General features: G+C 40.4%; 1 protein-coding gene across 1 annotated transcript; it reads left to right on the top strand.

Moving 5' to 3' along the window:
• Window positions 1–23,129: 23,129 nt before the first annotated feature.
• On the top strand, window positions 23,130–117,609 carry LANCL3 (LanC like family member 3). Its single transcript, XM_026012197.2, has 5 exons — window positions 23,130–24,028; window positions 99,198–99,321; window positions 102,581–102,778; window positions 109,537–109,744; window positions 117,001–117,609. Exons 1-5 carry the CDS (start codon window positions 23,456–23,458, stop codon window positions 117,158–117,160), a joined length of 1,263 nt encoding a protein of 420 aa, XP_025867982.1. The 5' UTR covers window positions 23,130–23,455; the 3' UTR covers window positions 117,161–117,609.
• The last annotated feature ends 9,197 nt before the right edge of the window (window positions 117,610–126,806 follow it).

Below are 126,806 nucleotides of genomic sequence, written 5' to 3' on the forward strand. Positions count from 1 at the left end.
TCCCCAGCTCCTCTCCATATCACACGCTGCCATAGGAGCATGTCCTTAATAAATTACTTGCATGCAAATCCTCTTCTTAAGGTTTGCTTCTGAGGATTATGACCTAAGGCAGTTTTTTATGCTGTATTTCTATATATAAATATACACACATACAGGGTTTTACACATTCAGCACTCTTTAGTCTATATTTTATTTTTGCCCTTATTGACTAGTCATTTATATTATTTATACATCTATATTTCCCACTGGGTTAAAGGGTCCTAAAAAAGAGGAAATGTTCTCTTCCCGCCCCACCATCACAACATCTCATAGACTAACCATACAGAATATAAGCTCATGAATGTTGTTTGTATTTTTTCAAACCATATAGGATACATATACATTTTATAGACATGTACATTAATTAAGAATAGTCGAAGAACTTAAAGCCTATGTTATTAAAGGATTATTTTTCCAGCCAGGGAGAATACATATTGAAATGTCTTATAACTTAAAAATAACCAAGTGAATTTTTCTTTAAAGTGAATTCATCATCAAAAGGGTTTTATTTTTAAAAGGGTTTTAAAGTAAGAAATGGTGAAAACAATTATACCACTACAGAATCTGTCTCTTGGACCATTTTGTGATTAATGCCTACTAAAATTACTCAAATATAATCTGACACAGTTTTTTCAAAAAGCCATAATTAGAAATAAAAGAGGAGATAAAAGGTTTCATCAGGTTTCTTTCTTTTGCCATCCAATCCAGTTCTATCCAATTTCTTTTCTGTTTCCCTAACATCCTTAAGCTAGCCCCTTTTGGGCCACTTACATACAAAATTCTCACAGCAGGCAAATGAGCTTGGCAATCTGGTTGGCCTGCAAAATGCCCCTTCTCATCATTTTCCAGTAATGACAGTCCCCAGAATAAGGAAGAGGCCCTTCCTTAGTCTGTTTGCTTTAACTCAGTTACCTGCAATGCTTTAGAATGTTCTTCTCATCAGGCACCCGTACACTGAATTTCAGAAGTCGTCTTATTAGAGATAAAATTGATCTTCACCTTCAACCAATTTCCATGCAAATTAGGCTTGGCTAAACATGTAGCTTGAAAAAAAAACCCAACAAGCAGTTGCAGAAATTCCAAAGACCTAAAGTATTTTTCGTCACTTGTCATACGTGGTAAAGAAAAGTCATTTTTCCATAAGTTTCCTCATGCCTGAGTTGCTGCCTCATGCTGACTCTTTACAAAAGTCCACAACTGTATAAAAGTGATGACTGCTATTTTACCTCTTTAGTAAATCTACTTTGTTTATTGTCGTGGTTAGTCCTTGTTGCCAAAGATCCAGACAGTGTTGTTGGAGAACATATCTCCTCCTAGCATTAGAGCATCTGAATAGAGGTGTGACATTCTAAGCAAATGCCAAAAATGATGGTGCCTCTATGCCAGAGAAAAGTGTTTCTTGGCTTCTTTCAAGAATCACCTAAATCAGAACTGGTTGGGAGGGCTTGTTAAAAATGTAAATTCCAAGGGTCCACTGAATGAACCCACATTTCTGGAAATAGAACCCTTCTCTTTATCAAGCTCTACATGACCATCACCAACTGACCCCGGAGTGAACCCATGACTCAGATAGAGTCCATCAAAGCTCTTCCTTAGAACTTTAAATTCGGTGCCCTGGGCTGGAAGGCCCATAAGAGGCAGGAACTTTATTTTGTTCTCTGATGTAGCTTTAGCACCTCAAATAGTGTTGATTGCATAGTAAGTAGGAACTTATTAAATTGAAGGCATAGAATAAATTTCAGTTTTCCTTTGATGGTGAACATTGTGAACAGTGATGCTACCATATTCCCCTACGTTTGAAAGATGGGGATAGAGACAGAATGAGACTATCCTAGAAATACTCAAATCCATAATTCTAGTTGCCCCAGAGGCCTAGCTATCTACCTGTCCTTCCCTTGGTTTTGTGAGCCAATAAGTTGCCTGAATTTTTTGCCCAAATTTATTTGATTTTGATTTTTATCACTTACAACCAAAAGTATTCTAATAAACACAGCCAGAATTTTAGAGTCTCTTATTTGTAAATTATCTTATTATATTGTACCACACTTTGACCTAAACCAACTTCTGAAATAGATTTTTAAAAACCTGAGCTACGAAGAGGTTACAAAGACTTGCCTAAGTTACATGCTATTGTGTGGCAAAACAAGGACTAAAATTTATATTGATGCTTCCTTTTTGGTGAAAAAGAATACAGAGATAAAACTTGGAAGAGATTGAGAGTTTAGAATTGTTTTTACCTCTCCTGTTTTCCAATTAGCTTAATTAACATTATAGCAAAATTTACTCAGTAATGAAGGAGAGTTTTAGTCACCAGGTACTTTCAGAAATCTCATTCTACTAAAGATAGAATATCTGATAATTTTGGACGCCTGTGTGGCTCAGCAGTTGAGCACCTGCCTTCAGCTCAGGGCATGATCCCGCGGTCTGAGGATCAAGTCCCACATCCGGCTCCCTGCATGAAGCCTGCTTCTCCCTCTGCCTCTGTCCCTCTCTCTCTTTCTGTATCTCTCATGAATAAATAAAATCTTTAAAAAATATCTGATCATTCTTGTCTACTTCTGGTGAAGATTTCAACTGTCAATGGAGAGTGAGAGTAACAAGGGAAGGCTCCTTTTGATTTAATTCTAACCACAAAGACTTGGTGGTGATGATGGTAATGTAAAAGTACTAGGGATCTGAGGAATATTACCTTGTTGTCTTAGAAATTGCCTGACTTAGACCCTGGATATGTCTGGATACATATTTGGGAAGCAAAGATTTCAAAATTTTCACAGAAAAAAAAAAAACAGAAACTCTTCCACAGTTGTACAATAAGTGTGGAGGTGAAAGACTAAAGAGTTTGGGATGTTTTGTTTGGCCAGCATCCTTAACTCTTTGCTTTGGCATCAACACCCTAATTTCTACTGGGGAAATCACTTCTATTCCATTCCCAAAACATGTAGTTTGGTCCCACACATGAGCATATGACCAAAGTATGGCCATTCAGATTTGTTCTGGAATGGGTGTGTGACCCAAATCAAGCCAAAGAGAGTCAAAATCTAAAGAGAAGAACTCTTTCCTATAGTTAACAAATTCTGGGTTGCTGGAGGGGAGGAGGGTTAGAGGGATGAGGTAACTGGGTGATGAGCATTAAGGAGGACATTTGTTGTGATAAGCACTGGGTGTCATATGTAAGTGATGAATCCCTAAATTCTACCCCTGAAACTAATAATACACTATATATTAATTGATTTTAACTAAAAATAATAAATTTTATTTTTAAACAACTTTAAAAAATAAAGAGAAGCACTCTATTAGGGTTGTTAACCTGTAGAACTGAAAACTGTCTCCACTGTCTCCACTGTATACTGGCAGTGATTTTATCAGCACAAAGAAAGAGCCTGCCTAAGAATGAATCCAACCTAGGAGGTAGGGTTGAGGGAGGGACATGAGGACACAGAGAGAGACAGAGAAATTAATTACTTTTTTAGCACCTGATTCTAGCCATGTCAGGATAATTTAGTTATGAGCCTGTAAGTTCCCTTTTGTTGAAACTCAGGTAGAGAGGTTGAATTGGGTCCTGCCTAATACAGAAGCATCTAAAGAAACCAATGTAGCTACACAGAGAATTTGCTGGACAACAAAGATTTTTTTTTGACAATAAAGATTTTTAAAAGACAAAGACTAGATGGAGGGAATTAACCAAATATGAATAAGGAGTATCACGAAGCCCTAAGAATGGCATTAAGAAGAAACAGACTATTTAGGCTCATTATGTAAATGTAAAAAAGAAGACATGAGCCTTTCTTAAAAATTATTTTCTCAGCAAAAAGATACAGGAAATTATGGGAGTAATCGATGAATCATAACAAGTGATAGAAGAAAAGCCGAAATTATTCCACTTCTATGATGTTTCTATTATTTTTCCATTGAGGGAAATTATTTTCAAATTGAAAAGGTTAGAACGACAAAGATCAGGAGAAAATAGAAACTCCGGACACTTACAGAGATTGGAGGTTATGCCAGGCTGAAAACAACAGCTTGATTTGAACAGTAATTTGGTTGAATTGGACAGAAAAGTGATTTATTAACAGAAAATTGGGCAGCTCATAGAAACTATGGGAGGGGTGGAAAGCTGAACACAGAGACTAAGGGCCAGCGACATTGACCTAAATGACCCCACAGAACAGCCTATTGAAGATTCAGCTGCCACCATCACTGTGCAGTGGATACTAAAGTTCATGCTACAACTACCATGGTATTGGACATTATATGCTGCTACTAGAACTCTCAGCTGTCCTGGGAACTCTGTCTTGATACAACTATACTTCCCACCTGAGATGAATCATATAGGTGCAGATTTTTGCATGTGGTTCTCTTTAATTCAAAGACTGGATGCACCGACAAATATACCAGATTAGCAAAATATGGTTATTCACATTCTCAGTGCAAGGAATGCTGGGGAAAATCTGAATACAGCATTTTTAATTCTACAGAAGAAACTAGGTCCCTGTCTCTCACTAAAACTCACGAAGTGTGAATTCCTGAGAGGATGGAATTCAACTAGTGTGCAGCCAAAACAACTGGCAATACCCTCCACAGATCACATTTAGTTTGTTTGCTTCGAAGGGCTTTTAAGAGGATCACTGACAAGTGGAATTCCTAGGAGAACCAGAAGCATTTGGAAAACAATTTTTAAGAATAATAATTGAGCAAATCGGCAAACTTTAGTCTGAAGAATCATCCATTTCCTTCAGTACTGTGAATCCTAAGATGACAGCATCACTTTTTCTAGGAATGCTATCTAGTCCAAATTCCACATGCATCACCCACCCAGCTCTTCCTCATTGATCTGTTGCCAGATTTTTTTCTAGGAGATAAAACTGGGATAATTGGAGCCTGTTCATTACAGACAAGGATATCTTACAGATGTAAATGTCCTCTCATGGCCTAACTCTTGATCCACAGTAAGCTGCATTTGCAGGGAAATCTTGTAAAAAGGCCAGAGGATCACAGCTCCTGGCAGAGACAAATATATTGTAATGTATGGGTATATGGACCATATAACCATATAGACTATATGGAGCCTACAATAGCATCCTTTCTCCCTTTACTCCTTAGTAATAAAACCCTAGTTTTATGTAGAGTGGCAATATATCCAACTGAAAGACTTCCAGTCATCCTTAAATTAGATAGGGCAATATGACTGGGTTCTGGACAATTAGAAAGAGGAAATATTCTGTGAGATTTCAAAGAGGGCACCTTCAGAGGGCTAACTCACTGTAGAAGAACCACCTTTTGCCCTCCCTCAATTCGTGTCCTTGCTTCAAGCCTGAAACTTAGACTTTGTGGCTGGAACTGCTGTAGCCATCTTCAGCTGTGGAGTGTCTCAGAAAATGGAAGCCATGTACTAAATATAGTAGAGTAGAAAGACAAAAGCAGCCCAGGTCCTTGGTGTCACTGTGATGTTATCTTATCAGTTCTGCCTCCATGCCCTGGGCTTTTTCTATTATGGTAAGACATATGTAACATGAAATCTACTCTCTTAACAAACTTTTATGTGTATCGTACGATAATGTTAACTATAAACACAATGTTGTATACCAAATCCCTAGAATACTTCCATCTTGCCTGACTGAAACTATACCAATTGAACATCTCCCCATCTCCCCCCTTCCCCAATTGAGCTCCTGGCAGTCACAATCGACCTTCTGCTTCAATGAGTTTGACTACTTCAGATACCCCACATAAGGGGAATCACATAGTATTTGTACTTCTGTGATTGGCTTATTTCACTTAGCATAATTTCCTCAAGGTTCATCGATACTGTAGCATATGACAGGATTTATTTATTTTTATGGCTGAATAATATTCCATTGTATATACGTATGCTATTTGCTTTATCCATTCATCCATGGAAGCACATTTAAGTTGCTTTTACCTCCTGGCTATTGTGAATAATGCTGCAATGAACGTAGAAGTACAAATATCTCATTGAGATCCTAATTTAATTCTTTTGGATAAATACCCAGAAATGGGATTCCTGGATCATGTGGCAGTTCTATTTTTAATTTTTTGAGAAATGCAATATTGGTTGTCATAGCAGTAGCACCATTTTGCATTCCCACCAGGAGTGTACAAGGGCTCCAATTTCTCCATGTTTGTTATTTTTTGTGTGAATTATGGCCATCCTTAGAGGTGTAAGGTGACATCTCATTGTGGTTTTAATTGACATCTTTTTTTTTTAAACATTTTTTTTAAACTTTTTATTTATTTATGATAGGCACACAGTGAGAGAGAGAGAGGCAGAGACAGGCAGAGGGAGCAAGCACCGGGAGCCCGACGTGGGATTCGATCCCGGATCTCCAGGATCGCGCCCTGGGCCAAAGGCAGGCGCCAAACCGCTGCGCCACCCAGGGATCCCTAATTTACATCTTCTTGATTATTAGTGATGTTGAGCATCTTTTTATATACCCTTTGGCTATTTGTATGCCTTCTTTTAAGAGATGTCTATTTGAGTCCTTAGCTCATTTTAATTTTATTTATTTTTTTAAAAAGATTTTATTTATTCATGAGAGACACACACAGAGAATGAGAGAGACAGACAGACAGAGGGAGAAGCAGGTTCCACACAGGGAGCCCGATGCGGGACTCAATCTCGGGACTGCAGGATCACGCCCCGGGCCGAAGGCAGGCACCAAACCGCTGAGCCACCCAGGGATCCCCCTTAGCTCATTTTAAAATCAATTTTTAAAACAATTGCTTTGTTTTTGCTATTGAGTTGTAGGTGTTCTTTATATATTTTGAATATGAACCCACTATCTGATATATGGTTTGTAAATATTTTCTCCCAATCCATAGGTCACCTTTTCATTCTGTGTTTTTTTGTTTGTTTCCTTTGCTGTGCAGAAACTTTTTAGTTTGATGTAGTTCCCAAAGCTTTTGTTCCTCGTGCTTTTGGTGTCATATTCAAGAAATCATTTCCAAGTCCAGGGACGTCTGGTGGCTCAGTGTTTGAGCATCTGCTTTTGGCTCAGGGCATGATCCCAGAGTCCTGGGATCGAGTCTCACATTGGGCTCCCTGTGAAGAGATTGCTTCTCCCTCTGCCTATGTCTCTGCCTCTGTGTGTCTTTCATGAATAAATATTAAAAAAACAACAACAACAAGAAATCAATGCCAGGTCCAATGTCAGAAAGTTTTTCTCTTAGGTTTGCCTATACTTTCAGAGCTTATATTTAAGTCCTTAATCCATTTCGAGTTGATTTTTGTGTGTTTTGCAAGACAAGGGTCAAATTTCATTCTTTTACATGTGGATATTCAGTTTTCCCAAGACCATTTAGTAGATTATCATTTCCCCATTGTGTATTCTTGGCAGCCTTGACAAAGATCATTTGACTATATATGCATGTGTTTATTTCTGAACTTTCTATTCTGATGTATTGGCCTTTATGTCTGCCTTTATGCCATATCATATTATTTTTATTACTCTAGTGTCGTGATACTTTTTTTTTTGTTTTTGTTTTTTTGTGTGATACATTTTGAAATCAGCATGTGTGAGGTCTCTAGCTTTGTTCTTCTTTCTCCAGACTGTTTTGGCTATTCAAGGCCCTTTGTGGTTCCATACGAATTTCATGATCATTATCTTCTATTTCTGTAAAAAATGCCATTGGCATTTGATAGGGATTTCATTAAATCTGTAGGTCACTTTGGGTACAATGGGCATTTTAATAATAATTGTCTTCTGACCCATGAAATGGGATGTGTTTCCATCTATTTGTGTCTTCTTTAATTTTCTTTCAGCAGTGCACAAATAGCTTTCAGTGCACAAATCTTTTGCCTCCTTTGATAAGTTTCTTCCTACGTAGTTTATTCTTTTGATGTTATTGTAAATAGGGATGTTTTCTTAATTTCCCTTTTGGATTGTTCATTGTTAGTGTATAGAAATCCAACCAATTTTTGTCTGTTTTCATTCCACAACTTTATGGAACTCATTTGTTAGTTCTAAATCATGTTATTTATGAACAGAGATAATCTTACCTTTTTTCTGATTTGGATGCCTTTTATTTCTTTTTCTTGCCTGTTTTGGTTAGGACTTTCAGTACAATGTTGAATAGAAATGGCAAGAATGGGCATTCTTGCCTTATTCTTGATCTTAAAAGATTTCAATTGTTCATTATTTAGTATATAGAATTTGCTTCAGGATTTTTATATATAGCCTTTAATATGTTGAGGATGTAAATTTCTTCTACATCTAGTTTGTTAAGAGTACTTTCTAACATGAAAGGGTGCTGCATTCTGTAAAGTGCTTTTTCTTCATATATTAAGATAATCATGCAATTTTTACACTTTATTCTGTTAACAAGGTGTATCATATTTATTGATTTGGGTATGTTAAACCATCCTTGCATCCCAGTGAAATCCCACTTTGCCATGGTTTATAACCCTTTTAATGTGATGTTGAATTCAGTTTGCTAGTATGTTGTTGAGAATTTTGGTATCTATGTTTATTGGCCTGTATTTTTCTTCTCTGGTAGTGTATTCTTCTGGATTTGTTTTCAGGGTAATGCTGGCCTCATAAACTGAATTTGGAAATATTTTTCTCCTCTTTATGGTTTCTGGAGTTTGAGAAAGATTGACATCATTTGTTCTTTAAATGTCTGGCAAAATTCATCCATAAAGCCATCTGGTCCCAGAATTTTGTTTGTTTGTTTGTTTGCAGGTTTTTGATTACTGATTCATTCTCCTTACTTGTTGTAGATCTACTCAGATTTTGTATTTCTTCATAGTTCCATTTTGGTAGGCTGTATGTTTCTACAAATTTATTTCTTCCAGGTTATCCAATTTCTTGGCATATACTTGTTCTTAGTAGTCTCATAATCCATTCTACTTCCATGGCATCAGTTATAATGTCTTCTCTCTTATTTCTGATTTTGAATCCTTACTTGTTCTTAGTCTAGCTAAAAGTTTGCTAATTTAGTTGTTCTTTAAAAAAATCCAACTCTTTTGTTGCTTTTTCTATTCTGTATTTATTTATATCTGCTTTGTTATCATTTCCTTCCTTCTGACATCTTTGGGCTTAGTTTGTTCTTTTTCTAGTTCCTTGAAGTGTAAAGTTGTAAAGTAAGGGTTTTTATTTGAGGTTGACCTTTTTTAATGTGGGCGATTTTTGCTTTAAGCTTCCCTATTTGTTTTTTTAAAAGATTTTATTTATTTATTTATTTATTTATTTATTCATTCATTCATTCATTCATTCATTCGAGACACACAGAGAGAGGCAGAGACACAGGAAGAGGGAGAAGCAGGCCCCATGCAGGGAGCCTGATGTGGGACTCGATCCCAGGACTATGATCACACCCTGAACCGAAGGCAGACACTCAACTGCTGAGCCACCCAGGAGCCCCTAAGTTTCCCTATTTGTACTGCTTTTGTTGTATCCCATAGTTTTGGTATTTTATACTTTTATTTTCATTTGTCTCATAATACCCTCTAATTTACATTTTGTTTTCTTCTTTGACCTATTGTTTGTTCAAGAATGTGTTAATTTCCACATATTTGTGAATTTTCCAGTTTTCCTTGAGCTAATGATTTCTAGTTTCATTCCGTTGTGCTTGGAAAAGATACTTGGAATCATTTCAATTTTCTTGAATTTGTTAAGACTTGTTTTGTAACCTAACATGTGATCTATCCTGGAGATTGTTCCATCTGTGTTTGAGAAGAATGTTTATTCTGTTGCTGTTGGGTGGAATGTTCTATATGTCTGTTAAGTTCATTATGTCTATAATATTGCCAAGTCCTGTGTTTCTTATTGATACTCTGCCTGGATGTTTTATCCATTATTGAAAATGAAATATTGAAATCTCCTATAATTGTTGTGTTGCTGTCAATTTCTCCCTTCATTTATGTCAATGTTTGCTTCATATATTTATGTCCTTTCTTCTTAGATGCATATATAATTGTTATATCTTCCTGATGAATTGGCCATTTTATCATTGTATATTGTTCTTAATCTTTCATGACAGTATTTTACTTGAAGTCTATGTTATCTGGTAGAAGTATGGCCACCCCTGATCTCTTTTGGTTACCATTTCCATGAAATACCCTTTCCCATCTTTTCATTTTCAGCCTACATGTGTGCTTAAATCTAAAATGTCTGGTAAAAGGCATATAATTGAATCTTAAAAAAAAATCCACTCTGTTTTTTGATTGAAAACTTTAATCCAATTATATTTAAAGTAACTATTGATAGGCAATAACTTATTGCCACTTGAAAAAATTATATTCTGAGACACCTGGGAGGCTCAGTGGTTGAGCATCTGTCTACCTTTGGCTTGGAGCGTGATCCCAGAATCCAGGATTGAGTTCCGCATTGGGCTCCTTGCATGGAGCCTGCTTCTCCCTCTGCCTATGTCTCTGCTCTCTCGCTCTTTCTCATGAATAAATAAACAAAAATCTTTAAAAAATTATATTCTGCCTTGTTATTTTGTCTCTTTTCCCCTCTTGCTCTCTTCATTTATGTTTTATTGACTTCTTTTTGTAGTAGCATGCTTTGACTCATTTCTCATGTTCTTTTACCTCCTAAAGGTATTTTCTTTGTAGTTACCATGGGGCTTACAAAGAACATCTTGTAACAATCTACTATAAGATGATAGCAACTCAACTTCAAACAAAATACAACTTCATACTTTTACTTCTCTCCTGCAACACTTTGTTATTGATGTAAAAAATTACATTTTATATTGCATATCCATTAATATATTTTTATAGTTATTTTTATACTTCACTTTTAACTTCTATACAAGAATTAAAAGTGATTCACATATCACCATTTTAGTATTTAGTATCACCAAGTATTCTATACTTGTTTATATATTCACCTTTAACAGTGAGCTTATATTTTCCTATGCTTTTGTGTTGCTGTTTAGCATCTTTTCATTTTTCATTCAATATTTCTTGTAAGGCCGTTCTAGTGATGAGCTTTATCAGCTTTTGTTTATCTGGGAAATTTAATTTTAAATGATGGTGTTGCAAAAAGGAATATTTTGCTGGGTATGGCATTCTTGTTTGGCAATTTTTTCTTCTAGCACTTTGAATATATCATTGCACTCCCTTTTGGTCTGCAAGGTTTTTGCTGAGTAATCCACTGATCTGCTTATAGGGTTCCCTTGTATGTGATGAGCCACTTTTCTCTTGCTTTCAAAACTCTGCCTTTTGATAATTTCATTATAATGTGTCTCAGTTTGGAAATCTTTAGTTTCATCTTATTTGGGGGTATCTGTTGGGCTTCTTGAATCTAGTTCATTTTCTTTCTCAGATTTGTGAAGTTTTCAGTCATTATATCTTGAAATCAATGCTTTCTGCCCTTTTCTTTCTCTCTCTTCTTGTGAGACCCTAATAAAGCACAGATTGGTCTTTTGATGTCCCCTAATTCCTCTAGGTTTTGTTTGTCTCTGTCCTTTTTCTTTTCACTTATTTAACTGGATAATCTCAAATGAACTTTTCTTCAAGTTTGCAAGTTCTTCCATGTGCTAATTCATGTGCTTCCAAGTGCTAATTCATGTCTGGTGTTGAATCTAAGGAACTTCTCAATTCAGTTATTGCATTCGTCAGATCTAAAATTTCTGTTCACTTTTTTATATTTTCCATCTCTTTGCTGAAATTCTCACCTTGTTCATTCATAATTTTCCTGAGATCCTTGAGCATTTATAACAGTTGTTTTGAATTCTTTGCCATGTAATTCATATACCTTTGTTTTTTTAGGGTCAGTTCCTGGAGATTTATTTGGTTTCTTTGATTGGGTCATTTTTCCTTGTTTCTTTTTGTTCCTTATAACTTTGTGTTGGTATTTGCACATTTGAAAAAAAACAGTCAACTCTCCCAGTTCCTACAAACTGACTTCATACAGGAAAATACATTCACCAATCACTTCATCTAGAGATCCTGTAGGCCTCTCAAACCTTTTTTTGTGAATGTATGTTCTTTGGACTTGTCATGTAGATTCCTAGAGAGATTTGTTGGTTTTTTTTGTTTGTTTGTTTTTTATTTTCAGGAGTTTGTAATCTCTTGCTCCTTCTGCTGTGTGCCTGCTATACTGTAGGTCCTCTGAAGCAGCAACATGCTGCTCTTTGTTCTCTGTAGCCCCTAGGGATCTAGATTATGCCAGTTCCTGTCCATTTTCTGAGACAAGTGAGACAGAAACTGGTCCCTCAAGTTGCTTTCCCAAAAGTCAGAATGTCAGATGCATATTCCACTCCTCTCTCATGAGGGAGAAGCCACCAAATTATATCAGCCTTTGTCTGCTGCGCCACGGGCCTTCTAGAACAGCAGCATGTCACACAGCTCTTTTTTGTTCATAGTGGCATTGAAGCATCTGGCGTATGCTGGGCCCATCCACATTCTGAGACAGGCAAGGTAGAAGCCAGTCCCTCAGGAAGCCCCCTGAAAATCCAGAATGTTGGAGACATGTTCCAGTCTTCTCTTCCCCCACTAAAAGAGAGACTGCTGAGTTATATCACCTCTATTGAATTGTGGTTGTATACAATGGAATATTACTCCAGAGCTTTAGTATGCTGCCCAGCTCTTTTTTATTCTCAGCAACCTCCAGGCACCTAGACTATGCCGGTTCCCATCAGTGCTCCAAGACAGGTGAAACAGATGCCAATTCCTTGGGCAGCTTCCTAAAAGTTAAAACTTTGGGTGTACAGTTTAGTCTTCTTTCTCTTCCTAGGTTAAAGTTAAAAGCTAGGAGTTTGTTTCAGATTGCATGGTACTGTGCCAGGGTGACAGGCTATGACAAGAGAGTATTATTACAAATGTTCCTATGGACTTCATTCAATGTGACTGGTTTCATGCTTGGCCTAGGGCACAAAAACCTCTTAACTGGCTTTCAGATTTTTCGCTGAGGCAATTGGTTCATATATTGTTGTGGAATCTGTTTCTCTGGGAGGAAGGAAGGCCTGGGGCTTCTATTATGGCATCTTATTGACATCACTTTCTATATCTTTGTTTTTTAATAGGTGAAATTATTATGCTTAATGTTTAATATATTTTTCTTTCTAAACAGCTAGATCAAATCCTAATGGATGCAGATAGATGCCTGCTTTAGGTGGCAGGCATATTATATGAAGTCTTAAAACTTTATAAATATAGGATAAGTTTAAGATTCAAATTATTTTCTTCTCCCAAATATTTTATGAAAAGGAAGAAGTTTGTTTTTTAAAGATTTTATTTATTTATTCATGAGATACAGAGAGAGAGAGAGTCAGAGACACAGGCAGAGGGAGAAGCAGGTTCTACGCAGGGAGCCCGATGTGGGACTTGATCCTGGGACTCCAGGATCATGCCCTGGGCCAAAGGCAGGCGCCAAACCATTGAGCCACCCAGGGATCCCCGAAAAGGAAGAAGTTTAAAAGAATAATGAAAATACATAAAAGTGCAGTTCTCAGGAAAGCAAATCCTCCTCTTTCTGTTTTTACCCATAGGAAAACAATGGCTCTCATGCTGTTTTGGTTAATTAGGAAGAATAGGATAGATATCCAGATGTTAATCCCTTAGCCAGCCTCATACTCCACATGGTTTTTTGGTCTAGATACTTAGTCTGCATCACAAACCAGAGTGAGCTTGTACTAATTAAATGACTTCATTTTATTTATATTTAATCATTTGGTAAATGAATTTACTATTACTAAGCTATTAGACAATAGACTTCAGATTTAAAAATAAATATTGAGACTAGATAAATATCTCTGCTTTTTCATGACATTTATCTGGCAGCAGGAACCTATTAGACTGTCATGATGTTCTATTCCATTGACTTATCTCCAGGCTGCCTTTATAGAAGGCCAATCTTTTGGATGTTTTCAGTCATCATTTATATGTACTTACCTACTTATCTCTTCTGAATCCACTAGCACTCTATATCTGAATTCCAGTTTTGTGTATCTCATGCAAAACTCAAAATCCAAATGTATAGTGCTCTTGACAAAAAGAGGCTAAATGTCACCATCTGAATAAAAATCAATTTTACTGAGTAGTAGTGGCCTGTAGATTCAGTCATGTGAAGATTCTAAGTGTGAATTTCAGGTAACTATGTATAAAAACCACTTTACCTGCATGTTAAATACAGAGATAATATTGATAACTTTCTGGAAAATCTTAATTGAAAGAGAAAATATAATTAGAGATTGAATATACTGATTTTTTTCTTTTTAAACTAAGTTTGTGGTGTACAACTTCTGGCCAAAAATAAACCAAATTTCTCTGTCAAGCCTTTCAGAAGCAGTTCAAATAACCAAAGTAACCAATGACATATTGCAGGGTTGTTTTTTGTTTGTTTGTTTAGGAGAAAACTGTGGAAAGCTTCCATTGTACTTAAAAGATTGAAAACCACTGAGTCAAACATCTCACTCATTTAGTGCCTGCTTATTCTCCTTTCCAGATCTGCTCACCTACATGGCTTTATATCACATGTTTTTCCTTTCCTGCCTACTCTTAGCACTGCAGAACCAGACAACCTTGAAAAAGATGAATTTTATTCTGTCTTATGCATCAGCAACAAAATTTGTCAACCTGAATCTTTATTACCAGCAATCATACCAAAGCTGAAAAACATAGCATGATTTCTTTTTCCACCTTAGAAGTTGAATTTGTCACACTAAAAAAAAAAAAAGGAATCTTTAGGCTTGTAAATGTAACATGTTTGGTTTAGGAATCATTGAGAAAGAATAAGCAAAACAAATAAACAACCCCCTTCCAACTCTTTTCTAAGGAGAATCAACTTAGAAAAAGAGGAAGATACAAGAGGTTAGGTGGTAATCAGGCAGAAGGAATACACTTCTTGAAGCAACTACATGCAGAATAATAATGATTTTGGACAAATGCTAACATTTATTCAGAACTAGACATCAAGATAAATCCTTTATAGGCATTATCCTAACCATCGTAGGAGACAGATTCTCTTATTATTACCAATTTATAGATGAAAAACCGAGGGTAAGGGAGGTTAAATAACTTTCTCAAAGTCACACAGTTAGATTTGATGGAGCAGGAATTTGATATCAGGTCTTATTTCAACACTTCCCCTCATTCATTGCTCAAGAGCTGTTCTCAATCAGCTCTTGTTCGCACTCATCCCCTCAAACATGACGTCTACAACTTTTCCAAATATTTTTCTTGCTTCTCTCCCTGCCTACCCAGCTTCTATAAACAAATCACAGCAAATGATTTTTTTAAAGATTTATTTATTTATTTGAGAGGGAGAGGGAAAGAAAGAGCCCACGCAAACAGTGGGAGGGGCAGAGAGAGTCTCAAGCAGACTCTATGCTCAGAGTGGAGCCCATGGGGCTCGACCCCACAACCCTAAGATCACAACCTGAGCAAAAACCAAGAGTCAGACCCTTAACTGACTGTGCCACCCAGGCTTTCCCACAGCAAACTACTTTACCAAAAACCCAAATTAGTCCAGATCTTTTTTTTTTTTTTTTTGTAAGTGACAGATATCTACTTGAGCAAAAGAAGGAATGTACTGGGTCCCATAACTGAACAGTTCTTTAGGTAAACCCAGGTATGGGTGTACCAAAAATGTCATCAGGTCACACTTTTTATTCTATGACTCAGCTCTGCTTTCCTCTGTGTGGCTTTATCCTGTTTTCTCCTTGCATCCACAGGATGGCCACCAGGAGCTGGAAATTTAATCCTATGTTAGCAACCTCAGCTTCCCCAGTGGTTCTAGCCTCCCAGAATTGCTTTTTCATGGGCAGGCCTAGGATATATGCTCACCCTTGGGGACATGGGAATGGTTTAGCTCCCTTCAAATGGCATGTTATGGGAATGAGAGGTGGCTGTTTCTTAAAGGAAATTCAAGGGGCACCTGGGTGGCTCAGTGGTTGAGTGTCTGCCTTCAGCTCAGGGCATGATCCTGGGGCCTGGGATCAAATCCCATATTAGGCTCCCTGAGGAAGCCTGCTTCTCCCTCTGCCTCTCTCTTTGTCTCCCATGAATAAATAAATAAAATCTTTAGGGAAAAAAAAGGAAACTCAAGATATTATTGATAGAAGAAGGGAATGAAGCTGGATTGACCAGCACAACAGACCTTGCTCTGAAGTTTGGGTGCCTTTTCCCATATTCTCACTATATTAACCCATTTCCAAAGCTTACCTCCATCAGCCTCCTTTAATCAGACTTAGTGAATTTTGACTACATCTTTGGGACTACATCTTATATAAAAATTGAAATTATATATACATATACATACACATACCATATATATACACACATATATATAACCCCATAATAAGACTGAAAGTTTCACTCAAAGTTTTAAAATTAAATTATCCATTGTCCTTCTTCTCATACCTATTCTACTACCTGTATCGTTTGACTTGGTGCATAGCACCTCCATTGGCCCAGTTGTCCAGAGCAGAAACCAGACATAATCTTTGATTTTTCTTCCTTACTCCCACATAGTCATCAAACCCTATAAATCCTACCTGCTTAATATCTCCTGATTCCTTCTAAGTCTCTCGATGCTTCCTGCTACTGACCTAGCTCAGATTTCCTCATTTATTTTTTTTAAAGATTTTTATTTATTTATTCACAAAAGACATATATATAGAGATGCAGAGACATAGGCTGAGAGAGAAGCAGGCTCCCTGCAAGGAGCCTGAGGTGGAACTCAATCCCGGATCCCGGGATCATGCCTGGGCCAAAGGCAGGTGCTCAACAGCTGAGCCACCCAGGCATCCCTCCTTATTTCCTGTTTATTCTGCTTACCATCCTGATAAGTCTTCTACTCCTCAAATATATCCTCCAATTTTCTAGAAAAATGATCATTCTAAAGCACAGATATGATCCCATCATTCTTCTTTCCACCATTCAGTGACTCTATTGTATGACTGCAATGGGCCCCAGTTTCCTCATTGTTTTTTTGTTTGTTTTTTAGTTTCCTCATTGTTAAAGGAAAGGATTAAATTGATGATTTCTTGGATCTTTCCAGCTTCATGATTCTGTTAATCCTTGCCAACCTAAAGCAGTTAGCTTTCTTTGGTTACCTGGTAATGGATTTTTCTACCTTTTGGACTATGGGCTGGAACCTCAGTTCTTTCTGGATGTCACTCCTTGTTATAGCTCATGGGAATGTTGGGCCAAGGTGTATTAAGAAATCATTTCATATTGAGGACAGTTGGAAAAGTGTAAGTATGAGCATTTCAAAGTCATAATCAATAACAATTCTTTGAGACATATCTGATCTTAACTACTACCTCTTCTGTGTTCATGTAAGTGTCCAGAAATTCTATCAGAGAAAAACTCTACCTTATGTTTCTCACTTTGGAACTTCTTTCAACAATGAGAACTATCAATGGAGCAATAGATATAGTATTTTATCATAAGGCAAAAAGCAAGAGTATTAATTAATGCATTATTCATTACTAGGTCATTATTTGACATCCATTGAACTATTCCACCACAGGGATTCTCAGTCACTCCTCTTCTTCTAATCCTGAATATTGCAGAAAACCTTAAAAATGACTACATGTAGGAAACTTAAAATTTCCAAGTTGAAGAATTTATTCTAATCAAAGGAACACCCCCATCTTCAGTTGCCAATTTTTAAAAAAGATTTATTTATTCATGAGAGACAGAGAGAGAGAGACAGAGACAGAGAGAGAGGCACAGAGACAGGCAGAGGGAGAAGCAGGCTCCATTCCATGTAGGGTGTCTGACGTGGGACTTGATCCAGGTTCCCAGGACCACACCTGCGGGCTGAAGGTGGGGCTAAACCGCTAAGCCACCCCGGGGGGCCCTTCAGTTGCCAATTTAAGGTGACTTTACATAGATTCATCAGTTTAAAATAGGAGCATATCTGTTTTAGTATTTTGCCCCACACATCAATAATTTATCATAGTGTATTTAAGTCATACACCTATACACACATAGTACCCAAAGGGATAACTGACACATATTTTTCTAACAGTAAGGTAGGGTGTATGTTACTACTTATTCTTGGCCAGTGTGACTGATCACACTGGGCTGTCCCTCCTTCAGACATAGTGATGGTTGACAGTTTACTTCTTTTGCCTAGTTTCTAATCTGCAATTACATTGTGCACTGGCGATCATGTTTGACATATAATGGCTAAATAAAAATGCTTAAAATGGATAAAGTTGGATGTAGAAAGAGGCAAGAAAGAAAATCAAATCTTATGTCAAAAATGTACATTTAAAAAATGTACATTTTTAGGGCTGCTTATACAAAGGAGCACTATCAAGAAATTGATGAAAGTGGACAGCAAACTATAGCCATGAGTCAAGGATTGGTGGAAATTTTTGACATTAAGAAAGGTATCACAGACATCGATAAATATATATTGAGCAAATATTGTGTGCCAGGCGTTAATCTAGGTGCTTGGCATAAAGCAGGGAGCAATGGAGACAGAATCTCCTGTCTTTGTGGGAATTACATTCTAGTTAAAGGAGACAGACAAGAAACAACATGAATCAATAAAAATATATAGTGAGGAGATACCAATGGTTGGCAGGGGTGGGTTGTAATTTAAATAATAAGTTATGGGAGACTACATTGAGAAAGAGGTGAGGGGGCAAGTATATCTTTTGAAGAGTATTCCAGGAAGAGAATACTGAAAGAAAACTTTCCAAGTTAAGACTCTAACTAGCAACGTTTGAAGAGTATCAAGGCAGCCAGTGCAGCCGGAAGTGAAGGAGCAAAGGTAAGAAGAAGAGGGGAGGTCAGGGAAGGAAGAACAGCGAGATGGCAGTAGGCCTTCTGGGCTATCTTATGCGCTCTGAATTTTACTCTGAGGGACAGGTGCAACACTGACATCAATCAGGACATAGGATCTGACTTCTATTATTCAGGCTGCTATTTTGAGGAGGGACTATAGGGGACAAAGGAGCAGAAGCAGGAGAGGTCTCCAAGGTTTAGGTAACTAAGCTAAAAAAAATCAGAGGCATTTCCAAAGAGAATGTGCTATAAGGACTAGACATAGCTCTGACTCAGTTAATGGAACCATTTCTAGGTTGCACCCTTAGGGCACAACTTCGGAAAAATTTCTGAAAGTATTTTTAAGATGGTTTATCCCATAAAATGTACTATCTCTTAAGTGTTGAGGTTTGACAGTTATAAATTTACTGTTTTGTTTTGTTTTTTTCAGATTCACCCTGAGAGAGCAAAGATTTGCAGCAGAGAAACCCTTTGATTTTAATATTTTCTTCCTGGATAGTTTTGCATAATTTTTATGTGATTTCCTTGATGAACCCACTAAAACTATTTTCCATCCATAGTTTTGCATAATCTGCATAATAAGGAAATCCTGAGGAAGAACTAGGAACTGGGCAATTCAGCAAGATCACAGAAACCATGTGTTGGGAGCTGCTTGTCAGCAAATGCTGCTAGAGATTCTGTAAAGATCAGGACAAATCTTGCAGATAAAGGCAAAATAACAGTCTTTGGCAAGATTTTGTATAAGCTGCATATTTCTTTGTGGGGTCGTTGCTACTTCTAAAGAATCCAACTAGAATTATTATTTTGGAACACATTTTTCTGTGTACCTGCATACTTCCTGTATCCCTGTCCACAGTTCCCCCAAAATATTCCTCTCCTCAACTATTTGCTGCCCAGTTGAAGGGGCCATATAGATTATAAGGGACTTTATGGCATTGGATGATGGGAAGCTAGCAAGATATTCTAGATAGCTTTGCTGCACAATAAATTACCCTAAAACTTAGTAGCTTAAAACTATTTCATTTTGCTCATAATATTGTGGATCAGGAATTCTGGAAGGACTTGGGATGGTGGTTCTCATGGAGCTTCCGTCATCTGAGAGCTCAGTTGGACTGTGTATCCAAGGTGGCTCACTCACATGGCTATCAGCTGATCCTGTCAGGTGGGCTGTCAACCCGAGCACCTGTAAGTGACCTCTTTGTGTTGTCTGCACTTTCTCACAACATGGCAGCCTCAGGATAGTCAGATTCTTACAAGGTGCTTCAAGTCTCCAAATAGGAGTGGTCCAGCATATAACAGGGAAGCTGCACCATTTTTTTTCTGAGCTTTGGATGCCATGCAGTATAATTTCGATCACATTCTACTGGTTATAAGTCAGTTATAAGTCCATTCAGAGTCAAGAAGAGGGGACACACACTCTACTGTCTGATGGGAGGAAAGTCAGGGTCACATTGTAAAGGAGCACATGGACAGGAGATGTTGTTAGGGCCATATTTGGGAAATGTAATCTCCTACACAGGGTTAGTTGATAACAACAGATTGTGTGAAGTCACTGTAAAGCATTCAGGTCACCAGCCTGTCGAGAGACAAAGAAAGGAGGCAGAAACTGCAGAACGTTTATATTCTCGCATTCATAAGAGCAAAAGGATCCAAGAAAACAGTGGGGATTTAATCAAGTCAGGGCAAACTTTCAATAAAGGTTTCATTCTGGTTTTATACTCCAGGTTACTCTGCGATGATGGTTTCTCATAGTCATTCATTCATCATTTCACAAACTTAATATTGAGTGCCCACTACATAGGACTATTCCACGCTCTTGGTGCATATCAGCAAATAAATGTAACAAAAAGCCCTACCCTCATGGAGAGTGTATTCTCGTGGAGTCGTGATATTAAAATAAGCAATAGTGCTTGTGAATTAAGTAAAAGGCAATTATAGACAAGGCCTCACATGGTCTAAAGAACTAGCTCCAACCGGAAGGATGTTCTGGGCTGAAGTTTTACCAGGTGATTGTGCAACAGACCAAGTGGTGGGGTCTTTGGGAAAGACATTTATTTATAGGTAAAAGGGCTAATTTGTCCTATGAGTTTAAGAGCGCTTCCGGAAAACTGCTAACCTCTTGCTTTTCCCAAACCATGCTGTTTTACGTCCATCTGGTACCCTTTGTTCTACTTGTTGGCATCACAGCCCCAAACCCGTAGGGCCTCCAATAATGCTCCCCACCCTGTACACACACCCTCTGCCATATACTTTGGAGTTCCATGAAGACACCCTGCATTTTTCATGTGATTTACCGATAGATTAAGGCAGGTAAAAATGGGTCAGTACTAAGGCTAGACCTAAAGAAGTCTTGAGTGTTTTCACTGGAGCTCTTGCCCCTCTGCCTTTGCCACACAGGCATGCTGCGGTTGGCTGGAGGATGGGAGACAAGTGAACTAGAGCCCAGTTGCGCCAATCTCCCCAAGCAACAGCTAGCCCAGCCCTAGACACATGAATGAGCCCAGCCAAGGTCCCAGATGCATGAGCAATAAACTTACAGTCTATAAGGTTTTGTGGTTGCTTGCTATACAGCATTTTGGGGCAACAGAGGGGGTGGCACAACTAGGAAACGGCAGAGCTCTTTCTCTGGGAGACTTGCTTACAAGTCTTTCTGTTGTTGTTGTTGAAGTCAGTGAACACAAGGCCCTGTCATTGCTGCTGGTGCTACCCTGGCACTGGGATTTGCAAAAGGATAATCCCAGTCAAAATGAACAGAGTTGCCTCTAGATTCATGACAAGGGGGAGGTGTGGAGGAATGAAGTGGAATAAGGCTTCATTTCTGCCTGTGAAAGTTTGCATTTTAGGCCTTCTTATCTGAAGGGACAAAAGTCACTCCTAATGTTTATTCCAATCAAGGGAAGAGGAAGAAGCCCCAAGAGGAAGCTAAACATTCCAGTTGCTCCTCTGATACCCTTAACCCATCAAACTCCCTGCCTAAAAGTGGACTTAGCTTTTTTATCATTATAATTAAAAATAAGCCTGTTTTGGCAGCGTTAGAGGAGGATGGAGGCCATAGCACCCACTCTGTGGATGCGTCAGTCCTGGCAGTAATCCTGGCAAACAGAGCTCCTTTTCCAGAATGCATGGAGCAAGGACCGAGGGGCAGGCAATGTAATCTCTGCCTCCAAATCATTGACAATTACCACTTTTGAGGAAAAAAAAAAACCCCACCTCCAAAGAAAACTGTCCTTTCAAGTAAGCGAAGTAGTTGCTCTCCCCACCAAGTGTCAGGAACTTTTCCACCAGTCACTTATTCTTTTGTGTCTGGCACAATCCCTATCAAAATGCAAATACCCCTGGGAGAGGTGACCTCTTTGGCCTTCACTGGTCAACACTTTGGGAATGGAAGCATTATTTTAAAACAGCTGAACAAAAGAAAGGCAACTTGTTTGTGTAATTGTTCATTTTCTGTCTTGCCCAGTGGACTGCAAGCTCCAAGAGGTCTAGGACCGTGTCAGCTTTGTTTACCCATCTATTTCCAGAGTCCAGGACACAGAGGAGACCCTCAGTAATGCCTGCGAAAGGAAAGCAGAAGAGAAGAAACAGAGGGAGGAAGGGAGGAAAGAGGCAGCTAAGAACACGCAGAAAAGGGTAAAAATGCCTAATTAAAATTCTCACGCAGCATTTACCCTTCTATTAACTAGTTAATGACATCAACCTCTTTACTAGGCTCTTACTACGCATGCACGGGAGGGAGAGGTCCCTAGAGTAGGAGAAACACAGAGCCCCCACCCTCTTACCTTAACCTGGTGTGGTTCTTTGCATTTTTACTTCTGTATACTCCAAGAAAAGCAACACGACAACGAAGGCCAAGAAAGTTTCTGTATGAGGCCTTCCACCGATTCGACGCTTGAGACGTGATGTACTCAAAGCCCTCAGCCTTTGGGATTGAAACATTCAGAATGAGAAGGCCAAAGTGACCAAGATGAGAAAACAAGTTTCGGGAGGGCACTCCGTTTTCTCCTAGTTCCCCCGCTCCGCCCCCCCAGTTCAGTGGCTTCTCGACCTTTAGCGTGCCCGTGAATCACCTGGGGATCTTGCTAAATATGCTGATTTTGATTCGATAGGTTTGGGGCGAAGTCTGAGCTGCTGCGTTTTTAACACGCTCCCAGGTGATGCCGATCTGCCGACTCGAGGGCCACACTTGGAGTATACTAGGGACTCGAGGTCTTCCCCTCCACCGCCAGGTGTGTGCGTGTGCGTGCCGGGTCTCAGCTTTCCGGATCGGTCCCGCACGTCCCTGGCCTTCCGCCGAGAAGGGAGGAGCCGGGGGCGGAGCGGGAGGAGTGGCGCGGGCCCCGCGTGGGTCCTGCCGGCGATCACCTCGGCCCCTTGGAGAGGCGGCCGAGCTGCGGCGGCGCAGGAGGGGGCGGGTGCGGCGAGGGCGCGGCCTCTCGGAGGGGGGCGGACGACGCGCATCCCCCGCGCCCGCCTGGGCCACTCGGGAGCTTCGCGGCAGCCCGGTGCCCCACTTGGCAATCCGCTCCGTGCTTCTTCCTCGCGCCCGCCTCCTCTTGTCACCTCCCGTCTCAGCCTCCCTGCTCCATCCCCGCCGCATCGACCGCCCGCCGAGCGCCTCCGAGAGCGAGAGGTGGTGCGCGGGGCTTCAGGGCGCGCTCTCAAGCGGACCCCGGCCCGGCCGTGGGGGGCACGGGCAGCAGCATGGACACCAAGCGCTGCTTCGCCAACCGCTTCGATGACTACCAGGGCAGCCTGCTGGCGGGCCAGTGCGAGGAGGCGGTGGCGCCCTTGGTCACCGCCACCATCGAGCGCATCCTTCAGGAGCTGCCCCCGCTCGGGGGCGGCGCTGAGGCCCGGGGGGCAGCGGCCGCGGCCAGCAGCTGCCAGGGCGGGCTGTACGGCGGCGTGGCCGGGGTGGCCTACATGCTCTACCACGTCTCTCAGAGCCCGCTCTTTGCCGGGGCCCGGGAGCGCTACCTGCGCTCGGCCAAGCGCCTCATAGACGCGTGCGCCCGCGCCGAGGAGTGGGGCGAGCCGGACGCCGACACCCGCGCTGCCTTCCTGCTCGGGGGCGCGGGCGTGTACGCCGTGGCCACGCTCGTGTACCACGCCCTGGGCCGGTCCGACTACGTGCAGCCGCTCGGCAAGTTCCGGGCGCTGTGCGCCGTCTGCGCGCCGGTCTCTTTCCTGGAGTGCGGCTCCGACGAGCTGTTCGTGGGCCGCGCGGGCTACCTGTGCGCTGCGCTCGTGCTCAAGCAGAAACTCGCCCAGGAGGTAAGAGGCAGCCCCGGCCGCGGGGGGGCGCTCGCCGCCTGCCCGGCCCTTCCCCGGACTCCCGCCGCGGGAGCAGCGCCCCGCGGCTCTTCTCTTTGTTACTCTGTCTGGCGCTGTCATCTCCTCAGCCTCCAGAGGTTTCTCTCCCGGTTTCATCCGTCTTCCCTTCTCTCTTTTTCAGCCTCTCGTTTGTTGGGTTTGCGCGTCTTTGCGCTTTGTTCCCATTTAACGCCCAACGTGGCGTCTCCCCGGATGCCTCTGCCCAACAGCTTCCCGGAGGTCCTTTCAAGTGAGGGGGGAAAAAAAACCCGAACTCCTTGAAAATGAAAGAGATTTCCCTTCCTTTGGTCCTCCTGTCAAAAAGCCGAAGCACTCTCGTTTGTTAAGAGTGCTAGCAAAGTATTGGAAGTTTTGGGGGCTGGTAAGGCTGTCATTGTTTCCATCGCTAACGTGGAGGTAAATGGCTTCTGCGACCCCCCCCCCCCTAGGTCTGTAACCCAGAATTACTGCCCAGCTGCGGGTCTGATGTACTGACTCTGGTTGCTTGCTATTTGGTTCATCTCAAGGCTTTTTAAAAATGCATATCTGATGAGAGTGTCCTTCTGTATGCATAAATGTAGACAGAAGTTTACCCCATTGTAATCGAATGTGCATTTTTCATTTTAGAACGTGTAGTTAGAAATGTCGAGACGACAGTGTACTTGACAGAGCAGGTTTTCTTAATGAATAGCTTTCCAGTAGCTCCTTGAAGTGAATTGGATTTCACAACTACATATGGATTGTTGTTTTTCTTTTCTGGATTCACTTTGAATACAACATGTGACTGTTAGAATGTGCCAGTTCCTGTGGGGGGAGGGGGGAATCCTCCAAAGATCTTAGTAACTAGAACTGAAAGAGGCATTTTCATTCATAACCCAGTGGAGCCAAATATTGTTCTAGGGAGGAAGTGACACATTCAACATGACTTTATTTGGGTGAAAGAGACATTTGAAGAAAAATTAAGGGTATACGGTGTTTTAAAAGTGCAGTTAACTTAGATAACTTCTAAGATAACAGGCAGACTTGATTTTGTTTTTATAGCAGGTGAGGTTGATCCAAGTGAGGAAAAAAAAATCACTGAAGACTGTGTACTGTGCTAGCGGCAGCAGAGATCTGTGTGACAAAGTTGTCTTGAAATAGTTCATTCTGCTTGAGTCACTGTTATCTGCTAGCAGTTCCCTAAGGGCCCTTCCAGTTGTAGAAAACCTTTTAGAAGGCCACAGGGTATTTACATATCATTTGCATTATATTTGCATCTGCTCCTCAGACCTTGAAGTCTGGTGGTAGGCAATTTTCAAATAGGTGGGGTTTTGTTTTGTTTTGGTTTTGGTTTTTGCTTTCCCTTTTTGTGCTTTGGAGCCTTTTCTCCAGAATGGAGTGGCAAAGAGCGTGAGACTCATCAGGTCATACAGGTGGAAACAGACCACAAGGACTCATTGCCCTAAATGGTGGCCCAGGGCCAGTCTGCAACGCTGATCCAAAAAGACATTTATTAAGACCTCTCTTTTGCGCTCCTGCCAAACCAAATCTGTCTTTTTCTGCTAAACAATTTGAGGTGCTTTGACCCCTGCTTCTAGAAGACAGAACAAACTCTGAGGGTTAAACACTGCTCCCTGTCCCCGCCCCCCCCCCCCCCCCCCCAAAAAAAAAACTCCAGCTCAACCTGAGCAAATAAGCTAGTCTCAGTGCCAGCCTCAGCTGCAGTAATCTGAGAAATTCAGGCTTGAAAGGTGCAGGGCAGGGGCTAAGCACGCCTGGCTGGAAGCCCTTATGAGGGGGGAAAAATACATCTTCTGCACTATTCCCACTCCCACATCCTAGCCAGCATATGGCTTTGCCCTCAGTAGATGATCCATAAACGTTGATTAAATTGAGTTGCCAAATTCTGTCATTTCTCTATAAATAATCTGTTATTATGTCCCGGATTTCTTGCTTTCCAATGTCATTTATATTCGCTTTCCTCTGGCAGTTCCCTCAGTTATCCTACTCTAGATCCTCCCCACACTACTTGGCACAGCTTTGGCACCTAATAAATAGTCGACTGAATGAATCCCCATTTACTGGGATTAGTACAATATACTCAGCTGGATTCTCTCAAGCCATTACATGTACCACTTAGGAACCAATCTTAAAAGCACTTCATTATGCCATTTCCCCACTCAGCATCCTACAGTGGCTCCCTATTACCTTTTCTCCCGTGGCTTCTCATCTTTCTCGAAGCTAAGGTCCTTAAAATGGCCGACAAGGCCCCACATGATTTGGCCCCCCTGCATACCTTTTCCACTTTTGCTCACTCTGCTTCAACCACACTGGCCTTCTTGCTGTTTCAGGCATTTATTGTCTCGGGGTATTTGTACTCGCTGTTCCCTTTGCTTGGAATACTCTTCCCCTAGCTATTTTTATAGCTAGCTCTCTGACCTTGTATAGGTCACTACCTCATCAGTGAAGCCTTCCCTGTTCACCCTCTTTAAAACTGCAACCTTGTCCCCTAACTTTGTGCCCTTTTCTTGTTTCATTTTACTTGTTTATTGCCGTTCCAATTAGAAGATAAGCTCCATACATGTGGAGAATTGTTTTTTTATTGCTATATTCCCCTCATTAAGATGGTACCTGGGACATATTTAGGGTTCTCAACTTTTCTTTTGGTATTACTACAAATATTTTTTATGCCACTCATTTTTAATTGTGACTCATTTATCAAGATTTTCCTTTACGGTGGTGCTTTTGGTGTCATACTGGTAGGAATATGTCCTATTGGTAGGAATTCTTTCCTACCACTAAGGAAATATGTTGCCTGAATAAGTGAATACTAGTTTCTTAAAAATTTTGCCTCAGATTGAGTGTAACCTTAACCCAGTGCATGATAAACTTGAACCTTCATAGGAATCACCTACAGATCTTGTCAAGAGAATACAGACTGATTCAGCAGGCCTGGTATTGGGCCTGGGATTCTGCATTTCTAACAAGTTCCCCGGGTGATGCTGCTGGTTCAGGGACCCTACTTTGAATAGCAAGGCAGTATAGTGCTGCATAGGTTTTGGCATACCAGTCATGTCTATTAAGATATGCTATAAGACACCATTCTCTGGTGTCTTGGCTTGATATATTTTTTTATAAGGTTGTAGTTGAGAATACTGATTGCTGTATCCTATCATTCTTTCATTATAAGGAGCCACAAGGGAAATTTCTCTCACTACTTAGGAACAGGAATAGTTGTGCTCCTCCTGGAAATTGATTGAATTTTTTAATCTTCAGAATATGTCACATAACTGACATGTTTCTTATTTGATGCTGGCTACTAGGGAGCATATGGCCAGAATTGTCCACATAAGCTTGTGTAAAGTGCCTTTTCACATGTACCTTCATATACAGGTGTTTCATTTGGGGTTTATAATTTTTTCTTCCTTAGTTTACCCTTTTTTGACTTGTCTTCCTTCCATCTGATTTGATTGTATTGATAAAATTCAGAGAGGAGAAAAAAAATGTGTGCATGTGTGTCTATGCATGGTAAAGAGACAGTGGCAGGAATAGTCACTCTAACCAGGTAATATATTTGTGTTCAATTTGGCTCTCCTGGAAATACTCAAGGGAAGTAGCTTTAACGGTTTGTTAAGCAGATACCCTTGAGCAATGGGGCACTAAAGTCCTATGAAATCACACCATAAAAACTTGTATTGGGTCCATTCTGCTTTCCAGATGGGTGAAAATGTAGCAGGGAAAAGGAAGTTAGAAATAGTGGAGGGATAAAGGGGACACCTGGGGACCAGAGTTAAAATAGTAACTTTGCCATTGGGGTGACCTTGGACAAATAATTTTAACATCTCTAAGCCTCAATTTCCTCACTTGTAAAATAGATGAATGATTGCTTCCTTATCCACTTAATTCTGTCGTTTATTCCTTTGTTCAATGACTGTCAGGTTTTTTACCTGTGCCAGGTCCCTTACTAGATACCAGGAGTTCGTAGTGAACAAAAATCAATATAATGATGTTACCACAAGTGCCCTGAAGGAAGTAAACAGGAAATAACTGGGGGCAGGGAAGGAGAGGGGAGGGGTGCTGCTTGGCAGACATCAGCAAGGAAGACTTCTCTGTGGAGGTGATGTCCTGGCTCATCATTGAAGCATGAACGTGAAGTGGCTGCTTTAAGAGCAAGCAGGCATTTCAGGCAGAGGAGACAGCAAGGATGAACCCCCCCCCCCCCCCCCAGGTGGGAATCTGCTTGGAAATTTCAAAGAAATGGAAAGCTGCCAGCATAATGGGAGCAAAGTGAACTAGGGCTAGATGTATGGGAGAGCTCCAGACCAGGTAGATGGCTGTGAGCAGGATCAAACCAGATTCTACAGGGCCAGGTCAGTCTGGAGTTTGCACGTGTTTCAGGCTTAAGTGGCAATGTCTTCATCTTATTTAATTTTTAGAAAGATCACCTGGATTTTCTGTATGAACAGTGGATTGAACAGTATTAAGAATGGTCACAAGGGGGACTGGTTTCTGGGGTCTAAGCCCCTTTTGTCCCAAGGACTCCTTTGTAAATCTGTTGAAGCCTTTGATACCCTTTAGAATAGCATTTTTAGGGGTATATAATCAAACACTTATAATTACAAAGGAAGCCAATTATATCGACATTCAGTTACCAAGACATTTAAAAAAAATTGTGCTGCAGTTGCACTTATGTTTCTTTATTAACACATTAAGTAACAAGATTTTGCAGCAAGCCTAAGGATTATGGTACCTTTGAAAGAGTGATGAGGGTCAATGATATTTTGAGCTGTCTTCAACAACTGCAGTGTGATATGAATATAGCTGTGATTTCTATAGGTGGCAAAGTCACAAGTACTTTGGTGGTTTGTGGTCTGCATTTGTAATGAAAAGAAATGCTAAATTGTTTAAATGAGATTTGAGGAAATACAGATGTGATTTTATTTCCTCAGCCAAAGGGGGCTGGTCTGGTAGCTGCTGTGGTGACTTACTTTAAATAAAGTGCCTAGTATAATGCTTGGCACCCAGTAGCTGCTTAATGAAATTGATGTTCTTTCCATTTGCATCTACCAACAGAAAATCAAAAGTGATTCTGAACATCATACAGCAAATTATACCCAATATAAGGAGTCGATCTTCCTGCCATAATTAGTGTGTATGTGTGTATATATATATAGCTAGATCGTTCATTGGGTCCTTGGCTCATTCCTAAAGCAGGTGGTTGGCAGCTGTGTGGGGATGCTTTTAGCTGCAAATAATAGAATGTCCAATAAAAAGTGATCTGAATAATGGGAACATTTACTACCTTACTTTCTAAGGGGTGTAGAGCTTGGCCATTCCAGATTGGTCCAGCAACTTGAGAAAGTCATCAGAAACCAAGCTCTCCAACTTTTTTCCCTGCTGTTCTCAATGTAGGAGTTGTCCCACTCTTGAGGATTGCAAGATGGCTACTGTCATTCCAAGCATCATGTTCCCATACAACTGAAGTAGAAAAGAAGGGCCTGAGGCTTTTTTCTTGCATCTTTTAAAAAAATCATATAAAACATTTTATTTTGAATAATTTCCCTTCTGCCTCATTGTTCAGCGCTTAGTCACTGGCCACTTCTGGTTTCAGGGGAGGTTGGGAAGGCTAGTGTCCTTCATTTTTAACCTGGATCATTGAATGCAAGTTCTGACAAGAAAGAGAAAAGAAGGAAAAGGCTGTTAAGTGGATACTAAAATGTCTACTTCCTGACACCCCTTGGCAAGGCCTTAGGACCTCCCACTTCCTTGGCCATTGTGAATAATGCCATGAACGTGGGGATGCATACATCTGTTTGAGATCTTGTTTTCATTTCCTTTGGATAAATACCTAGAAGTGGAATTGCTGGGTTGTAGGGTAGTTCTATTTTTAAGCTTTTTGAGGAACCTCTTGACTATCAATTTACATTCCCACCAACAATGCACAAAGATTTCCTTTTCTCCGCATCCTCACCAACACTTGTTATTTCTTGTCTCTCTGATGATAGCCATTCTAACAAGGGTAAGATCTCATAGTGGTTTTGGTTTTCATTTCCCTGGTGGTTAATGATGTTAAATACCTTTTCATGTCCCCATTGGCCATGGGTCTGTCCTTTGAAAAATGTCTGTGCAATTCCTCTGCCCAGCTTTAAATCAAGTTGTTTTGCTGTTGTATGGAGTCATTTATAGATTTTTGGATGTTAACCTCTTATTCAAAATATGGTTTGCAGACATTTTCTTCTATTCCATAGGTTACTTTTTCATTTTGTTCATGGTTTCCTTTGCTGTGCAGAAGCTTTTTAGTTTGATGTAATCCCACTTACTGGCTTTTGCTTTTGTTGCTTGTGCTTTTGGTGTTCTATCCAGAAAATCATTGCTAAGACCAATGTCAAAGAGCATTTTCTTTGTTTTCTTCATGTTTTACAGTTTTGGGTCTTATATTTAAGTCTTTAATCCATTTTGAGTTAATTTTTGTGAGTGGTAGAAGTTGGGAATCCAGTTTCATTTTTTTGCATGTGGGTTCTTCAGTTTTCCCAGCACCATTTATTAAAGAGACCATCTTTACTCCATTGAGTAGTCCTGTCAGGTAGTAATTGACATGTATGTGTGGATTTATTTCTGGGCTCTTGATTCTGTTTCATTGGTTTATAGGTCTGTTTTTATGCCAGTATCCTACTGTTTTGATTATTGTAGCTTTGTAATATGGTTCAAAATCAGTAATTGTGATGCCTCCAACTGTGTTGTTCTTCCTTAGGATTGCTTTGGCTATTCAGGGTCTTTTGTGGTTTCATGTCTTTTAGTATTTTTTCTAGTACTATGTTGACAAAACATGGTGAGTGTAAGCACCCTTGTGTTTTGTTCCTGATCTTGGAGGAAAAGCATTCAACCTATTATCATTGAGTATGATGTTAGCTGTGGGCTTCTCTTATATGGCCTTGATTATGTTAAGGTATATTCTTTCTATAACCAATTTGTTGAGAGTTTTTATCATAATTAGGTGTTGAATTTTGTCAAATGCTTTTTTTGCACATCTTGAGATAATCATAGGATTTTTTGTCTTGTATTAATGTGCTATATCACATTTATTGATTAGCACATATTGTTTTTTTTTTTTAAATTTTTATTTATTTATTATAGTCACAGAGAGAGAGAGGCAGAGACACAGGCAGAGGGAGAAGCAGGCTCCATGCACCGGGAGCCCGACGTGGGATTCGATCCCGGGTCTCCAGGATCGCGCCCTGGGCCAAAGGCAGGCGCCAAACCGCTGCGCCACCCAGGGATCCCGATTAGCACATATTGAACCATTCTTACATCCCAGGGATGAATCCCATTTGGTTAAGTTGTATGATCCTTTAATGTGTTGTTGAATTTGGTTTGCAAATGTTTGCATCTTTGTTTATTAGGGATATCGGCCTGTAGTGTCTTTATCTGGCTTTTGTGTCAGGGTAATGCTAGCCTCATAAAATGAGTGGAAGTGTACCCTCCTTTTCAGTTTTTTGGAAGAATTTGAGAAGGATTGACATTCTTTTTAATTGGTTGGTAGAATTCTTCAAAACCAGTCGGTCCTGGCCTTTCTTTGGGAGGTTTTTGATTACTGATTCCATCTCATTACTACTTATCTGTTCAGATTTTCTATTTCTTCATAATTCAATCCTGGTAGATTGTGTGTTTCTATGAATTCATCCATTTCTTCTAGATTGTCCAATTTATTGGCGTATAATTGTTCACAGTAGTCTCTTTGTATTTGGATGGTGTCATTTACAATGTCTCTTCATTTCTGATTTTATTTGAATCTGTTTTCTTAGTCTAGCTAAAGGTTTGTCTTGTTTATCTTTTCAAAGAACCAACTCATAGTTGATCTTCTCTGTTGTGTTCCTGGTCTGTATTTTGTTTCTGCTTTAATGTTTATTCTTTCTTTCTTTCTGTTAACTTTGGGCTTAGTGTTTTTTTTTCTTTTTGTATTTCTTGGAGGTGTAATGTTACATTTTTTTTTGAGATCCTTTTCCCCCCTAGTTTTTCTTAAAAATCATTACTGTCCTCATACAAGGTAATACTTCTGTTAATTTTGGGCTTAGTGTTTTTTTTTTTTTCTTTTTGTATTTCTTGGAGGTGTAATGTTACATTTTTTTTTTGAGATCCTTTTCCCCCCTAGTTTTTCTTAAAAATCATTACTGTCCTCATACAAGGTAATACCAAACAAGAAGAAGATACAGAAAGATACATAACAAAAGGCCTTTTTTGAACACATCATTGCTAATGATTTATCCTTTTTAGAACTATTCTGTATAAACTACATATATCTTTATCCATCTACAGAAATTATCATATTATGTATATTCTATAGTTTTCTTAATGTACCTTGGACATCTCTGCACATGACTGCATAGAGGTCTCATTCTTCATACTGGTTTGATTTAATGGCTGTGCCACAATTTAGCCATTATTGATATTAAAGTGATTCAAGTTTTTTCTTTTTTTGCTGTCAAAACCAATGCTGTAAAGAATACATACATATATACAACATATATATACAATATTTTCATGTAATATGTATATACATACGGGTCTTTTTATATGTGTATCTTTGCCTTCTGTTGCAAGTGTATGTATATATGTAGGATAAATTTTTTACTTTTTATTTTTTAAAGATTTTATTTATTTATTCATGAGAGACACAGTGGCAGAGACACAGGCAAAGGGAGAAGCAGGCTCCATGCAGGGAGCCCGACGTGGAACTCTTATCCCGGGTCTCCAGGATCACGCCCTGGGCTGAAGGTGGCGCTAAACTGCTGAGCCACCTGGGCTGCCCGGATAAATTTTTTAAAACTCGGTTGTTCATTCAAAGTTCACGGATAGCTTTCATTTGATAGAGATTATCAAAACTGCTTTCCAAAAAGATTTCATCAATTTCCTTTCCCTCCATGGATGCTGTGGAGTGCTGGTGTTTCCATATAATTTTCAGTGCTGGGTTTCATCAGACTTTTTAGTATATGACAAACTGATGGGTAGAACATGAATCCTCTTATTGTTCCCTTCAACACCCACCAAACAATACGTATGCAGGATTTCACTTAGTTTGGATTTGAGTGGTTTCTGTTTGTAAGCAGCCACGTGCTGTGTACTGCATACGTAAACCCCTCAGGTTAGGCTTGAAATGACAGCAGGTTAGAAATCTGGAGTTTTATAAGTTGAGTCCAGTTCTTAATGGCCTGATTATGGACCCACCAGCAAGTGGGGACCATCAGTGGGCTACAGCTTAGATCCTTTGTTACTCTTGAGCCAGAACCCTGTGATTGCCCAAAGGATGTAAGGATGAACAACAGTTGATCACTTACTGTGCACACTGTTGGCAAGCACTTCACAGATTCTGTGTCCTTTAATAGAACCAGCAACCATATGACTTAGGCACCATTACTCTCTCCATTGTACCCAGTGAGGGAATGGAGGCACAGAGAAGTTAAGCCACTTATTCCAGGTCACACAGCTTGGCAGTGGCAGAAATGGCATTCCGCCTCCTAGAGGCTGGTTGTCAAATCTGCGCTTTCAATTGGCACTCCTCACACTTGAATGTGCACACAGATCTCCTGGGGATCTTGATAAAAAGCAAGTTTTGATTTAGCAGGTCTGGGGTAAGGCCCCAGATCCTGCAGCCCTAGCAAGTTCCCAGTTGATGTTGCTGCTGCTGCTGCTGGCTCATGGAGTGAGCAAACTGGAGTGTAAAAAGCTCTAAATCACTATTTGTCTTCCAATTTTATGGGATTGCCTATCAAAAGATTTGACAGATTCCCCCAAAACTTCATGATTTTCATCATTTGTCCTTTGTGCTGAAAATGACTTCTTCCATAAATGCCAAAGAATATTAGTTCTTCAGTTTGTGGTTAATGCTGAAGGAAAGATTCACTGCCCGGCACATCTTGCAGGTGTAAGAACTCTGTTAACATCTGTGAATGAATGCATGAGTTTCTTTTTTTTTTCCTGATAAATATAATTTTGCACTATATATACAAGGGTTTTGTAGGATTTCCTTAAAGGCCCAAATAGACTGAATTCCAGCAGTTTTAAATTAGTTCATAATAGAAGAGACACTTGATTATATTTCCAGATCAGATAGAACACATGATCTTGATGCTCATGGAACCACTCCCATTTTAGAATCACTTTAATTAAATTCACCTGTGTGACATAAAGTAGTGCTGCCCCTACTGTAAATTAATTTAAATGGAAAATGCTTAGACCGTTTCCTTTTTATTTTTATGATCTAATGATTCTACAAACCTCAGTAATGCAGATTTCCTGAGATAGAATTTATTTATACCTTTTCATCTATTAATATACATTCCACTAAATCCTAAGCTTGTTTGCATTGTAATTATTTAGCAAGAGCATGGTTTGTAATTTTCTTATTACTGAATCAGTTGGGGGGGGGGGAATGTGCTTAGTAAAAATTCTTTTAAATGTATTGAAATATTTATTTTGCCAATAAGTTAACCTCCCAGTGGTTTATAAGAGATTGTTTTAATGGAATTTCACTGTATTTATTGACCTCTGAATGTGAAAATTATAGATTGTATTAATTTTTTTATTAACTTGACTGTTTTCATTTTTGCTGGTTAATTTAATGTTTGTCATGTGATGGCCCCTACACAACGCACAGATTTCCTCCATGTGGCAGGGAGGTCCTTTAACATCTCCACATGGTGATGGTCTCTTGGTAAGGGAGCCAATAATCTATGGTGTGGTCAAGTGTTTTTCTTCTTGATTGACTTTTACTGATCTCTGACCTGTATTCATTAATTATGATGCCTTGGATATTTGGTTTGTCCCAAAGAAAAACATGTTGTTTTCATGCATTATTTATATATAAGTACCACTTATCTTTAATTATTTTCTTTATGGATTGAGTTACTAGGGAAACCTACCAAGTTAACAGACTCATTTATTCTTGGGGTGCTAGCCACTTGGACAAATTAAATTTTTAAGAAGTCGTTTGATCCATCTTTTAGCAAGCTGAACAAAGATGGCAGAGAAGTGTTTTGTATAAGATCAGATTTCCATTTCTGAATAGCTTTACCCATTTAACAACCCAGACAAATAAATGACTTTGACACGTTCAAGTGTGAGTGTTGCTACCTGGCCCGTAAAGAAGCTGTTTCTCAGATGAGAGGCAGTCTTACAGACTTCATGGGTGAGAACATCATCTAAATTAGAGGTGGCAAAACAAATATTGGTCATAGCACTGTGTGCAGTTAGCTGTCACTGTGCCCATCTGCTGGCTCCATTGCTTTTCATGGAATGGATTTCCCGTGCTCAGTGGTGTGTTGAAATCTGGTGTCCATGGCAACCAAAACATCACCAATCTCAAAGCACACACTATGGGAACCAGCTGAATCTCCACTTATTACAATGACTTTAGGTGGGAGCCACATTCCTAACAGACTTTAGAGTTATCTAAGGCTGAAGAGATCCAGTGCTCAACCAGAAAGGTATTATCCTGGTGTACTTTCTGTAACATAATCTTACTATCTGAAATGTTCTTTCCTCGTGAGGCAAAGAGAATTGCAACTGGTAAAATAGATTGAACTCTCAATGAAGGCATTAAAATATAGTATTTAAGAGCAGAACTTTCAGAGTCGAATAGCTTTGGAATTGAATCCTGGCTCCACCACCATAGCTGGTTGACCTTAGCCAAGTTTCTTAGCATCTTGGAGGCCGAATTTTCATCTTCTATTGCAGAATGCAATACAAGCAGCACTCACCTTGTATGTGTATTAATGAAAATCCATGGAAAAATGGGCATGTAATGTAGCAGAGGGTCTGTTAGGTACAGAGTAAAGACTCTGAGTCAGCCATTATTAGTATTTTAAGTATTGTGAAGCGAGACTCTGTATTGGCTAAATAATATTGGTATACTTTTTGGACACTCAGCCAGTCTAATATTTCCCGTGGTGGCATTCAGAGCTGCTGTGCCCCTGATCAGAGCTTTGAGATCTTCACACACAGGCCATAAAGGGCTGGAGGGAAACATCCTTTGCTATGCTACTCAGGAAATTAAGCTGAACAGTTCAGAGAGATTGTGTGTCAAAGCAAATTGAGTGGCTGGTCATCACCTCTGAAACACAAACCTATGTGTGCTACCCTCTGCACTTTCCTCCTTTGAAAATTTCAGGCTCTTTGGGGACTTATTCTAGGAATTGGCTTTCCTGTGTCTCTGATTTGTACTCCTCAGAGTAAATCACCTAATGGGCCTTCAGCAACTGGAAATTGCTGTGCAAGTGATGTTGGAATCTTTCTTGGCCTGTTCTCCCGGAAACCGAGTGGCAGATTCAGGGAACTCTCTCTTACTCTTAAGTTTTTTTCTTTCCTTCTAAAGATCATTTGCTTGCATGGCACTAATTCAGAATTTGAGATGAATTTCAATAGTTGTATCTCTGGTGAAGTGACAACATCAAATGAGTTTTCCTCACCAAATATTCTGGATCATGTATATTTGGTAGCTTGTTTCAGAAAAGAATTAATACAATTACGGATTCTTTCAAGTGTTTCTTAAGCTTCTGGGCCCAGAAATTGTTTTTCTTGCATTAATGCACTTTTCTATTTGTGTTTCAAGACTATATGGTATAGGCTCACTGTCAATTCTACAAACTTAAATCCTCATTTTACTCTTCAGCACCTAACTCCTGTTTATATTCATTTATAACTTGATCTTAATATTTACATTGCCCTAATAATAAAAGTATAATTATGACTTCTTCCTATCCCTAATCATTGAATGGCTATGTATATTCATTAGCTCTGCTTACAGTCTTCAGTACCACACTGGCTCTAGGTCTTAGCCTTTATCTTTATGGGGGTCTGTTATATTTTTCTCTAATATAGAGACTGGCTTTAGGTCTATATTTCTCACAGGTGAACATACATTAGAATTCCTCAGAGGGCTTGTTAGAATGCAGATGGCTGGGCTCCATCCCTGGAGTTTGATTCTGTAGGTCTGCAGGAGGACCTGAGACTTTGCACTGTTACCAGCTTCCAGATGTTCCTGCTCATTTGGAGATGACATTTTTGTAGAACCACTGCCTTAGACTATTCCCTCAACCTTGAGCAGACATCTCAGAAGTGTGGAAACTAGGTAAAGACATAGGGTGATAGTACCTCAAACTTGTTATTACCACCAGAAAATAACCCAAAGGACAGGGCTTTACTGTATGACAGGCACTGCGATAAACATCTGATATGACTCAGAGGCTCAGTGACTTGCCCATCATCACACAGTTGGTAAAGCTGTTGAGCCCATGTTCGTCTGACTAGAGAGCTGCTTTCACTTCTAGGGCTTTCAGTGAGGGAAGACTTCTGCATGTTTTCCTGCTAAGGTTTACACTACTACAAGGAGAGTGAGTTATATCCAAGATGTTTGGAAGAATAGATGCTTTGAAGCTGATGGTGTAACTAAAGTGTCACTTAGAATTGAATAAAAATAGCAGTACAGGCAAGTGTTCTACAATTGTCACCAACTTCCAGAAGCCTCAGCTTCCTAGAACACTAGAAAGGTTCAGGAATGGGAGGTTCTCAAAACCCATGGTGGTGGCGTAGGAGTGTGAGTCAGGTCTGAAAATAGAAGAACTAGTTTCAAGTTTGATGAAATGGTTGGACATCTGGATCCTTTCCTAAACCCAAGCAACCAGATGATGGTCTAAGGCTACTTCTCCAAAAACCAACTCTGGGCTATAGATTGATGTGGAAGTGCTTCCTTCAGAAAGTGCTTCTTGGAGAAACCAGTACAGGGGCGTGGGGGGTGGGGTATGGGACAAGAGCAAAGGGCAGGAAGCCAAGCAAAGGTGTGATTTAGGCTAAGTCCCAGCTCTGTCTCACTCTGTAGAGGAGCTCTGGAGCAGAAGTAACATCAGAGGCTGTCCTGACTAGAGGCATACTCTTGGACCAGTAAGTCATGACAGCCGGTGGTGTGGGCTGTAATCTTCCCAGCTATGTCTGCTCTGTTGGTGTGTGTCCAGTGTGTCTCTCGTAGCCTAAAACCTGGGCCCTGGAAGAAGGCTGCAGGCATGGGTTGTTAGAAGCAAAACACATGGACACTGGGGGGTGAATTCACAGACTCAGGGAAAGTATCTGTATCTGAGGAGATTGGGTAGGATCACCCAGATTCTGTACATGGGCCCTCCAGATCTTGGCAGAAGCCTTGATAATCACTTGACCGACTGAATTAGAGAAGTTCTGGGCTTTGAGGCCCAGGTCACATTCAAGGGCAAAGATGAGGTACTTCACTGAAAATAACATTACATGCTGAATGGTGAGACATCCCCCTCACACCACCTTACCCCCCCCACACCACTGCTTCCCCCTCCCCCACACCCCTTCTCCCCTTACACCACCTTCCCCCACCTCACCACCCCCCTGCAATATATACTCGCCTAGCCTCTCAACCCTCAGAGTACTGGCAGACACACCCATCAGGAGCGGGCAGATTAAAGGGGGGGCCTATGGTCGTCAAATAGATTCCACAAAAAAGAATTGCAAATATTGACATTTGTATGTGTATTCCCTCCCAATGACGAAGCAGTTACACTGCCTTGTCACCCTATAGTAAATACCACCAACTGGCTAGCACTCTTCCCCATCCCAGGCTTCCCAATGAGCTTTTTAGGCTGAGGCTCTCAAATAGGACCTGTCAGAAGACATTTGAAGAAAGCATCTGATGTGAAAAACAGCAATCACAACACATAGGAAAGCCAGACTTGGATTGAACAGTTCATATTGGGAGCAGAAGAAAACTTCCCAGTGCCCAAATCTATAATTAATATTGCCAGGGAAGAAAGCGATCACATGGATGAAATAAAGGCAGGATGTTATTGAAAGCAAGATTCAGAGGACAGAAAAGGAACTCTTCAGAATTAAAAATATGATGGCAGAAGTAAAAATAATTCAGCAGAAGGATTCGAATATTAAAATCGAGGAAGTGTCCCTGAAAGTTCAGCCAAACGAAAATGAGACTGATAAAAAGAGAAAAGACTAATTAGAGGAAGCCCAACCTCTGTCTAGTAGTCAGTCCCAATGAACTAGAGCAAAGTAAATGAAAGGGAAAGATGAAAAAAAAAAATGACTCCAGTATTTTTCATGGGTGCAAGCCTTGAGTTGTCAGATTTCAGGGGCCCACCAACATGTTGGATGAAAAAAGAGATTTTAAAGACTTCCAAGGAGAAAAGCAAAACGGGTTCCATAAAAAGATTAGCTTTGGGCTTCAAATAGCAATTTAGGAAGGTCCAAGACAATGGAACAAGGCCCCGAAAATTCACAGAGAAAATTACTTATCAACCAGAATTCTATGGCAGCCAAAATAATCAAGTGTGAGAGGAGGGAAAAAATAACTTGCAAGGTCTCAAAAACATTTTTTTTTCTTTCAAAAGCATAAGACAGAAGTAATCTAGCCTCACAGGATATGTGTTAAGAGAATTTTAGAGGCCAGAGGTTCCAAATAAACCAGCCACCATCTGGAACACTTTATAAATGGTAAAAAAAATATATATATATATAAATTTTTTTTTTTTAGGCCCATTGTAAAGGGGGACTGAACCAAGAAATAGGAAAATAGGGGAATCTCAAAATCTGGAGCAGGTGAAATGATTGGAGACTTCCAGAGTGATTATAAAGATAGCCCAAAATGACAGCTGTGTATCCAGCCTTGAAGGCAGCCAGCAAGTACTGAGGCAGAGCTACAGCTGGGATGTTGCCAAGAGGAAAAAAAAATCAGAAGGCTTACCTGATGTGTTTGGATATACCTAGGGGAGTTTTGCAGGTCAGTTGGAAAGTTTGGGTGTGCGTTTGTTACAGATAGAAAACCAAGCAACTATATAAAAAGAAAAGGAAATTATTAACTCCGAGGTGGGATAAAGTAGGAGAAGGGTGTACGTGGTTTTGCTGAGTATTTAACCACATATTGTTTTTTTTCCACATATTGTTTTGATAAAAGATATAACTCAGGTGTTTGAGAAAGGGAATGTATGTATGGAGAGATAAGAGAACTAAATCTTTATCTTCCATGTTAGATTAATAGCACCTAAAATGGAAAAACCAGGAAATTGCTGTATAAGAAGAACTATGAAGGTAAATAGCAAAAATACAAATGTTTTTAAGTTTTTGCCTCAGAGGAACAAAACATGGATGGTGGAGGGTAGGGGGTAGGAGCCCAATATTACTTTAAGGAACTCTTCTTTTTTTAAGCTATGTACATGTATTTTTTTGTACATGTATTTTTTTGAGAAATATGAATACCAAGAGCACAAGAACTCTTTTTAAAAAATTAACCTTGTGCTTTTTAGCTATGACTTCTCCATATTCTGTTCTACACATTTATGCTGTTACTGCACAGTGATTCAAAAATGCTCTAAGAGAACATTTATGGGATATTACCTAGTAATGAAATAATGTGGTCATTTATAGGTAAAGTTTGTCAACACATACCTCCTCATCAAAAATATGGCTTGACATATCCTTTATATCCTTAGAGGTCATACTAAATTAGAATATAATGATATTTTATTAGTTTGAATAGTCAAATAGCCTTGTGACCATTAAAATCTTCCTATGGTTCAATTTAAATAATTGTGCCTTCTTTAATAAAGTATTGAGGAAAATGAGGATCAGAGCCACATTTAAGCTTCTCCCCCAGAAGGACAGGAGGGAACCCGGTTAAAATAATTAAAATTGAAAAGATGATTACAATACAGTAAAGACTGGTTGAACCATTTATGTAAAGAAGAACAGGAGAGACCCTTTTTTTCATGACAGTGGCTCTAAGATGCTCCAAGATCCTAAAATGCTTCCAAGTCATTGCAACCAATAGTAACTAATAATTATATAGAACATTAAGTCTGCTCAGTACTTTTCACATACATTGTCCCATTTAATCCTCATAATATCTCTCCAAGTTAGATAATATTACTACTTCCATTTTCAGAATAGAAAATGTTGCAGAGAGGTTAAGTAACATTCCCAAGGATACAGGGTTGTTAAGTAAGATAAAGATAACATTTCTGAGCACAATACTTTTGATAGGAACCAACCTATTGGAAAGAGGCGATATAATCAGAATTTACCTATGGGGCTTACAGCTCCCAATTGATGAGGGACTGAATCTAAACTAGAACTCATGTTCTTCTTCAGGGTTGTGATCTTTCTGCTGCCCTGGGCTGGTGGTACCATTAGTGTTAAACAAAATTATATACCGATAAATGTTCACCAAATGACAGATAATTGTTGCAGTTCATGGAGAGAACATTTGAGGAAGTTGGCAGAACCTCTAAATCCACCCTGGGGATTCAGGACTGAATTAGTTGCTCACCAGCCCCCCCACCCCACCCCCAGATTCCTCATAGCAGCTTGAAAACTCAAAGAGAGGAGGTGTCTGGATGGCATTCAGGTAGAGGTGAGAAGGGCCCAGATAGAGCATGGTCAAAGAACTGGTAGTGTGATGTTCAAGATGAGCACGGATGATGGTCTGTGAGGATCCAACACAGATGGCAAATTGTGAGATAAATAATCCTTAGCAGAAAGTTTCTAATACCATATTTGTTATTTTTCTGAGTTTCTTTTGTTATTTTTCTCACAAGCCTTTTTTCTTAATCCCTTTCCTTAGCATCTCTGGCTGCCCTTTTGGATGTACTGTTCACTGCACATTTCATGTTTGTTTTCATCCTACATGTTTCTGAGGGAACCTTTCCTGCAGCATACCTGGGGCAACTCCGAGTCCCTAATCTCCACTCCCTTCTTATTACTACTGAGCTGAATAATAAGCACACTCCTGGCAAACAGAAGATTCTTAATACTTACTGAAGGAAGGAAGGAATGCATATGAAATGTTTTTAATTTCATGAAAGTAAATAGCCCCCTTTATTCAAGGCTCAAGAAGGAGCAACCCACATTTTAAAAGCAGCTCTTATCTAAATGCATTGTAGCTTTTATGGCTCTGAGAGCAGAGCCACTTAGGATTAAGTATTTGATGGACAGGATACTTGGTTAGTCATGAATATTGTCATATTTTCACTCACAATCAGCTTTGTGACAGCCAAAGGATGGTGAAATTCTACCACTTTTACACTACAAAATGAGAAATTTACCCAGCTTGTGACAGGTCAAAATGATCCACTTAGGCATTTCTGTGCTGACACATAGGACTCTCTGATAACATTAAAGATAGCTTTTAGAGAACTATAATTTTGGACTTGTGTAATACCTGACATCTAAAAAGCTTTTTGTTTTTCTTTTAAAAAATAATTTATTACTTTTATATTCATGTGGGTGATAAAACCTTCTGTATGTTTTCCAGCCTTTACCTCCCTCTGTTTAAAGTTTACATTCGTGCTTGATAAACATTGACAGCTGTAGACACTTAATCAGCCATTAGAATGCCTTTTTTGGTTTGTTTTGAAGGACTTAAGCTTTTCCTGTAAAGAAAATAACTTAGTGTAGAAAACTGTCAGTTTAACTGCATATTAAAATACTGTCCTTCAAACAGTTATTAAATATTTATGAACCAGATATGTACAGGAGGAGAAAAGTCGAAGGCAGTTTTCAGTAAGTATACTTTTACTACAGCTAAGAAATGAATACCTCATCAAATCCTTCTCATAGTGAGTAAAGATATCTGAAGAGATAATTAAATCTAAGAAATGAGAAGGAAATATGAACCTGAATTTTTATGCGGCATTCTGTGACTTAATATTTCTCTTCATTTTAGCATGAGCTTTTTATTTTTTTAATTTTTAAAAAATATTTTTTTTATTCATGAGAAACACAGAGAGTGGCAGAGACACAGGCAGAGGAAGAAGCAGGCTGCCTAAGGGGAGCCCAATGTGGGACTCGATGCCAGGATCATGCCCTGAACTGAAGGCAGATACTCAACCACTGAACCACCCAGGCATCCTGCATGAGCTTTTAACAAGCAAGGTGGTACCTGGTATGGCACAACTGCTTCTAATTTCTGTCCTTGCGTATTGACCAACGTGTAACCAACACCCTGTCAGCCTTTGCAGCTGGGTAAAGTCCCCAATTCTGCCTCCTGATGCTAGTGACCTCTTAGGGATTCTAAGTAAAACGACTGTGTCAAATGACTTTTAACATTTAGCTTTCAAGCTTAAAGCATCCTGTGCTTTTCCATCAGGCAAGCTGTGTTCCCGTCCAAATGTGAATCAAAAGTAGAACAATACTGCTTTGATTTGTTTACTTCCCGGTGTTTTATTCTCTCTAGATTTTGGGCCAAATGTGAGGGTACCTTCTGGGTAGTTCCTTGTTCTGAAGTTCTGTGCTCTGGCTTTCTTGTTAATGCTCTGATGCTTTCAATGTGTTCACAGTCCCCTCTGGATTTTGATTGCCAGTGATTTTTGTGTTTTTGGCTTTCTGCAGTTTCACCATTGTGTGTCTAGGAGTAAATTTCACTGGAATCCCCCTACTTATGTCTGTGGTGCTTCTTGTATTTGTGGATTCTTGTCTTTAGTCAGTTCTGGAAAATTCTCAGCTGTTGTCCCTTCAAATATCACCTGTTCTGCATTTTTTTTTTTTTTGTGATAGTCACACACACACACACAGAGAGAGAGAGAGAGAGAGAGAGAGAGGCAGAGACACAGGCAGAGGGAGAAGCAGGCTCCATGCACCAGGAGCCCGACGTGGGATTCAATCCCGGGTCTCCAGGATCGCGCCCTGGGCCAAAGGCAGGCGCTAAACCGCTGTGCCACCCAGGGATCCCCCTGTTCTGCATTTTTAAATTAACTTTATTGAGATAGAATTCACATATACTACTATTCACATATACGAAGTACACAATTCAGTGATTTTAATATGTGCATAGGGTTGTGCAACCATCACCATGATCGATTTTAGGATTTTTATCACCCCAAAAGGAAACCTTGAAGCCAATTAGCAGTCACTCCTCCATTATACCCAACTTCTCTTTCTACCTCCACTGCCCTTGGCAACCTCTAGTCAACTTTTTTGTCTTTATGGATTTGTCTATTTGGAACATTTCATACAAATGGAGTAATATGTGGCCTTTTGTGAACAGCTTCTTTCATTTAGAAAAATGTTTTCAAGGTCCATCCACGTCTGGCATGTATCTGTTCTTCATTCCTTTTTACTGCCAAATAATTTTCCATTGTATGGATACATCACATTTTATTTATCCTGTCAGTTGATGGACATTCGAATTATTTCCAGTTACTGACTATTGTTAATAAAGCTTCTTTGAACATTCTTGTACAGGTCTTTTTTGTGGACATATATTTTCATTTCTCTTGGGTATATACCTAGGAATAAAATTGCTCAAATAGTAACTTTAACATTTTAAGAACCTGACAGCCTGGTTTTCCAAAGCAGCTGCAGGATTTTCCATGACACCAGCAATGGATGCAAGCTCTAGGTTCTCTGCAGTCTCATTAACAATTGTTACTATTTAACTTTTTCATGTTAAGTGATTATGAAGTGGTATAGAATTGTGGCTTTGATATGTATTTTCCCAACGATTATGATTTTGAACTTCTTTTCATGTGCTTATCGGCCATTTGCACACCTTTGGAGAAATGGCTTTTCTGTCCTTCTCCCCCCCCCTTTTAATTGAGTTGTTTATTACTGAATTGTAAAAGTTGTTTATATATTTTGAATACAAGTCCCTTATCAGAAATAGGATCAGCACATATATTCTCCATGGTATGGGTTGTCTTTTAACTGTATTGATGAAGCACAAAAGTGTTAATTTTTATAAAGCCCAATTTTATCTCCTTTTTCCTTTGTCACTTGTGCTTTTGGTCTTATATCTAAGAAGACCGACTAACTCGAGTTCACAACGTTCCCCATTTTTTATAGTAAGGCTTCTCTACCTTGGCTGCACATTAGAATCATCTGGGGAGCTTTAAAAATTCCTGAAGCTCAGGCCATGCTCTAGAACAATTAAATCAGAATCTCCTGGAGTGGGAAGTAGGCATCAATAGTTTTATAGTTCCACAGGTGATTGCAGTGTGCAGCCAAGGTAGAGAACCACAGCTCTATATCCCTCTGGGATCCAAATGGACACACATTACCTTTTGTATCACTTCCTGTTGCTTATCCTCTCTTTTACACTTGTCATTTCCTTGTTTCTCTGTGCTACATTCTAGGTCACCTCTGCAAATCTATCTTCCGATTTACCAGTTACCTCTGGAGCACTGTTTCACCTGTTTAACCTATCCATTGAGTTTTATGTCTGTCAATTTTATTTTCCTTTCCTGTTAGTTCCAGGTAAGCCTTTCTCAAGGTTTCATATTGCTTGTTAAGTTTTGTGATTTTTACTTTTTTTGTTTGGAGCATTTAATGCATTTGTTGGGGGTACAGTGTCTGTTAATTTAAATGTTGGAAATCCTTGGTAGTCTAACTTTATGGTTTGTTGTTTCTGTGTATTGTCACTCATGTTGGCTTGTTGCCTTGGGTCTTTGGCCTTTCACCCTGTACACATATTTGCTTGATTTTAATGTGTGGTGCCTAAATAGAGAATGATGCTCATTTACAGAGACTTGTGTTTGCTCTCTCTGGGATTTGGGAATATCATCGGCCTGGAACCACTTTGGACTTTTTCCTGGGTCCCCAGCTTAATATAGGAGATTACCAACATTTGCCCTCAGGACAGCCTTCCCTTGCTTATCACATATACTTCAGCTCAAGGTTTTTGTTTTGTTTTACTTTTTTTTTTTTTAGGGGAACTTGGGGCTTCCATTAGTGTATTTGAGTCTATGTATTGGCGAGTAAGCCTTGTGAAGGATATGTGGAATTTAATCAATTATAAGATTATGTCCTTTGTAAGATGTATCTTCCTTATGTACCAATGAGAAAAACCAGTCCATTAAAATACTTTTTATCACTTAAGATTTTATACTTCTTGAAAAAGCTCTTTTTATTTATTTATTTATTTTTTTTTTTGAAAAAGCTCTTTTTAGAGTTAAACAGTGACTTTTATCACAGATCACTCTTGTGTATACCTAAAAGGAGAATATAAGCAAAATAAATTTGTTATGATATTCATAAAATTTTCTCACATTCACACTTCAACAGGTCTGAAGTGTGTCTTTCCCCTTGAGTTACTGATGGTCTGTGATTTTCCACATAATATAGTCTCCTGTGCCATCAAAAGCACTGTGATGCAGCATTTCTCAAAAGAGTGTTCTTTGTGTCTGGCAGTTTTTCCAAGTAGTTGATATCCATTTTGGACATTTTTTTTAAGATTTTTTATTTATTCAGAGAAGAGAGAGAGACTGAGAGGCAGAGACACAGGCAGAGGGAGAAGCGGGCTCCATGCAGGGAGCCCGACATGGGACTCAATCCCGGGTCTCCAGGATCACACCCTGGGCTGCAGGTGGCACTAAACCACTGCGCCACTGGGGCTGCCCCATTTGGGACACTTTGACGCACATGCACAGACCATGAGAACGAAGTCCTGCTGCCTCCAGACAGATAGTGATTTTGAAAGGCATTCTGATCTCAGAGATGTTAAAATGTAGAAAAAAGGTGCATCTTAGAATCGATAAAATTACAGTTCCTTTATTAAAAGGAAAGGCCTTTCTGAGTGTCTAGACCAGTGCTACTCAAAGTATAGCTTGCAGGCTAGTACCATTCTGCACGTTTGTTACTGGTCTAAAGGAATAGAAATATGGTAATGGAGAGTAAGCAAGCACTTAGGAATTTTTTTAGTAATTACATCAAATAATTTTTGTCAGTTGGATCTAATAAAAAAATGGGACTTGTATTATGCATTGGAATTTAAATTTTCTGGCAATGTATCAGCCCGTTATCTTAGAAATAAACAAAATTGGTCCTTTACCAGTGATAGTTTGAGTAGCGTTGATCTTAATGGTCCTCAAAGTTTAGCTTCTAGCAGAATTGCCCACACAGCTTGTTAAAAGACAGGTCGCCAGTGGGTAGATGTGGGGTGGGATGTGAGAATTTGCATTTCTAACAAGTTTCCGGGTGATGCTCATACTGCTGTTCTAGGAGCCACAGTTCTGGCACCACTGTCTTAGTCTACTACATTGCTAGAAGCAAAAATCTTCCAAGAATTTCCAGCTTGGCATGTAGCACAAGGAATCCTGGTGCTCTCTTGTAAAGTTCCTGCTTCCAGTGATCACTCTTCATGAATATAAAATAAGTTCTCTAAACTTCAGTTTCATCTCCTTTCCTTGGCACACTGTTTTTTTTAAAAATTATTTATTTATTTTATGATAGTCACAGAGAGAGAGAGAGAGAGAGAGAGAGAGAGGGGCAGAGACACAGGCAGAGGGAGAAGCAGGCTCCATGCACCGGGAGCCCAATGTGGGATTTGATCCTGGGTCTCCAGGATCGCCCCCCAGGCCAAAGGCAGGCGCCAAACCGCTGCGCCACCTAGGGATCCCTCCTTGGCACACTGTTGAGAACATCACTGACTTTCAGGGCTATGGCACAATCAATGTAGGCTGTAGGGGATATGTGGTTTTTATTAGATTAGATGTTCACACTCTTAGAAGAGCAAAATGTGCTTTTTCCTGTTTAAGCCAAGTGGTACCATGATTTGGGTGTAAATAAGCTCCCAGTTCTCTTTGATAATGCCATGGACAATCTGTTGAAACATTCTAGGGTCTGACCAAGTAGCACAGATGCCCAAGCTATTCCTTTGCAGCGGCATGGTGGCATAAACCAGATAGCATCCCAGACTGCTGAGACATTTGTGTTGCTCTTTGTTTGAAGTGACAGGAGGAAGCAACTTTATGAAAAGTGTGCCTTGCATCTCCACAGCATAGTTCCCCACAAGTGTTGTTATCACTGTCATCTTGAAGAATATATATTAACCTTAGAGACCTTAATAAATGACCTTTTAGGGAGAAGTTAATGTCTTTAGACCAGTTGAATATATTAATCATTGGTGCCACGGGCAGAGTAAATTTTCTTCTTTCTGCCATGGCAAATGCTGTAAATCCCTGCAGTGTCCATAGGCAACATTTGTGGCCCTCAGAATATTAGACTATGCCTGCCATTTGCTGGGGTGAGAATAATTTACATCTCTCAATTTCTGGTGTAGTAACATGCTAGCAATGTTCTTAAAGTTTTAAACCAGTGTGTCTCTATCTTCAATGTCGCCAAATCACCCGGATAACCTGTTAAAGATCTAGGATGGGGCCTGAGATTCTGCATTTTCTGAGAAGCTCCTGGGTCATGCCACCATTCTTGGTATAAGAACCACACTTGGAGTGGCAAGATGCTTAACACTTTTGAACCACCTGCTTTCAGAAGGGTATCCCTTCTTTCAAACTAGCGAGTAGAGTGCTGGCATAACTCTTCACCCGGAATCTTGGCCTGCTCACCTAAGGTAGTCATTGCTCGCATCATTTTGTTCACTTAGTAAGAATATTTTGCTTACTCTGTGGACAGTATTTTCATCAGAAACCACTCCTTTTATGTCTGTGTTCTTTAAGATCTTTTTACATTGGTCATTAAAAATGTCAACTTTGGGGATCCCTGGGTGGCGCAGCGGTTTAGCGCCTGTCTTTGGCCCAGGGCACGATCCTGGAGACCCGGGATCGAATCCCACATCGGGCTCCCGGTGCATGGAGCCTGCTTCTCCCTCTGCCTGTGTCTCTGCCTCTCTCTCTCTCTCTCTCTGTGTGACTATCATAAATAAATAAAATTAAAAAAAAATTTTAAAAAAATGTCAACTTTGGCTCAGCAGTTTAGCGCTTGCCTTTGGCCCAGGGCGCAATCCTGGAGTCCCGGGATCGAGTCCTGCGTCGGGCTCCCAGCATGGCGCCTGCTTCTCCCTCCTCCTGGTCTCTGCCTCTCTCTCTGTGTCTGTCGTGAATAAATAAATTTTAAAAAATCTTAAAAAAAATAAAATAAAAATGTCAACTTTATTCTTGTTGGAAAACGCTGTCGAGGGAAGAGTTGTGATGAATGTCATGTTGAAGGTGATCACATAGCATCATGTCAGAAAAAAACCACCCGAATTCCAAGGAGAGACATGTGATGCAGGCTCTGTGCTGTGCTACTCAATAATGTCCTCAGAAAGCCATAGCTTTCACTTGCAAACCCAACTTGTGACCAGTGGTGCATGAGGGTGAGTACTGCTTTAAAAAAAATCATTTCATTGCTGCTTTGGTCCTGGGCAAAATAGGAGTGATGGGAGATAATATTAGAGCCTGTGTGCAGCCGTTGCTCATTGTGAGGCCCTCATATGCTTCTCTTTCCAAGGAGCAAAGCACAGTATTCTAACAGGGATTTTTTTTTTTCAAACAATGAAACCTACTCAGATCGGAGTATGAAAGCTGGATTCCTGTCCTAGCTGAATGTATCAGTTTAGCGATGCTTTTAGCTGTGATTGAAAACCTGACTTACAGGGGTGTAAGCCGACAGGGTTATTATTTTAACACGCCAAGAAGTCTGCAGTTAAGTGGCTGTTGGCATTTGTTCGATGAGTGGTGGTGTACTGCTTTACCTTTCCCACCCGAAATTTGCAGAATCTGTGTGGAAGTTCCAGATACGGTGTCTGTATTTAAGGCAGGAAGAAGAGGGAAGACCATACTATCTGTCTGGACTTCTCAGAGAAGCAAGATCTGTCCACAAAATCACCAGCAAAGTTTTCCCTTCTGTGTGTTGACCAGAACTGTTGTGTGGCCACAGAGAGGAGCCAGGGAAACTTGCATTTGTCTGGGTCACCTTGAAAACCGTCGGGGTTCTGTTAGGAAGACAGAGATATTGGGTAGACAACTAACTGTATGCCATACCTAAAGTAACTAAAGTAAAATTTTTCTGCCTTCTGTGACTAAATTTTGTTCTTAGCAGAATCCAATATTCTTACTAGGAAATAGAATATATGCTAGAGGGAGGCTGGGTAGAGTGAAGAAGCAGAGGTCAAACAGCCTTTCAGCATCCAAATTTGATTCCTTCCGAGTGAAATACATACACACCTTGGGTTTTGAGGGCACAAATTACAGCTAAAATGGAAAGGAATGGACATTGTGCACACAAAGTAGCTTGGAGATTCAACAACAAAATTTCCAAAGTCATAAATATGGCGATATCCCTTATTCTGTAGTTTTATTAGAAAGTTCAAGTATTAAACAGCTTGTGTTGTCAGCTTAATGAATCCCTAATGATTCCGAAAGAAAACCTCGTACTATTAATTATAATTAGAATGCCTCTTGGGAGGCTTTAAGATTCACTTCTTGATAAGCAGTAATCAATAAAGGCTTTTGATAGAGAATGAAGCAACATGGAATGTGAAAATGAGGGGGTGTTATGTTCCATTTAAAAACGTTCTTTTGGACATTTATTCTTAAATAATACCTTTCCAATGATGTTACCATATGTTTGCTGTTGGTTTTTAGACACTTCACATCAAGTAGAGTTAATTAGAACTGTGTGAGATTATGATTTTCCACACTGTTGAGCTGGGTAACTGCTTTCTGCCCCCCCCTTCTTTTTCATTTAACCTTATTAAAATAATTTAGTTGCTAGGAGTTAACTCTTCTTCTGAAGATGAAGAAAAATGCAATTTTGAGGACAGAGAGTGACGTATTTCTCTTGATTAAAAACCTAGTGTGGATGGTCAAGATCAGGCTTTTCAGCTTGGCTTTGTAACATTTTGAAGGTGATTGCCTAGTTTAACCCCCTCTCTCTGTGCTTTCTGGCTTTGAATTCACTCACACATTTTTATCTGTACCCTGGTCACTGGATGAAAGGGAATGATGATTTCTGTGTTGTGCAGATTTTAGCATTTGGAGGAGAACAATGAGATAAAAGACAACTTTTAATTTTGTTTCATTCATCTAGAGGAATAGAAGTGTTTCACACGATCCCATAGAGAGTCTGGCAGGAGATGGTAATTGGGAAAAGATATACGTGGGCTTCCTTGGATCTCTCTTGAATCAGGAGATTAGTTCTTACAGAGAATTCCTTTTCCTGCTTCCAGAGGAGTGTAAAATAGCTCGTGTCCAGGTCTAAAGGATGGGCAGGGTCCTGGTAGGATTGTGTGGCAGAGATATGACAAAGTAGAATTTCAGAGTTTTTCCATGTATTCCTCAGAGTGAATGACTGGGATTCATGGTCCCTGGGAGACGTGAACATTGGGGTTCTGGGCTCTAACTTCACATTGGTTCCTCGGCCCTGTGGACATACTTAAGTGTTACTGCCTCTTTTGTGTTTGCACAGAACTTGGAAACTGCTTCCAACACTGCACTTGGCGTTTTGGGTCCTGAGCTGTGCCAGAGTTGAGAGCTCCTTGTGGGTGGACCCAAGAACTCAACCTCCAGAGGGCTGGGAGTATCTCCTGTCTTGTTTTCCATCATCTTTGGTACCGAATAAATGGATGCATGAATACAGGACCCCACTGCGATTCTTAGTTCATATGTCATTTTATCCACATTTTCACTGGAACATTGTGCCTCCTTTCACTGTACTTATTCAGCTCGTTTTGAGAGAATTTTTGGTATGACTTTGAGGGGTACTTGAAATATCTTGACCTTTTCAGAGTACATTGATTAGAGGGGGTACCTTGTGCATCAGTAAAGCAAAAAAAGGGGGGAGAGTTGAAAAGAATGTAGAGAACATTGAGGTTGATGGGCACAGACATAATCAGATTTTTGAATTAACCTTACATGTTGCCGCCTAAGACACAAACAGTAACATGGGCAGCTCTGTTGTTCTTAGGGGATGAAAATATTCTCTCGGCTTCATGCAATGAGGCTATGATGTTGAAACGCTGCCAGCCTCCCCGCTGGGCAGCCTGCCCACACTTCATCCAGGCACTGAGTTCTTTCTCAGCTGCTCTGGCGTCTGTGCCCTTCCTGCTGTTCCCCACTTTGCCAAAGGCCAGCCTCCCTGAGCCATGTGAGAATCTGCCCTTTGTTGTACTTGAGCAGAGATTGTTTCCAACATTTCAATTGCTCTTCTCCTTGTGAGCCAGAAAGAGAGAGAAAAGCAGTGTGACAGCTGTTGGACTCTCAAGCCAAAATGTAAGGGCTGTTTCGAAGTTAAGCATCCCATCCTGGAAGTGCGTGGCCTCCCTCCAAGTCCTTCTGGCTTTAAAGTGGTAGTCAGGTCTGCCTTCATCCTAAGAGCCACTGTGAGAGATTCTGCAGTGCTCTGAGCCCTGGAGCTTCTGCTAGGAGTCCTCTGAATAATTTTTTTCAGAGAATACTCCATCCCGGGCACACATGTCAGTTATCACTGCAGGACAAAACTATCTCACAACTTAGTGGTTGATGTTTTGTTCGTTATTGCTCATGAGTCCATCTGATGGTGCTGCGGATCTGGGCCAGGCTTGGCTGATCCTGGCTGGGCTTGCTCATATATCTGCAGTGAGCTGAAAGGTCAGCCACGGCTGGCTGGTGGAGGACAGCCTCACTTCTGTGCCTTTCAGCTGGCCAGCTGTTGGCTGGAGTGACAGGGGTCCCTGAATCCCTAGAGTGGTAATATAAGCATGCAAGGCCTCTGGAGGCTTAGGTTCAGGGGCAGTGCTCCATCACGTCCACTGCATGTTGACTGAAGCAAGTCACGTGGCCAGTCCAGTTTCGAAGGAGAGTCCGCTGGACTCCACCCCTTGCTGAGAGGAAGTACAAGGTAAAATTGCATAGGGCATGGATGCAGAGAGGGAAAAGCTTGGCGTCAGGCTTTGCAGTCTGTCACAGTGTGTGATGTCAGAGGCAGCATAATGTACTGTGTTGGTGCATGAGTGGCTATATCCTCTCAGGGTTCTAGACTTCTGGGAAACGTGGGGAGATGTGTGTGCTGGAGAAGGCACAGGGCAGATGTTGAGTTTTCCGGAGCCCCACATCTCCTTTTCTCTCAACACATCTCATCAAGGCTGCCGCCGATAACCCCAAATACTTCTCTTCACCTCACAGGTATCATGCCATCTATCCCTCTGCCAATGCTAGGTATTTAATGTATATAACTACAAGATGAGGCTAGAATGATTCGGTGGTGTTCAGGGATGTGCCTTTGTGGTTTGCTGTTCACATGAAAAGCAAAAAATTGATGGTGATTATTAATCCCGATTATTAAGCTATTATATGGTTGTTTTGGACCTAATTGTTGCCTTTATGTTGAAATACAGTGACTCAACACCTGAGATTTTCCTTCTCAGAGCAATTCAAATTGACCTCTCACTTCCCAACTATGAAGGTCCATGGTGAGTCTATTTTGTTGTATTTACCTCACCTTTGACTTCATCTTAATTATCCTACTCTAATTTTTATTTCTTGTTACCCTCATGGTGGCTTACAAGGCCCTGTATAATGGGCAACCTCCCTTCCTGGCCTCACTTCTCTGACCTCCTCTCTCACCGATCTCCCCCTGGCTCTCGCTGCTCTGGGCACACCAGCCTCCTTTGGGTTCCTCAAGCACACAGGCACACTGTCATGTCAGGGTCTTTGCGTGAGCTGTGCCCTTGTCTAGAAAGAAAGTTCTTCTTAACAAATCACTTTGGCTAATATCCTTTCCTTCTTCAGGTCTTTGATCAAATGGCACCTTTTCAGTGGGACTTATACTGACCTTCCTGTTGAATACAGTATGCTGCATCCCTTCACCACAACATCCCAGTCTTCCTTCCGTACTCTATATTTTCTTCTTCGCATCAATCAACTTCTAGTATCCCAGATAATTTAGTCATGTATAATATTAATTGCATATAGTCTGAACTTCTTCCTCCTTCCCGTTGGGGGTCCTCAAGACCACCCCAGGATCAATGATTCAGTAGGAAAACTCAAAGGACTCAGTATCTAGCCATAACCATGGTTATGATTTATTGTTGCCAAAGGACACAAAGCAAAATCATCCAAGAGGAAAGGGGCCTGGAGTAAAGTGGGGAGGAACTGAATGCAAGCTTCCAAAGATCCCCTCCCTGTGGAGTCCAAAAGGACATGCTTAATTCCCCTGGCAGGGAGTTGTGACAACACATGAAACGTTGCCCATCAGGGAAACCTGTCAGAGACAGAATGCCTTGGGTTTTAGTCATGGAGGGGGCTCATCACGTAGGCATCCTCTGCCTGGCATGTACCAAAATTCTAGCCTCCCAGAAGGGAAGCAGGTGTTCACAAATAAACTATATTATTCACACAAACAGTTTAGGTATAGCTAGTCTTCTAGTTCTTACTAGTCCTGGGAGTGGTTGTTCAGAAATCCAAGTTCCCAAATGCCAGCTAAGGGCCATCCTTGGAAGCAGACCTTTCTAAGGATGGCAGTCTCAGGCCTGCTGTGATAACTCTTTTCTCCATACCATGCAAGAACATGAGCTCCTCAAGGACAGAGATCTTTGTTTTGTTCCATGATATATCCCCTGGAACAGTGTTTGACACATAGTAAGTGCTCTGTAAATATTGATTGAATGAAGAGCTAGAACCCAGACACTTTAGTAGACTTTCTCTGTGACAGAAGTTCCGAGTAAAGGAGACCACGATCTCCTGATTTATACCTGTGAGACTTTACCTGAGCCAGCAGACTCCTATACTCCCACCCAGACAACTCCCTGTCCAGGGGTCTTGAAACAAGCTGAGCTTCCATGCCCTAATTTGATTCTCTGTTTGACATGTGAGTTCATCTCACCAAAGCCATTCTTTTTTTTTTTCTTATAGTAAGGAACTTTTTTTTAAAAGATTTTATTTATTTATTCATGAGCCATAGAGAGAGAGAGAGAGAAGCAGGCTCCATGCAGGGAGCCTGACGTGGAACTTGATCGGGGTCTCCAGGATCAGGCCCTGGGCTGAAGGTGGCGCTAAACCACTGAGCCACCCGGGCTGCCCTCACCAAAGCCATTCTTATGATGGATTCATGCAGCATAGGGCTGGAAAGGGCCTTTTCCCTTGAGAGTTGATTCTCTGGAGTAACGTGTGCAGAGTAACCTGGTTAGTTGCTCAGTGAGGACCCTGGTCTCTTGATCCTGTTTTTTCTCTTTGCCACATCCCACGGTGCCTAGCACAGTGCTAGGAAATGTTATATTGTCTTTAAGCATAATTAGCTACTTTGGACTAAAAAGTGGCCTGGGTGGACCATTTGACGTGTGTCCAGTTATGACATTTATGCAAGCAATGTCTCATTTTCTTCTTTTAATGTTTATCTTCAAAAGCAAATGTGCCATATTAAAGGACTTTTCCCCCCTCACACCATATACATGTCCTTGTTTTTCTCTGTTTCTGGATCCTGAAACCATTTTTCGCTGTGACCACATAAGCTCTTTAGTTGACCTGTTATCACTGACTCTTCAGGTAAAAACCTCATTTTTCATTTCCTGCTCTCTTAGTAATAGAAGGATTAAGCTAATTTCAAAACTACTTGTGTCAGGATTTCATCCCACCTGGAAAGTCTATCCATTTCATCAGAGCCTTGCTTGTCACATTCTGAAGTTTGACAAATGGATGGGATGAATCATTTGTTGAAATTCAACAGGAAGTGCCCAGCCCACATTCTGTGTCTCTACCTACTTAGGATCAGCTCCAAAATACTGAATTGAATTTATCAGCAGGAGGGGATCCCTGGGTGGCTCAGAGGTTTAGCCCTGCCTTCAACCCAGGGCCTGATCCTGGCCTGATCCTGGAGTCCCGCATCGGGCTCCCGGCATGGAGCCTGCTTCTCCCTCTGCCTGTGTCTCTGCCTTTCTCTTTCTCTCTCTATGTCTATCATAAATAAATAAATTAATCTTTAAAAAAAAAGAAAAAAGAATTTATCAGCAGGAAAAATGAAAGGTTTGCAAAAGGAATATCATAGTACCATCTTAGGATATAAATGTTCTATAACATTTGCTATCAAAATTAAGTTTTAATATTTTTGCAAGAATGTGTTGAAATATCATTCCTGCCTATCAAGAGAATATCCTCAGTTGGCATCTTAATAACAGTCATAATGAATGCTGAGTCACTTTTGTACAGGGAAAATATTTTTCTGAACGGAAGGGGAATTATGAGTCTATTTTTGGCACAAATAAAAAATAACTGCACATCAAGATTCCTGGACTGATCAGATGAATTAATATTTCTGGCTAAGAAATGATAAATTCTAAGGGAGATAAACTGTCAAGGAGCATTCACTAGCAACTTGAACAAATGACTTGGTCTTGACAGAAATGTTTTAAATACAGCTTCTGGCTGTTTAAAGTATTTAGTCATTTTTGACAAGATTGGGTTAGCCTTTCCTGAAACTTTAGAAAATCTGACATGAAAAAAAAAAAATGGAATCATATGCCATGATATTATACTACTTGGCTAGTGCTCTTGAAGGCAGTGCCTTTGTTGCTTTCAAGAAGTGGTAAGGACCTAAGAGAAGTTCCGTCTCCAGTTATTCATTGTATAGATAGGACAACTGAGGTCAAGAGACGTGTGGTGATTTGATGAAGGCCACACAGTAAATTAATAGAGCATAGAACAAAACTTAGGTCCTTTCAGTTTCAGCTCACAGTACCATTCTAATCCAGTTTTTTTTTAAAGATTTTATTTATCCATTTGAGATAGAGCAAGAGTGAGAGAGCACGACATGGGGGGGGAGGGGAGGAAGAGAGAGAGGCAGGCTCCCTGCTCAGCAGGAAGCTCAACTCGAGGCTCAACCCCAGGATCCTGGAATCACAACCTGAGCTGAAGGCAGACGCTTAACCAAGGAGTCACTCAGGCGCCCCATTCTGATCCAGTTTTATGTTCTAAGGCAGGGGTTCTCATAATCCAGCAGGCATCAGAAACACCTGGAGGGTTTGTCCATACGTACATTGCTGGCCCCTACTGCAGAGTTTCTGTTTCCATAGATCTGGGATAGGGACAGGGAATTTGCATTTTTGTTAAGTTCCCAAGTGATGCTTGATGATCCTGATCCAGTGACCATACTTGCAGAACCACTGGGTTAAGGGGTAGAGGAAATGTCAGGAAACCGAGAATAAATGTGGAATTTGCTTGTGGGGAAGAGGAATGACTGATTTTAGCTAGTCCTGAGTATCTTAGTACTCAGAATAGAAGATCTACTTTTCCTATTGCACTTGAAATTACTGTTAAACGAGGTTTCTACTGTTTGCACAAATACCTGGTAAATTTCTTATCTGACTCAGAATTACGACCTATTGGGTGCCTAGATAATGGATGAAAGGGACCTTAGGAAACCAAGGCCAAGGAAAAGAAAATCCTTGAGAGCTACCCTAAAATATAGAACGATGGCTAATTGTAAACACCTCATCAGAATCTAAACCCTCACCAGGAAATCATCAAATTGTCTTTATTCATCTTGAATGAATAAACACATTAGCATAGGAAAAAGGAGAGCCAGAGTGATGACTAAGAACAAACACACAAACATCAGGTAATTGAGCTGACAAAGGGGATTGAATTTAAAGCAAAAATTGAATTAAATTACCAGAAATGTGCTTTAGGTTTTCCTTGGTGCTACAGAATGGGGAGACTTCCTAATATTAAGGTTAAATGTAAAACCTAAACTCTCTCAATAGATTCTAAGCACATTTTTTCATTAACATAGAGTTTCTTTCTTGTTTTTTTTTAAATCTTTTTGTCTGTATTCATTAGCTAGATTAAAGTGGATGCTTTATAATATATTGAGAAAAAAATCAAAGTTGGTAGTAGCATCCTTCCACCTCCTTCCAGAAACCACCTGCCTGCTAAAAAGAAACCCACATTTGTCTGCTCAGAATCCCTCTTTGTTGTCCCTTTCACCTTCCTTAGAGTGGGTAAAAATTATTCCTTGCAGACCTAGAGGCCAAATCAAGGTTTGGGGAGATGAGTAGAGAAAAGAGGGGAAAAAAGAACCCAAGTGGATTCTGGGTCCAGAGAAATAATTTGTGTATAAAAGGTTCTGAAGGAGCTGTGAGGGACAAAGGGATTGGAGAATGGGGAAGTGTTACTGCAGGTTATGAATAGATTTCTTTTATTGTACTTTAAAAGACAAGAAAAGAAAGCTGCTTTCTGATGATGTGTAGTTGCCAAAAGAGACATTGCTTCAGGATCAGACCACATGGGTCCTTGGATTTATTAAGTTTACCCAAAGTACCTGAGACTCAATCTCTGCTCTAATAAAATTTGTTTGCAAGACAGAATCGAGGGAATCCGTGGAAAATTAGGTTTCCAAGGAAACCAGCCTGGATGGGATAAGAGGAACACTGTATCTATTTATCAATTAACAAATACTTACAGTCCCAAGAAAGCTCTTGCTGTTGGCAATATGGGAAACTTTCCCTATTGCTCTAGCAGAACTAGTGGAAGAGATAGGGCACTTGAGACTACAAGCTTTAGAAAGGGGACAATACACTGACTTTCAAAAGAAGGTTTTGGTAAAAGCTCTTAGCTTTCCATTCTTGGGAAATTGGGTGTATCGGCTACCTACTACTGCCTAGCACACTGCCTCAAGAAGCTCAGTAGTTCAGAATAACAGTCATTTATTTTGCTCAAAAATCTGAAATTTGGGTAGGTTTCATCTCAGCAGAGATGGAGAGATGGCTTGTTTCTTGTCTTCCTGTTCTCAGCTGAGAGGGCTCGCCTTGGGGTTAGGGGAACTATTTTCAAGACGACTCACTCACAGGGGTGGCTTGTTGGTCTTGGTTGTCTCCAGGGAGCTCATCTGGGGTTGGGAGCCTTGGTTCCTTTCTGCGTTGGCATTTGCAGGGACTGCTTGGGCTTTCTTACAGTGTGGTGGCTGGATTAAGTGAGCATCCTGAGAATATGCCAGAAGTACATGGCTCTTCGTGACCTAGCCTTGGATGTCAGTCATATATGGTGTCACTTCTATCCAGAGCAGTCACAATGGCCACTGAGGCTCAAGCGGCAGGGGAATGCAAAGGTTTTAGGAAAGCATGTGGATGGGCTATTGTGGACATTTTTGGATAATGTAACCTGCCATACGGGGGAACCTAAGGGATGTTCTAGGCTTTAAATTAGTGTCCCCAAATTGCTCACCTTGTTCCTTTTCCTTCTTTTGTCTCCATTGAGAGAAAGTTTGGCCCTTACTAAAAGTATAATCTCATAAACAGTCCCATTTTTTTTCTCAACTCTTTATGAAGCCACTTTTGGCCATTTTTAAACATTTCGGGCTACAGACCTGGGAAGGAGAGAATAAAAAAGAATTCAACAAGAAAAGCAGAAATTCCAACTGTTAGTGACTTTTCCAGCCAGCAGCAGCCCTCCTCACATACTAAGAGATTTGTCAATTTGAGAACTTCATCTGCAGTAGCCACTACATTTATTGTAAGTACTCCTTGCCTGAATTCAGGTTCCCCTGAAGTACACTCTGAGACTTGGTTTTGGGAGCAAGCAGTTTACGTGAGAGACGATGCCAGGAAGCACGGTGAGGGAGTAGAAAGTGAGGTAAAGAAGGGAAGAAAGCCAACAAAGCATGATCATAATGAACAGGTTTCTTGTGGGCAGCTGGGGCAGGATCCCATGGGAACCTTTCACAGCTGGTGTTGAAACACAACCCAGAGTTGTCCCCTAGGAGGAGTGAGGAATGTGGTATATTTGTCTATCAGTTCCTGTCCCCTATCAGTTGGGGGCATTAATTGTAATGCTTCCAGCCTACCCCATGTCCAGACCAAACCCACACATAAAGCCAGAGAGAGGCTTCAAGCAGAGAACCCCAATCATTACATGATCTCCCAGATGATCCTGCTGCTTCAGTCTACGACTGAGAAGCAGAGTGCTGAATGCCAATTAGCTTTCTTACCTCTTATCACACAGCGCACCTCTCCCCTGTCCATCTGCTCCATGGCTGTGGCCGTTTCTTTTTTGTCTCCCATCCCAAGCCATGGGATGAGAGGTGCCTTTACTTACTTATCTTACCATGATTTGTGTTCTCTTCCATCCTTCTTGTGGATATAGACCTAGTCATCATCTTACCCACAAGGGTAGGGCCCGTGGTCCCCTTCTGATGTGGGAAATATAAGAGTTCCCTAAATGCACAGGGTCAAAGTAATAGTAGTTCTAGATGGAGAATGCAGGAATTGAAGAAAAAGACTGCTATAGGCCAGTGTTTCTACAGTTGTGCCCGCAGACCACCAGCATCACTGGCCTGCTTGATGTAAATCCGTACCAGATGGCAATATGCTGAGGAGCCTCTGTGCATAGGCTTTGGATCCAGAGTGCCTGAGTTTGAATCTCAGATTTACTCACTTGCGTATTCCCAGTCAAGTTATCTGAGCCTTCTATGTCTCATTTTCCTCATCTGTAAAGTGTGTCATGTAATTTTTCTGTGGATTAGCTGAGATAGGACATGGAATGCATTTAGAACCAATGCCTTTATAATTATTAAGCATTCAGTAATATTTTAGTATTATTTTATTTTATTTTATTTTATTTATTTATTTTTTTATGATAGTCACACACAGAGAGAGAGAGGCAGAGACATAGGCAGAGGGAGAAGCAGGCTCCATGCACTGGGAGCCCGACGTGGGATTCGATCTCGGGTCTCCAGGATTGTGCCCTGGGTCAGAGGCAGGCGCCAAACCGCTGCGCCACCCAGGGATCCCATATTTTAGTATTCTTGTGTCTTAGACCTAGTAAATCATAATCTCTGAGGATGGAGCCTAGAAACCTGCATTTCTAACTAGCTCCCAAAGTTTGAGCACCACTGCTCCAGGCTGAGAGGCAGAGAGAGAGAACGCTGGATGGATGGTTGGATCAGGTGATGTCAAGACAAGATTGATTAGCACAGTAACACCTCATTTCTCTAGCAATTTTGGGAAATGAGGAGTTTCCCATGAGTTCTCCAGATCCAGGTGGCTGACACTTTTGTCTTGTTTTAAACATTCTATTTTTAGAGAGAGGGAAAGGGGTGTGGGGAGAGGGAGGGAATCTTAAGCAGGCTCCATACCCAGAGTGGAGCATGAGGGCAGGGCTCATTCTCACAACTCTGAGATCATGGCCTGAATCAGAATCAAGAGTTGGACCCTTAACCAACTGAGCCACCCAGACGCCCCTAAACACTCAATCTTTAAAGTTAAAACTTGATGTGTTATTCATTCTGAAGTCTAAATTTTATTACATGTCCACACAGAGAATTCTGGAAATAGTAGTATTAGAGTAATATTTTTGGGGTGACTCAACATCATCAACCAAGCAAACAGTAAATATTTATCGACTACCCTGCCATGTCCCCTCATGGTAGTAGGTGCTGAGGATACAGTGACAAACAGGACCAAATCTCTGCCTTCAAGATACTCACTGTCTAGTGGAGAAGAGGGCAGGAAATGGGGATGACACAATAAGGCTGTTTTGAGCTTTATCACCGGGATGTCCAAAAGGCTAATAAGGTGAGAAGGTATGTGTCCCTCACACCAGGTCATCTGTGAGCTCGGGCCTGCCAGTTTATAGCTACAGCGTCCTTCCCCTTGTTGTCAATTGATACTCTTTGCCCTGTCATTTTGTCTGCCTTCAAGCAACATTCCCATCCTCATGTCATGTACTGCCTCTAATGTACTATGGGGTAGAAACCAGATACCTTAAACTTGCTGGAATGTTGCCCTCTCAGGAAGGCCTCTCACCTTGCCATCCAAAATAGCATGCCCTATCTCTCCCTCCACCCCCACCCCACGTACATTGCAGCCCCTTACCCTGCTTGATCTTTCTTCTTGGCATTTATCACAATCACAACCTGATGATGACATATTACATTTATTTCTTCATGTCCCATGATGTGTATTTTCATTAGAGTATAAATGCCAAAAGGGCAGGGGCTCTATCGATTTAGTATACCTCTGTCTCTAGCACCCAGCACATGGCCAGGCTCAGAGTAGGCCTTTAATAAGTTCTTAGTAATAATAGCAGATACATTTCTTTTTATTTTTTATTTTTTAAATTTTATTTATTTATTCGTGAGAGACAGAGAGAGGCAGAGACACAGGCAGAGGGAGAAGCAGGCTCCATGCAGGAAGCCCGATGCGGGATTCGATCCTGGGACTCAGGGACCACGCCCTGAGCCAAAGGCAGATGCTCAACCGCTGAGCCACCCAAGTGTCCCATCTTTTTATTTTTTATCCAGGTATAAAAAATACCTTGCATACAGTAAAGCACACCCATCTCACGTATTCAGCTCAGTGACTGGTTGTATATATGTTCACACATTAGAATGCCACCCAGACTGGGATATAGAGCATTTCCAGCACCCATCCAGCAGCCCCCCTCAAGCCCCTCCCAGTCAGTACCTCCTCCAAAAGAGAATTGCTCTACTGACTTCTCTCACCACTGATTGGTTTTGCTTATTCTTGAATTTCAGACAAATATAATCATGTAGTTTGTGCTCTTATGTGTCAGCCTTCTCAACATTATGTCTGAGATTCATCCATACTTTTGAGTATACCTGCAATTCATGCTTTATTTCATCACTTGGAATAGTCACAGTAAATTTATTGCAATATGCTTAACTCATTCTACTCACATGTGGGTTGTTGCCTGTTTGGCCGATAGAGAAAATGAGTCTGGGGAATGGTCCTTGCAGAGCTTTGAGTAAAGACCATAGCTTTATGGCAGTTATTTTGGATGGTTTCCTCCTTACCCCATTTTCTCAGTCCTACATTTCTGGATCTGTCCCCTTTTTTTTCCTGCTAATTCAGGATTCTGATTTATGCTTGGACCTGTGATGAATGCCTGGAACTAAATCACATTTACAAAAACCCTAGTTGGCCTAGTAGAGAAAAAAGCCACATATCTAGTGGTTTATCCCAAGACATAGAAGCAGAATGCTGATTAGCTCTCCCTTATGGTATCCTTCCCTTCTCTTCCTCTTTGTCCTTGATTCTTATTCACTTTCTGCTAATTCCCTCCACTAACTGGGGGCACCTGTGGCCTAATGTGTTTTATAGCAGTGTTTCTCAACCATGGCTGCACATTATAATCGCTTGGGGAACTTTAAAAATAATACCCATGCCTGAGCTTTACTCCAAAGCAATTAAATCTGTGTCTCTGAGAGTGGGTCCTGGGTATTAGTATTTTGGTAAAGCTCTCTAGATGATTCTAATAGGCAGCCAAGTTTAAGAACCATTGCAGGACACACCTTACCCTTGGAAATAGTATAGATGTGTAGAATTAACTGAGCCCCTTTCCCCCCAGTTGAGCAGAATCAACTTGTTTCCATATAGTTTACTAGATAGGGCTCTTTTGAATGCTGTCCACTTTCTAAACCTCAGGGAGCCATGTATGAGAACTGCTTGAAAATCAGGAAGCCAAGGAATGTGGCTTTTCCCCCACACCATATTAGTCACTTTATGGTGTTTACAGCAGTATTAACTCAGGTTTGGCTCATGAATTATAATTTAGATCCATCATTTAAAATCCAGACTGTGGCATGGATGCCTTGACTACCATTGAATGAGTGCTTCAGAAAGATTGTTATTGTGATGGCTTTTTTTTTTTTAATGGGCACCATGTGTAAGCAAGATTAGCACCAATAGGTCCTAAGTGTCATGAGGTCAGGGTCTATTTTTTGAAAATTTATTTTCCTGTTTATTTTTTAAGTAAACTCCACACCCAGCATGAAACCCAATGTGGGGCTTGAACTCACAACCCTGAGATCAAGAGATGCCTAACCGACTGAGTCACCCACGTGGGCACCCTGGTCAGGGTCTATTTTTAAATTCTGTTTCCTGACAACACCCAACAGTATTTTGTCCACTGCGGCTAATATTTACCAAGTGTTTTCTATTTATTTACTGCACTCAGCATTTACAACTCAATTAATCCTCACTATAACGGTAATCTTACTGAATACTTATGTGCTATGCCCTTTTATAAGCTCTTCTTATGTATTCATTTACTCTTCTCAACAGTTAGTTGAGTTTTTTTTAAAATTTTTATTTATTTATGATAGTCACAGAGAGAGAGAGAGAGAGAGAGAGAGAGAGAGAGAGAGAGAGAGAGGCAGAGACACAGGCAGAGGGAGAAGCAGGCTCCATGCACCGGGAGCCCGATGTGGGATTCGATCCCGGGTCTCCAGGATCGCACCCCAAAGGCAGGCGCCAAACCGCTGCGCCACCCAGGGATCCCGTTAGTTGAGTTTTTATTGTCATCCCTATTTTATGGGTTAGGAAATGGAGGCACAAATTGGTTAAGTACTGTTTTAAGGAGTCGGAAATGGTAACTAGTAGAGCTAGGATTCAGGCAGTTTGGGCTCAAGACACTGCTTTCTCTTTTATTTTTGGTTTTTAAGTATATATCAAATTTGTCTGAAAACATGGATTAAAGAAGAAAATTACAATAAGAAGGACTCTTGGAAAGTCAGCTTGGGATTTAGAGAGGTTTAAACTTAACATATTCCAGTATAGTTAACATACAGTGTAATATTAGTTTCAGGTGTACAATATAGTGATTCATCACTTCCATACAGCACCCAGTATTCATCACACCAAGTGCCCTCCTGATCCCCATCATCTATTTCACCCATCCCTTCCCTACATCCCCCCTGGGTACCATCAGTTCTCTATAGTCAAGAGTCTGTTTCTTGGTTTGTCCCTCTTTCCTTTGCTCATTTGTTTCTTCAGTTCTACATATGAGTGAAATCAGCTGGTATTTGTCTTTCCCTGGCTTCACTTGGCATTATACTCTGTAACTTCATGTCATTGCAAATGGCAAGATTTCATTTTTATGGATGAATAATATTCTATTGTGTATATGTGTATATATACACACACACATCATGTCTTTATCCATTCATCAGTTCATGAACACTTGGGCTGCTTACATAATTTGGCTATTGCAAATAATGCTCCTATAAACATGGGGGTACATGCATCCCTTTGAATCAGTATTTTTGTATCCTTTGACTAAATACCCAGTAGTGCAATTGCTGTGTCATAGGGTCATTCTATTTTTAACTTTTTGAGGAACATCCATGCTATTTTCCACAGTGGCTGCACTGGTTTGCATTCCTACCAACAGTGTATAAGGTTTCCTTTTTCTCCACATCCTCACGAATACTTATTTCTTGTGGTTTTGATTCTAGCTATTCTGACAGGTGTGAGGTGATAGCTCAGTGTGGTTTTGATTTACATTTCCCTAATGAGTGATGTTGAACAATCCTAAATAGCTAAAGCAGTTTTGAAAAAGAAAAGCAAAGCTGAAGGTATCACAATTCCAGACTTCAAGTTAGATTACAAAATTGTAGTAATCAAAACAGTATGGTATCGGCACAAAAATAGACACAAAGATCAGTAGAAAGGATAGAAAACCCAGAAAATACACACAATTGTATGGCTAATTAATCTTTAGAACAGGAAAGAATATCCAATGGGAAAAAGACAGTCTTCAACAAATGGTTCTGGGAAAACTTGTTAGCTACCTGCAAAAGAATGAAACTGAACCACCTTCTTATACCATACACAAAAATAAACTCAAAATGGATGAAAGACTTAAATGTAAGACCCAAAACCATGAAAATCCTAGAAGAGCGCACAGGCAGAAATGTCTCCCGACATCTGCTGTAGCAACATTTTTCTACATAGGTCTCCTGAGGTGAGGGAAACACAAGCGGAAGTAAACTATTGGGACTACATCAAAATAGCTTCTGGACAGTGAAGGAAACAGTCAACAAAACTAAAAGCTTATAGAATGTGAGATGATATTTGCAAAAGACATAACCAGTAGAGTATCCAAAATCTATCATTTGACTGATATAACTCAACACCCAAAAAACAAACAATCCGATTAAAAATTGGGCAGAGGACATGAACAGATGTTTCTTCAGAGACTTTGTTCTTATGTATCCAGTGCTTCTCAAATTTTCACATGTGTAGAAGTCACCTGGGGATCTTGTTAAAATGCAGATCCTGGCTCACTCTATCTGATGCAGTGCCTAGGATTCTGTAGGTCTTAAAGCTCCCAGGTGGTGTTGATGCTGCAGGTTCATGGTCCACACTGAGGAACGAGGGCATACCCTATGAGATAACTTCTTTTACTGTCTCCATTTCCAGGTGATTACTCTGGGGCTCTGAGAGGATAGTGGTTTCACCAGCTTCTCAAAGCAAATACACAGGGAAGCTATAATTGGAATTAACACAAAGGGGTCTCAAAGGTGATGGTTTAACCAGTATGCTTGGGTATTTGGTAAGTGGCTATTGAATGAATAAGTAAACTGACTTTGGGTGCTGGGTCCAACACATCACCACTGTAGAGTCAAAAATCAGAAATGGTACACTGTGTCTTACATCTTCTTTATGTGTTTGTCGTATGTGTATTAAATAGAGCCCAGGTAATTTATCTTTCATTGGTACTTTTTTTAAACCTTGGAAATGAATCTTCTATCAGCTTTTATCTTCACATTTTCTTCTTACAGCCTATACAGGTCATTTCACCCTTGCTGTTGGCAGGGAACAAAGAGGAAACAGCTCATCAAATTTTCATTGGGGATGGTTTTCTGTGGGTCTTTTTACCATTGTCTTTGCTTTTGAAAAAGTACACAGACCTAGTGTCCTGCTGATAGGAGCATTTCTTGTTAAACTGTCTAAACAGCAACATCCATTCAAAAATAATGCTGCTATTTAAGGTTTGGTCACCAGCAAAGAGATTATTTTCCACTTTTTGAGTGACAGGAAAATATTTCCTTTAGTAGCCTTGGCTCCCACATTTAGTGCAGTCATGTGGTGGACAAGATTCAGGCTCCCATCCCCTGCTCTGTTCCAATAGCATAGATTTTCTTCTTCATGAGGGACCTCCCTGAGAACAGGGCCCATCACAAAACAAAATAAGAATCAAATTTAATGTTCCTTGCAACAATTCAACCATTACAGGTTCCAGGAAGAACTCTCTATGCACTCCCACGACTCTGGATAATGTTTTCTAACCAGATGATGCATATATGTGACAAAGAGGTTTTGCCTGGAGGAAAATTTATTTACTTATTAGATTATTTTAAGTAGCATTTCTTGGCTCAGAGAACCAGAGGGAACAAAGTGGATAATAAAAAATTTGTAACTCAGAAAAATCTGTGACTTCATGCAACAGAAATCGGAGTGAAATCCTATTGTCTCGACATTGTTATGGGGTCCAATGTTAAGGAAAGGGCTCTTGGCTACATTTTATTGACTGAAACTCTGCAGAAATATCCAGTTGAGGTCATGGCTTGTGTCCTATTTATCACTGTTTGGAAGAAGAAACCAGACCTGAAGGTTAGGTCCTGTATTCACTTGCCTCATTCATGCCATTCAGTTACTCAGTAAAGGTTGTTGAGTACCATTGGGCTAGGTACTCTGGAGGTACCAAGGGGTGTGAAACATGCCACCTACCCTCAAGGAGTTCACAGAAAGGAAAGAGGTTTAACAGAGGTGGTGTGTGACAAGGATTATAGAAATGGTACACTGTGTCTTACATCTTCTTTATGTGTTTGTCGAAGGATACTTCAGTTGCTTCCATATCTTGGCTATTGTAAATAATACTGAAATAAACATAGGGATGCATTTAGCTTTTCATAGTAGTGTTTTGGTTTTCTTTATGTAAATACCCAGTACTGGAATTACTGAATCACACGGTAGTTCTTTTTTTAATTATTTGAGGAACCTCCATACTGTTTTCTTTTTTTTCCTTATTTTTTTCATTCTTCCAGCTTTATTGAGATATCATTGAAATTGACATATAATGTTGTATAAGTTCAAGTTCTATAATTTGAATATGAATTATCAAATGTGATCAGGAGCATTAACAGGTGTGACTGTAGGCACAAAGAAGATGGAAGTAGAGAGAAAAATTGTGTCTGGTTGGCAGGTGCAGAGATCTCTGAATGTTCCCTGGAAGGGGCCTGGGAAGATGGGAAGTGTATCAGGAGTGCAGTTGGCTGTAACAGAGAACCAGATTGGCAGTGAATTAAAGAAGGCAGGTTCTTTCTTACACAAGAAGTAGTTGGGGTGTGGGGTGGGGTCTCCAGTGCTGATTCCAGTATTCCATCCCCGAGGATGTTGGGGTTCTGGATCAGTGTCTCTGCAGCCCTCTTGTTGTCATTTTTTGTTTTTTGTTTTTAATGTATCGCTATACAACATTGTTTTAGTTTTAGATGTAGAACATGAAGACCTGAATTTATATATATTGCAAAATGATCACAATAAGTCAGTTTCTCTCCATCATCATACCTAGCCACAATTATTTTTTTCTTGTGATGGCTAAGATTTACTCTATTAGAAAGACTTTCAAGTATGCAATAATACACTATTATTAACTGTGGTCACCGTGCTGTATATTACATCTGTGACTTACTTATTTTATAGCTGGGAGTTTGTACATTTGACGTTCTTCACCCATTTTGCCCACTTCCCACCCCCCACCTCTGATGACCACTATTCTGTCTCTGTACCTATAAGCTTGATTTTTTTTGTTTTGCTTTTTGTTGTTCTTTGGGGAAAGGGGTTAAATATTCTATGTATACATGAGATCAGGGCAGCCCGGGTGGCTCAGCGGTTTAGCACCTCCTTCAGTCCAGGGCGTGATCCTGGAGACCTGGGATCGAGTCCCACGTCAGGCTCCCTGCATGGAGACTGCTTCCCTCTCTGCCTGTGTCTCTGCCTCTCTCTCTCTCTCTCTCTCTCTCTCTCTCTCTGTGTCTCTCATGAGTAAATAAATAAAATCTTTTTAAAAATGAGATCATACAGTCTTTTTCTCCATCTTATTTTACTTAGCATATTATACTCAAGGTCCATGTTGTTGGAAATGTGTAGTATGCCTCTTTTTTTTTCCCCCTTATGGTCACAAGATGGCTGATGGTAGCTCTGAGAATTACATCCTCATTCAACTGTATTCATATACAAGAAATAAAGGGTTGGAGGGGGGGAGATAGGACAAAGAATTCTTCTGCTTTCTTATCAAGTAGGCAACTCCCTCCTAGGAGCCTCCCACCATACCTCCTTTTTGTCTCACTCACTAGAATTTGGGCTTATGACCATCCACACCAGGGGCTGGTCTACCTTCTATGGATTCTAGGAATTCTAGTCTAATATTCAAGTAGCATTGCACTTCTTTTTGGAGGGAACAAGTATATTTAAGTGGCAAAGACTACTTTGGGTAGTTCAGCAACACCCTATGGCACAGTAGGGCTTCAGCTGGTGGAATCAGGAATAAGGGCATTCCCAGGAGAGGGAAAGACTTTAAGGCAGGGAGGGTGAAGTGTGTATGAAGAATAGTGACTAGATGAGTTTGACTGAAGCCCAGGGGTCTTACAAAGGAATTTCAAAGCATTTATCTTTAATCTGGGGAACCCTCTGTTTAATCGGAATCATGTGTGGAAGCCCTATTTGGAAAGGAGAGAGAAGCATAGCTGCATTGATCAGAAGTAGGATGGGAGGCATGGGGCCTGTCTGCTCAGTCTCTGGCCTACTTCAGCTGAGAGGGCCTCTTTTTTTTTTTTTTAAACTGAGATGTAATTGATAATACAGTACTATATAAGTTTAAGGCACACAGATAATGACTGGACTTACAGGTATTGTGGAATGATTACCAGAGTAACTTTAGTTAACATCCATTATCTCCTGTAGACACCAAAAAAGAAAAATGTTTTTGTTTTGCCCTTGCAATGAGAACTTTTAGGATCCCGTATTCCAGACCTCCACTTCTCTTTCTCTGGGGCTTTCTCTCCCATTCTTGATCTCAGTAGCCACAGTCCGGTCCGTTAATTCTTATACCAGTGGAATTTACTAGGTAAGGTGGGTTTTTGCTAGGAGTACTTCATCCTCACTCTTCTGTTTGAAGAGATGATTGTGTAGACTAGTGTGTGAAAAGAAATGCTGGGCTAAATTATATACCTATATTCAGTCTCGTACATGGGATCCTACGTTTGCGTAAAAAGAAGTGGAACCAAAAGACTGAATAATTATTACCGCGATTATCATTTATATAGCAGTTTCGCACACATTCTTACTTGGAAGCTTGGAAGTACATTCCTTTCTGCCGCTGATCAAAATCCCTTTTCCCCATCCACTTTTACTCCATAATAAATTCTCCTTGAGGATGTATTCTGACAGGATTGTCTGCAGAAAACCCTTTACTTAGAGATGTAACTGGATCTTCCTAAATTTAGCAGAGTTCATGCAACACTGAGCTGAAGCTCAAGGAAGGGAGGATGGAGAGAGATAGTAAACAAGACACTGAAGAAATTATAAAGTTGAATTGAAAAAGTTTTTTTATGTAAGGGCACTGACAAAGGGGATTAAAATTTGGTTGAGCTATCTTTAGATTATATGGTTCTATTTGGCAACACATGTTAATATTAAATTTTGAAACTTGCTAATTAAATACAAGTTACCAGTGACAAAATCTGCCCTTGATCAAGAAAGCAAAAAAAGAGAAGCTACTCTGCAAACTGTGGTCTCTTCACTTTCTTGCATTCAACTGTGTTGTCACATGCTCCGACCATTTCCTCTTATTCAGTGGAAATTTCCTGTCATTCCGTTTCCCTGGAAATGGAAGACAGCTGAACAGAACCTCCATTCACCCCTCCCTGCACTCAGACTCTCACTGTGTCATCAAGTCTTCTCTTTTATCCCAGTCTATCAACAAGCTCCCCTCATTTCTCTTCTTCAGAGTACTTAAGGCATGACACCTGGCCATTGCTCACCCTGTCACTCCTATCTAGAATGCTTTTCCCTCTTCATTTTCTGCTAAAATATATCCCTTCTTCCTTCCAGACTCAGCCAAAGAGAGAGCTCTGGAGCACGTATAAAAAGGTGTAAAATGGGGATGCCCCCAGAAAGGCAGCTTCTCAGGTGACACAGCTTGGTTTCTTCTCTGTTTCTCTGCAGCTCTCTTACTCTGCCATATCTGTAGTGCTCATCATTATTGACCAGTTGGAGTTTTTTGGAACTCTGCTTTCCTAGGGTCCCGTAATTGCTCAGGTGAAATCCAGACTGCGAGAGTCTCCAGAGACAGCCTAAGGCAAAAGAGCAGATGACTCTTGGGGTCTCAGACATGGAATGACTACTATGACCAACAGGGCACACGTGGAGATTTGGGTACCACTTGGGTCGCTAGAGGACAGAATCCTTCCTAAAATAAAAAAACAAAAACAAAAAGAAAAGGGGGCAGATATTTGGGCCTGTGATAGAATCCGTGAATTCCACCTCCCCACTTTCCATCAGGTCTAGGGAAATGGAGACTAGCTCCGGAGACTCTATGGTCTCTCAGAAGCTAGGACACATTGATCTGGCCTGGCCCATGCAGATCCTAACTATTAGTGGCCCCACTTCCAGAACCAGAAATCCCGGCATTCCTGTAGCTGTCTTACTTTCCAGTGCCACAGAGAATTTGCAAATGAGGACAAGACTGTAGGACTAGCCATGAGACCACAGCCAACATGGACAAATTTAGCTATATTCCCAATACCTTTAGACCAGTGATAACAGCTGTTGAAACTGATAAATGAGATTTTGTGCCCAAAGCCATCATTTGGATCCTTAGTTATTCTTTAACATTGAACTCCACATGCCTGACGTAAAGGAGTATCCTTGCCAAAGCTGAGAGGCCCTTGCCATCCTATGCACTCTTCTAGTACGTTCCTGGAATGACCCAAAGGGCTGGGGAAGTGGCAGCAGATTCTTAGCTCACAACTTCTTAGCGCTGATCCCCACAGATCACAGCCTTGTTCCTGTCACATCAATAGCTCCCCCATCTCCTTTAAATACAGATTAAGGAAAGCTTTTAATACAGGATTTCAACCTTTCTAAATTAGACCAAGCTGGCTTTGGATATCTCACTAACAAGCACCTTTGTATTTTTCTCTCCATGATTTTGCTCCTCAGAGTCTCTGCAGCTCTGGTGGGTATTTGTGGAGCTCTCAGCCTCTTGTCCAGTTATACATACTTTGAGGTCATGCACTATTATCTTAGAGATTCTCGACAGAGCTTGACACGTCATTTGTAAAACATACACATGCTATTGCTTGACAAGTAAATTTAAGATACTTGGTTGACTCTGAAGATCAATTATGTAGTCTTTATCTAAAGGCATTAGGTTCCACAAAACTCCTTTGCTAAATTAGGAAATTCTGGTTGAAGGGCATCTTTATGGTAGAATAAGCGTGGCTAGATCAATAGCGGCCCATGACAAATATTTTCACATTCACTGAAATATAGCCTTAACAGCAGCTTTCTAAATAAAGAGAATACCAATAATGTGTTATCACCTTAAATTAGTATTTGGGGATTGTTTTTTTCCAGTTTCCTCAGCTCACTTGAGAATTATGTCTTTCTTCCCTCCAGTTTCAATAAAATGATTTGTTTCGATTTGTTGCAGAAAATATACACTTGTTAAGACAACTTGGGACTGTGTCTAGTCCTATGTCCAGAATTCAGTCTTCCTGGAAGTCTCTTAGTGACTTAGTGATTCCATGGTGGGATGGGGAGGCACTTGGAAACTCAGGGAAAAGTGATGTTAGTGTGGATCAAGCTCAACCCTTGTCCCCAGCCCCCTCCTATGCTGGTATCTCCTTGGCCCAGCACCCACAACTCAAGCCAAAGTGGTATGATCCGCTCCTCTCCTACAAGTCTCTCCAGTGCCCCCTGAGGATGGTTTATAGTTCAGAGGCCTAGGCTGACTTTTCTGTTCCTTTGTCTTTCCCAAGACCTCACTGCCAGAACTTCTCCTCTTTACCATCTGTTTTACCTCTTGCTTCTCAGATCCCCTCTTCATTTGAGGAGCCCTCCACAGTACTGCCCTCCCGTTGGTATTTCCCAGGATCACACTTTTCAGAGTGGTGGAGAGGTGTCAGAATTTTACACATGGGAGAAGAATTACAGTCAGACAGAAACTTGTGTAGTCATAAAGGGGAGTTCCCAGGTGTTCATGGCAAGAGTTTAGCTCATTTTGTACCTCACAGCTTGTAGACCTTGTGCAGGTTCTTGCCCTACTTCCTTAGTCTGGAAGCAGGAGAGGTTCCCCATTGCCTCTCTGGCATTTCTCAAACAGAGTTGTGATCTTGGAAATTATGCAAAAAGAGGGACTTTGGATCAAATGTTTTCTTTGCAAACTCTCACCCACTCTTGGAGAGTCATACTGCACTGAGAAATCATACATTGAGGGGGGAAGCATTTTTTAACCTAATATTTAGGTTAAATCAAATATTTAACCATCAGGACCAGGACCCTTCCCTTCCCCCCTTTCTTGATCATGTGTTATCATGTGGTAAGACAGTTTTGTAAGTACCCGGGTAATGCATGAATTGCACACTTCTTCGTGGCTTCCAAGCCTGCTACAAAGTGGACTGAGCTTTTCTGTTCGACCCAAACGTTCTCTCTCTGTCTTTCACAATATGATGTGTGGTTCCACTGGTGTCCATTTTTTCAGTTGGCTGGTAGTCCATCCCTGGGCGTTTGCTCGTGCTATTTTACCTACCTGGACACTCTTCCTTTTAGGCACAGCTTATATTTCCAAGTCCTGGGTGAAGCCTCCTCCAGCTTGTCCTTTCTCCAAATGCCAGTAGCTTTGCCTTCAGTACTGCATCAGTTAAAACCAAATTCTGTCGCCACAACAAAACTGTACATTCCCGTAAGGCATGACTATATCACATCCAACCGCACTATTTCCCCTTAGCTGCTTTTTGGGGACATAAATGCACTAAACACCTCTTCATTGATTGACAGGTAACAATATTCATTCAACCATAGGAGTGGCACTTTTTGAAAGGTGCCTTTTGTGGGTTTTGTTTTGTGTTTTTGGCACTGAGTGCACTGTCCTGACCTAGGTACAGTGCAGCTACTCTACATTTAACCCCCTTAAAAGCCTAACATGCTTATTTCTGTTGTATTTTAAAGAGAGAATGATTGTTGTGGGGTTTTTTTTTTTTCCAATTTGACAGAAGTAATTGCTTTCAACTTTCATAATGGCACAGTGCCTCAGAAACACTTGAATCCTCCTGGACCAGTCCTGCCATAGTCATCTAACTTGAGGGTTTTGTCCCTTCGGCCTCTCTGTAGTAAAAGATGAGCATGAAGATAATGCAGACGTTATCTTTTGTGTGTGCTCAGAGTTATGTAAATAACCGTACCTTCCTTCCTGACTGAAAAACTGCCATTAGTTTGCTTTTCAGGTCATTCTTTGTCTACTGAATGAAATTCAATAGTCCTTGAAAAGTCAGCCTTCCACAGTCTAATCACTAGATCATTGTTTTAAAAAAAAAAAAGTTATCCTTTTAAATGCATTGATTTTTCTAGAATTATAGGGAGGCTATTAGGCTTTCTTTTTATTTTCCTGTACACCTTTAGGGACTGCTCAATTCTATTTATTCGTATTAACTATTATTTTAAAAAATAGTGCATGCATTTGGTGTACACTCACTCAAACCCAAGTGTTCAAGGTGGCATATATAATGAGACATCAGCCTTCCTCTCACTGCCAGCTTCCAGTTCTCATCCTCAAACGTAAACAGTTTTCCCCTGTTTCATGTGAATCTTCCCAGGAATATTCTAGACATGTCCACACATGTGCATATGCAAGTGGAGCATGCCCCGAACACTGTCCTGCACCCTGCTTCTTGAATCTGACCATGTCTGTTGAAGAACTTCTCATGTTAACACATACAGATCTACGTTGTACCTTTTGTAGATGGATAGTATTTCATTGTCCGGGTGGTACCACACTTCACTGAACTATGCCTTTTTTTTTTTTTTTTTAAGGAATGTATCCATTCATGAGAGACACACAGAGAGAGGCAGAGACATAGGCAGAGGGAGAAGCAGGCTCCCTGCAAGGAGCCCAATGTGGGACATCTAAGACAATTTTTCCCCAAGATCTTACTTTTTTTCCAATTTTATTGAGGTATAATTGGCACATATCACCATATAAGTTGAGGATATACAGCATAATGGTTCAACTTCCGTATATTGTGAGATGATCACAGTGTTTAGTTAGCATCCATCTCCTATTGAGACAATAAAAAGAAAAAGCAAAATAAGGAAAAAAATTTTCTTTGTCATAAAAACTATTAGGATTTATTCTCTTAACAACTGTCCTATATATCCTATAGCAGTGTTGGCTATAATCATTATGCTGCACATTACATCCCTAGTACCTACCCATCTTATGACTGGAAGTTCATACCTTTGGACTCCCTTCCTCCTGTTCACCCTCCCCCACCTACCACCTCTGGTAACCACAAATCTGACCTCTTTTTTATGGAGTTTTGTGTTTAGATTCCACAGGTAAGTGAGATCACACAGAATTTGTCTTTGACTTATTCCGTGTTGTCACAAATGGCAAGATTGAAATCCTTTTTTTTTTTTTTTAAGATTTTCTTTATTCATGAGAGGCACACACAGAGAGAGGCAGAGACATAGGCAGAGGGAGAAGCAGGGAGAAGCTCCCAGTGGGGAGCCTGATGCAGGATTTGATCCCAGGATCATTCCCTGAGCCAAAGGCAGATGCTCAACCACTGAGCCACCCAGGTGTCCAGGATTTCAGGGGTATTTTATGGCTGAATAGTACTCTGGTCTATACCCAATACCACAACTTCTTTATCCATTTATCTGTCAGTGGACTCTTAGGTGGTTTCCACAGATGCAGTTTTCGATCATTGTTGCCGAAATGCCTTCCAAAGAGGCAGCACCTGTTTACCTCCCCACTCAATACTGTGTGAGAGTGCTTGTTGCCCTACCACTTACCTGTGTTGTAAATTGACTTCCCTATTTCTTACCACTCTGCTAGATTAAAACCTAGTATCTCATTTTAATTTGCATTTGTCTCACTTTACGATAATTTTTGCCAAAGTTCTAAGTCTTTGGCATACCATTATGTGCAGATTCCCTCTTATGTCCTTTTCTCTTTTTCCTTTGGATTGTTGCTCTTTCTTGGTTTGTAAAATTTAAAACACTAATACTGTCTGTCGTATATTTGGCAACATATATAAAATTCCTGTGTGTTTTCTTCTACTTTTTATGATTGCTTTCATGATTGCTTTTTAAATGTTTGAATAGTTTATCCATCAGGATATTATTTTCTGATAGGAAATAACTGTGAAAACAATACTGTTTTCATCATTACAAGTTCCAGGTTTATTAGCTGTTGTATACCTAGTATTTGACACATTTAGCACCATCTGTGGCCACAATATAATGGGTAGCACATTTCTAGCAATTTTGTTGTTGTTGTTGTTCTTATCAACTGGCTCTCAAAAGATTCTATGACCTGAAGTTTGGGAGAGTAAGTGGTCATACCACACTTTATTGAGATATTAGCAGTTGGGCAACAGTAGTGGAGGTAATGGTGGTGGTTAAGGAGTCATTCTCAACCTTGTCTCCATTGCTTCCTCCTCACAGTGCTCAGGGCTTTTGGTAGCCCTAACAAATGTATCAGCCTACATATAGTGCTTTCCTGGCCCTCCCATGTGAGAATGCATCCCCTTTGACCTGCCTCTGAATGGAGGAGCACCCACACTATTGTATACCAGTCAAATTGAGGACACTGGGGAGGTGGGGGAATGTCCTAAAAGATTCCTGGAATCCTCTTAGCAGCTACCAGGCAGTACTGTGTGGAGATACCCCAGGTAGTTACAAATTGAAGCTCACCTCTATATCAGATAAAGGGCTGGTATCCAAGATCTATAAAGAACTTATTAAACTCAACAGCAAAGAAGCAAACAATCCAATCATGAAATGGGCAGAAGACATGAACAGAAATTTCACCAAAGAAGACATAGACATGGCCAACAAGCACATGAGAAAATGCTCCGCATCACTTGCCATCAGGGAAATACAAATCAAAACCACAATGAGATCCCACATCACACCAGTGAGAATGGTGAAAATTAACAAGACAGGAAACAACAAATGTTGGAGAGAATGTGGAGAAAGGGGAACGTTCCTCTTGCACTGTTGGTGGGAATGTGAACTGGTACAGCCACTCTGGAAAACTGTGTGGAGGTTCCTCAAAGAGTTAAAAATAGAGCTACCCTATGACCCAGCAATTGCACTACTGGAGATTTACCCCAAAGATACAGGTGCAGTGAAAGACTGAGACACCTGCACCCCAATGTTTATAGCAGGAATGTCCACAATAACCAAACTGTGGAAGAAGCCTCAGTGTCCATCGAAAGATGAATGGATAAAGAAGATATGGTCTATGTATACAATGGAAAATATTACTCAGCCATTAGAAATGATGAATACCCACCATTTGCTTCGATGTGGATAGAACTGGAGGGTTTTATGCTGAGTGAAGTAAGTCATTTGGAGAAGGACAAACATTATATGGTCTCATTCATTTGGGGAATATAAAAAATAGTGAAAGGGAATAAAGGGGAAAGGAGATAAAATGGGAAATACCAGAGAGGGGGACAGAACATGAGAGACACCTAACTCTGGGAAACGAACAAGGGGTAGTGGAAGGGGAGGTGGGAGGGGGGTTGCAGTGACTGGGTGACGGGATGAGCACTGGGTATCATACTATATGTTAGCAAATTGAACTCCAATAAAAAAATATACAAAAAAAAAGCTCACCTCTATCATTAGAGTTTGCAGTTGATAGCCAAGTAGGGCTGGGTACAATTCAAAACACTGTTGCTATTATTTAAAAATACATAGCAAACACCTTTAAATCTCAGTGGCTTGCAACATTTTTCCTCACTCATGGGGTAGCTCTGTGTGGGTTCAGGTTGGTTCCGTGTGTGTCCTCATTCCCCTAGGATTATCACTTATCTGGAGGGTGATCTCAAGGCAAGTGCAGAAGTGCAAAAGAACAAGCTAAATCATGCTGCCATATTGAGCTCACCCAGGTCAAGTTGAAGGGACTTCTAAGTAGCTTCTGCCTACTTATGATAGAAACAATATGGGGTAATAAAGATAGTGGATTTGGAGCCTGACAACAATGGGATGGCAGATACTGTTGAATGGCTATTCAAATACCCTTTATCTCTTTCTCCCAGGATGGTGGACGCTTGCCTCCACAGTAGAGGCTACTAATCCCAGATACTTTTCCAGTCTCATTTGTAGTGTAGGTAGCCATGTTACATATTTCTGGCCAATGAGACATCAAGAGGACACTACAAGAGGTGCCCCTGGGAAATTACTTTCCTCTTTGAATAAGCCATTTAAATGCCCCAGTGTTCTCATCTGCAGGTTGGGGCTAGTTATAATTCACAGAGTTGTATTAGTCCAATTCCCTTTGTAACAATCCCAAATCTCAGTGGTTTATGGTAGCAAATATTGATTATTCTTGCTGATGGTCTGCGGGTCATCTGGAGGTGGAGTGGCTCTACTTCAGGCCACAGGTAGGGTTCAGCCTAACTCCATGTATCCCAGCACAAGACAAACTATGCAAGCATGTTTAAAGCTTATATTATGGGGGCACCTGGTGGGCTCAGTCAGATGAGCACGCAACTCTTGATCTCGGGGTCATGAGTTCAAGCCCCAGGTTGGGTATACAGATTACTTAAACTCTTTTTTTTAAAAGAATATTTTATTTATTCACTCATGAGAGACACACAGAGAGAGAGAGGCAGAGACACAGGCAGAGGGAGAAGCAGGCCCATGCAGGAAGCCCCACGTGGAACTTGATCCTGGGTCTCCAGGATCATGCCCCAGGCCGAAGGCAAGCACTCAACCACTGGGCCACCCAGGGATCCCCTAAAGATAAACTCTTAAAAAATAAAGCTTCTACTGTGTCACTAACATTCCTTTGACCAAAGCAGTTCACATGGCAGAGCCCATCAGTAGGGCAAGGAAGTATGTTCCACTCACAATGAGAAATCCTGTAGTTACATAACAAAGATATGGATGTATAATCCTACTCCAGTGGAATGAAGATTTAGAACAAGAATCCAACCTTTCCCACTTTATAGGTGTGTGAGCATAAACAAATCACTAGTTTCCTCCTCTCAAGATGGCATGGGGCTTTTTTATCTGGGATGATGTAAAGATTAAAAATAAACCGTGTGCCATAGGAGGCCCTTAACCAAAGTTAGCCCTGCACTCCCACCATCAAACTCAGTTTACTAAGTGGGTTCCTCCCAGAAGATAGGTGTGTGATGTAAAGCTGGTGTTCCTTAAAGTTGATACGTGCAAGAGAAGTCACCAAAACAGAGGCTCTCTGAGGAAAGAGACAAAGTGTTTATTCATTAAGCAAGCATTTCATTGAACACCTGAAATCTGGCTCATTATTTCAAGGCCATTGTCACGCTTTCATGCTTCAATAAACTGTTTTGTTTTTTTTTTTTCCGGGACAGAGGGGCAAATGACCCTCACTTTGCTCTGATAAGAGCAAATGACCACTGGTAGCTCAGGGTTGATTTTTGGCTATTTCACAGGCTCCCTCTGCTGGAAGAAAACAGCATCTTTTTTTTTTTTTTTTTTTTTTTTTCTGAAGATGAAGTCCCTTTCCCTTTAATTGAAAGCAAGTATAATAAACAATTTGCTGCATTGCTAGACTGGCTTTTCATATAGTGTTTCTGCTGCCATGTCCTAAATTTACCTGACACAGAGCTGTAACACCAACTGGCACTTCTTGCATTTTCAAAGCAGAGCCTTAACAAAAAACACTGATTTTAAAGAGTTTGCCAGAAATGTGAATTGTTAATAAGAAGCAGGTTCGTGTTTCCTGTGAGTAATGCCCTTGTTACTTCAATTCTAACCTTCTCAGTTTTAGAACATCTGGGAGTATTATGGGAAGGCTGTGCCGGGCCTATTTAGAGGTGCTTGCTAAAAGGAAATTAGCCTGAGTCACCAGGTTTGTTATGTAGGTAGACTGTAATTTTCTGGAGAAAAAGCGAGGATTGATGCAAAGCCAACACTTCCCCTGCCAGGGGTAGCCACCCTTCCTCAGGACATGCACGTTTTCAGGGCTATCAAAATGAGATTTTTGTGTGAACTTATTTTTTAGAAAGCCATTATTCATGGCTTAATGTGTACAGATTTTCACTTTGTTTCTGGCTAGGCAGTGTGATAAATATGTCTCCTTTGCCTTTGTCACCTCTTTATCTTTTTGTTGTCGCTTTTTGGATTTAAATGACTTACTAGGGTATTCAGTGAGTTTTGAATTGGCTGATTAGAAGAAGCTTCTAGATGATGGTATAGAGAGGAATTTTACAGTGAATGCCAACTCCAAAGTATGTGAGGGAGTGTGGGCACATCCATTGCCGCGATAGCCCTAAACAGTGTTCTCCTACGGCTTTGAAACCCAAAGTGTGGTCTGGCATCACATGTGGACCGATTGGTGAAAAATGCAAAATATCAGGCTTTACCTGAGACTACTGAATCTGGCTCTGCACTTGCACAAGACTTCCAGGGAATTCTTATACACATTAAGATCGGAGAAGCACTGGTCTAGAGTGAGGGGAAATCGCCAACCCTGTGGTATGTGAGATAGTGCTGGCACCGCAGAATCTGCCATAGCCAGAAACACCTTACTCCTGCACTCCGCTGAGGTCTGTGACTAACACCCATGGGCCCAGGGCCAGCTCCACCCATTAGCTCTATAATGCTGGGCAGGGAGCCCACAACCCCTGCCCTGCAGTCAGCGCTTACTATCCTTGTTGATTGGTGCTTGCAGACTTTGACCTCATGGACGCTGACTTCTTGGACCTACCCATCAACCCTCCCCCTGACTGAGCTGACTTTCATAGTGTATTTATCACTGGTCATCTTTGGCCCAAACTCCTATTTCCCAGCTGGGATGTAGCCAGGCCTAAGTGATGACACACTTTACTGTTGCAACTGTTATTAAAAGAGCCTGTGGGTCTTCAGCAACTAAGGCCTTAAATTAGTCATAACTTTAAAAATTTCAGATGATAGGGGCACCTGGGCGGCTCAGTGCATCTGAGCATCTGCCTTGGCTCCGGTTGAGATCCCGGGGTCCTGGGATGGAGTCCTACATCAGGCTCCCTGCAGGGAGCCTGCTTCTCCCTCTGCCTATGTCTCTGCCTCTCTCTGTGTGTCTCTCATGAATAAATAATTAAAATCTTAAAAAAAATTTAAAAATCTCAGATGATAGAAATTGAACTGGAAGTAGCTTAATTTTCTTTTTCTTTTTAAATTTTATTTAAATTCAATTTGACAACATATAACACCCAGTGCTCATCCCATCAAGTGCCCTCCTTAGTGCCTGTCATCCAGTCACCCCATTCCCCCACCTACCTCCCCTGCTGCAACCCTTTGTTTGTTTCCCAGAGTTAGAAGTCTTTCATGGTTTGTCTTCCTCTCTAACTTTTCACCACTCAGTTTCCCCCCTTCCCTTATGGTCCCTTTCACTATTTCTTATATTCCACATATGAGTGAAACCATATGATAATTGTCTCTTTCTCTGGTTATTTCACTCAGTATAATACTCACCAGTTCCATCAATGTCGATGCAAATGGTACATATTCTTTCTGATGACTGAGTAGTATTCCATTGTGCATATGTGTGTATGTATATATATATATATATATCTCACATCTTCTTTATTCATTCATCTGTTGAAGGACATTGTGCCTCATTCCACAGCTTGGCTCTTGTGGACATTGCTGCTATGAACATTGGGGTGCAGTGCCTTGTTGTTTCACTACATCTGTATCTTTGGGGTAAAGGAAGTAGCTAAATTTTAAAAGTAGGGGCACCAATAGGGATGAAATATCACATGATTTCTGGGATATTCCTGCACCAAATGCATGACTCAAATTGGATCATTAGGAACACTGTACACATCCAAATTGAGGGATAGCCAATAAAATAAATTGCTCGTACTCTTTAAAAATCTCAAAGTCAAGAAAGACAAAGACTGAGAGATCTGTTCCAGATTAATGAAGTCTAAAGGACATGACAGCTAAATGCAGTGTGTGATTCTGGATTGGATCCTAATAGGAAAAAAAAATCTTTAGGGAGCATTATTGGGATTATTGGAAAAATTTAAATATGAACTATAGATTAAATAATAGCATTGTATCAGTGTTCAATTTCCTGATTTTGATAATTATACTATAGTTGGATAAGAGAATTCCCTCATTTGTAGGAAATAAACTCTGAAGTACTTTGGGGTAAAGGCAACTTAACTCTAAAATGCCCCCTCCAAAACCAGAGAAACAAAGCAAATGGGAAAAAAATGCCAACAAAATGTGACTAAGGTACAGAGTTTGTGGGAAAGTTTGTAATATTCTCATATATAGTCTTTTGGACTTCTATACTAAAAAATTTACAAAAATAAAGATAAATTAAAGGGGGAACTTTACCAACAGAATACTGGGGAACTTCACAGAATTACTGGAAGAGATGTAAGACTCAGGACAACACAGGTGAGGGCTTGATGTCACCAGAGCAACCTCTGATCTGGATAAACTTCTTTAGCAGTAAGAGAAACCTGGAAATTCTGAGCAAGGAAATGGCTTTTAATGTCTCCCATTTCATAGATTGAGAAAACTGAGATCCAGACTACAAAAGTGACCTGCCCAAGGACTGACAGATAATTAATAATTTTCACCTGCAGACATTTAGAACTCCTTTTCTTATTGGTTTATAAATGGATCTCTAAAATTTGTGACTTTTCCTTACACTTTTAAGTTAGGTGTTGAAACAAGAACAAGATTCACATAAATAATGTGCTGTAATGTGAACATATGTTCTATGAATAAATATCTAAACAAGATCCTGCCTCACAGGATTAATACATCCCCCTCAGTTTTGCCATTAAATATCTTTATGATAAATATTTAAACATAAAAAGCAGTGATAATAGTCTTTTAACACAAATTTATATGTGAAAATCAGCTAGAAGATTTGAGTTTCTCTACTTAGCATGTGGATGAGTACATTCTGTCCTTTTCCATGGCATTTTTCTCTCCTCATAGAATACATCCTCCGGTTGAAAAGTAGCACTAACTGCTCAATTCTTGGAAATGTCCCTGTGATTCAGAGAGACCGTGATTGCAGTCCATTTAGAAAGGATAATCTCAGGCATGGAGTGATACCTAAAAGCCACCTAGTCCCACCCATTCTTTCTAAAGGTGAAAACTGCCTGCAGTTGGTAACTCACTCACTCCCTTCACCTCCTGCACATGTTTCACACTAAGGAATGGATTTAAAATGGAATAGTATCCATTTACATATATTGAAATAATTATCTTTGACATCACTTCTGAAATAGCAGTATTATTTAGAGAAAACAGAGCTCCTTTAATCATCCTTCCTATAATCCTGTATTATCTGTATAGAAGAGGCATTTGTGTAGTGGTTGGATAATGAGTCTGGGAGCCGATAAACCTGCCTTGACCAATTACCTCCATGACAGCTTTTGAAATAGAATGCAAATCCTAGCTGAAGGATCCTGCGTGGTGGAGTGCAAAATTGAACACACACAGGGTTTAGTGTGTGATGAAAGCAATGAATTAAAAAAAATTAAGTATGCTTTCCATCACCTGTGTCCAGACATGATCACAAAGGCTAACATAAATTTTTCAGAGAATATGGATTCCTGTAGTTCACTATGGTGACAGACACTGTCTGTTGCCTACCAGATATCCTTTTTCCACATCGTCCTTACTAACAGAACCTTAATCTTGTTTGACATAGCAGTGTTTTCAGATAATTACTTGATTTTCCACCTCTCCAAGGTGGCTATGCCAAAGAGCACTAGCTAATGACATGTCAGTATAAGTGCACTTGGGAGTTCTGGGAAACCTTTTGCTTTCCTGATTTTTAAAGAAAGAGAGAGAATAGATATGACTGGCGATGTCCTTTTCTACTCTTTGTGCCTTGGATATAAACATGGTATCTGGAGTTACCACAGCCATTTTGTGCCTGTGAGCCAACTGGGGGAAGGAAAAGAGAATCGTGACATTCTGGCTGATATCACAAACCACTAAATAGTATCAGCAGTGCTGATACTTCCAGACTTTGTTGTATGAGAAAAATAACCTTTTATTTGAATAAGCCACTGGAAATCAGATTTTCTAATAATTTAACTTAAATACGTCCCTGATACAAGCATAGTAGACCCTTCTGGGCAAGTCCAGTTAGCTCCAAATATCCCCAGTTCTCTGTAAAACACTTTCTGGCTGGACTTTTGTACCCATGTTGATGCAGTTGAGGTAAATGCACCTGACTTGAGGCCAAGCCAATCAGATTCTCTCTCAAGAATTTGAAATTGGGTCTCAGTGGTTCTAATGATACTGCAATGTGGCTAAATTTGAAGAACATCATAAAACTTGGAAGCTGGTATGTGTTATGGTATGATAGGAGATCACCTTCAACCATAGAGAAAAAATGGGTCTGTGGAAAGTGAAAGAAAGAGGCAGAGACCAGTGTCACACTACCTGGGGCCTAGTACATTTCCGGGCCCAAGTATTAGTCCCTTCATAGGTTTGGCTGCATTTAGATTGCAGGAGCTCTCAAGCTTCCTTCCAGAGAACCAGGCAGCCCTGTGTGATTAGCAGGGTGATGCCCTGCATAAGAGCACCTGACTATAAAATGGAGGAGGAAATGAAATCCAGCCTCTGTATATTAGTCATAAGTCTTGACCTGGGGCTGCATCATCCCAGAGGTAATGTGCTTTATTATGGAATTCATTTGCCCACAAGGGGCAGACTTCACACAAGATTTAGGAAGGCCCTTCTTCAAGACAGCTAGTAAGGTTAGTGTCTTATAACCAAAGGATCTTGACATTCAGACAAAATATATTAATGAGCAGTGAAACCATTTTTTCTAGCATTTGACAGATGTTCAATACCCTGATTTATTTTGCTTTGAGAAAGTAAAGCATGTTTTACATATAGCAAAGTGTACAAATCATATAGTTCAGTGATTTCACCATGAGTCATATACTCACTACCCAGATTAAGAAAAGGAACATTTCTGGGGCAGCCCAGGTGGCTCAGCGGTTTAGCACCTGCCTTCAGCTCAGGGTGTGATCCTGGAGTCCCAGGATCAAGTCCCACGTTGGGCTTCCTGCATGGAACCTGCTCCTCCCTCTGCCTCTGCCTCTGCCTCTGCCTATGTCTCTGCCTCTTTCTCTCTCTCTCTCTCTCTCTCTCTCTTTCTCTGTCTCTCCAGAATAAATAAATATTTAAAAGAAAAAAAGGAAAGGAACATTTCCATCATCTCAGAAAGTTCCTTTATCCCAGTCAGTACCACTTGCCTTCCCCACCACACACCCACACACACACACACACCACAAAGGATGCAGGGAAGTAACCACTCCTCTGTATCACTGTAATTTGTTTTGCCTTTTCAGGTACTCTTCTGTTCAACATATTCATGAGATCCATCCATGTTGTTGCATGTATAGGCGATTCATTCTCTTTTTATTGTTGAGGACTGTTCCATAGTGGAATATACCACAGTGATTCATTCATTCTCCCCTTGATAAATATCTACGATGTTTCCAGGTCTTAGGAATAAAGCTTATGAGTAAACTCTTAACAAATAAAGCTGCTGTGGACATTCTTATACAAGTGGACCTAGGTACTTATTTCCCTTGGACACTGATGTATTGTAGCAGCAGTCCAAATTCTACATCTTTCACTCTAAATCTATCTATATATTTATATAGATCTCATATGCATGCACCTGGATACACTTTGTCGTGAGTTGTTCCTTGATAGTGTAATTGGGAGACCTTATTTTGTAAGTACCTCTTCAAAATTGATTCTATATTTAACGTAACTACCCACTTTACATATTAGACTTGGGGCTGCTCTCTCAGTATTGTGGGGATGCGTTCTTCTGTTTATTCAAAACTTGCTAAATGGTCAGTAGTATTTTGTGTTGCAACTAATGAAACAAATTTATAGGGAGGGTACCTGGCATTAAGCTTGTAATTGAAAGTCTAGTTTGTGACCAGGTATAAATACAGCAAAGCTACATGAACCACATAAGATTAAGCCGAGTTCTTTGTTGTAGCCACCTGTGCAATTTGCAATATTAAATAGTGCTGGATTTGCAATGCAAAGCCCATAAAGCAGTGCCTGTATCCCAGCATCCTGAGTGGGGCTTTTCACAAAATATGAGGAGTCTGGTCTTACCCCACCTCCTGTAAATCTTGGTCCAGAGGGAAGCCTCGATTTTTCAGCTCTTTCATGTAATTATACACTATAGCAGCTGGCTAGCTGAAAATGTCTTTCCTATGTCCATCCTCATGATTCTGGTGATTACCCTCAGTTGAACATTGGTGCCTGTGAACAGATTTCATCTCCTGTTAAGCTTTCCCCAGGCAACATGAGATGAGGCACGCGATTTACTTTTTATGAAGACAGCTGCATTAAAATAATAACAAATAATGGAGAGTGGCCGACAAAGACATATTGGGTAATAAAATACGGAGCACAATATGAATTTATTCAGACTAGGATATAATCTCCACTGGTGGCAGGGATTTGTCTCTCTTGTTCACTGATGTTCTTCTGGCGAGCCATAGGAGGGCTCAATAAATATTTACAGAATAAACCCTGTATAAGACAAGGACCTTAGTTACTTACAAGGTTATAAATCCTGCTTTGCTTAGTACTAGCTATATATCCCAGTTGCTTACCCCAGCCTCGCTAAGGACCAGGAAGGAGCCTCCATTCATTTGGCAGCAATCCACTTGGCATTTACGGAGGCTCAAATCTAATGAAGAGGATTTGGGGACCTTCTTGTCTCTAGTAGACTAAAGGTGTTGATTTACTTCATTCTTCTCTCTTTAGCCACAGAGTCAGCTCCTAAGATTCTCTATTCCTTCTCCTTCCTTTGGGCATAAAATGAAAATTGAAACTAGCCACAGTGACACTTTTGTTCATTCATGGCCACCTAATCCCTAACCAGAGGTGGTGGCGGCTGCCCCCTTCACACCTTCATGCCCAGCTTACACCAAATCTTTTTCAATGTATCATTTAATGCAGAAAGTGATTCTATCTGAATTTTATAATCTAGCTTTAAGATCCCTGCCTGAAACTTTCTGAATAGAAACCAGAAAACAGTAAACCAGAATCATTTTCCCTTTCAGGTACCTGAAGACATAATGTCAACATAACAAAACTACTTTGGACATGATTACACAGAGGGTTCTCTATAATACCTAACTGAATACGAAGGGAGGAAGGAAAGTATACACATACTTATAAATCCTAGAAATCATGAACCAGAAAGGTCATGGGAAGTTTCTTGGTCAGCAGTGTCGTTATATAGATGAAAACCATGAAGCCAGAGAGGTTTGATCACTTGCTCAGGGCTATATAATGACAAAGCCAGAAATTCTGAATTTCTCAGCCATGGTCACTCACTCCATCCTAACCCCACCCCACCAGCTTTGGGTTTCATTTTGCACATCAAGAAGGTACCACTCATGGTCAAACCCACACTCTATCTCACTGGTTCCTTTAGCCCCAAGGAACAGATTTACTAAAATGTATTTTAAGATATTGGGGGAAAAAAGAAGAAAATAGATCTAAGCAATTTTAAAGAAACTCTGCCTTCCCCCCCGTTTCTGACTTTCAGGGCAGCCATCAATCCTATAGGTCCACGTCAAAAAGCTTGGCAAAAGAAACCCTTTCAGCTTGTTCTGTCAAAAGTATCTAGGTGAAAGAGTTATTGAGCCTTAAAATGTCACAAATTGTTCAGATATTATTCTCCTACGGCCATTTTCATGAATAGCTCTTCAAAGTGACAAAGTAGGCAGTACATAATATAATTACTTAAGTTGAGGTGACACTGGTTCCTGGAAAATAAGGTAATTGCTTCACAGCACTTGTTGCTGAGGCTCCCATGGGCTTCCTCTCTGTCTTCCCAAATCAGCTTTGAGGATTTGAGGATCTACTGTCATGGTGGCAGACTGGAGAGTGTCCATTGTCCTTGACCTAGAGCAGGATAAGTGGAAGGAGAAGGGAGACCACCCAGGGCAATGGCAGCAAAGGTGCCACTTTGTTTCCCAGGCTTTGTCTTTGGGCTCTAGGACAGCACTTAAGAAAAATCAATCACAGCTTTGTGAGTGCTGCCAGAACTGGAAACTGCATTTGAATTTGTCCACTTAAGAAGTCAGCCTCACTTTAAAGAGCCGCAGAGCTAGAGGTTTCTGTGGAAACAGAGATACATGTGGGCAAAAACTGCCTTACAGGGAAATGAATGCTAGCCATGCTGTTAGATTGGCACTTTATGGCTACCAAGTTGATGTGAGTTTAGCCGTAAGTAAAACAATGAACAGCAACTTTTTTTTAAAGATTTATTTATTTATTTATTATAGACATACAGAGAGAGAGGGGGGGGGGGTGGGGGGAGGGCAGAGACACAGGCAGAGGGAGAAGCAGGCTCCATGCCGGGAGCCTGATGCGGGACTCGATCCCGGGACTCCAGGATCGTGCCCCGGGCCAAAGGCAGGTGCCAAACTGCCGAGCCACCCAGGGATCCCCTGAACAGCAACTTTTAAAAAGGGGATAATTTTTCTCTTGCAACAAGAGTCTGGAGATAGGTAGTCCTGGTTGGGGTACAGATGCTCAATGATATCCACAAAGCCCAGGATCTTTTTTTCTCCTCCATCATTCTTTGAATGTTGGCCTTTGATCCATGCATGCTTTGCCTCAGGATGCAAAATGTTTGCTATAGCTGCGGGCCTTATGTAAACATCCAAGGTACCAAAAAGAGGAAAGGCAAGTAACATCCAAGTCTATCCACTTTATTTCCATTTATCATGAAATAATAAACTTTCTAAGAAGCCCATGCCCAGAAAACTTCCCCATTGATCAAAAGGGGGAAGGCTACGTAGCCAAGCCTACCTTCAAGGAAAGCTGAGATCTGAGTATCTGGCAAGAGACAAAAGGATCGACATTATGGGCTGAGGCTATTCACTATTTATAACTTAGAGTTAAACACAATTGTCAGCCTAATAAAATTGAAATCTAGTTACCAAGGAATAGGGGGAAAGTGGATGCTGAGTAGCTAAGTGATGATGGAAATCACAAATATGTAATCAGAATTGGCCTTTCCAAATAGGAAAGGCATTTACTATATACCTGATTGTACTCAACTACTCATCTCTGTATTTCTGTACTCTCTAGCACAGTATTGTACACCCAGAAAGCACTTGAAAAATGTCTGTTGAATCACGGTTTGAGAACACTGCAATGACTCATTCATTTAGCCATGCCTTAGAGGAGGGTCTGATGTGAAATGTCAATTAAGCATCTGGCTTTAGTAACCCAGTCATTCACTTTAGAGGCATCAGGAGGCCAATGACTACAGATATTCAAGTAGCCAGTGCCAAAAGGCCAAAACAATTTCTAGTTCTTGAAGCTTTCTACTTAAGAAGAAAGTACATAAAAGTATGTGTCTTGATAACACCTAGGATAGAGGACAAGTTACACATGCATTATGATCTCAGTGCCAAGGACCTTTGGCCTAGCCTGTAAGAAATGAAACCACTGAAACATAGCATCACATCCACGTCCCAGAATTAGAGCCTAAATTAAGTATAGAGGGATTTGTAAATAGTTGTCATAAAGTTTTGACTCCCAAAATAACAAAATACTATTGCTGAGAGGTACATTAAAGACCAGATTAACTCCTTGTTTTTTTCAGAAGAGGAAACTGAGGTCCAGAGGGGTTACACATGATTGGTCTAAAGTTACATAGTTAGTGACAGAGACTGGTCTAGAAACCATATAAACTTGAGAAGTGTTGTACAGAAGCAAAGAAACATGGTTTGAGGGGAACAGGACAGTGAAAGGCTGACACAAGCTGGTCCTTGGGTGGACCGTGGGGGTGAGAGGTGAGCAATAGCAGGGTTATTATGAGAAAGATCCTGAGCGCAGACCCCCAAGGTCAATGGTGCTGAATGGTGGAAGTTGAGTCACTAATTGAACTCTTATAGCTTACATGTATTGTGCGTGTGCATTATGCTAGGAATTGTGCTAAGTATTTTACATGGAATCCTCATAGCAATGCAGTGAGATGGGTAGGTCTTACTGTTGCTGCTTTTTACAAATAAGTAAACTGAGGCTTAGAAAGTACAGCAGCCCCCCTTATCCACAGGGCATATGTTTTAAGCCCCCCAGTGGATGCCTGAAACCGTGGATAGTACTGAACCCTATATATATATTATGCTTCTTCCTATACATACATACATACATACCTGTAATGAGGTTTAATTCATAAATTAGGCACAGTAAGAGATGGATAACAAAACTAAAAATAAAATAGAACAATTATAGCACAATAAAAGTTATGTGAATACAGTCTCTCTCAAAATATCACATTGTCCTGTACTTACCCTTCTTGTGCTGATGGGAGATGATAAGTTGCCTATGGATGAGCGAAGTGAGGTGAATGATGCAGGCATGGTGGTTTAGCGATAGGCTACTGTTGACTTCAGATGATTCATCAGAAGGAGGATCACTTCTTTGGGACTGCAGTTGGCCAAGGGTAACTGAAACCACAGGAAGCAAAACCTCATATGTGGGGATGCTGCTATATAAGTAACTTGCCTAGGGACGCCTGGGTGGCTCAGCGGTTGAGCATCTGCCTTTGGCCTAGAGCGTGATCCCAGGATCTGGGATTAAGTCCTACATCAGGCTCCTTGCATGGAGCCTGCTTCTCCCTCAGCCTATGTCTCTGCCTCTCTCTTTTTCTCTGTGTCTCTCATGAATAAATAAATAAAAATATTTTAAAAAGTAACTTGCCTAAACCCACCATGGTAGAAGTGGTGAGGCCAAGTCTGGAACTTAGATCTGTCTGACCTCAAAGTCCCTATTTTTTTTTTTTTAAGCATCATGCTATGCTCCTTCTTTTGTTCAAGAGCCAGAATCCTCCAACACTTTAGAGAACCATAGTTTGGAGCCCTGAGGAGTCTTAGAGGTCACTTAGTACAGTGCTATTCAATGGGTTGTTCTCAGACCAGAAGCATGCCCACCAGCTAAGAGCTTGTTACAAACAGAAGAACTCCGGCCCCATTCCATAGCTACTGAGTCAGAATCTCTGAGGGTAAGGCCCAGGATGCTGTGTTTTAGCCAACTCACTAGGTGATTTTTAAGGCAGACTAAAATTTAGGAAGTACTGACTTGGTGGGTGGATTTTAGTCCAACTTCTTCATGTTAAAGATGAGGAGGGGTGCTTGGGTGCCTCAGTTGGTGAAACGTCCAACTCTCGATTTTGGCTCAGGTCATGATCTCAGTGCCATAAGATCCAGCCCCACTTTGGGCTCCATGCTGGGCCTGGTGCCGGCTTTAGATTCTTTCTCCCTGAGTGGAGAACCGTCTTACACTGTTGGTGGGTATGCAAACTGGTGTAGCTGCTCTGGAAAACAGTATGGAGTTTCCTCAAAAAGTTAAGAACAGAGCTACCTTATGACCCAGCAATTGCACTACTAGGTATTTACCCAAAGGATACAAACATAGTGATTCAATTGCACCCCAATGTTTGTAACAGCAATGTCCACAATAGCCAAATTATGAAAAGAACTCAGATGTCCATCAACAGATGAATGGATAAAGATGTGACATATATATACAATGGAATATCACTCAGCCATCAGGAAAGAATGAAATCTTGCCATTTACAACAATGTGGATGGAACTAGAGGATATTATGCTAAGCTAAATAAGTCAGAGAAAAACAAATACCATATGATTTCACTCATGTGGAATTTAAGAAACAACAGATGATCATAGGGGAAGAGAGGGAAAAATAAGACACAGATAGAGGGAGGCTAACCATAAGAGACTTAACGCTAGGGAACAAACTGAAGGTTACTGGAGGGGAGGTGGGGGAATGGCATAACTGAGTGATGGCCGTTAAGGAGGGCATATGTTGTAATGAGCACTGGGTGTAATATGCAACTGATGAATCAGTAAATTCTGTCTCTGAAACTAGGAATACAGTATATGTTAATTAAAGATTCTCTCTCCCTTTCCCTCTGCCCCTCCCCCTCCTAAAAAAAAGCTAAGGAAAAGTTCAGTTCTGATGACTGAACCCTGGTCACTGTGGCAGAGTTGGATCTCAAGCCCAGACCTCCAATATACTGTCTGCTGTGCTCTATGGTCTCACCATGACTGTCCTACAATATGTGCATTAGTGCCTGTGTTGGAAACACTGGATGAGGTTCAGTGACCTCTGATCTGACCCAGCATATCATGTGTGTCCACTCATGGGGCAGTGGAGGGAGAAACTGGATATGCCTGGGTCCCACACCCAGAGAGTCTCATGTAATTGGTTTGGGTGTGGCCAGGGCATCAGGATTTTTAAAAGCTCTCCAGGTGATTGCAGTGTTTAACCAAACACTGGCAATGGCTTTTTTTTTTTTTTTAAATAGTCTCACCAAGACCTGAGAAGGCAGGTGGGGCAAGTCCTTGTGATCCCCTTTCCATAGATAAGTTCAGGCTCTGATACATTCAGTGTCTTGCGGAAAACAATGACACCATCTAGTGACACTTGGTACAGACTAGGTTACCAGCTACTTTCAGTAAATCTTTAAAGCTAGCAGTCAGTCTGCAAGAATGGGGTAAAACCTGTTTTTCTTTTCTGGTTTCCAGTGTTTTCTGGGCTTGTGTTTCCTGATATGGGAAGGGAAAAGAAACAACTTTGAAATGGTATCTGGGACCAAATGTTTATAACTGAAATTCCTTGCTGAATGCTTTTAGGAACTGAAAGATAATCATTAACTAGAGCACCCCCCCCCCATTCCTCATCACCCAGCATAATAATGGTCAGGGAACATCAGGAAAACCAGATGGGGGGGACTTGCTCATTCTGCACCAGCACACGTGCCCCATTTGGAGACTAATTAAGAAAATAACAAACCTGGCCATGTTGGCTAAGAGAACTCTCTGCTGGGGTTTGCAAATTTGGACACATTTTTCCTACACACAGCATATTGGAAGAGAATTTCCTATTGTTACCTGCTTCTCTTCTCCCGGTATTCTGATCATTTAAATTATGGTGTGCAGTGTTCTTGCCAGGTGCTCCCTCTTACTTCCTTGAATGTCTTTGGGAAGTTCCTACAGTTCATTCAGTCTAATTTCTCACCCTTCCCAGGAGAAATCCTCTGCTGCAACCAGCCTCTCTGTTCCCATAATCCCTTGCTACTTCAGGTGTGTTCCCTGGACCAGCAGCAGCAGTGGCAGCGGCATCACCTGGGAGCTTGTTAGAAATGTAGAACTCTGGTCCCATCCAGACTGGCTGGCTCAGAATCTGCATTTTAACAAGAGCGCCAGGTAATTTACACATTGTAGTTTGAGAGGCATCGCCCTAATACGCAGAGTTTTCCTTGTTATCTCCTAGTTTAAAATGCCTGCCCTCCCAGCTACTTTTATTTATCTACTTCCTACTTGTCCTTCAAAGCTTAGCTTTGACCCCTCTCCCATCTGCTAGGTCCCTAATGTTTATTCCCTCCACCTTACCCCTATAGGTCATGACTTTTCAAATTTAAATGTTGAATGTTTCATTGTTCAAATGGTTCAGGTATTACTAGTCTATTAAGATTACATCTTCCCCCAAAGCGCCTTGCACAGGCTTTGCACAAAGTAGGAATTGTTTGATTCATCAAAATCTGTTTCCTGCTTGAGAGCTGTCCTTTTAGCCGTGTCATGTCTCTTTAAGCTGCTTCTGCCTCAAAAGAGCTTCCCTGAGTTTTTGTCTTCTCAACACCTGAGGTAAATCTCCACCCACTCCAGAGATTTTCTGAAGGCCTGACTATTCTCTGTAACCTAGTGGGTTCCAACCAAACCACAACCCCCAAAAGGCATAAAAAGTAAAAAAGAAAACCAATCAAAAAACCCCCAGCCTAACCAATTGTGAATATTGACTTCGTACAAAAAAGTTTCCCTAATTTTTTAATTTGAAGTTATTTGGGGGCACCTGGTGGCTCAGTTAAGCATCCAACTCGTGGTTTCAGCTCAGGTCATGATCTCAGGATCGTGGGGTTGAGCCCTGCATCTGGCTCTGTGCTCAGCTTGGAGTCTGCTTGTCTCTCTCCTTCTGCTCCTCCCCCTCACACCCCTCCATAAATAAAAATAAAATCTTTTTTAAAAATACATTATTTGGGGACGCCTAGGCAGCTCAGTGGTTAAGCGCCTGCCTTCAGCCCAGGGCATGATCCTGGAGTCCCAGAATCGAGTTCCACATCAGGCTCCCTGCATGGAGCCTGCTTCTCTCCCTGCCTATGTCTCTGCCTCTCTCTTTCTCTGTGTCTCTCGGGAATAAATAAATCTTAAAAAAAAGAAATTATTTGTGCTGGGAATTTTTAAAAATAAATTTACTTTTGGGGATGGTATTTTTTCCTGCTTCACCATGGTGTTCACGGGAAACTCAGGATTGTCACTGGCTCTCTGCTGGGATGTGCCATGCAGTGTTCTCTCTTTTACTGGCCCCAGACCCTGAGACAAGAGACACATCTTTGAGGCTACCATCTCCCCAAATTCCAGGAGGAGCAGGGGGCACACATCTTAACTACCTATAAATCCCCAAACCCATCCAGGGACTATCAGGTCTCTCCTAAGGCTTGGCACAAAGGAGTGTAGGAAGAAGAGCAGGGATTCCATGCTGATTTTCAACCTCGTGGTTTCCTTTCTGTGTGAACTCTTCCTACCTTGAACATCTTGTAATTCTATCCTGACTCTATGTCCTTCAAGGCTATTCTTTATGATATCAGCTTTCAATTCAAAAGTACCCAGGTTCTGCCAGCTCAAAAGCCCTTTCCTCAAAGCTATTGTCGATGGGCATCAAGTCATTTTGATGTTCACTGGGAGTCAAATGGCTTGTTTCTTTTCTTTGAGCAGAAGCCTATGCTACCACATATGGTGGTAGACAAAGAATTGGGGTCAAATAAATTGCTGGAGGAAAACACAAATTAATATCAGATTCCTACTCTGCTACATATGTGTTTGGTGTGATACAGGAGTGGCTTTCTGCATTCCGTGTAGATGGGCAACCACATAGGACATTTTGGACTTTTGCATAATCACATTGGCAGTGGTTGACCTATAGCTAGCAAAGACTGCCACTTCAGAGGGCCTGTGGACAAGACACTTGCCTGGGAAAGAAGACTGTGGTGAAGGAAGCCTTCTGTGGCTTGGTTCATTTCATCCATTTCCTTAATGAAACTCTCTCTGGGGCATGGAGCTGATTCAGTTACCACACAACCCTCAGGTAGGGCCAAGAAACATAGCATGGGCTTTACTGTTCTCCCATATCTTCAAACTCAGAGCCCAGCCCTATAGGAACTATTTCACCGCAGACACCTCTGTTTGAGGCTTGGTGAAGGGAATCAGTTAAACTAATGAAACTGTTTAAATCAAACCACCACGGACTTGCTTTGTATTTTTGAGATACCATAATTTATTTTAATTCAATGTAGGAAACAGTTAACTTAAAGAACCAAATCCGTCCAAGGTATCCACACACACATAGGCCTTTGATGCTACAAATATAGTAGAGGGAATTTGGGTTTGTTTTGGTAAAGGCCTGATGGACAGGGAGCTCCTGTCTGCCATCCCCAGTCACTTTTCTCCACCCCCACTGGAAATGCCAACTACCTCATTCCCAGGCCTCAGTGTCTCAGAAGCGCGGAAGCCATCTACTCAGAGGTAGTGAGTGTGCTCACAAGCTCATTCCTGTGTGCTGGCATAGAAATGGAGGGATGCCCGAGAAAGCAAATAGATGAGAAAAGGACTAGCACCTCCTGCCACATGTCTTCTTTCTGTGCTCTTTGCTGGGTCGGGTGTGGGGGGAGAGGGGAAGAGCACACTCTTCCTCAGTATTCCTCCTTTGCACACTTTGGATAAGCAGTGTTTTCACTTTTATTTGCCGATCAATAAACCCAAGGGTAGGTCTTGTCTGTTCCCAGAGATAAAGAACTGCATGCATAACTGGTCTTTATCCAGCCAACCTAGCACAGTTTTTCTTTGTTTTTTTTGCAGTGTTTCTGAGAGATAAGAGGAAACCACCCAGACATGATGCATGACCGGGGAGGTTTTGAAATACTTTATAAACTCGTGCTCTATTCTAAGCGAATTGTTTTGTTATAGAATAATTTACCCATGGATTAGGGGTGGAAAGAAAGGAAGAGGGCACCACATGTAATCTAAGTTGATTTTTTCCCCTGCATTTAAAATAAGCAGATGAACACACACGCAGAGAGAGAGAGAGAGAACATGAATAAATGTTCAACTGAGGAAAGAATAAACTGATTTTCAAAGTAGTAGCATAGAAGTAAGAGAGAGAGAGAGAGAGAGAGAACATGAATAAATGTTCAACTGAGGAAAGAATAAACTGATTTTCAAAGTAGTAGCATAGAAGTAAGATAGGGAGAATTTTAGTACTTCAAATGAATACATACCCCGAAAATTCAATGATCTTATCTACAAAAACTGTTTCTGTCATATGGATTCAAGACCAGTATTGTCAGGCAGGACCTAAGTTCAGTTGAAGAGCCAGATATATTGCCAGGAAAATGTGGGCTGGGACCAGGTTAGAGTCCTATTAAATCCATGCCGTTCGAGGTTCTTAGTGGGTTTCTGAGAGCAAGCCAGTCAGGAGGGGTTGATATGAGACTGGGGACGGAAGCTATAAAGTAGAGTAAGACTCAGTGTAAGATGTTTTTATTTTTTTAAGATGTTTTTAATAGCAAATGAAAATTTGGGGTAGCAGTTTGAGTGGATATAGGACAGGAGATCATTTAAGAGAAATTTGCTGGTCAGCTCTGGAAAGACCCAAGTTTGAGCCTTGAAATGATGGCGAAAATGCCTGGGAAGATAGAGCCTTCAGGAATTTTAGGCAGAAAGGAGTACAGCCAACAGACAAAGATAGATTGCTAATAGAAAGAAAATTGAAGTTGCAAGCCACGACATCATTATTTCTGAGCAACCAGATAGAAAATGGGATAGTAAAGTCTTAGTGAAGCTAAACAGTGCTTCCTTGTCTGTGTTATATACTCTGCATTACTGTTTCTTTCCACCCTTAGGCTCAGGAACTTAAATTGCTCTATGGTAGACTACTGGCTATATCTCATCTCCAGTGCTGGATAGTAAGTTCCATGTAGGGAAAAAATATGTCCTGGGTTTTGTAGAATTTCCGCCATAATACTGAGTATAGGGCCTTACTAGAATAATAGCCCAGTAAGTGTTAATTGGCAGAAATAATTAATGAACAGACTCCTCTCTATGTAATTAATTTCCCAAATTAAATGCTAGATTTGAGGAGAGCAAAACCTGTATTATATTTTGCCCTTTTCATGTTGGGTAAATCAGAGGAGCAAAACCCTGCAAGGAAAGAAAAAAAGAAAAGGGGGGGTGGGGGGAGGGCGGGAAAGAAAAAAAATCATTCGTACTTTATTTCAGAAGTAATTGGTGAGTATAATGGTAGGTATCAGGCAGAAAGATTTGATGTGTGAGCCTTAGGAGAGAGACCAAAATCCAATGGACTTTTCCTTTCTTTCTTTTTTTTTTTTTTTGCTTTGTTTTTATTGAAGTTTGATTTGCCAACATATAGTATAACACCCAGTGCTCATCCCATCAAGTGCCTTCCTCAGTGCCTATCACTCAGTTACCCCAACCTCCACCCACCTCCCCTTCCACAACCCTTTGTTCATTTCCCAGAGTTAGGAGTCTTTCATGGCTTGTCTAATTTTTCCCACTCAGTTCCCCTCCTTTCCCTTATAATCCCTTTCAGTATTTCTTATATTCCTCGTATGAATGAAACCATATGATGATTGTCCTTCTCTGATTGACTTACTTCACTCAGCATAATACCCTCCAGTTCCATCCACGTTGAAGCAAATGGTGGGTATTCGTCCTTTCTGATGGCTGAGTAATATTCCATTGTATATATGTACCACATCTTCTTTATCCATTCATCTGCCAATTGGCTTTTCCTTGATCTTAGATTCATTTAATCAGGCTGAGGCTGAACTGCAGGTGATTTTTGGAGGAGCAGATGGGGGGTTGGGCAGTGGCCATAGTCACTCTAACTAGTACTTTTCTGGTGCAGGTCTGTATTTTTGGAAGGTTGGCTTTATAAGAACAGAGGTCTTGTTCCTTGTCATACCTCCAGGATCTAGAACAGCTTTTCTGCCATACAGTAGGGGCTTAAGAAATAACTAAGGAAGGAAGGGAAAGAGGGAAAGCTCTGCTTCTCATGCCTGTAAAAACCTGGCACTTAATTACTCCCAAAGACCCTGTCAGGTTCTGTGTTAGGAACCGAGGATACCGGGATCCCTGGGTGGCGCAGCGGTTTGGCGCCTGCCTTTGGCCCGGGGCGCGATCCTGTAGACCCGGGATCGAATCCCACATCGGGCTCCTGGTGCATGGAGCCTGCTTCTCCTTCTGCCTGTGTCTCTGCCTCTCTCTCTCTCTCTCTGTGTGTGTGACTGTCATAAATAAAATTAAAAAAAAAAATAAAAAAAAAAAAGGAACCGAGGATACCAAGAAGGTGAGATGCCACAGTCTTTGCCCTCCAATAACTGATCGTCTAGTAGAGAGAGACAGAGACATAACACACCAGGAGGTAAATGCTCCCCCAAAGAGTCATGGTGACCTAGGAGGAGTGAGCCCAGTGGAACTGGGAGCATCTCATCTGCTCAGAGGCAGAGTGGGGGGGAAGGGCTGAAAACCTCTTGAACCTGAGCAGAATCCTAATAAACTCAACAATGCTTTGTAGGCTTGAGAATATCTCCATCTCTATAGTCCTAAAACAGACTGTGGGTAGAGTGAGCAAAATGTGAAAGGCTGCACATCATTGCATTTTAGCCATTCTCTATTCAGAGTCATTGTGATTTTGAAAGTGATATTGCTTTCGTACTTACTGGACTTTGGTCTTGGTCTGGGAATGCAAAGGCTACAGTGAGTTCCTGCCATGCAGCAGCTTGTCCAAAACTGTGGCTTTACAGGCATAGCCTGAATGACACAAACTGAAGGCCCACTGTCTGGGCCAGGCCTGCGTGGCACACTGAGAGTGACAGCTTTGTTAAGGATAATCAGTTAGGCCTGGTCTTTGTTCTTTTCTGTGCAATTTCTTGTTCCTTTGACAAGGATTAATGATATAACCGCTCTAAAGTGGCTTTGCGTTTTAGAAAAGCCTACAGTGATAAAAGTGTGTATTTCCCATCAACACAGCAGATTTTCTGAAGAGGGTGGATAAACTTGACAACAAAGAGAGAATCGGTTGTTAAAAAGTTACTGCTGGCTAAGCTTATTTACATAGAGGAAAAGGATCTGGGGAATATGCTGATGGTCCTTAATGAGAAAACCCAGTGTCCGTGAAAAAAAGATCCTGATTTGACTTCTGCTGCTTCTTGATTGATTCTTCTTGATTTCCTTCCTCAGGTGCTGACCCCAGCACAGATCAAATCAATTTGCCAGGCGATTCTGGACTCTGGGAAGCAGTATGCCATGAAAAAGAGAAAACCATTCCCCCTGATGTATTCTTACTATGGAACTGAATACTTGGGTGAGTGTAAGTGTTGGCAAAGGCCTGCAGGAAGAAGAAAGTCTTTAAGATCCTCATGGACTAAAAACTAGAAGGTTTTGTTTTATGATATAGGTCATCACCATTTGACTATGAACACTTTAAAATGCCATTTAAGAACAAATATTGGGGGCACCTGGGTGGCTCAGTTGGTTAAGCATTTGCTTTTGTCTCATGATTCCGGGGTCCTGGGATCAAGCCCCACAGGTGGCTCTCTGCTCAGTGGGGAGTCTGCCTCTCCCTCCCCCTCCCCTGCCCCACTCATGCTCTGTTTCTCTCTCTTCCTCCCTCTGTCTGTCTCTCTCTCTCTCACTTACCCTTGCTCTCAAATAAAATCTTTTAAAAAATAAAATAAAAACAAATATTGATAGATGCTACAAATCACAATTTAATGTTTGTTCTCATAGTCTAACAGAAAGGTAGCTATTTTAATGATTGCTTGCACTAGAGACTAAAATCCTTATTCTAGATGGTGAGTTCATTGGCTGAATTCCACCAAAAGTTGGCCAACTGTTTACACACTGGTTGCCAATGGTGTCTCTGCAGAGGGAAACAGGATGAAGCCACTAACATTTTCAAGTGTTTAATATTTGTGGATTAATAGCAGACTACTGAGTCATAATGGCTACTTTTGTGAGATGAGGCATGTAAAGTGATAATTAGTTACTTTCTTTTTTAATCTTTCAGTGGCTCCCCAAACTCCCAAGCATGAGTCATGTAAGGCCCTTTGGAGATCACCTGCTCCCTTCTCCAAACTCAAGCTTTCTCTCTCTCCCTTTTCTGACTCTGTCCTGTATAATGTCCTACAAGCAAAGTGCTCTCATGTCTTCAAAATCTTTATGCCCGTTCCTCTTGCCTAGAATGCCTGGCCTCCCTTAGTCCCTTCAACTATCTGTAATATGTACACCTAGACTTCAAGACTGATCAAACAGCATCAGAGCTACTGAGAAACTTTGTGTTTTTGGAAAAAGAGTTTATTGAATCCTCTCTGGAGAAACATTCACATCTTTCAGGTTTTACCCTAAAGCAAAATTGGTTAGTGTCAGGTCACCTTGCCATACTTTTATTGGAGCCCTTATCATGTCACATTGTAATTAGTGGCTTGCCTGTCCAGCCGCGTCAGCAGGCTTTGTGCACCTTCAGGATGAGGGCTTTTGCTCACTTATCTTTGTGATCCCTAGAAATTTACCAAGAGCCTGTACATAATGAAGGTACCCAACTTCAGCAGTGAGCTTATAGACTAGTAGTTCTCTGAGAGATTTCTCAAGGAATCCTTAAGTTCCTATCTGAATTTCTCTAGAATCAGACCTTGAGACAAAGACTTGAGTATAAATGGTGTATTTGGGAGATGGTCCTAGAAAGTGTTGATAGAGGAATGAGGAAGTGAGAGTAGATAAAAAGGTTAATAGAGGATGTAATAGTGAGCAACTGTGGATAGCTGAGGCTTGGTTCCACTGGGGACCCTGAAGACCATCTAGAACATGCCTCAGAATTGTCCCACCCAAATGGTGAGGTAGCTGGGATATTCATCCATCAACTCCTTGCTTCATGGGTCAAGGGCTGCTCCCAGACCTGTTAATTCCCAAGGACTTTAGTCCTGCACCTGTGGGCTGGGCATATCCCTGTGGCTAGAGAAAGCCTCAAGCAGAATGAGAGATGCTTGGGTAGAAGGTGGGGAGGAGAGGTGCACCAGAATGGTGAGTGTGGGTGAGGTGATGGGCAGGGCATGGGCAGTGTCAGCTAGAGTTCCTTAAGAGAACTATTCCTTTCATTTTTTCCATCTTTTTAGAGAAATTAACATTCTAGACATTTGCATGTATAGCACAAACCAGATTGCTATCTACTGCATAAATATTTTCCTGGAAAGCTTTTTTACCTAACAAATTAAAATCCAGTGAAAGAAAGGTAACTTCAAGTGTTATGACTAAATTTTAGGAAGAATTGGTTTTTAAAAGATTTTATTTATTTGAGAGAGACAGTGAGGGCGAGTTGGGGGAGGGGCAGTGGGAGAGGAGAGAGAAAATCTCAGGCAGACTCCCTGCTGAATGCAGAGCCCATCTCAGGGCTTGATCTCAGGACCCTGAGATCACAACCTGAGCCGAAACCGAGAGTCGGACACTTAGTCAACTGAGCTACCCAGGCACCCCAGAAGAATCCTTTTTGACTGAATAAAACTGTAAGGCCATTTCTGGGTGGCCTGAGTGCAAAAATAAAGCTTAACCATTATGGAGTTGAGTTTAAAGGAGAAGTTTTCAGAATATCTTGACCCCAGCACCACCCACCAGTCAACTTTCTCTACTCATTAGGAATGAGTGAAAACTTGTAGAGGGCTAGGCTGACTTTTTTTTTACCTTTATTAAGCTAGCTCCTTCTCCAAAAGCAGGCTCAGGCCTTTGTTAGTACAGTACCCTATGCTGGAACACCTAGGAAGACTGCTCAGATGATACTACCTGTTTTGAACCTCCAGCACTTCTTGCACTCCTTCCTTGGTTCTCTTTTAGCTGCTGGTACACATCTCCAATAATAGCATTTATCGTTTCATATTCTGATTATTTATTTACAAGTCTGACTTTCTCACTATACTGGATGGGGAGGTCTTCAAGAGCATAAACGAAGTCACATGCATCTGTGTATCCTCAAGGTGTAGACAATGCCCAGTACACAGTGCTAACTGTGCAGGATTAAGGAATTAATACCAATTATTAGTGTTTAACTTTACAGAAGAAAGGATTTAGTTTGTTCATTCGTCTATCTTCAGCACCTAGAACAGTAAAAGCTATTGATAAATTACAAAGTCAAAAAAAATCTTTGCCTAAAACAGGGGTTGTCGCTAATTTTTTTTCCATAAAGGGATAGATAATAAATATTTTAGGCTTTGTGGGCTATAAGGTCTTTGTCACAAATACAGCTCAGCCATTGTAGCACAAAAGCTGCTATCTATAGCTATAGCTGTAGCAGCTATAGACAACACTTGAATGAATGTGGCTCTATTTCAATAAAACTCTATTTACAAAAAACAGGCAGTGAGTCAGATTTGACCCGCAGGCCGTAGTTTACTGATCCCTGTTCTAACATATGTCCCCCAGAAGTCTAGATCTTGGGCAACTTTATTATCATATTTCTGTGTCTGCTTTCAAGTAATATTGCCATTCATTTTTTATACTATGATTGTTTTTTCACTAAATTAAATGAGCTGACCTTCCAATCGTGTGAACTAATTATGCTTTGTTTGTTGATATAGGAGCAGCTCACGGCCTGTCGTCCATTCTCCAGATGCTTCTTTCTTACCATGAGCACCTCAAGCCCTCAGATCAGGAGCTGGTATGGCAGAGTGTGGACTTCCTCATGGAGCAGGAACAGAACTGCAACTGGCCACCTGAGCTCGGCGAGGCCATCGAGAGAGAGAACGAGCTGGTGCACTGGTGCCATGGCGCCCCAGGTCTCACCCACATTATTATCTGAAAACATTGCCTTTCACTGGGCTTAGCCAAAGAGAGGTGTCTTTTCTGAGGAGTGAGAGTATTTTTCACCTTATGTCATTACTTTATGAGATACAAAAGTCAAGATGAAACTTGTCTAAGCTAAAAAAAAGTCTTGATCTGCAAAGGATCTTCAGAAATGATCCTGTAGTTTAAAAAATATATGACCTATATCTATTTGTATATAAATTAAACTAGCACTGTCCAATAAAATATAAGCCACATATAAAATCAAGTTTTTAGTAGCCCCATTAAAAATGTAAACAGAAACAGGTAAAATGAATCTTAATAATATATTTTTTATAACCCAGCATGCCCCAAGTATTATTTCAACATGCAACCAATTTAAAACCTGAGCTATTTCACATGTTTTTCATAGTAGAGTCTTTGAAAGCCAGTGTATATTTTATGTTAATACCCCATCTCAGTTCAGATTAGCCACAGGGCAAGTGCTCAGTGGCTGCATTGAACAATGTAGGTCTGGAGGCTGGTAATTCAAAATATGGTCCCTGGACAAGTGGCATGGGCTGTATGGGAGCTGGTTAGAAATGCAGAATATCAGGCCCTACCCCAGATGCACTGAATCAGAATCAGTTAACAAGATTCCCACGTGATTTATATGCACATTAAGGTTTGAGATGCACATAATTCTTCTTCAAATGAGGATTTCCATCATCACCTAATAAAAAGTCTAGAGAACTGAGAAGACATCTGCAGTGTACTCTCTGGAATTGAGCCTAGAAACTCTATCAGACTCCATCATTTCTTTCCTTTCTTTCTTTCTTTCTTTCTTTTTTTTTAATCCCATCACACTGTTAATTAGGCCTTCTGAGAAGGAGCAATTTGAAAGAAGCTAAATTCAAATAAATCAATTAATTTCAGTTGATTGGCCAGGGGAGAGAGATAAAATACCAAAATAACAAAAATTTTGGATTAGGAGTGGATTTAATTTTCAAGGCTATGCTTCAGTGCCATGAGCAGAGCTTTAAAATATATTCGATTCTTCTTTAGTTTGCGACCTGATTTTCATTACTTCCTTTCCCCTCCTTATCTAATTAATGTTCTATAATCCAGCTGCAATTTCAGTTTTTCTTTGGTACAGTTTGAGTTGAAGAATAACATACATTTTAACTCATTGGCCGTATTTTCTCTGCCTGCCACATTTTACCTAAGGAAGGGACTTCAAAGGCTCCTGTGTGTGCTTGTACCAGTGCCAGGGCATTGTGTCCAACCTAATTCCTGCTGGTGATAATTTGAGCCCATTTCTTCTTGCTTTGAACTTTTTGGAGAAAAACAAGTTATTTACCACTCTGGAAATGATAGCTCTTCATGTTATACTCAGCACTCCCAAATCCCATTTCCCTTTAATCATTTTCATTGATAGTCTCTGTATATCCCCCAAGCACCCCCAGAATCCTTGAATTTTGGAGGTATCCCAAGTTAAATACAGAGTGTTTTAAAGGGACTCAATGTGCTAGTAAAAGCCTTGCAAAGGATGGGAAGATAATCCATTAAAATGAGTGACTCCGTCAGTTAATTAATGGGGGTGTCTTGCAGGGCAATTTTTCCATCCTCTTTGTACATCACATTCCTTGTGTCTTTGTAAACCATGTACCATAACAGTATAACATAGGATTTATCACCTTGGGGACTTTATTTGTCCTCGTATCTCATTCATGTTCTCTACCTTGGTAAGATTAAACATAGGTTGCAGAGCAAAATCATTTAACCCATGTAGTCCCTGAACTACCAAAAATAAACCAATTCACAAATGAACAAAGAACCAAATAGGGCCTATTATTTATGCCAACCTGCACTCCCACCTCAAGGGTACTAGTCTTCCTTTTATATGAGATATGCTAAATACAGCATAAGAGTAATTATAAATCTGATAAGTACAGGTTAAAGACCATCAAGTCGGCAACAGTAAACTCTCCCAAAATACTAAAAAAAAGATGACTTAGAAAAATCATTTTCACTTGTTTGAGGAAAATATTTTTTGAGAATGGATTTGTGAACAGAGCAGATGGTTTGGGGCAGCAGACTGATTCTGTGAATAAAAACCTGCCAGAGATAATCCAAATGTGGACCTTCATCAAGGATACCTTATCTCTCCCTATAATTGCTTCCTATCGACTGTCCTTTAGCACACCTCTGTAGGTGACAGACAGCCGTAGTTATCTTTCAGGCAGTGTGGAAATAGTTCTGGCCTCGAAGTTAATAACTTTGGGTTCTAATTGTAGCTCCAACACTAACCACTAAATGACCTTGAGAAAACTGCTTTGTGCCTTTCATGGCTTTGTTTCTTCATCTGTGAAATGAGTATGTTGAGATGGAGAAATGAAAGTCAGTCTTTTTATCACCACAGATCCCCTTTATCCTGTGGATCCTTGCTCTTCCCTAGGGATATGTCCCGAGAGATCTGCAGGCACCCACATTTAGAAATAGGCAGTGTGGCATATAGTTTTTCTCACTAAATGCAATGAAGTATAGCAGGCAGATGCATATGACCTCTTCATAACCTTAATGATTCTGAAATACAGGATGAGAGTCATTTACAAAATCATTAAAACAAATGCTGTGTCTAAAATAAACTCTAGATTGCATTATGTTACATCATTACTGTGGTAACACTGACAGTGCATTTCCTTTCCTCTGTGTGAAACACAGGTGTGGCTGTTTTTTAAAATCCTTTCTCAAGGGCTCCTGGGTATATGACTTTGAATAGAGAACGAGGTCTTGTCCGGTGCAGGTGTCGTTGGTCACTAAGCTTTGTTGTGTACCGTACAATGCATGCCTCAGTGAAATTACAGACTGCAGAAGAGAACTGCGTGGTGATTGCTCCAGTATGTTAAAACTATGCGTGCCAAGTCTAGCTATTGTGAGGCTCTGCTAGATTGTGTGCTTTAGCAGGTTTAGCTTCTTAAACCATATTTCTTAAGTAACAATTTTCCCTCCAGTTGTGTTTGGTAAACACATATATTGTTGCTGACTTAAGTTTCTTATCGGTGCACGATAATTAGTGTTCCGGTGACAAAAATGACATGGTTCTTATCAAAAGCAAAGAAATCCAACATTCCTTTCTTTTAGATTAAGCAGCCTTATTGTGGATTTCAGTAGGTCAGGTTAGAAGACAACAGGTTTAGAAGTCTTTCAAGGTCGCTTCCATGTACTGTTCTGTGATCCAGGCTGCAGGAAGAGACCCTCTGCTCTGGCCGAACCATAGGATCAATAGCTATTAAGCTGCCTTTGGCTAATGACCTGGCACAGTAAGTGGACCATATCACCCCTTCCTGCTTCCACATCTCATCTCTGCTTCTGTGTCAGCCTGTGCTGGGGTGAGAAATGAGACATTATAAAGTCAGCAGATGTTTGTGGAGCCTTTGCCATGTCAAACACCATGCCATAGACTAGGGGAGCAAAAATGAGCAAGATAGAGTTCCCGTCCATGGGTAGTTTGCACGATCCTAGGGAAGGCAGACACAGAAACATAATTTTACTATGATATCCTGTAAGTGCTAAGGTATGTAAGGGGAATGATGAGGACTCAGAAGAGGGCTTCCGGGTGCCCCTCCAGGTTTAGGAAAGGCTTCCTGGAGGGCAGTAATACCTGAGGTGAGTTGGCCCGGCCAAGAAAGTTGGGAAGATTGTGCCAAGAAAAGTCACTCAGAGACTTGGAACCAGAGTGGAGGAAGGGGAACTGCAGGTGGTTTGGTTTTACTGAAGTGAAAAGCTTCAAGTAGGTAATGGAGGAGATGTCAGCAGAACAGAGTAGGAGCTGAGACACAAAGGGCTTTTTGTGTCTCCCTGGAGGCCAGCTTCACCTGGCTTCTGAGTAGAAGCTGAGAGGCATAGATTACACCACAGAGTTGGTCCATCTTGAGGCACGGAGCTGACCTTTGGGATCCCTGTGTCAGCCAGTCACTGGCTGAAATCTCTCACTTGGCTGAGTGCAAATGTCCCAAGAAGAGGGAGCCATGAGCTTTCTTAGCAGCCAACTCATAGCAACTGGGAGATGTAGCACCTGCCTGTAAGGTAAAAGCAACCCAGCAGAGCACCAATGGCTCCCAGTTCACTTGGCTATTTCTTCCTCATCTTTGGTAGTCAGGCTAGATAGTGTCACTCCCCCTAGTAGGCCTTTCCTGCCTCTAGGTGTGGGTCAGGAGCCTTCCTGTGTGCTTCCATGACAGCTCTATTTCCCTCATGTAACCTAATTAATGCCTCCAGTTAGGTTGTAAACACCATGAAGGGAGAGGCTTTTTAAAACCTTAGCACCTATTGCTGTACCTGGTATATAGTAGATGCTCAGTTGATACTCAAACAACCACCAAATCCTTTGAACCCTTTTTTTTTAAAGGTTTAATTTATGTATTCATGAGAGACATACAGAGAGAGGCAGAGACATAGGCAGAGGGAGAAGCAGGCTCCCACGGGGGAGCCTGGTGCAAGACTCAATCCCAGGACCCCTGGATCATGATTTGAGCCAAAGCCAGACACTCAACCACTGAACCACTCAGGTACCCCTCTTCTGAGCCTTTTATTAACCTCTCTGCCATCTTTCTGCCAACATGATCAGCTCATAGCTACCCCATTGTACTCTCTTGACACCACTGTGGGACATTGTGTCTATAATACTAATCACACCATTAAAAATAAAAACCAACCAATCCACAACAAAATCCCTCCCACTGGTTCCCTATGGCCCACAGAACACAGTCTATGCTGCCTAACTGGACTTGTAAAACCATCCATAACATGAACCCAATCTAACTTTTTATCTCCCTGTCCTGTTGGTTAGAACACTATACCTGTGGTCTTCATGTGGATTGTTTGTCCTGCCTCCAAATCTTTGCCCTTATTGATCTTGATGCCTAGAAATTCTGTCTCTAACTCATGTTGGGCCTAGAGTTTCCTATGCATCCTACAAAGTCCTGAAGAAAGCCCTACTTGTAGGCCTCGCCCAACTCTCTCCCTTAGGGAACTTCCACTTTTTTGATCCCTCTAGTGTTATTGACAGCATCATTCATTTTATGTTCCAACAGCATCATGAACTACATGTCCTATTATGTATTAGTCACATGGACAAATTTTTCTCTCTTTCTAGACAGTACTTTCTTGAAGGTCAAAAATTTTGTTTAGCATCTGTTTTGTATAACCCAAGGCCAGGGCTGGCTACATCATTTGGGGGGCCCAGCACAAGGTGAAAATGCAGCCTTCTTTAAGAAATGGATCATTCATTTCAAGATGGTAACAGCAGAGTATTAAACCCAGCATGAGGTCCTTCTGGAGGCCCTTGAAGACTGTACAGGTCACGTGCCCATGAAGCAAGCCCTGCCTAGAGCTATGTATACAGTAATCAATGACCACTTACAAATGTATGGATACATGAATGAATCAATGTGTAATAAGTTCAATTCTTTTAAAATCATCTTTTAGCTTGTGGGAGATACTTTGTTCCTAGAACGGAAGGACAGTGTGCTGTAGGCAACCATTGTCAGTAGTTGACTGGAAAGCCTTGGCTGAGGAGAGTCTGTTGTTATGTATTAATCATAGGAAGTGTTAGAGGATGAATTCTAAAAGAATAAAATCATGACTCATACAAATATAAAATAAACATATGTCAACAATTTTACTTAGCTCATTAATTAACGAGGGAACCAGAAAGGTATTACAACTAGTTTCAAAGGAAAATCCTAGGAGCTGACATGTTTATGGGCCATTAGGAATGCTGACAAGGATTTGCTTAAAAAATGCAAAACTGGGCAGCCTGGGTGGCTCAGCAGTTTAGCGCTGCCTTCAGCCCAGTGCGTGATCCTGGAGACCCAGGATCAAGTCCCATGTCAGGCTCCCTGCATGGAGCCTGCTTCTCCCTCTACCTGTGTCTCTGCCTCTCTCTCTCTCTCTCTCTCTCTCTCTTTCTCTCTATCTGTGTCTCTCATGAATAAATAAATAAAATCTTTAAAAAAAAAAAAAGCAAAACTGGCTGCTTCCACAGAGGCTGAGGGAAATCAATCCAACCTCTACCAGACAGCATGTGGTTTTCTAGGAATAGGAATTATTTGCATTACTATCAGTTGTTCACAAGGTACTTTCTGTCCCCCCAGAGTTGTAAAATAGCCTGGTCGAAAGATAATGAAAGGCACAGATAACTCTGATGAATAAGGTAGTTGAGATACCTACTAAATTCCAGTCTTCCCCACTTTAGGAGAGAGGTGGAGACAATGCAGGAGAAGGATCTTGTGTTACTAATCTCCTCCCAGAATAGGAGCCCCTGGAACTTGGGGGAAATTGTTTTTATTAATAGCTGTCGCTTCTCTTGTTTCTGTTCTTGCCTGTGTAATGGAGATTGCCTCTGTGGAGGAGTTTTGAAGGCAAATGTCTTCCTTTGGAACAATCGAGTAGGGAAGGACTCACTTCACAGCTGGAGTAGAAATCTTGGCTAGGTCCTCTGGGATCCTTGTTGTTTCTGGAAGGACTCCCAGTTTTGCCTTAAGAAAAGGTGTATTGGTATAAGCACTTTAACATTACAAATTCGGAACCTCCGCTGGGGAATGGGCAGACTGTATAAACACGTAGTCATTTCAAATAGCCAGATATGCATAAGGCTTACCACAGCATGCACCATTAAATATTAACCCACTTGTGAATTATGGATTATATCACTCTATACTTGTTGCTCTTTCTGCAGGGGTCACTGATGTCTTTGATGTTTCCACAGGAATTGCCTATCTGTTTGCCAAAGCTTATCTGGTTTCCAAAAAACCACAGTACCTTGACACGTGTATCCGGTGTGGGGAACTGACATGGCAAAAAGGTCTGCTAAAGAAAGGACCAGGAATTTGCCACGGTGTAGCTGGCAGTGCCTATGTTTTCCTGCTGCTCTACCGGCTCACAGGAAACTCTAAATACATCTACCGAGCCCAAAGGTCAGCTGATCTTTGCATGTATTTTTTTCTAAACGTTAATCAAATTCAAGTTCTGAACAGGTAAGAGTCACATAGCTGGAAAAGTGAAAAAAGACATACATCAGCTGTGTACTCTAGCAATTGGGTTCTCTTCTCAGGTGACGATCAGCGTTCACAGTTTCTTAGTTAACTTGGAGATACTCTGTGTATATATACAAGCGAATGTACTATATATAAAGTTTCATCCCTCTTTTTTTATACAAGTGGTGTAGCACCTTGCTATCTTAATGATTACCCTAAATCAGCACATAAGCAACTCCTCATTTTTATTGTTGCATAGTTTTACATTGTATGAATGAACCAGAGTTTAGTTACTAGGTCCCATGTAAAAGGATGTGTGCATTTTTGCCAGTATTTTGCATTATGAATAATGCTATCATGAATAACCTTGCACATGTACCATTTTGCACATGTATGCGTATATCTGAAAGATAAAGACCTAGAAGTAGAATTGCTGGGCCAAAGGTATGTATAATTGAGATTGTCTTTTATTTTTATTTTTAAATTTTTTTAGTGTTGAGTGTGACTTATTGTTATATTAATCATACATTCTGATTTTCCTATTAATTTTTTGTATATATTTTTTATTGGAGTTTGAGATTATCTTTTATTTTGGTAAGAATGTTTCACATGACATCTGTCCTCTTTACATGTTTTCTTTAAAGATTTACTCATTTATTTTAGAGAGAGCACGAGCAGGAGGGGCAGAGGGAGAGGGAGAGAGAATCTCAAGCAGACTCCACACTGAGCATGGAGCCCCATGTTGGGCTTGATCCCACAACCCCGAGATCATGACCTGAGCCAAAACCAAGAGTCAGATGCTTAACAGACTGCGCCACCCAGGTGTCTCCCTCTTAACATATTTTTAAGAGTATGATACCATATTGTTAACTGTAGGCACAGTGTTGTACAGCAGATTTCTAGAACTCATTCACCTTGCATAGCTGAAACTTTATACCTATTGATCGACAACTTTCCATTTTCCCTTCTGTCCCCAGTGCCTGGCTACCACTATTCTATTCCCAGCCTCTATGAGTTTGGCTATTGTAGATACCTCATATGAGTATTATCATGCAGTATGTGTTTTTTTTTTTTTTTGTTAATGGCTTATTTCACTTAGCACAATGTCTTCATCTATCATTTAGAACAGTGTCTGACACATAATTACTGCAATGTAAGTGTTCATTATTATTATTATTACTAAAAATTAGAGTTCTGTCATTCCAGACATTTCTCTATGCATAGATGCACGTTCATATATCTGTGTATATATAACTATGTGTGTATATATACATATATATACATGCACATAAATAAGATCCTACTATTATGTATATATAACAGTATCATACATGCCATTAACAGCTTGTAATTTTAAATGAACAGTTTTTAAGGGACAACCTTCATTTCAGTTTGTATAGATCTATCTCATTGTTAAAATGGCTATATAGTTATTCATTATAGATGTACCATGATTAATTTCACTAGTCTTTAAGTAATGGATACTTGATACCTGTGTGGTCTTTACGAATAACAAGAAAAATTGTCCCAGATATCCAGTACATACATTTCTATGCCCTCATGCAAGCATTCTTGTCACAGAAATTTTAGAATTGAAGTCATTAGACCCATGGGTATTTCTAGCCTGTCTTTATCTTTTGCCCATTTTTAATTTTTAATTTTTTTTTAAATTTTTTATTTATTTATGATAGTCACAGAGAGAGAGAGAGAGGCAGAGACACAGGCGGAGGGAGAAGCAGGCTCCATGCACTGGGAGCCTGATGTGGGATTCGATCCCGGGTCTCCAGGATCGCGCCCTGGGCCAAAGGCAGGCGCCAAACCGCTGCGCCACCCAGGGATCCCCTCTTTTGCCCATTTTTAATCCTAATGTGGTGCTTGTCTTGAGAATTGTAACTCTTTGTTACAATATATGCTGTAAATATTTTCCTACTTTGCCATTTGTCCTTCAATTTAGCTGGTAGTCTTTTGCCAGACCAAAGTGTTTTTTTTTTTTAAGATTTTATTTATTTATTCATGAGACACACAGAGAGAGAGAGAGAGAGAGAGAGAGAGAAAGGCAGAGACACAGGCAGAGGGAGAAACAGGCTCCCCGCAGGGAGCCTGATATGGGACTTGATCCCGAGGCTCCAGGATCACACCCTGGGCTGAAGGCGGTGCTAAACCCCTGAGCCACCCAGGCTACCCGCCAGACCAAAGTTTTAAGTGTTTTTCTTGTCAAACTTTCAAGATTTCTGGATTTTGTGTTATGCTTAAAAATACCTTTCATGCTCCAAGATTATAAAAATATTAATTTACATTGTCTTTTAGTACCTTTGTAATTTTATTTTAACTTAAAAAAATAAATTTATACCTCTTTCACCCATTTAAAAGCTATCTTAACTTTCAAATCTTTGACTAATCTAGAATTTACTTTTTTAGGGGCACCTGGGTGGCTCAGTGGTTGAGGGTCTGCCTTTGGCTCGGGTCATGATCCTGGGGTCCTGGGATGGAGTCCCACATGGGGCTCCCTGCAGGGAGCCTGCTTCTCCCTTTGCCTGTGTCTCTGCCTGTCTCTGTGAATAAATAAATACAATCTTTAAAAAAAATAGAACCTTTGAAAACAGTGTTATCTGGATATCTATCTTTGTGTTTTTTAATGATGAAACAAAACTTTCCAGTAGTATCTATTGACCAGTTACCCCAATGATTTGAAATGCCAAATTTATCATAAGCAATTAATATGCATGTTTGTTTCTGGACTTGCCATATTTTATTATTTATTTTTTCTAGTTTTTCTTAGCTATTTTCTCTTATTTATCTTTCCAATTATATTTTAGAATCAACTTTCAGATTTAAAAAAATCCTGCAGCAATTTGATTGGAATTTCAATAAATTTATAGTTTAGTGAGCATTAACATCCCTAGAATGTTGTTTTTCTATACAGGAACATGATATATTTTCCCTTTATTTAAGTTTTCAGAAATGTCATTTGGTAAGGTTTTGATCTTACAAAGAAGGTCTTGCATGTTTCTCGTTAATTTTATTCCTAGGCATTTTATGTTTCCAGGTTTGTGAGTAGAATCTGCACTATATTTTCAGGCCATTTATTACTGGTATTTATGAAAGCTTTTTAAGATGTGCATATTATTGCATTTTAGCAATCTAACATGCACTTCTTTCATATACATCTGCATTGTATCTTATAAACAATTTTGATAGCTATAATGATATATCTGGCTACCCTTCTGAACTCTGTTACTGTCTCTATTAGATTTTCATTAGAGTCCATTGGATTTTCTAAATAGACACATATGTTTGCAAATAATTATAATTTTGTTACTTCCTTCCTCTTTTATATTCTCTCCCTCCCCCTCTCCCTCCTTGCTTGGTTCAGAATCTCCATAAAAATGTCCGTTATTATGAGCCATAGTAATGCTGATTTTATTGGAATACTTCTTTGCTTCACCCTGACCTTTGAAATGTGCTTTTTACGCTGTGTATCATGTCGGATTATGACACTCCTCTGTTCAAGATAATCCAGTGGCTTCCTGTATGACTCAGAGTAAAAGCCAAGGTCTGTCCTCTGAACAAAAGGCGCTATAGGATCTTGCCTACCATTACCTCTGAGATCATCCTCTACTCTTTTCCACCTAGTTCTTTCTACCACAATGGCTTCCTTTTGATTCTTTTAAGGTGCCAGGTACAACCTACCTCACAGTCTTTGAAATTTTGGTATCCCCCCTATCTGTAATGCTCACTTTCTATATATATCTCCCAGCCCTCTGACTTCATTCAGACCTTCACTCTAAAGCTATTTTCTCAGAAAAGTCTTCCCAAGCCAGTTTAGCTAATATTCAGTGTTAAGAAACATAAAAGACCCTTTATGATATTTGCCCATAGGCACTGAAGGAAAAACACTAACATATGCCCATCCTCCGTTTGAAGCTTCACTGTTCAGGAATTCTGTTAATGTAGTTTGATTCATGGCTCCCTAATCTGTTTGGCTGCAGCCTGACCCTTTACTTCCCAAATCTACATTTCTCTACAAAGGAAAGTCATTTTGGATTCTATTTAGACTAATGCGATACCACCTTCGTAACAGGTTTCATCAGAGATTGTCATGCCCTAGAAAGCCTAGTAAAAAGTGCCAGAACAACCACTATATTTTTTTGGCAGACCAGTCCTAGTTTACAGAGTCTTATCTATGAGGTTCTGGAGTCCAGGGCCCTTCAGGCAGCTTCCATTTTTCACTTCCAGGTAGAGCCTGAAAACGTGCAGCTAATATCTGAATATTTCGGGGGCATTGCATTTCATTGCCTTAGTGTACTGAAATTTCCACTTCATTGTAATTCAAAGTTAACTATGCTATGGCCCAAACTGGGGAATCTTCCCTAATTTTGATGGGTCCTAAAACAGTAGTGTCAAACAATATGTACCTTCCTGTAATAAACATTACTTGGTCATCGGTTGAAAATTATAGTTGCAGAAAAATAGTTGATAATGCTTTCAGTTTCTTCCATCATTAATTATTCAGGGTTTCTACCTCTTCTTGAATTAATTTTGGTAGTGAATATGTTCTATAAAAGCATTTAGTTCATATGGATTTTCAAATGTTTGATGTAAAGCTTTAACAGTATAGTTCCATGGTATTCTAAATTTCCCATGTCTGTGATTATATGCCCTTTTACTTTCCTAATGCTTTTTTTTTCCTTTTTGGCCAGACACCAGAATTTTGTCTATGTCATTCTTTCAAGGAACTAGCTTTTGGCTTTGTTTATTGATTCTTTTTGTGTTTCTTTTGCTTATTAATTCATAACTTTCTGCCTTTATTTTGATTTTCTAGTTTTCCTTTCTTTTGTTATTTCCTACAGTTAAAAAATGTTTCATTAGAATATCTTACACATTCTTATAATAATAATAATAATAGTAATAATAATAATAAAATTCTCAGATGAATGAATTTTCCAGAGTTCAATTTTTGTCATAATCAATAGGTTTTGATACGTAATGTCCTCAGTATCTGTACTCTTTTTAGCTCTAGAATTACCATCTGACTTCCATTTTGACAGAAGTTTTTAGAAGAATGAATTTGTTAGTTTGAAATTGACATCACTGGATAGATTTTGGGAGCAATCATTTTTACTTTAATGTGCTAACACACTATATGGGTCAGAACACAATGAAACCGCTACTCTCATACATCGCTGGTACTCTTATAAATTGCTATATATTTATTTAGAAATCATTTTGAAAAGCACAAAAATGTTTATTTTATTTTTAGGCAAAAAATGGAGGATACTAAATATTATATAGACTATAATTTCAGTAATGTGCTAAATAAGTCAAAGATTAGGGGGAAAGAAAGGTCCAGAGGAGAAAGCAAAATTAACTGTGGGTTTCTTTTAAAGTATCGTGGAATGGTAGTCTCTGTTTTACAAACATTTTCACTATGTTTATGTGAAAAATGATATTTGCCCTATATCAAATGCTTGCCATATGCTCAGAGCCTAATATATGGTATCTTTAATCTTTACAGGTAATCTGACCCAATTTTGCAACTTCACCATTTTAAAATCAGATTAAGAAATTTGCCAAAGGTCATCTAACATGAAATTATCGGAGTTGGGTATCTCAGCTCCAGATTCCTTCCTCTTTCTGCTCTACCAGGGCTTCTTAATCTAGGGTTTGTGAATTTACTTGAGAAAAGTATTATCTCAAACTGAGATGGAGCATTACCTCCAATTTGGAACATAAGTAATAAGCCACAGGAGAATTAGCAGTAGCTGTGACTCTCGCCAGTAGAAGTCATAGATACGACTCTTGTTATAGATGTTATGAAATATATTTGACTCTCATCACTACTTAGAAATGTCTGCAGTTATTAGACCCATTATATCTTCTTGTTCTTTAATGTGTTAATACAAAATCCATATATTATTACTTCATAAATTTGGTTTGAAAACTTTTGCTGTGCCTTGATATAATTAATTTCCTTGGGAATCCTGTGTATTTTATTTTTTATATTTGAAGACTTTTTTTCTGGAAGAAGTCCAGACTGTGAAGTGATCCATGGTACTGTAAAGGTTCTGTCTCCTTGAAGCTATACTTTGAAGTTTCATTGCATAATTAAAAGTTTTGAATTAACTCTTAAGGGGCATCATCATTCTACTGTTTAAAATTTTGAACTCCATTGAAATATTCAGGAAAACAGTTGATAGAAAAATGGTGCTTAACAGAATTGCAATATGTTTCCTGCTGACTTATTTTAAGCTACTATTGATAATTCCAAGAGCCCTAAAAAGATCAAATAAGTAATTACTCTTCATAGGACCCCTCCCACACACACACATAGTACCAATAATCTAAATTTATGGCAGTATCAGCTCTCAGGCCTTACCAACCTGTGAGTTCCAGCTTCTGAATTGGTGATTATTTGTGTTTTTGACAGAAAGTAATAGAGGAGGTTCGTAAAGAGATAACACAGGTCACAGCACTTTCAAAGCTGTAAACTACTACAAATGTTACTCATTATAAATAATTTGAATAGGATTTGTGGCAAATACAGGTAGAAGAAAAAGGATCTTTAGAGAATCCAGAGACTAGTGATTTATTTTTAAGGCAGATGTCCTAAAAATAATCTATCTTGTAGCTGAATTTGCTATTTGATGTCATGATTATAAAATGCTGTTTGCCTTTTCCCATTCATCTTATTCCTTTGTTTGCCCAAAGCACAGATTGTATAAAATCTTGCCCATTTATTTTCACAGTCTCTGCTCTCTGTCACATATAAATGAAACCTAGCTCAGAAATGATATGGCTGCAGAAACAGCATATTTACTCTTCTAAAGGAACAGTCATACATCAGCTTGCTTCTATTCAAAATAAATAAAAATATGGTTATTTATCTATCTCTTTTTAGTTTTAATTATCAGATGACAGAAGGAATGAAAGCCACAGAAAATACCAAACTGCTTTGCAAACTCTGACAATAGTTGAACTTGCTTGTCAACATAATTTGTTGTGAAACATACACAATTATGTAACAGATCCTCCTTTTAACAGAGAAAAAGGCTTTCTTAAAATATTGTACAGTTTTGCAAAGAAATTGGTGCTAGAACTTTAACTTAGCAGAGAGGAGAAATAAGCAATTCTAGGCCAATAATATGGAAAGAGTCATGTTAAAACTGCTCATATTTTTTTTTTCTTTTTCTTCTTAGGTTTGCTGAGTTTTTATTTACAGAGGAATTCAAGGCTGGTTCTCGAGTCCTTGAAAGTATATACAGCTTGTATGAAGGCTTCTCCGGGACGGTGTGCTTTCTGATCGATCTGCTGCAGCCCAATCAAGCCGAATTCCCTCTCTTCAGTGTCTTTGTCTAGAAGGTTCCCTCTCCCACTGTGGCCCTGCAGAAAGTCCCTGAGATTTCCCGAGCCTACCCGAGGCAGTTTCCACATAAGCCACATTCAATGGTATCACAACCATGAGCCTTAACATTGCCGCCCGAAGGAAGGAAGGGAGGGAGAAGGCAGGAAGGCAACATGATACCAGACTTCAGGGAGAACAGTTTGAGAACCTGCAGAATAAAGACACCACAACTCTTCCAAAAACCAGAGAGATTTAAAATTTCAGGGAATTATTGTGAAACTAGAGCTCAGAGGAAAAAGGGAAAGAGAAATAATACGTTTTTCAGTTATGGCATATAAAACAAAACTGAAATGTGGACTCTGTTGATAAAATGCCAGTACCCTTGCAACTGGAAAGAGAATCTGACCATCTGTGGGTGCCCTCCACCCCTAAATTCAGAAATAAACACAGTCAAAAACTAAAGTGATTGCCCATCTGAAAATTGCTGGGAGGGATGAAATGTCAGGTTGCTGAAAGGACAAAAAAGGAAACTCTTGGTTGTCCTCTGTCTTTACTTATTGAAATTTATGGTTTTTACTGAATGGAGAAATTTGCATAATGGATCTCTATTTTATCATTACCCTGGGCACTTTAAAGGAAACATATCATAACCTTTTTTTAAAACAATTTTCATTTTTAAGTAATCTCTACGCCCAACATGCGGCTCAAACTCACAACCCCAAGATCAACAGCCATACACTCTACCTGCTGAGTCAGCCAGGCGCTCCAAAACATATCATAACTTAGTTGAAATCCTGAAATTCTGAATTTCTTTAGGCCTTACATCTCTTTTCCTGGCTCCTTTTTCTTTCCTAAAGCTCAGTTAGAAAAGTAAAATTCATAGGCTAGCAAATACTGTAGCAAGTATTGCTGTCCAATGTTTTTCTCAATTTGAAGTGTGAGCTATGTATTCTCTATTGTTAATTTATTTTGAAATGCTTATGTAATCCCAATGGAGCTATTAGATGAACTATAAAATACACTCATGGTAAAAATCATTCATCTCAAAGATCAGGGTAGCTACTACAAAGATATGTTGTTTCTGCCTTTGATGGAACACTGTGTCCCCTGGGACAGGCAGACCCTGGCTGAGAAAGGGACCTGGTGATAGTGAAAAGAACATTGGTAAAGTTTATGCTGTTAGATTAAGAGATGAGTGAACTCCTTGGCTGCTCACCTTACACTCCAAGACACAGGTTCCACTAGAAACTCTCTACAATACCCACTGAGCCAAGTTGCCATATTAAATTCTACCCTGTTGTAAACATATAAAGGGGTCACTGGCAATTTCATATATCAGAGTGAAGAGGGACTTGCGTACCATACAAGATATATGAATTATTGAAATCGTCATTAAATATTTGTATATATGTGATAGATGTAGAATATATACACATATATACATATATATTCTACATCTACATCTATCTCCATGTAAACCCAAACACTTATTAAGTTCGTAGTTCCTAACTTCTTGATTTATAGATAAACTGGGAGGAGTTGGGAATACTCTGTTGCCTAAAATGTGTGTGTGTCTGTGTGTGACCTGGCATGTGTGTGCATGTATGCACACTCATTTCTCTGGGAAGAGGTTCTGTAGCATTCATAAGATTCTCAAAGAATCTGTGGCTGAAAAAGGTAAGAAGTACCTTTGTATATTTTTTTACTTTATGTTTGCACTCATCAGAACAAGCTAGGACAAAATGATTTTGAAAAGCATGCACCTTTTTTGTTTATTGTTTCATTTTCACATCCTCATATATAAATATATACACTTGGCCTCAGTTGTTCATCTTTGAAAATACTCAGGTTGGAGTAACACCACATAAAAGGTTTCGGATGACTCCCAAAGTTGGGTTCTAGAAGTTCTTCCATGAATAGTCTAGGCCTTCTCAGAAAGCCTTAAGGCGAAATGCCTTCTATGGAGTAGTCTTCTTTTGAAATGACAGTGGTCCCTGCTTTTCAGCATCTGGTTTTAGATTCATTTCCTTTGGCCTCTATAGGCTGAAGGTAATAAGCATCCAATATACAGGGCTTTATGGAATACATGCTTTTTTTCATCATCCAACAACCCTTCAAGGTGACTTACATAAATTGTTCCAAAGTCTCACAGCTAGGAAGGGGCAGAATGAAGATTCAAATCCAGGGTTTCATTTTACAAGTACATTTACTTAGTATTCTAGACTAGAATCCAGGTACAGCAGTGAACAAAAGTACCCCTGGAAGGTACCTTCTGTTTGTTTGTTGATCCTTCCACCATTCATCCTGGAAACCTAAAACCTAGAGCACTAAGAAGTGATAATCTAGTTTAACATAACAGTTTTATTTCTAAGAACTTCAGAACGACTGGACTCATTCATTCTCGCCCACCCTTTTAAGGTCTAGTAGGGTAACTATGACATTGTGCTGACCCTTATGAAAAGGCAACCTTTTCCTGTGTCGAATCCAAGCAAAGGCCATGCTTGAGTGTGTCTTTATGAACTGACACCTTGGTAAATTGGAAACAAGGGTAAGCTTGTTTAGCATGTCAACATGTTGTAAGTTTCCATTTTCCTGAAAGAGTAGAATTGTAGCTTTAGGAAGATCCTCTTCTATCTTGTTTTTCCAAGAAGTGGGGAAAAGACCCCTACATATTACTGTATAAAGCATGGCATGTCACTTCCTATCTAATTAACCAATTTGTTCCCTGCTAAGCAGTACCATCCTTTATGGAGTAGATGCTTAGGCAGGTTGCCCCGTGACGGCCACAAGGGCATTTTCACTACCACTAGTATAACTCTAATGTTAGTTACTATGTGTGCATGAACACTTATAAACCCCAAGGGAAATTGTGGTTAGATTGAAAGAATCTCTCCACAATGGGGAGTCTGCAATATACTTTAAGAATGGGAAATTTTGGAGAATATTACAATTCGGCAAATTTGTTTCATGAACACAATTACATACCTTCTCTTCCACACATACTTTTCTCTCCATCTGTATCCTAATAACTGAGATTTGACAGAGTTTTCAGCATATACACCCCTGTGGTTCTTCAAGTAACCGATTACATGATTAAAATAATAGTATTTACTTTCTGATAATTTGAATCATTTTGTTGGTTCATTTTAAGTTGGCATTCTTCCATGGCAATACAGAACTTTAACTTTCTTTGACACACTAAGATTTTAATCAAGGTAGTACTCAAATTGTTTCCTTTTCCATAGAGAGTAAATCTCAATAATTTCAGTGCAACTAATGTAAGCTTGTGATTTATAACCATGATCAGGAAACACATGAATAAAAGGAAAAACATTAGTGATACAAAGAGCCCGCTCCACCTCACAGGATTGTCATGAGGGTTGTCAATGGGTAGAAGAGAGTTTTGTCATATGCAGGTCCTTTATATGTTTTAAAGGGAACCTGTATTTTAAGTATCTACTATGTGCATAGAAAACTGCTCAAGTTTGACCTCAAATAAGCATTTCAGCCAAGTGGAATCTCCCTATGTGGATGCAGTGTTTGGGGTCTGGATCACTAGATGGGCAAAAATGAAGTGTGTGTTTTTTATATTCTAGAACCAATCCTGGCTATAGTATTTGGGCCTCAGAAGGTTCTGGGGCTTAATAAATAGGAATAGGCTGGTTTGGCTCGGAGCTCCTTTTCATGCAAATATTTATTTTGCTTGCTGCAAACAAAGGATTTATAGTGCCAGTAATGTGAGAAAAGGAGCTGGCAGGCTAGCTCTGCAGGGCAAAAATGAACTGGGAAATAAAGTATATTTGGTTGAGTTTGGTCTGCAGTAGAATTCAGGCCTCAGAACTGTGTGACATGCAGCAATAGAAATACGTTCTTGATTACATATAAGGCCTTCCTTGGGGGATCTGGGTTGTTTATTCAACACTGTCCCAAATTAATATCTCAATGACCAGCCTCAGATTTGCCAAGGCCATGTTCTCTTGTCATAAACTTGGCCAGGAAAGCAAATGAAAAGGCAGCCAATGGGGCAGGTGGGAAAAGCTTTCTGGAGCTCAGCATCTAAGTGTGAGTTGCCCATGCACTTTTCATGCTGCTAAGAACCCCTCATCTTACTTGTGGGTTTTATTGCTTCCTGGGTCTTCTGATCTCCACCCCCACCCCTACCAACCTCCCCATGATTCAGCAACTTCTTGTACTCCCTTTGGTCTTTAAATAGTACATTCTGATGTTTATTTTTTTTCCTGTGTGCTTAATCATGTGACCTCCTTTTGCCTGGGAGGGCAGGATTTCTCCTTATCTCTTCCATCCATGCTAGTTCATAGCTAATAGCTCTAGGCTTAATAAGGCCAGACTCCCCTCTGGACAGAAGCGCTGACCCCAAGGTCAGCCACAGCAGGAGGTGGGCCCATTGTGTTGTCAGATGACAGGTCCAAGACAGCTCACCCCAAGGACAGCTATACAGGGAACAGAATGGCAGCTGCATTTATCCTGCTTCTCCTGCCTAAAGAAACCTGGTCATTTTATTTGTACTGTTGTGAAAAATACCAAAGTTGATGCTACATTACATATTGGAGCCTCCTACATTATCATAAATCTACCAGGTGTGCCCTCTCTCCTTGTTTCTTTAATTGAAAGTGCTAATGAATTGAGGCCTGATGGCTGATGCCTTTAGAGTTAAAAAATATTTTTAAAAATTCCCTTCAAATATGGAACCTTGTCATTTCCACCTAGACTCTTCCATAAGTGGCAAAGTCCCTTATCTGCAGAAATTCCTGCATCTTCTTTCACCTCTGAACTGAATTTGAAAAATCATTTAGCACAAAAACCAAATCATATTTTATTTTTTGGAGGGGTGTATTGGTGAGTAGTATGGCTAAAAGAGCAAGCTCTCCTTCCTTTTCTTGACTTTCTCCTCCCTGAACAATATCGAGGAAGAAGGGAAACAGGGAGAAAAGATACACGAGGCGAGGCTTGAGTGTGGAGGACTGAAAACAGTTTGTGAGCACTTCCTGTTGGTTTCCTCTTTGGTTTTTCTTAGTCTCCCCTGTAAGAAAGTGTGTGTAGGGTGGTGTGGGGTGGGGAGAGAGATGGAGAGAGAGAGTGAGAGATTGACTTAGGGAAAGTCAGTATCACATATGATGTAAAACCCAACAGCTGTGGTGCCAGAGTGGCTCAGTTGGTTAAGTGTCTGCCTTCGGCTCAGGTGACATCCCAGGGGTCCTGGGATCTAGCCAGTATTGGGGCTCCCTGCTGAGCAGGGAGTCTGCTTCTCCCTCTCCCTCTGCCCCTCCCCCTGCTTGTATGCTCTCTCTCTCTCTCTCTCTCCCCCTCTCTCTCAAATATGTAAAATAAAATCTTTAAAAAAAACCCAACAGCTCTTAGATATATCCAAGTGGTAAATAGATATATGCAAGCATACACTGATTAATGAATGGGTCTGCATTGTGTGTTCACTGCCCTCTAATAAATTAGTACATAATTAATGAGGGCCCTCGTTAACACTTCCACTTGTCTATTCTAAGTATTCATTTTCGTTAAAACTTCTGCCAGGTTAGAGCCATTAGTAGTAGCCAGTTGTAGAAGCTAGCAGATGTGAGTTTTACAAACAAAGCCGCAAACGTGAGTCACGTGTAATTTTAGATTTTTCTAGTCACCACATTACAAGAGTTAAAAAAAAAGATGAAATTAATTGTAATTATTGGATTTAACTCAGTGTATCCCAAGGATGATCACCTCAACATGTAATCAATATACAATTACTAATGAGATGTTTAACCTTTTTTTGTACTGAGTCTCAAATCTGGTGTATATTTTATACTTACTGCACATCGCAAGTCAGACTCGCCACATTTCAGGCGCTCAAGAGCCACATGTGGGTTGGCTACTGTATTGAACAGTGCAGGGCTGGCACTGTACTGCTATTTCACAGTATTGCTAAGGTCTTCCTACAGCTTATGTATGTTTTTGTTGTTATTAGATAAAATGGAAACAAAACACTGCATATTCTTTTGTACTGTGGTGTGTCCCCAAATTCCAAACACTGGTACCAAGAGCTGCCCTGGGGAAAAATAGATTCTGTGATTACATAAGGTAGGCGAGTTCTGCTCTTTTGCCCCCTTTTGGAGATGTATGTAGTGTATTAACATATCGCAGACTCTGAGAAAATCCTCTTGGATAAAGAACCTGTTTGCAGATGTTGAGTTGTGTCTGTAAGGTTCAACCTCCTGATTGTTGCTGTTGCCCAGCTGCCACTATAAAAACACGGTTAGTCTGGCATGCTATGTTTATGTTATACTTATAACATTTGTTTTTTCTACAGAAGAGTTTTAATACTCTTCCCCACACCCCGGCCCAATAAAGATATCAGAACAACAATTCTGTCTTAGGGTATTAATCCCTGTTAATTATCTTGTCCTCACAGAGACCTGAGGTCATTCTTTACTACACTTTCCGGAACAAGAATTCTGAAAATTGCCTAAAGTGTCTCTACATAAGAAAAACTTTGTATCTTTCCCTCATTCTCCACTCTTCTTGGAGCCTATCTCTACTTATTCTTTCTATTCAGAACCACCCTAGAGCCAAGATACATTTTTGTGTTCTAGAACCACCTACTAAATTGAAACCAGCAGATGGCTTTAATGTCTTGCACATGGGTGTGGATCTTCAGAAAGTACCCAAATACCCACCTTCATCTCCCGCTTTCAGAAATTATGAGCACTCTAAAAAGATGAAAGGAGAAACATCTGACTGTGTAAATGTGTAAACACAGAATACAGTCTCCTAAGTAGAGTAATACTGTCCTGCTGTTGCTTTCTTTTTATATTTTGTGTGTGGTGTTAATTTACATGCATCAGTGTGTATTGTTTTTGTAAAGTGTGTAAAGTAGATGTTAGCAATCAGTTTAAAAAAGCTATAAATGATACGTAACTGCTGTCAATCTTTAGCAAATTACCTTTTTGCCTTTGTTTTAGTGGGGACCTCTGATGCCACCTCCCCTAGTTTTGTTTTGCTCTCCATGCTTAAGTGGCAATTATCAATTATCAACTTCGGTCACTGAATTTGGTCCAAGTTGACTGCAGTAGTTCTCATAATGTGGATGTATTCAAATAAGAAGACTGATTTTAATGACCAATTTTATCTCTTTTTTTAGGACTTTAGTATTTCAATATTAGAAATGTCTTCTGAAGACTAGCAGCAGAATCCCTTTGCTCTTGAAAATGCAAAGCCGGTTTTATGTAGACTCTCCAGGAGTAGAAATGGAACATTTGAAACACAAGAGTTTGGTTTTAGAATCTGATAACGAAGGGAAGCCCCTTCTCTAAAAAAGGTTAACAGCTTTCCCAACTTTGAACATCTAGTGGAGCTGTCCTTGGAAAGGCAGTCTGAATTTTAATCTCATGGATTTAATGGCGCTAAATTAACAAACATTTTAAAAATGGATTTTGTAGAATTCAATTATTAAGGAAACACTTTGCAAAGCCATATAAGGGGAATTGTCAAGCACCACATGTTTTGGAATGTGCATTTACCAAGTGAATAGAATTTACTTCACCAAAAAAGATTTTTTGCACAATTCATGATACTTAACAGAAATATGATTGTATCATTGGAGAAAAAAAGCTCACCCTCTTAATGGTATACTTCACATTCTCTAGTAAACTACTGCAATTCCTTATTATTTTAGGGGATACAAAAGAATAATCTGTCGATAGAATATAACTGCTTATTCCTAATTGTATCTAGAAATGAATACTATGATTTAAAGTAATATTAAACTTTGAAGAACTGATCAATAAATTATTAATAAAATTGTACTCTTTGCAATACACTTGCCTCAGCACAAATGCAGAGTTAACATAAATTTTTTAAAAATACACCAAATAATAGACGTAAGTTGGTATTACTTTAAACTTCTAATTTCCACTAGCATTCAATCCAACACCAGTTATCTGTTGTATATAACTAAAATTTTGAAAGTCTTGCAAACAAAATGAGAGGCTTCTTCAAAAATGCCTTTTTTGCAAAAAACAAGTTCTATGACCTCTTGCATATTATTGTATTTCTTTAGGGGTATTTTGAGGCAGGTTCAAAGACATATCGTTAGCAGTTAGGTCTAAATTTAGAGCAGAACATTCTGTCAGATATTTTACTATATCACAAAATGTTGTAGTACTGTATTTTATAATGAAACCAAATTCTCAAGTATTCTGGTATGTTAGATATTATACCAAAAAACCACTTTCTATAAGTCTATTATTATGTACATAATATTTTAAAAAGTGAGTATTTCAGTCCTAGGAAAATATAATGTAATACGTGACAATAAATTGATCTTCAGTCAAAATCCATTTAGGTATTACAGGGAAAGAGCAATCTTTGGCTTGAATGTATACATTATTCTCAAGGACAAAATGGTAAGTGAAAATACATAAAGACACGGTCACTGGGGGCAAGTTAGCTGGTGTGCACACTGAGAAGGATCAACTTGCAAATGCTCATGAGATTTTAGCTTTGGTTGTAGTTGTTCCTGGAGGGGGAAGTGCTATAGTCAGTTGATGTTGCCTCCCCTTCATATGGGGCGGGCCGTGGCTCTCACAGCCGCTGCATGGTATAATGCAATGTTCTTAGAAGCAAGATTGAGTCAGAAGCTTAGAGATGCACCTTACTGTTTGAAAAACTGCTGTTACAATGTTCTAAACACTGTGATCTTTCCAAATGTGTTTTCTGTATTGGTTTTGTACTGTAGAAAATATAATTCACCATAAACTGGACTCTATAGTGTTTAAAGCAATGTTATTTATTGGCTTATCCTCCCCCATATTTATGTACAGTCAACAGTATGAAACCTGTGATAATCCTTTGCCTTAAAGTCCCATGCTAAATATTGAGTGCGCTGCAATAATTCTAAGCTACAAATTAATTTTTCCTTTAAAGCTTAAGACTGTGTCAAATAAAATATTACACAAATATTCTGTGGAGTGTTGCTGCTTAGTCTGTATTTGTGACAGTATGTGTATCTTGATCCAGGACATGGTGGCCTGCTGGGTTCTATAAATAGACATTAGTAATCCTTTCAGAGAATGGGCTACCTCTCAGCTGTCGGCTGAACCCTCCCCTTAGCCCTTGTAAATAGATTTTCCCATGCCACACTAGAATGAAGAAAAACAGCCCTTCGTGTTCTCTCCCTCTACAATTTCTGTCTTGATTTCTTCTGAACCTTCATATTCTATTTGTGTTGACATCATTTTCCCAAATAGAAAAATGACAGCTATGCCTTACGAATGATGGATTCACCTAATTTCTGCAGGGAAAGGGACCTTGGATTATTAAGGTCTAATCCCTTATGGAACGGGTTAGGACCCGAGTTTTAGAGAGATTTAGCGACTTGCTCAAACTCTGAGGGACAAGGGTGGGCTGCGCCCATCCTGACGTTCACAAGGTTGTCACAGGTTCAGAAAAGGAATTATGTTAGCGCTGGGGGCTGGCACACTAGCAAGCAGAGGTATGCCTTGGGCTAGAGAGCCGTTTCCTTATTAGGTCCTGGTCTTCACCCTGTGCAAAGCTAGTCACGGTTACAGAGGAATAGATTATGTAGGCAGTTTTTCCAGGAGAGGCGGCTTTGGCTCCTAAGGATTGTCTCTGAGGCTCTTTCCCCACTGCCAG

Source organism: Vulpes vulpes, chromosome X, assembly GCF_048418805.1.
Source record: "Vulpes vulpes isolate BD-2025 chromosome X, VulVul3, whole genome shotgun sequence".
NCBI classification, from domain to species: Eukaryota; Metazoa; Chordata; class Mammalia; order Carnivora; family Canidae; genus Vulpes; species Vulpes vulpes.

Bases quoted from the DNA above. Each gene is read 5' to 3' on its own strand.
- LANCL3 (XM_026012197.2), top strand. From the start codon at position 23,456: ATGGACACCAAGCGCTGCTTCGCCAACCGCTTCGATGACTACCAGGGC. The intron at 24,029-99,197 runs GTAAGAGGCAGC...TTCCTTCCTCAG, and splicing joins AGCAGAAACTCGCCCAGGAG to GTGCTGACCCCAGCACAGAT. The intron at 109,745-117,000 runs GTCAGCTGATCT...TTTTCTTCTTAG, and splicing joins TACATCTACCGAGCCCAAAG to GTTTGCTGAGTTTTTATTTA.